Consider the following 144,179-nt stretch of genomic DNA (forward strand, 5'->3'; position numbering starts at 1 on the left):
AAACACTGGGACACTGTTTGGAAATGAATCGGCACAACGTTTTGTTCGCCAGACCGTCAGATTATCTCATTTACCCGGGTCTGACCCGGGGTGCAGTTCTTGCTCGAGGAAGCCAGGCGGCAGTCTTCCCAGCCTGTACTGGGTCAGCTTGGGATCAGGAAAGGAATAGCCTTACCGCATCCCCAAGATTTGGTGGGATCTGGGGCGCTAAGACAACCGGGCCCCAGCCTCAAAAAAGCCTCCTTTCAGCGTGGGTGGTTGACAGCTGTGGCTCCGGGGAGAAAGAGAAAAGAAGGCAACTCGAGAAGCGTGTCGATCCGCTAGCAAGCGAGCTCGTTTACGTTGGCCGGTGGCCCTCAGGCACCCAAAGGCAGGAGCGCGCACAGCCGGGAGCCAGAGTCCTTTCGCTTCCTAGCCCCGCCCCGCCCCGCCCCGCCCCGCCCCGCCCCGCCCCGCCCTTGGGCACCCACTGGCGCACGCGCCGCTCTCCTTTTCTCCCCAGGCCCGCCCCTCCGGATGCCACGCCCCGCCAGCGGGCGCGCGCCCGCGCCCTCCCTTCTCCCACGCCCCTCCCCCCCGCGCACGCGCCCTGCGGGCGCACGCGAGCCGGCTGTCCGAGGCGTGAGTTGGGCGGGGCGCCGCGCTGACGTTACCCGGGATGCGGGCCGGTTCCGCAGCCGTCTTCGCCGCCTCCGCCTCTCCAGCCACCCGGGTTTGTATGAAAACACCGGACGGCGGGCGGCGAGGGACCCGCCGTGCGCCCCCGGAGCCGCGGGCGCGGAGGCCGAGCGCAGCCCCCGCCAGCGCCCACGCCGAGCCGGTGAGCGTCCCCGCCGTCCGCGCGTCCAGCTCGCCGGCTCCCGGCGGTGCCTCAGCTCACCTGGCGGGGGCGAGGCGCGCTCCCGGGCAGGGAAGGCTGGCTGTCGAGCGAGCCAAGGCCGTCGCCGCCCCGTGCGCTCCCCGCTGCGCTCCTCTGCCCGCCACTCCCCGGCCTCCGCCCTGCAGCGCCCCGGGACGCTTTGATTGGCTGCTGGCTGACAGTTTAGTGTTGCGGAAGGCAGTTTCCACACGTCCCCGGGTGGTCGGGGTGGACGTTGACGGTCTAAAGCTCGTCCGCGGACCAAGGGCTCGCACGTTGTGTGAGGTAACGACGGCGACCCCGCTGGCTTTGCAGGTTCTCTGTGGCGAGCCCTCCCTCCAGGTGTTCGGAATGGTAACGGTACCCATGCGGTGCCTGGCAGTTTGTAGTCCACAGAGACGAGTGGCCATCCCGAGCGCTCGCTCTGGCTTGGCCAGCTTCTGAATTAGTCTCACAGTTCGCCCTCGCTTTCCCGAGATAGGAGGAGGTTATTTTTGTAATTGTGTTTTGGAATGTTTTCGGGTTAGTTGGCAAAAAAAGGAAATGATTTATTTAAGGCGCTTGAATGGTACGGATTTTAAAACGTGGGCCAAACTAAAGACCTGCAGATCTGTAATCAGATCCCCCGAAAGAGAGGCACTTGGCGGTGCCTTAGTCCACCCAGGTTTCTCCTGCTTTGCTCGGTTTCCCGTTCCGCTTCTCCTGAGTCACATTCTACGGTGAAGTTACACCTTCATTTTGAATGACTGCAGAGTTTTGCCTTGAATTGATGGATCAGTGTTTATGATTGTAATCTCCGTTTAACTTGGAAACATGCCTTTTGTGTTTGACCAGTATTAAAGTATGTCAGATATATTATTTTAAGCTTTTGTGGTAGCAATTTTAAATTTTTAAGGATTTAATTTATACGTGCTTAGTGTTTGCCTGCATGCATAATTTGCACCACATTCGTACTTGATTCCTGAGGAGGTCAGAAGAGGGTGTCAGATTCCCTGGAATTGGAATTAAATATGGTTGTGAGCCACCATGTGGATGCTAGGAATCAGACCCACCCAGGTCCTCTGGAAGAACAGCAGCGCCCTTAACCACCGCATGGTAGTAATTTTTATAAAGCCTTTCCAATAGATTTGGATTGAGTATCTCTGCTTTTATTTATTTAGTGGGTGCGTTCGTGTGTGTGTGTGTGTGTGTGTGTGTGTGTGTGTGTCTGTCTGTCTGTGTCTGTCAGTGTGTGTTTAGGTCAGAAGACTTGAGAGCTTTGGTTTTCTCTTGGATCTTTTGGGTGTGGGGGATGTTACTCAGGTGGTCATGGGCAAAGTGCCTCTGCTTGCAGAACCATCTTGCTATTCTCCTTGAACTGAAGCATTCGGTTTACAAGTCTGGCTGCATTGCTGTTTAACGATTCATCTGCATTAGTAGAGGTGCAAGCCCAGAAATATTTTGACTTGTATTTATTCTGCATTTTGGATTTTGCCTTTAATCTTCCACAGTAGTCAGAATCTACTCTTGTTGTTTGCTGCCTTCAGCGCTGAAAGTTAAACAGTAGTAAATGGCAATCAGTGATCCTCTGCACATTGCTTAGGATTTGGTTCAGCAGTGGGTGCCAGTGTAGACACTGGGAATGGCTGAAGGTGCTTGCTGCCTTGACCTTCACGTTACTGTGGGTCACAGTATGTGTGTTGTGTGGTGCAGTGTTTGAGGAGTGGGGCTTAGATGGAGTGGCTGAGTGTGTGTCCTGGCTTGCTGTAGGCAAGTTGTTTATTTTCTGGATCCAGTTCTCTCTGCCAAAATGGGAAGGATGGTGTCTGTGCCCTTAGGATGATCTCAAACACCAAGTAAGCCAGGACAGTGTGCTGTTCTTCCACAGTTCGGACTTCACAGGAAGTGCTCAGTAGGCATTACTGTTCCTGCTACTGTTTTCCTGAAGTATGACTGAGTGGGCAACATCAGCACAGATGAATTCCCTGTGATCCATTTTCTTTTTGAAGCTGTGAGAGTGTGGTCACTGTCGTTCCTGGAAACATGTCAGTTGTAAATAGAGCAGGTACACCCTGAGCTGAGTGCCCTGGGATGTTCTGGAGAACTGAGTATCCTTGCCTGTCCTCTTTGACAGAACCTTGGACTGTCTCCCTCATGTTGGTGGTGGCTGCTATTTTAATCACCTATTTTCCAGTTTGTTATTGACTGTTTCTCTGACTGTCATATGTTGCTATTGGAGTTATTATTAAAATACAAGTGGGCACGTAGAGGTTTCTAGGAATTACAAAGCAACTTTTTGTTTGCTTTTTAATGCAGGGTTTCTTTGGGTAGTCTTGGCTGTCCTGGACTCCTTTTGTAAACTAGGCTGGACTGCCTCTGCCTCCCGAGAGTGCTGGTTAAAGGCATGTGCTGCCACTCTGGGCTTACAAAATTATTTTTATCTACATATTCTGTTTTGTCTTCTTTATTGATGTTACATAAAATGTTTTGATCTGACATTGTGTTCATTTTCAGCTTTTATGTAATTTTTCTAGGAAAATGGGTTCCTCTTCCCAGAAGGGGCATCAGATCCAAGTATAGGTGGTTGTAAGTCACCATGTGGTTGCTGGAATTGAACTTAGAACCTCTCTGGAAGAGCAGACGGTGCTCTTGACCACTAAGCCATCTCTCTAGGCCCCATGTGCTTGCTCTTGGTTTACAGGGATTTGATACACCTCAAACACCTCTGACCTGACATTCTTGGGGCCAGAGGTGTTTTATTAGAGTTTGGATTTTCATACATCTAAAGAGATGTTGAAGATGGTGAACAGGACAGACATTTATATTTTCATTATTCATGGGTAGAATGTGATCTTATATAAAAGTTTTTAGTGTACATACATTTTGGCTATAATATGTCAAGTGAGGTCAGCTGTGAATTTTCCGTTTGTGATATCAGAAGGTTTGTGATTTTGGATTTTTATATTAATATGAGTTGTGAGGCTATATTCAAAGTCTGTTCTTAAATTAGATATTTAACACTTGATCTCAGGACTCTTTTTATGTCCATCTCTTCTCTCCTTTCCCTTTCTTCTCTCAACCCCTCCGCCCCCACCACTTTCTTTTTGGAATGTGCTAGGCAAGGAAGGCCTCCACCACTGAGCTATTCCCCAGACTTAGGTTTTATAAAATTTTTAATTTAAAATAATACAAACACGTTATGTCTGCTTCTGCATTCAATCTATTGCAGTGTGTTGTTTAGGTTGAAGTGTGTGTATGGAGAAAATCCAGGCATACATAGTTAATGGTTGTGAAGGGTAGGTCATAAAGCCTGCATTTTCATTTTTTTGTTCAGTATGTCATCAAAGCTCAACAAGTGGCTCTTTTTTTTTTTTTTTTTTTTTTTTTTCTTCTTTTTTTCCAGACAGAAATTTTCTGTGTAGCCTGGCTGTCCTGGAACTCACTCTGGTAGACCAGGCTGTCCTGGAACTCAGAGATCTGCCTGCCTTTGCCTTTGGAGAGGCCTCTGGCATATACCTCTGGCATATAAAGGCGTATACCACCACAGCTGGTCTGGCATGTTCTTAAAGGTTAGTTGCAACATGGAATCTGAAATCCTGTTTGATGATTTTCTTTCATACTCAGTGTTGCTATGGGCTCTGAATGGATCTTATGCACAAGCCTGCATTTTAATAGAATTTATTGGTTAGGTGTTCAGAATTGGTTCCATGAGTTGGACACACCTTCCAAATGTTAGCACATTTCATTGTAGAGCACCAAAGAGTCACATTCTTGGGTCCTAGTACTAGGGACTGAACCCAGGGCAAGGCAGATCTCTTGTGTTTTTCATTTGGGACAGTTTCATTAAGTCATTTGCTGGAATTACAGGCCTCACCAATACTGTGGCAAGCCCACCCAAAGACACATTTGCTAGTGTGATCGTTCTGTGAGATCAGTGGAAGCAGTTTGGGTAGAGACAGGGTGGTGGATGTGAATTTTACAAAGTTCTGTTCAAGAACATTTCTTACTGTGGGTGTGTATGCTGTGTGTGGATGTGGAGGTTGGAATACAGTGATAGACATTCACTTTTTACCGTGTGGCTCCTGGCACCTGAACTCAGGGTGTCAGGCTTGGCTGCATATTCCTTTACCTACTGAGCCACTGGCCAGATCAAGACCTTATTCTATATGGCAGATGAACCACTGCAACCACGTTCTGAATAGTTGATGGCTGTTTCAAGGCACAGTGGTTCCTTCATAGAATTGAGAGCTTAACTTAGCCTCTCTTTTCATGGACACGATTTGAGTGGAAGTATGCATGCTCACGTGTGGGTGGCTCAGCAGAGGTTTTCACAGAAATGAACAGAGTACGCCTACTGTTCACCTCAGGTAAACAAGTGGTAGTCATGTTTGCGACTGTGCTAGCACTTGAGCTTTCCCGCAGAAACCTGAACTCTGGAAAGATGGCTCAGTGGGTAAAGGCATTTGCTGCACAAGGCTGGAGACCTCAGTTCAATCCCCAGGACCATGTAAACGTGGATAGAAACAAGTGCACAGGGTCATCCTCTGGCCTTCACATGCACAGTGTAGCACCCATGTACCCAGTTGCTCACCCACCCACCTCATAGACACACGATAATAAATAAAGTAAAAGCGGGCACAGTGGCGCACGCCTTTAATCCCAGCATTCATGGAGGCAGAAGCAGGTGGATTGTTGTGAGTTTGAGGCTACAAAATGAGTGCAGGACAGCCAAAACCACACAGAGAAACCCTGTTTAAAAAAAAAAAAGGCTAGTAAATAAACATAAAGATTAAAAAAAGAGTGGCTAGTTGAGCCACATGTGCGCCATTGTCAGCTTTGAGGGGCCATGCTTGCAAACCAGCCTCACCCTCAGTCTCTCCAATTCTCACCAGTACTTGGTACCACCTCCTCTACCTTTTACTACAACCATTCGAGTGCTTGTAAAGTGTAGACTGAAATTTAAAATAGGTTTGGCATAACAGAAATGACAGCATTCTAAAGTGGAGTTAGCTTTATATTTAAAGTGTTTACTAGGCTCACCTAAGACTACAGCCAGCAGCAGCAGATCTTCACCTTGTCTATACATGGTTCATGTAACTCGATCTTTCTTGTGGCTTTGTCTGGACTCTGAAGGCATTCTGCCACTCGCTCTCCCTACAAAAGTATTTATAAAGGAAATGGGAAGGGTCAGTCCAGGGCCCACTCCACCCTAAGGAAAGAGGGCTTACTGTTGGCTGTCAAATCATTGAAGGACTGCTGGGATGTGTTGTTATTACTGAATGAAAACCCCAGCCATTCTGTTTTGCCAGTAAAGCCTCAGGAGCCAGATGTGGGGTGAAAACCTGCTAGCTCAGAGAGGCAGAGAAAGCGCCCAGCTGACCTTCCTACTCAGCTCACGTCTCAGAGGAAAAAGCCCCCAAAGCTCACTAGGTTCAGCTGACAGCTCAGGAAGAAAAGGTGAAAAAACCACAAGGCTAAAGGCTTACTAGCTCAAAGCTCTAAAAGCTTAAAGCCAGAGAGCTAAAGCCACAGCTAAAGTCAAAGAGCCCAAGAGCTAAAGCTCCTTCTACTTCTACATTCTGTCTTAAATACCCCTCAACTCAAAGTCCCTCCTACTCTTTAATCCTTGTCAGCTGGTTTCTTGCTGTACCTCTTGACCTAGGGTTAACTTTATCAAATCCTGCCTGTCCTGCCTGCAGAAAGCTCTTGGATTAAAAGTGTGTGCCAAGGCTGAGCCACACTATAATTACCTATTTACAATAAACAGAAAGTTCTTGGATTAAAGGTGTGTGATAGGGCTCAACCACATCAAACAAGAAATAGGGTTTTACAGTTCATAATTTTGGGATTCACAATGGGATGAAATATCCTACAACAGGGATATACAGATGTAGGCTGAAAAAATGAGTAGAGATGAATTCTGAAGAATGCAGGAACATAGATCATAGCATGTTCTTCTATGCCTGCAGCAGGCAATGTACATCTCTGTCCCCAGGTGAGAGCAGTAAGTATTGACAAGGACAGCTTGAGGCTGGTGGCTAGAATATGTTTATAGTGTAATTGCTGGGGGTCTACACTTCTGAGTTTTGGCAAGGTGACAAGTAGAGACATTCTGCTTTGTGTTCTTGGGGAAACTGTGGATATCACAGGAGCCCTGGTGCAGCAGTGGGCCCTGAGTTGCCCTGCTTGTTGCCACCAAGTGAGCATCCTGGAGGCAGCATCAAGCAGTGTTTCTTCAGAGGTCTCTGCCAGCAATGCTTAGCCAGCTAGTTAGGAAAAATGTGCAGGGCACATTTCCACAGAACTGACACAAGGATGGATTTGCAAATGAAGGACAGTGAATCAAGTGTCTGGCACAGATACTGAGAGGCTTGCTGTAGTGTCTGGATATCTGAAGAGATTCTAGGTTGAAATTTATCTTTAGAAGTACTGCTTACTTAGCGTGTGTGCACCTGTGTACGTGCTCAGTGCAATGGAGATGAAAGGGCAAACCCTTGGAAGCTGGTTGTCTCCTTCCACTGCGTAGGACCTGGGGATTGAGCTCAGGCTGTCGGGCTTGACAAGTCGCTATGCACTGAGCCAGCTGGCTGGCCCTGTTGAGCTTTGCTTTAGGGAGGAACTCCCACACACAAGCCTGGAAGCAGAGTGCAGGGGTGAAGGGAGGTACTGTGTAGTGACTAAGCTCCAGCCTGCTTGTGAGGCTACAACTGAAGCATCATTTCTGGAGCCACATTGTTTCAGAATCAGGAGCATGCAATGTGCTATGGCTGTTGGTCTGTCTCCATATATACATGTATGTGTAAACTACATAGATCAGCACCTGAATTGATGGCTTTATTCTGGCATTCTCATACACACATCATTGTTCTTCGTTCTTACTCTTTCCCCTCCACCACCTTTCCCTAGGCCTGTCTTCCTCTTGGGGTCCTCTTTCTCCCACCAGTAGTCTTTCTTCTGCCTTCAAGTCACATCACTTCATTACCCTCAGGGCTGTTTAAAGTGCTTCCTTCTTATGGCCCCATTTATACTTTTGTGACCCTCACTGTGCTGCCGTTTTAGTAATAGCTGCTGAGACAGATGTGAAGAGATAATGTGGTTTTCAGTATCAGAATAAATGATGTGAGGACCTTTTAATAAATCAATCAAATAATTTTAATTCAAGTTATTGGTTACTTTTTACATTAGGTTATTTTTAGCTACTGAGTAGTCTTAGTAGTCTTTACTGTATCACATGTATGTCTGGTGAAAGGATATCACATGAATGCTTTCTCGAAGTCCATAGGGTGACTTTGTTGATTATTGACTTTGCTATACACACATTTTCTTAGAAAATGTAAAAACGTTGATTTTTGCTGTATGTGTATGGGTGTTTGGCCTGCATGTATGTCAGCGCACCATGTGTTGTGCCTCTGGAGGCTAGGAGAGGATGTTAGATCTTGGAGTTATAGAATTGGAGTTATGGAAGGCTGTGACCAAGGTTCTGGAAACTGAACCCTGGTCTTCTGTAAGAGCAGCTAGTGCTCTAAGCCACTGGGCCATCTCTTTAGTCCAAGGTTTTTATTTTTTATGTAGTCAACTTGTCTATTGATTTGTTTTGTTGCTTGTGATTTTATTCACTATCTAATCATTACCAAGACTAGTACTGAGGGAGTTTTTTTCTAGGAGTTTCATTGGGTTTATATCTTACTGAGGAGTCTGTAATTCATCAGCGTAATGTTTCTAAGGTTCATTCATGCTGTTGCTGTAGCAAAGGCTTACTTCTATGACTGAGTCATACTTTATTGTAAGTTTGTTCCTACATTCACCTGTTAGTGAACACTTGGGTTGTTTCTACCTTTGATTACTGGGGATAATATTGCTATGAACATTGTCATAAAGTATCTGTTGGATTATTTTATGTATAGTCAAAGAGTAGAAGTGTAGGTAAAAATATTACTCAGTTTAAGCATAGGTAAAAGACCCGAATGGACATTTCTACAAAGACTTGTAAGTGGTCAGTGAGCTCTCGAGAAGACTCTTAACATTGTTGGTCACTATGGAAATACAATCAGAGTTACAGAATACTCCACACCCAGGAGGGCTGGCATCACGCTGCTGGAAAATCACAGGTGTGGGTGAGCTGTGGAGAAATCGGAAGCCTTGTACATCCCAGGTATATAGTGGGACCATCACTGTGGGTGTGAGGCTGATGGGGACTGGTTTTCATTGTTAAGATGGACTTGTTTGGTGGGTTTTGTTATACTAGTGCACTGATTCCAAGACACAGATCTGTACTGCTCATGTCCCAGAGTGGCTTGCTGATTCCTCCTCATACTTCGTCCTCAAAACTTCCACATTCTTCAGCATCTTTATAATTTGCAGATGTTAGGATTTAATAGTTAAGGCCATAACAAACAAACAAGAGTTCCATCTCTTGGAACACTGAAGACTTGACCCTACAGGTATCTAGACCCCACAGAGGGAAGGCGAGGACTGATGTCTGATAGTCATTCTCTGCACCCATGTGTATGACATCGCTCCCCTCTGCCCCCAACGAATAAATAAACTTTCATTTTTTAAAAAGATGTTTTTATTTTTGTGTTTATGGGTGTTTTGCCTGCTTTTATATCTGTGCACCGTGTGTATACAGGAGTGTGTGTATACCGGAGTGTGCAGGAGCCTCTGGAAGCCAGAGTACATCAGAGCCCTGGGAATGGGAGTTACAGATGTTAGTTAGGCTCCATCCTGGTCCTCTGGAAGAGCAATCAGTACTCTTAATTGCCGAGCCAGCTCTCCAGCTCCAGATGAATAATTAAAAAAAAAAAAATAGAGAAGAAATGCTGGTGAGGATGTGTGGAAAGAGGAATTCTTACTGCTGGTGGGAGTGTAAACTAGTACCTCTGTTGTGAAAATAAAGTGAAGTTTTCTCATTAAAATGGATTGCTGTATGACTAAGATGTCCCTCTCCTGGGAACGAACACAGAGACACATGTGTGTCCTTGTTCATTGACCCATTATTCGCAATAGCAGGGAAATGGAATCAGGCTAGATGCTCACTAGCAAATGAATGGATAATGAATGTGTATATGTATAAACAGAAATTATTCAGCGCAAAATTTGAAGGGAATGGATGAACCTAGAAAGTATTTAGACATCCTTAATGTTTATTTATGTATGTGTTTATTTTGCCTGCATATATGAATATGTATTGTGTGTGCCCAGCACTTGTGGAGGTTTGAGGAGGGTGGTAGATTCCCTGGAACTGCAGTTATGGATAACTGTAAGCTATCGCATGGGGGCTGAGAACTGAACTCAGGTTTTCTGCAAAAGAACAAGTTCTTTAACTACTAAGTCATCTTGCTAGCCCTAGATCAGGAATGTGTCAAAATAACTCTGGCTCAGAAAGGCAAATATTGTATTTTTTTCCATGTGGAAATCCTAACTTATTGTGTGTGTGTGTGCGCGCGCGCATGCAAGTAAGTGTGGGCATAGGCCATGAAACTAGAAAGGAGGTGACAGTGAGGTGGGTGTCGAGGAGGCAAGGAAGACAGTAAGACACATATGGAGGAGGAAAGGAGGCTATGAAGGGGTGCAAGGGCTGTGCGAGGGAGCTGGGAGAAGAGCCAACAGAACACATTTTGTTTAGAAATTCCCGAATGAAGTGTAATACTGTGTATGCTAATTAAAAAGTTTGAAAATAAAAAACTTGTTATTCCATTAGGGCTTCTGTAACACTTTCATGAACCGGGTAGCTTTTAACCATCATACATTTTTGCTTGTAGTTTGAAAGCTGGGAAGTTCACAAGGCACTGGCAGTTTCTATAGTTGGTGAATGGACAAGCTAGCTAGCTTATATTTTTAGTTATGTAGTTTAAAATATTTAATTAAGTTATCTATCTATCTATCTATCTATCTATCTATCTATCTACAATACTAACCTCCATACTTGAGGAGTTTTACCCTTATGACCTAGTTTTATTTCAGAAGGCTGTTTCCTCGTTGCTATCACGTGGTGGTTAAGGTGCGAATTTGATTTCTGGAGGGTACGTCACCATTCAGACTGTAGCAGCACGTGGTTTGTTTGCTCTGTGTGTGTTAGAGGTGGGTGGGCTAGACCCCACTGTGTAACCCAGATTGGTCTTGAATCATGCTGCCACCCCAGTGCTGAGATTACAGGTGTAAGCCAACAGCGTGGCTTAGTCTTCGTTTACTTTTGATCATTCTGCATTAGAAGGCGGAATGTATTCTAAAAACAGAGTAGGCAAGGACCTTGTTTGTGCTCGGCTCTGCAGGTGACTGGTAGTATTAAGCAGATGCTTGAGATGAGCTCTAGTGAAAAAAAATGGATTTGAGCAAATAGTCATCAGCTGTGTGGTGGAAGGAATGGTTTGAGCAAGGATATTGAGGTGACACTCTCCTGGTGTGTGAGAAAAGCCAGGGAGCTCTCAACCGCAGAGGGCAGGTGAGGTGGCTCAGTAGATAAAGACGTCTGCCACCAAGCCTCAGTCTGTTGTTCAGGGTCCAAAGGGTAGAAGGAGAGACCTGACTTCAGTTGTTCTCTGACCTGTGCATACTGTAGCAAACTTGTTAGCAAATACACACATCCAAAATCCACCAGCCCATGTCCTGCTGTCACCGGTCTCTTGTCTACATTCCAGCCCCTACAGTTATTTTCCACATAGCACCCTGAGTGACATGACCAAGCCTGGGAAGGGAAAAGGAAACTAGGGGTTAGCTAAAGCCCTCCAGTATTTTTCATTTTGATGACACTGAGGCACCTAAGAGGATATTCCAGCCATTTCCTCCCTGGCTTTCCCCCTACACACAACTTCTCTCACGCAGCCATTACTAGATATGTATAAATGTGATTGACGTCTTAGATTCAAAGTAATTGTTTTATTTTCTCGTGACATGACTAAGCATGGGTATATAAAATTAAAAGATATCCAGGAAATATTTTTGGTAATTAGTTTTAAAGTACATCTGAAAATTATAAAAATTATGGATCAAGAAGGAAGGTTGTTTAAATTATATAATAGGGCTTTCTGAAGATGAAAACATTAACTAATGTTATTCTAGGGAAACTCTTTAATATGTTTAAACAGCTTGTTAGTAATTAAAAATGTTTTCCTATGGAAATACACAGTTGGCAGTTTGGTGCTACTGTGTGAATAGTCAGCAGATGCACTAACCATGGAATGCTCTGGTTGGTTTGGGTATTAATGAGGCATATTGACACTGTCTCAGAACAAATCGAGATACATGATTGTGTGAGCTACTTTTTAGTTGAAACAATAAAACCACCACGATCAAAAACAATTTAGGAAGTTTATTTTCACTTACAGTTCTGGAGGCTTCCGGAGCCTTTAATGCTGGGGAAGGCATAGCATGCAGGCAAAAGCGGGAATCTGGCTGATTAAAATTTCACCCAGACACAGGAAGTGGAGGGAGAGGGGGAAGGAACAAGGAACAGGAAGTAGGGCAAGGATACAACCACCCCTTCGTCTACATACTTCCTCCAGCAGGGCTGCACCATCTAAAGGTTCCATAATTTCCACAAACAGTGCCACAACTGGGGACCAAGTGTTCAAATGCATGAGCCTATGGGGTGCATTTTCAATGCTAATCAATGTTATGATTGCTTTCTGCGTTTTTGTAGTTCTAGAATTTTGATAGCATTTTCCATGCTGCTTTTAGGTATTTTAATAGTTATCTATGGCAAACTGCAGGGATGGGTTTGACCACATAGACCTACTTTCTTGTTTTCTGGTGTTATAATCTCCATTGTATGTCTGTTATAACAGGGAATGCATGAAAAAACAGAGTTGTATTAGGATCCTGATGGTATTGATACTTCTCTTCCAGATTACCTTCAGTGCTGGAATGAAGTGACCCAAGATGAGCAAGCTGAAAGTGGCGGGAGAGAAAAGGTATCGGAGCCTTGACCTGTGTGTGTATTGATACGTGCGATGTGCAGTAATATACTGTGCAGTTATTGGGACTGGTTCAAAATGTATGTCGTGCATATTTTACTAATTCTTAACTTCTTAGTTAAAGACTCAGCGAGGATAACCCACTGGCTAACCCTGGCTAACTTCTAGTATGTCTAGTGAACTAAGATGGTTTTATATTTGTTAAAGTATAGTACACTTTGATGCATGAAACGGTAGGAAGCTCAAGACTCAGTGCACATCGCTGAGGTTTTGTTGGGACACAGCTCTGCCTGTTAATCTTCATTGGGTTGGAAGCTGCATGGTCCACAACCCTAAAATAGATGCTTCCTGTCGCTTCACATTTTTGTTGGTTTTGTTTCTTCCATTTAAAAATCAGATGAATCTTACTGATTCTAGATTAGCTATATAGCCTTGAAACATTAACTCTATTGTGCCCATTTTCTCCTCTGTAAAATCATTTTAATGTTAATGTTATACGGTGTCAGTGCTAAGTAATACCTCGCTGAGAAAATAAATGGCATGTTGCTGACACTAATGATAATCGAAGCTTCTACTTTGCTAGCAGTATTGAAATTTATGTTTTCATGTGTATGTTTTTGCTTTTATAGATAATGTGTTATGAAGAAAATGCACAACTTATTAGATAATGGTTAGTTCTTAAATTGTTAGGTTTTCCAGTTATTTAACATAATTGTACCTTCATAAATTGCATTACTTCACTAACTGTATAATTTCTACAGGAAGTTGGTTAGGGTGATTTTATAAAAATTTACATTCAAAAGGCAGCACCTCTCTTTCCTTCCCCCTCCCTTTCTTTTTCCTTTCTTTGTGTGCATATGTATGACATGTGTAGGGGCGTGTGTGCCAGATTGTGCACGTGGAGGACAGAGAACAGCTTGTGGGGGTCAGGGATTTCTTTTTGTAGTCCTGGAGATTGGCTGCCAGGCTCTGTGACCGTGCCTGCTGAGCTATCTCACTGGTACCAGCATTACTTTTCTGAAAGGTCAGACAACCAACTTGTTTGCATTAACTGGTTAAATTGCCTAATTTCTAGAACAGTGCTCACACAGTTTGTAAACCTCAAGTTCCTCACGTCAGTTTGTTTTTACTTCCTGAAATAAATTGTACTAGATATTTATTTGATGTTTTAGGCACGTTAGTCACTATCAATTTTCACTGTTTTAAATCAATCTATAGTTTCTATTAATAAATACTGTGTTGCTTCTTACATTGCTGTCGTCACAGCACTTGACAGACATTGGCCTCATGAATGTGGGTAGAATATTACAGGGTTGAAGCACAAAGCAGAGGAGTGCTGGCTACTACCCTAAAGTGGTTAGATTACACACCTGTAAAAACTTACCCAGCAACTTCTGGCAGTTCCCTTTCCCCGTTTCCACAATTTTCTGAAGTAGCAACCCCCCCTGGGGCCCAGTCATCTAAGTCAGGGCTAGGGTTATATAGTCAGACCATGGCACTTATCATTTTTCTGTGTGCGAGAGCTGAGAGCTTGCGGTGAATCAGGATGGAAAAGGGCCAGGACCTTCAGCTGCTGCTCAGTGTCAACAACATCTGCACGCATGAATTCAGTGACCTGTGCATTTGAAAGACCCGGAAATACATTTGGTGTCTGCACTAGCATGTGTAGACCCCTTTCCTGTCACTGTTTTCTAGCTATCAACTGTAATAAAGATGCAGACATGACTGGCACTGTATGAGGCTTGCACGTAATCTGGAGATGCTAGGGAGTGTACCGGAGGGTGTGGGCATTATGTAAGGAAGTTGAATGTGCACAGATTTGGGTGTGTGAGGTGCTAGAATGTGTGTGTAACATGAGGTTGCGGATTCAAAACTGTATCCTCCAAAGGTCTGGGTGGGGGATATAATAGTCTTGGGTGTTTTGAATTATATTAAAACTACATCCATTTCCACAGGAAATACATTTTATACTTTACATATCTCCAGGGGCTTTTGTGAACACTTTTTTTCTTATTTTGATTATTTCATGACCATGAAATAAATCTATTTAGTTCTTGGGACTCTATATATGCATATTACTGTTACGTGTATGTGTGCATGCTCATGTACTGTGTGTAGTCATGTGTGGGCCAGAGTGTTCAGGCTAGAGGACAGACTTTAGAGTGTTGGTGACTTCCTTTTTGTTTGAGGTAGGTTCATTTCTTCTCTGTTGTCTAATTTAGGGTAATATGCTTGTTCGAACTCATTCTATTTTAATATTTCTAGAAGCTTTCTATCGTGATGTTTCCTGTTTTTTTCTGATAATTTGTGTATTCTCTCTCTCCCTCTCTCCTCTCTCTCTCTGTACCAAAAGGGCCCACACTCTATTTAAAAAGTGTTAATATGTATGAGTGTTTGTCTGCATGTCTGTCTCTGTAACGTGTGAGTGCCTGGTGTCCTCCAAGGTGAGACGAGGGCGTTGAAACCCTGAACTAGAGTTATAGACACTAGTGAGCTCTTCTGTGGACTCTGGGAATTGAGACCATGTCCTCTGGAAAAGCAGCCAGTATTCTTTACCTGTTGAGCCATTTCTCATCCCCTCATTCTTCTACTTTTAGTCTAAATCTTTTTCTTCAAGGAATTGTTTTTTTTTATTGTTATTTTAAAATATACTTTATTTTTGAAATTAAAATGTAGTACAAGTATGTAGTTTTTCCTTTCCATTCCTCCCTCAAATTCATGGGTTCTTTTTCTTTGGTGACATATATTCTTAACTATATAGATATAGCCTGCTTAGTCCATATAATATTGCTTGTAAATGTTTGTTTTCAGGGCCAACCACTTAGGATTGGGTGACCAGTTGAGGGGTTCTTCCAGGGGAAAGCTCTGTCCCCCACTCTCAGCAATCCTTAGTTGCCCGTAGTTCTTTGTCTAAGGTAGGAGCCCTGTGAGATCCCTGCCCTCCGAGTTGCATGTTTGTTGTTGTCCTTGTTAGGTCTTCTTAGGCAGCCATGGTGATGAGCCCTCATGGGTGCTAGGTAGCCTCTCTGTCATTTGGAGAGGACGCAGCCTCGTAGTAGAGGTTCTCTTCTGCCGCTTGAGTCCTTCCAGCTCCCTTTCCATAGTGTTTCCTGAGCCTGAGGTGCAGGAGCTGTTGTAGATGTGTCGTTTTGGGGCTGGCACCATGATCACTTCTCTGCATTCTGATAAGGTGTGACTTTCTTGGATGATCTTACTTGTTGCAAAGTGAAGTCTCTTTGATGAGAGATGAGGGAGACACTCATCTGTGGGTATAAGGGTAAGTTTTTAGACTGTGGTTAGGAATTAAACTGCTTAGTAAAATGAGGATCCATGACCTCAGTAGCCTTCAGTAGTTAGCTAGGTATCCAAAACCAGGCACGATTTCTCTCTTGGTTGAAAGCGCCTTACGTCCAATTAGAGAGCTACTGGTTACTGACAAGGAGTGCGGCATGTCACACTTAGGGTTATCATGACATGCGGGTTGCTGTTGTGACTCATAACATTTCATAACTGGACAGGACTGTTGGCCGCTGTGCTCCCTGGAAGCTTGTGTGGCTCCTCCTGGTACCTTGAGAGCCAGTCCTCAAGAAGGGCCTTTCAGGTTGGATTCAGCTCAGATCCTCTGGGCCCTGTGGCTAAAGTGCAGTGTGTTTTCAGCATTAGGGACTCATCTTCCCCCGCTGGGAGGCAACCAGGGGCAACTGCAATAGCCTGCTATGCTTTGGGAGTCTGTTGGACTCCCTTAACTAACAGCTTAGAAGGGCTTCTCATGCCTGGGATGGGGATTTTTGTTAGACAGTCTGTGTCTCTTGGGGAGGAACATTGTCATCCCAGGTGGGAACATTTTATTTAAGCTATATGTGTTTATGTACACATAGATTTAGATGTAGGTAAATATGTAATAATACAGTATTTATGGCTTTTGCAGTTATCATTACTGTTATTTCCCCCTCATCCTGTCCTTTCTCTTTCTGGGTTGACTGCCTTTTCCTTCTGTAATTAAAACTCTACCTATTTTTTTTTTTTCTATTTCTCTCTTCAAATCAGTTATATCCTGTACCTATATACAGGTGCTTCCTGATGGTCTCTTTATATTTCCATGGTTTCTGTGGTCACTGCAAGGTAGTAGTCTTTATTTAAAACTATGTGGCTATTTTGTTTAAAACTTTGAGGGTATTTAATAGACTACATATATATATATATTATACAGTGAGGGACTGGGGTACTAATTGTAGGCAAAACAATTATTTGTTGTTGTTTTAAAACGAAGTCTCGAATATTCAAAGCTGGCCTTAGACTCATTGTGTGGCCAATGGTGACCTTGAACTTCTGACTGTCTTGCTTCCACTTCTGAGGTGCAGTGCTGGGTAGCAGGTGTGTATGAGGTTACAGGTGTGCACCAGGTTACAGGTGTGTGTGCACTGTCACATCTTACTGGTCTGGGGAATGAATCTAGGGTCTTGTTAGGCAAGCAGTCTCCCAGCTGAGCCGCATGTCCATGTTGAAGTGGCTCTTTAAAGAAATGAGGCGTGGATGATTCAGTCTTGGTCTACTGTGTGCAATTGAAATTAATTAAGCCTGGAGGAGCATTCTGTGTTCCGTTATGATTGAAAACCAGCACAAGCCTAAGTAGTTCATTTGTGCTGAAGCTCCCCACCACACAGTAGTTGCTTTCATCTTTGCATTGTGACCATCGTTCTGATTCCCATCTTGCTTGGAAGGCAGCCATCTAGTAGCATGGCACTACCACAGTAAAGGGAGTGAAGCAAAAGTAGAGTGCAGTGCTGCCAGCTCCATTCACAATTGAGAGTCGAGCTGCATTCAGCTATCTTTACAGCCACTTAATTGTCAGGAGTAGCAGCTAATGCAGAACCCCCAGACTAGCCAGAACACAAGAGAATGAGTGATGGTGACATACTCAGCTCCAAATGGTACTCAGTGTCACCCTTCCCAAGACTCAAGGAACATCCTAAAAGAGGGGGTGCAAAGAATATAAGCACCAGAGGAAGGGGAGATGAACCTTTTGTACATGGCATGGCTGTTGTCCTCGTGAACTCAGCTCTTGTTATCTTCTCAAGATTTGCATAGGATTGGGTGCTCAACATTTTGTCACAGGTAGGGTAGGAGCTAGCAGGCCCCACCTATCCCTGAGGAACTGTTGGCAGTTAATGGTAGCTAAAGAAAGGTATTGTTTTCTTCAGTGGTGTAGCAGCTCTTAAGTTGCCATGCCCTAGAAAATAGCCTCCCACCCATGATCCTGTAAGCAAGCCCTCTAGGCCACACCCACAGAAGATAGAAAGGCAGGAGGGGGACTTGTGCAGAGGAAGAAGGGTTCAGCAGGAAAGGGAGAGGAAAATGGGAGGATTGTAAAATGACTACAGTTTATTACGCACATATATGAAACTATAAAGGAATAATAAATGGGGAAAAAGAATACAATGCTAAGGACAGTTTTAGCTGTGGAAATGTGTGCGTCTTATAGTTGACAGCTTCATTTAGCTAACCCCTTCTTCCCCGTGCATTCCTTCGGATGTCCTCATTTATGGCCTGGTGGGGTTCTTCTCTGGGAGCACAGGCAACATTGAGAGGCTGTGAGGTAGTAGGCTGCCTGGACCACCACAGCTTGTACAGTGGCTGAGGGTAGGACACAGCAGCAAGGCAGGATCCGCTTGCTAGGAAACTGAGTCACTGAGGGCTCTGCTGCTTGGTGGTACTTGGTGTGGCTCAAAGTGATTGTGGAAGAGCACTGGGTGCCATGCTGTCTGACCTTCCCTATTGGTGGTGGTAGTCTTTGAAGAACTGGGAAGATGCCAAGAAGCACATACCAAATGATCAGTAGGTCTCATCTTGTTTGCTGAGAACATTTTTTTCAGCTGCCGGTGATTGGGAAGCAGTTTGATTGAATACATCAATCCCTGCAGATTCCAGGTTCTGCCTGTCTGTGTGCTGACAGAGTCTGTGGTGTGGGAAGAAATGGAAATGGAAATTGCAGATTATCTTGAGTAACAAAAGCACTAGATACCTGCCTTTGGAAATAGTCATGCAGTTCCTCCAAAGGAATTAATTTTGTTAACCTTGGTTGACCTGTAGATAAAGATAGACAAATGGTAGAGTACCATTTGGAATATGTATTATCCTTCCAAGATTACATGTGTTTAGGAGTATTACAATGGAGAGGAGATTGTCTTTGCTTTTAATCTAACTGGTCTGGCTTTTGTGTTCTGTTAATGTTTTTCACTATTGTGTGCCATATTCCTGCTCAGGTTATTGATGTAATTATATATAAGTATTAGGCTGGTGAGATGAGTCAGTAATTAAAGGCAGTTGGCACTAAGTTTGACAACCCCCGTTTAAACCTGGGGACTCACATCGTGAAAAGAATAGAACCAGTTCCTTCAAGTTGTTCTCTGACCTCCACATGTACCCCTCCTTAACAGATAAATGTAAAGAGTTATAAATAAACATACAAACATTTAATTTATAGGAAGAGTAAGTGTACATGATAAAGCATTGTGTGAGCTCAGGTGTAGGCTGTGCTGTTAAAGGAGAGGCCTAAATTGCAGTGGGAGCATAGGCTCAAATGTGCTACTGTCATGCTTAAGGATTGGTAGTTCACGGGTGGCAGAGTGGCTCTGCTTCTCCTTGTATTGCTTCTGTCTCTAAGCATGTTCACCAGTTTTTAGTTCACATAACCAGCAGAGACGGGGAAGGATCTAGATCAGCTGCCTGTCTCCTGTGTGCTTACATCTCCCTCAGCTAGAACTTAGATCCATGTTCTTATCTAGGGTGGCAGTCACAGTGGTCACAGGTATTGGAAGTCTCTCTCTGAGCACTGGCCCATTTGCATTTCTGTGGCTGTGACAAAATACCCTGATAAAAAGCAACGTAGAGGAAAGAGTTTAACTTTGTTCAAGTTCCAGGTTCCAGCCCGTGACTACAGGGGAGTCACAGCAGGAGGAACATGAAAGAAACAGACACACATGCTGCCTGCTCATTACTTTCTTAATTCTTAGAGAGCTCAGGGCCAGCCTATGGAACGGTGCCACCCATCAAGTGGCACCCATCAAGGAAAGAACGGTCCCCTGCATCAAGTGACAGTCAAGATAGTCCCCACAGGCATGAGCACAGGACATTCAGAATATTTTCTCTACAGTTCATGTGTGGGAGTGAAGGGCACTTCTGATTTTCACAAGGTAGACCAGTGGCTTAGGACAGATATCCTTTTAGTTTGCAGCAGTGAAATTGGGACAGCCAGCAGAAGATCCTAACTGACGTGTTTTGGTGGCTGTGATCTAGTAAGAGGGGAGCATCGTCATCATCTCCCCCTCCCTTTTCTCCTCATCCTCCTCTTTCTTCTTTCTCTGTTTTTGAGACAGAGTCATTCGTATAGCCCTGGAAGATGGTGTCTTAGGGTTTCAGTTGTTGTGATAAAACACCATGACCAAGGCAACTTAAAGAAAAAGGTGTGGGTTTTTTTGTTTTGTTTTTGAGCTTATGGTTCCATAATGTCCATTATAAATAGCAGGTGTTAGGCAAGTCAGAACAGTAGCTGAGAGCTCATATTTTGAACCCCAAACAGGAGGCTGAGAGCACACTGGGAATGGGACAAATCTTTTGAAATTTCAATGTCTGCCCCCAGTGACACACCTCCTCCAACAGGGCCACACTTCTTAATCCTTCCCAAGCAGTTCTACCAGTGGTGACCAAGTAGTCAAACTTACGAGTCTGTGGGGACCATTCTATGAATGGGGACTGTTCTTACTCCCAGATGGTAAATCAGATCAAACACAATCCCAACATACTAGCTTTAGGGAGCTGCTGGTGGACTGTTTTCCTATCTGATTTTACAAATGTAAAATGGATGGAGAATGGAGTGGGGCAGAAGAAAGGGATTTTCAGTTTTGAGAAAGAGCAGAGAAAGTGCAAACTACAAAGCCTTGGAGAGTAGAAAACTTCCCAGGTGCAATAGAAGATTCTTGGATGGGTGAATGCATATGTGTTTTTGTGGTTTTCTGAAACAGAATGTGTTTCCCAATCAGAGCTTAACAGTGCTAGAAAGGCATTGAGGGGTTGACATGAAGTGTTGATGCGTAAACAGTTATCTAGCTCTGTGAACAGTCCTCAGTTGACACAGAATCCATGCTAAGAAAGAGTCATGTTCTTTTTAGCCTCACCAATAGTTCTCGGGTTGTGGGACTCCTGGCTCAGCTGGAGAAGGTCAATACAGACTCCACAGAGTCAGACACTGCCAGACATGTTACATCCAAGATTCTTCATTTGGCTCAAAGTCAAGGTAAGCTGCAATCCCTTCCTTGTGTTTGGAATACCTTTTAAATTCTTTAAAAGTAGATACTAAGGATGTTCTGACTTTTGATATGAAGATATTCCAATTTTTGATAACTGGATGGTTTTCTGTAAAAATGGGCCTTTCTCTACTGACTTACAGAAGCAGGAAACTGAGGAGGAAATTGATTGTCTTTGGAGGAAATTGATTTTCAGCGCACTTGTTTAGATTTGATCCTTGATCAGATATATGCCTGAGAGAAACAGTTTATGGAGGAAATATGTGTTTTGGCTCTGCTCTGTTTTCTCTGGCCCTTCAGCAGCATGCTGTGGTGGGAGAGTGTGGAGGAGCCAAATTGCTCACTCATGACACCCAGGAAGCAGAGAGAGAGCCTGCATGCATGGCTGTCCCCCTCATTCTAGTGTGTCTGAAACCTTAGTGTGTTACTGCTGCTGCCTGCATTCTTCCCATTAGTCAGTGTGTCTGAAGGTCCTCACAGATGTGGCCGTTGGTGGGCTCTCCTCATCTAGGCATCTCCCTCTAGGTAGTTATCACTGAGCACCGAAACACACCTTGTGTTTCCAAAAAGATCATGACTTTATAATTTCATCTTACACAGTATCACCAGCTCCCGAAAAATCACACCGAAAACAGTTTTTTCCCAAGTCTCAGCAGTTCCAATGTTGCACACATTGAGTCCATGCTCACAGGCTCATCTGAGACTTGGCCTCTCAGCTGTGAGCTATAGTGAGACCCAGGAAACCTACACAGAGATGGGCAGAGTGCTTCTTCCCAAACTGCATACTATTGAGGCCTGTTGCATCCTGACTCTCATGTGTGCTTGCTCTTCAGGGCTGCTTGTCCTGCCTCTTGAGTGTTGTCAGCTGTAGCCCATCTGGCTTCTTCGCTGTGGGGCTCTGTATGTTGCCTGCAGATTTCCTCAGCATATTATCATACGTCATTCTGATCCTGAGCATGGTCATTGAAAAGGCTCACAAATTGGAACACAGGAAAGGATTTATTTCATGGAGGCCAAGAAATTATGGTGTTTAAATTAATTTTCCATATGAACATCACAGTCTCCCAAAATCATGGGAAAACCTGGATAGAATGGAAAATGGTTAGTTTAACACTTTGTTCTCATTTAGTGTCTAGAATCCCGAGATGATGGTAGAGACTCCTGAGGGAGTAGGGGCTACATTGGACTGTGTTCGCAGGCACAGAGTTTTTCGTGGTTTGAAGCTGAGGTTTGGTGGCTCATTAGTGATGCAGAGCTTTCTGTCTTCTGAGTATATCTATAACAGTAATGTCTAAAGTGACTTGGCTATAGAAGGTACCAGCCTTACTTTATATACCAAGTATATACTGGCTCTTTGAAACAGTATTTTGTTTTCTTGTAGAACTTAATATTTTTTCGTGGGGGCAGCTGGACTGAGTAAAAGATAAAAGATATTTTGGATAGACAAAGGAGTGTATTTTTTTTTCTTTTCCAATTCTGAAAATAATATTTGCTGAAGTGTGTGGGCTTTAATTTTCATTTAAAAATCCAAACAGCACACAAGAGGATTAATGATCTTTATATAAGAAGTGCCAAACAATATTTTAAATATTTTAATAATATCATACCATCTTCAAAATTATTGATGATAAGGACTGAGGAGGCAGCTTGGTGGATACCAGCATTTACTGTGTGAATATTGGGGTCTCAGTATCAGTCACAAGCAACCAAGTAAAGATCCAGAATGGTTGCATCTGCCTGCAATCCTAATCTAGGTTCAGGGGTCTTTTCTGAGACTGATACTACAACCAAGGACCATGTATGGAGATAACCTAGAATCCCTATACAGATGTAGCCTATGGCAGCTCAGTGTCCAAGTGGGTTAAGGGAACAGGGGCTGTTCACTGACATGGACTCAGTGGCTGGCTTTTTGATGACCTCCCCCTGAGAGGGGAGCAGCCTTACCAGGCCAAAGAGAAAAACAGTGCAGCTAGTTCTGATGAGACCTGATAGGCTAGGGTCAGATGGAAGGGGAGGAGGACCTCCTTTATTAGTATACTGGGGGAGGGCTATGGGAGGGGAAAAAGGAGGGAGGGCAGGATTGTGAAGGAGTGTATTCTTTAAAAAAAAAAAAAGAATTTCAGTTTACAACTATAGGATGCCTGCAGTTGAATTTGCCATGCTGTTTAACATTAGCAGAATACAGTGGTAAGCAGGAGTGAGGGTGTTTTACATCCTCATAGCATTTATAGAGATGTCTGGTTTGAAAGGCACGTGGTTTCTTTAAGTTCTGACAGTCACATGGATAGGACATGAGCTGCTGTGTGATAGCCAGAGGTCACTGTTAGATAGAGGTGGGGCTGAAGTCCTGGACCCTTGTTTATTATGCATGAGGACCACCGCAAACTGTTACATTGAACCTTTGCGTGATCCCTACGTTAGAGCACTTGCTCTGAGCAGACATTATTTCTGTGGAAGTAGAACCTAATTCCAGTAGGAAACCCTTAGAAGACAAAGAAAAGCTTAGTGTGAGTCTTTTCCTGCCCCCTTTTGTTGCTACTTTTCTCTCACACAGACCTCTGCTCTTAAACTCATAAATTATCTCCATATGAAACATTGAATTTGGCCCTCCTGTCCTTGAAGCTTAATTGTGGAATATATATACATTGAGAGTGGATTCTTTGTCTTTGGGTTTTTAGATTTCAAAGTGCTGATATCTAAAAGTGCTGAAGTCATGGTCCCTTGCATTAAGACAGTTGTGGCATTAAAAGTCAAGTCTGAAAAGATAGAGAAGGCCTCCAAACCTATGCATGAATGACTGTGTCAAAGAACGATTCTCATTCCTTTTTGAGAAGTCTGTAGAGGTAGCAGAGGCCATGAGCTCTGGGTTGTGCTGCACCAGAGTCCCCTTGTCTGCCTCACATGTTCCCTTGATGATTGCTGCAGGCCCTGCTTCTCAGCTTGAATTGCCTGTTTTATTTTATTTATTTATTTATTTATTTTTGTTGTTGTTGTTGTTTCCCCGAGAGCACTGAGATGATTTATGTCAAGTAAACGGAATAGGAACTGTTAGTTCTTTTCTTCTTATATATTTTATCTCTCCTGTGAATCAAAGAACTGTGGGAAAGGTGTAGAAACTTCCTAGTGAAGTTCGCATATTTGCAGAGTCCCCATTCCACTGGTGAGGGTGTCGTTTGAGTGCCAGCATCTTAGCGTCTCACACTTCAGTCCTTCCTTAGGTTGTGTACTCATGGGATTAACAGCTTTGATCTAGTACTAAATACGATGGAAACACTTGAAAATGGCCCTAGGTTTCTGCTGTCACTCATTTGATGGGCTGTTTTCCAGTTCTGTTCATCACAGTAACTTTCATCTTTCATCATGATTTCTACCTCCGTTACAACTCACCACCAGCTCTGATTTTAGGATTTTGGAAGGATTAACAGGGACTTTCGTAGTTCACAATAGTTAAGAAAAAGCTTGTTAGCTGGGAACAGAATCACATCCACAGAACAGCATTAATAGCACTAGAGGGATGAACAGCCAGGAGCCAGCTTAACTTGCTTACAGTGCTAGCTTTGTGTAGCAAAATGTTATGTATTCTTTTTGGTTTACATTTAACGAAATTACTTTTTACCTTTCAGAAAAAATAAGGAGGGAAATGACAACCAAAGGTTCTACAGGCATGGAAGTTCTGTTGGCAACATTGGAGGTATGCCACTAACAGCCTTCACTGGTGTAACTCACAAAAGGGCCGCCGAAGTGAATGCGCGCGCGCATACACACACACACACACACACACACACATATGCGTGCATGTGTGTACACTTGCACACGTATGAGGAGGGATAATGAAGTGAACACACAGATGTGAGTGTGCTAATAATTTGTATTATGTAAACATCTATTTCTCAATGTTATAACAATTAAAATTCTCTTTAAAGGTTAGATATGTTAAAGCTTACTAGTGTGTGGGTGTGTGTGTGTGTGCGCGCACGTAGGAGGGACGCACCTGCCATGGCTCATGTGGATGCCAGAAGACAGTTACATGGCGTTGGTTTTCTCCTTCCCAGTTTCTGTGGGTTCTGGGTTCTTAGGCATGTGCAGCAGGAACCCTTAACTGCAGAGCCATCAGGATGGTCCCAAATCTTAATATTTTTTAAAAAAAGAACTTACTGTTTTAATGATGTGTATATGTCTGTGGGTGTGTACAGGTGACTGTGAAGGCAGAGGTGTTGGATCCCTCGGCACTGGAGTTACAGGCACTAGTGAGCTGCTTGATGTGGGTGCTCAGGCTGAAGCACTTGCTGCTGAGTCTGATGACCTCAGTCCAACCTCCAGGACCCACATAGTTGAAGGAGAGAGCCTATGCTGATCAGTTGTTCCATGAACGCCATGCCACCTCCACATGCACAAATAAATAAACAAACAGTGTAAGAAAAATGGCGAAGAAACTGAAGTTTTGATGGGATGGCAAAAGTCATTGCGATTGTGCTTAGAGAGAATGGAAGGAATTTATCCTCTGTTAGACATAGGTTGTTACCAGCAGTTGAAAACATGCGAAATAAAAATTGGTGTTTTAATAAAATAAATCAACTATTTGTTTCAGAACACGAAAGATCTTCAAACTATACTTAATATCCTAAGCATTCTTTTCGAGCTGGTGTCATCTGGTGAGTTTTGATTCACATTGATTCGTATTGTAAGTAGTGACCAGAAGTGTGTTTTGTAGGCTTCATTTAATGATTCTTGAATTATTGTTTGAGAGATGAAATATCGTTGTTGCTTTTGTGTGAGGGAGGGGGAAGGAAAGATGGGATGTGTGTGTATGTGTGTGTGCACATTCCTTTTTTGCTCTCCACCTTATTCCTTTGAGGCAGGTTCTGAGCTGGAGCTTGAGGTTTTCAGCTAGGCTAGTAGCCAGCAAGCCCCATTGAACTTCCCTTCCCTGTTCTCCACAGTGCTGTGAGACAATTCCCGTCTTACCACATGGCTACTGGGATTGCCTCATGGTTGCACAGCAAGCTCTTAACCACTGAGCCATTTTGCAGTGCAGTGCTTTTGATATCTTCAAATTCTTTTTTCATACTTAGACAGCATCTTGAGCCCAGAATTTTGGTATCATTTGTGTTTATTTTTATTTTTTGTATGCTGCACTTTACATAAATAAGTGAAACAAAACAAATTATGAGCTGATTGTAGTGGTACATGCCTGTCATTCCAGCATTGGCAAGGCTGGGGCAGGAGGATTCCAAATTTTAAGTCTAGTCTGGGCTGTATAATGAGAACCTGTACCAAAACACAAAATATGGTTTTGATAGCATCTGGTCTTAGAAATCAGTGGTTGAAACATTCTTGAATGCCAACTAATTGTGATGCCCACTGTGGGAAGGTATGCTGTTTGCAATGTTAATTTTTTTTTTTTTTAGGTGGAGGTCGAAGAGCAAGTTTCTTAGTTGGCAAAGGCGGCTCACAAATACTGTTGCAACTACTTATGAATGCTAGCAAAGATTCTCCCCCACACGAGGAAGTTATGGTGCAGACTCATTCCATTCTTGCAAAGATTGGACCAAAAGGTAAGACTTCTGTTTTCATGATTATCGAATCTAGATCCATCCTTGTAACTTGGAATCTTTATGTCTTAAGCTGCTTAAACTTTGAAAAGTACTACTTTTTCTTGGATTTAACAGTAGACTATTATTATTATTACTATTACTTTGCAGTTAGTCAGCAAGAACTGAGGATCCAAGAGTCATAATGAGTTGTTGTGAATGTGGTGTAAAGCAGAGACATGAGAGCGTTACGGTGTGTTTCAGTGCTTGAGTGCTGTGTGCACATGCACATGTGTCTCCGCACATGTAGGGAGGGCACAAGCTGTGTGTTGAGAACTCACAAGGAGGGCTGTGAAGCAGTGTGTGGAAGCGTGTGGAAGCGAGCATGTGGCTGTGACAGTGTTGTCACTGAGACTCACAGTTGTAGTGTATGCAGTTCAGTACTCTGGAAACCTCCTATTTACAAAGACTAGAGAGATGTGAAAAATTGTGAGTCCGAGCTGCAGAGGGACATGTGAAATCCACAAAGCACTGTGAGTGAGGATGGGGCCAGGGCCAGGGAGCAGCTGCTTATTTAAGGGACAGAAAATCTTGTAGTCTTTGAATGGGACCTAATCTCAGCATAGAGGTGTAGGTCTGCACAAGCCGAGAGAAGCTCCTCCTAGTTAAGCTTCTGCTTTTGAAGAGTTTGCCCTTGTCCTACATCATATATGTTGCTTTTGAAGGGTCTGACTGTGGACATGTTATGCATTTGTATGTAGGCATGTATGTCTTCATGTAGCATGCAGGTGGCTGTTTAACTCGTACCTTTACCAGGTCATGTTTTAAAAAGTGCAGCCTTGAGACTAAATGTAGTACATAAGTCATCTTGATTCTTATTTTTCTTTAACTTCTGTGTTTGAGATTCATGAATTCCTTTTTTGATATTTTTGTAAAAAGTGAGATAAAAAGTTTTGATTATTGGTAAATATGCTAGTACACTCTTCCTCTGCTGATCAGAACCAGATCATCTTTTCCTCTTTCCTCTTTCACTTATTTTCTTCCATTCTTACATAGGTAATTACTATCTTATTCTGCATCTTAAATTTGTGTTTTTCCTATTAGTATTTGTACAACTTTTCTGTTTTTATGTTATTCATTGAGGTTGAGTGATTCTCTGTTTTTTTTTTTCTTGTGAAATGAAAGTAATTTTCACTTAGGAATATTCAATTCTTTCTGCCTTAAAATTTCTGTTGTTTATGACTTACCTCTGCTGTTCTTATTTCTTTTTTAAAACCTTAATATTCTTCAGATCTTATTGCTTAGTTTTTTTTTTTATGGTTGTGATCTTTTGTGAAAATAAAAGGCAAGAACTTCTGTTCTTTATAGATACAGTAATGCTAAGAGGTAGCAATGTTCATTACCCTGAATTGCACATATTAAATATAGGGGTAGTAAGATATCACCCTGTATTCTATAAATATGTATAATTATATTAATAAGAAATTAAAAGTAAAATATTTAAGAGATGGAAATAAACTGCCTTGACTTGGTTGTTAAATGTCATTTCATGTGTTGAGTTCCATTATACTATTTTTCTATTTCTTCATACATTTTAAAAAGATTCATCTTTACCATTTTAAAGTGTGTGTGTGTGTGTGTGTGTGTGTGTGTGTGTGTAGGTAGGTACATGAATGCAGATGCCTAAGGAGCCCAGAGTTGTCAGATCTTCCTGGAACTGAACATACATATAGTTGCGAGGTGCTTGCTATGGGTCCTGGGAGTTGAACTTGGGTTCCCTGGAAGAGTAGTAAACACATCTAACTTTTAAGCCATTTCTCCAGCTGCCCATTAGACATTTGTCTAATATTTACCACATTATTTTATATTTAACCTATTCACATTTTTATTAATTTGTATGTTATTTTGTAGGTGTGAAAATAACATGTTCATATTAAATAATACTGGTAATGGACATTTAGGTTCTTTACCCTTTTTCTAACTGTATTCGTGGGAGGAATATTGAATTAGACTTACTGGATAGTGGGTCAGCTATGGTCTCCTCTCATTGGACCGTACATGTTGGTCTAATCTCGCCCTTCCCTGTCTTACTCTCTTGCTTGTCCCTTGATACGTAGTTGTAGGATGTGCTTTGGAAGGGTAGGTGCTCTACATCATGCAGAAATGGTTATAATTTTGACTATTTCATGTCAGCTTTACATTTGAGATGAATGTGTAGTATAGATTTAACATGTTACCGCTTTTTTGGCAGTGCTGCTGCTTGAACCCAGAGCCCAACATGTGCCAGCCAAGCCCTCTGTCAGTGGGGTTATATCCTTGGTCTTTATTGATTTTCAAATTACTTTTGTTCAAAAGTTTTATGTGAATATATTTTTTTAACAGATAAAAAGTTTGGAGTGAAAGCTCGAGTTAACGGGGCCCTGAACGTGACTCTCAGTTTGGTCAAGCAGCACTTGCAGAACCACCGCTTGGTTCTACCTTGTCTTCAGCTCTTACGAGTGTACTCTACTAACTGTGAGTACTCAGAGGCTGCACAGATTTACTCAGGGTCCTGAAGTTATATAATACCACCTACAAAACCATCTTCAGTCTGTAAGTCTCTAAAGTTTGTGGAAAGGTAAATCTTGATATGACTCATAAGTCAACAAAAGTGATTTGGAGTAAGAAGGTGAGGTGACAAAAACCTTGAGAATTCTCACCAGTTCCCTTAATTCATGAAGGACTTGGGTGAGAGGAGAGCCTGTGGAAAAGCTTCCAGTGAAAGAGAATTGACATCTGAGAAACTGCTTCTGTCTGTAACTAGTTGTAATTGTCAACTTGACACAATCCAGAATCTTGTGGAAAAGAGGGTCACAATGAAGGATGGTCTAAGGCAGGTTGGCTTACGGGCGTTTTCTATGGATGGCCACTGTGATTATGTTAAGTGAGTTGGGAAGGTCCTCCTCTTGTGAATGGTGCTGTTCCCCAGGCAGGGACTGTCACCTGTGTAAGAGTGGAGGAAGCGAAATGAGGGCAAGCATGCATGCATGCATGTATCTATTGCTCTCTACTCCTGACTGTTGCTTATATGACCAGCTACTTCAGCCTCTTGCTGCCTTGACTCCTGCTGTGATGGATGCTTGCCTGGAAATATGCACTAAATAAAACCTTTTCCCCATAAGTTGCTTTTCTCAGGGTATTTTGATCACAGCATCAGGAAACAGGTAAGATACTGTCTTAGTAAGGGGTTTTTATTAGTGTGAATAGACACCACAACCACAACTCTTATAAAAGAAGCCATGTAATTGGGCCTGACTTGCAGTTCAGCGGTATAGTCCACTATTGTCATGGTGGGAAACATGGTGACATGCAGGCAGACCCGGTGCTGGAATGAGCTCAGAGTTCTACATCTGATCCACAGGCAGCAGGAAGAGCAAGCGAGCAACAATAGGCCTGTCGTGAGCATTTGAGACCTCAAAGCACACCTCCTATTCACACACACAAACACACACACAAACACCCACACACACTATGCATACAAATTAGAAATAAATTATAGGCCATTTGTATATCCTGAAAAAAATATTATATGCAGTGCAAGGTATATGTGTACATACATGTATCTGTACACACCGACAGTTTAGTTGAAAGTATGTTCAGAAAGGCAATGGATACCTTTAAGACTAAAAAGAACATAGGGGAATGACACAGGGCTCACTGTGTCAGCCTGGCTCATTGTGTCAACCAGGCTAGCCTCAACTCAGAGATCTGCCTGCCTTGCCTCCTGAGTGCTGGGATTAAGAGGTGTGCCACCACACCCAGTTTATTCAGAATTTAAAAAAACTGGGCACAGTTTTCTCACTGTTCTCTGTAGAACACCAACATTGTTGTTTCGTATGCTCAGGGTCTGTTTAGTGAAGGTCCTGGCACATCTCTCTAGGTTGGACTGTGCAGAGTTCTGTAAGCTCTGCGCTGGCTGTTGAAACACACATCTAGTTTGTTGCCCCTCAGTCATTCCTGTAGCTGAGGGCTTTAACTCAGAAAGCCCTTGTACTTGTTTTCTCACCTTCTGGTTTGCAGGCCATGTGTCCCATGTTCATACCCGTGGTTCTCATACTAACATTGTTCATGCTATACCACCTGAGCTGCTGCAGAGCCATTCTTCTTAACGTTACCTGACTCTCTCATTGCTGACTCCTGTTCATGTTGAGTGAGCTCAAGCATCATTTTCTCCAGAAATCCCCCTGTCTCACTCTGAAATGGGGATGCCTCAGTGGAATGAAACAGCCTCCAGCTCCTCCTGCATCTAGAAAATGACATAGTAATCATCTCCGTTCTGTTTTTCTTGCTATACTCAGGTTGCTTCTTGTCTTTTATTCCCAACATCCACTTTTCTGGTGTCATCTCATAATAACTCTTTTTAGGATGCTCGTTGCTTCCAACTTGCCATAAAAAAATAGCAAAATACCAACCAACCAACTCAGACCCCCAATCCCTACAGCAGACCTTCATAGTGTACAGGGTAGCTTGCATTCATGTTGAGTAAATACTTTGGAATGTTTTTGGATTCATCACTAAGGTTCAAATCACTTTGTATCTTTTTCTTGTTTCTCAGCTGTGAACTCAGTATCTTTAGGTAAAAATGGAGTTGTGGAGCTGATGTTTAAAATCATTGGACCATTCAGTAAGAAGAATTCGGGTCTTATGAAGTGAGTACATGTTTTGATGTGAGTAGAAGTTTGTCTTTAGTCGTCCAAGCTTCATGGCCTTGATATGTAGCTAAGCAGTTGAAGTCAGTTTTGTCTAGAGTCTTTAGTTTTTAAATAGTGATTTTTTAATAATGATAAAGATGTTTATCAAAAGCTTAATCTTTAAGCTAGAGATTTTTAGTTTAGTAAATGTAGTGTTTTTAGAGATGATGACTTTGAATGCCTGTAGACATTATGAGAGAAACTTGGCCATTTCCAGAGCATCACTCACTGAGACCTTTGTTGAGTGCCTACTGTCGTCCTCACCCAGTTTGCTGATCTTCTAATGACTCTTTCCTTCTCATGATTACCTGATGTATCTTAACATTAAACAGCTGTATTTTGCCCAAATCATGTTATTCTTTTTATCTTTTCTTGTCTTGGATATATGTTGGTGTATGAGTATATATATACTTTAAGGTTGTATTGTATCTATATTTTTTCATTAATTTATAGGTCTTGTAACTTCAGAAATGCAGTGCTCTGTGTTAGGGGTTGTACTCAGTGTAGGTCTACACTGTTGTTTTTTTTTTTTGTTTGTTTGTTTGTTTTTGACTCAAAACCATTACAATGACAAATTTAATGAGAGTTCAGGCAAAACATTCATTCGCAAACACGGTTGAGGTCTCAAGTTTCCTCAATGAAATGCTTACACATATCACTCAGATCCTCCTTTATACATGAATAGTAATAAAAATTACACTGGGTTTTTATACTCACACAGCAAGGCTCATGATGTGCCCTGCCCTGTGGATGGCAGTGAGTCATCGTTGTCCTGTCCTTTATGCTACTGCCACAGTGCTGTTTGCGTGTTTCACTGTAGGCTGTTGAGTAAATCGTCGGTGGTTTCTGAGGTGTTGTTATCTTTCCCAGTTAGTTAATAGCCACTTCAGCACACACCTCTATTAAATAAGGATGGAAAATTCCTACCACTGCCACAAAGATATCAGCAGGATAAAGCCTTAATAGAAAATAATCTCCATATTTTTGGGTTGCCTTGAGTCACACTTTTGTGTGGATTTGTTTAGCTGAAAAACAAGTTACACACATTGTTCCCCAGGATCTTAAGGGAGCTTACAACTTCTCAGCTCTGTGAACTCCCACTATAGCCACTGGCCAGTATTCTGCCATTGCTGTTTCATCCTTCTTTCTGTTCATGCAGTCTATCTGCCATTGCATTTGATCTGTAAATTTTCAGTTGGATTATCAGATCCAAACTCTTTATATTGCCCTAAGTTCATTTTTGTGCCCAACAATATTAATAGTGATTCATTTCCTGTTTCTAACTGCTAACAAAATACCTTCTTGCTACTTGGCTTATTTGGATCAAGGTTCAAATAACTTTTATTTGTTGGTTGCATCTCATAATTCTTTGAAAATAACAAACAGGCCATTGTTCTGTTGTGATATTGAAGGGTCTGTGTGATGTGTAAAATATATCACATTCTAGATCAGGTGACTCTATGCACATGTCTTGGCATATAGTTGTGTCCTTTATGTGTACTTGCGGCTTGCCTACATTTTATTTTTTTATATTTTTCTTTTTAAAATTTATTTATTTTTTTATTAATTACAGTTTCTTTACTTTGTATTCCAGATGTAGCCCCCTCCCTCATCCCCTGCCAATCCCACCCTCTCTCCCTTTTCTGCTCCTATGCCTCTCCCCCAGTCCAGGGATAGGGGACATCCTCCTCTCCTTCCTTCTGACTCTAGCCTATCAGGTCTCATCAGGATTGGCTGCATTGTCATCCTCTGTTGCTTGGCAAGGCTGCTCCCTCTGGTGGGGGGTTGTATGTGTGATCAAAGAGCCAGCCACTGAGTTCATGTCAGAGACAGTCCCTGTTCTTCTTACTAGGGAACCCACTTGGAGACTGAGCTGCCGGGGGCTACATCTGAGCAGGGGTTCTAGGTTACCTCCATGCATGGTCCTTGGTTGGAGTATCAGTCTCAGAAAAGACCCCTGGGCACAGATTTTTTGGTTCTGTTGCTCTCCTTGTGGCGTTCCTGTCCCCTCCAGGTCTTTCTATCTCCCCCTTCTTTCATAAGATCCTCTGTATTCTGCCCAAAGTTTGGCTATGAGTCTCAGCATCTGTTTTAATACTCTGCTGGGTAGAGTCTTTCAGAGGCCCTGTGTGATAAGCTCCTGTCCTGTTCTGTTTTCTCCCTCTTCTGATGTCCATCCCGTTTGCCTTTCTGAATGAAAATTGAGCATTTTATCCAGGGTCCTTTTCCTTGAGTGGCTTCTTTATGTGCACAGATTGTAGTATGTTTATCCTATATTATATGTCTAATATCCACTTATAAGTGAGTATATGCCCTATGTGTCTTTACCTCACTCAGGATGATCTTCTCTATTTCCCACCATTTGCCTGCAAATTTCATGATTTCCTTATTTTATTTTTATATGGAACGCTTCACGAATTTGCGTGTCATCCTTGTGCAAGGGCCATGCTAATCTGTCTGTTCTTCAAGAGGTCCTTAGTTCAATTCCCAGCAACCACATGATGGCTCACAACCATCTGGAATGAGATTCGGTGCCCTCTTTGGCATACAGGTATACATGCAGACAGAACACTGTATTCATACATAATAAATAACTAAATAAATCTTAAAAAAATAAAATAAAATGTTTGTATCACAACTAGTGAAACCCACGTAACAGAGTGAGTGTGGTGCAGTGGGCCGTGCAGGCAGATGGTGTGGCCGCTGAATGTTGTCCTACAGCTCACTGACACCACAATCCAAAGTATATTACTTAGCCTGCCACTCTCTTTTCTGGATTTAAAGATAGATAGTATTGGTGTCTTTGTTATAAATTGCAGGGATTTAATGAGGTGAGTCTTAGGAGCACAGATGTATTAATACGACATTTGTTTAGTTGAGCAGTATGGTAGTTGTGTGAGAGTGAGCCCAGGACGTGCCCACGATGTGCCAGGATGTGTTCTGGGGACTGGGCTGTGGCTTTGTACATACAAGCATCTGGTGTGCTGTGAGCTGTCGTCCAAGGCCTGTTTGCATTTATGTTTCATTACCCGTAATATGTAAAGAAGTACACCTTTTGTGTAAGGACCATGACCTTCCTACGTGATCTCTACATGGTTCTCTTGTACCCATGCTACCACAGCTAATATAAAATGCTCATAGGAGAAATGGAACATTTCAAAATTATGTTTGAATTGCAGTGTAGGATGGTGGAGCTTGAGGGACAGCTCGTCCAGTCCTGGGTTCAGAATGCAGCACTACAAATAAACCAGTGAGGTGTTGTTATAATGTACCACGTGGGCCATTTCCAGAGCTGTGTAGAACAACAGGCCTAAAGGTTCTGAGAGAAGAGCATAGTTATCTACTGGTATTCAGTGTGTGAGTTGCTGTTCATGCGGTGGTGTGCAGAGATGGCGCTGGAGAGTCAGCCTTTGTCTCCCACCTTGTTGAGGCAGGGCCATTTTTGTCGATCTTGCAGCTGCACTGTTATGTAGCCTAGCTGGCCAGCAAGCTTCTGGCCTGTTCTCCAGTCTTTCCCGCCTTTCCTGTAGAGGAGGGTAAGGTACCAGATACACACCGTGGATATAGTTTTTATGTGTGCCCAGGAGTCCAGGCTTACACTGCTGGTGCCTTGACCCATGGAGGCTGCTACCTAGCTTTCTGTTTATATTCTTACCTCTAAAACTTTTTTCATTTATTTATTTGCTTATCTGTCTGCTTGTGTGCATGTGTGTGTGTGTGTGTGTGTGTGTGTGTGTGCGTGCGCGCACACCAGTTTGTTCTATGTGTTCAGATAGTTGGGGAACAACTTGCTGGGAGAAAGCCTTTCCTTCCACCACATGGTCCTGGGAATTGAACTCACGTCACCCAGCTCACCAGTAAGTGATTTTACCTGCTAAGCCATTTGGCTGTGCCTCTGCTTATATTTTTTAAAAGAGCTTAAAAAGAAAGTTTATATTTATTTTAAACCATTCAGTAGCCAAACATTGATGGCCTTATTGTCATTTTTTAGAAATACAGCCATTTCTGTCCTAGTTAATGACATCTGGAACTTTCTATTGTGCTTTCTTCTTAAATAATGCCTTATTTCAAAGGAAAAGATCTGAGGAGACTCAAATTTGCAGCCTAAAGCTTCCCTTTAGGATTCTTTTCCTTTGATGGTTTTAGATTTAAATTTAAACTGTTAGCACAGAAGGCGGCAGACCAGGAAGTTATCATAGCTGTGCTCTTCAGAGTCTTGTGCACTTGTCTTCCCTCCTATAAGGAGAGCAGTCAAGTTGTATTAGGGTTCAGCTCATGCTGAAGGTCATTGCTAGGACTGACCTCCAACTTAAGGTGGCTGTGCTAGCTTCATTAATAACTAAACATAACCTTCTTCCTCATTGTTTGTAGGCTACCCTTTAGGTTCTTGTTGTTAGTATTCTTCTGTGTGGGAAATATGAAAATTGGAAAACTAGGAGAAAGTATAAATCTTTTAATCACTTAACACAGTATGAACTATTCATTTAAATTTTTAAACTATAATAAAATCACATTATCCTCTAAGTTTAGTATTTAATTCTTGTTCAGAAATTGCCATTGGGGACTGGAGAGATGGCTCAGAGGTTAAGAGCAGTGGCTGTTCTTCCAGAGGTCCTGAGTTCAAATCTCAGCAACCACATGGTGTCTCACAACCATCTATAATGAGATCTGATGCCCTCTTCTGGCATGCAGGCACATATGCAGGCAATATATTGTAGAAATTGCCATTGGCTTATCAGTGTCATAGAGTTTCAGAGTCTTTTTTTTTTGTTTTGTTTTTGTTTCTTCAAGACAGAGTTTTTCTGTGTAGCTCTGGCTGTCCTGGACTTGCTATCAGGCAGGCCTCAAACTCAGAGATCCACCTGCCTCTGCCTCCTTGAGTGTTGTAATTAGAGGTGTGCAACTGGCTGTTTCAGAGTTTTTTATGCTGAAGTTTATTGCCTTTCCAATACTGTTTTGGTAAAAGTTTTCAAGATGACTGCAAGTTGATAGTTTCTTTTAATTTAGTGCAGCTGTGGAGCATGCTCAGTGCCACTGGTGTGAGAGGTCTGTTTACACTTCAGCTTCCAACATGGACAGTAAACGTATGTACACCCACACTTGTGCACACACACACTTTTGAAAAAAGCTTTAGCTAAAGGAAGGAAATGGAAGTCAATAGGTAATTGTGCCCGGTGCTGGAAATGACAGATATTTATAAATGCCCCTCAGCTCTAGAACCTGGACACCCCATCTCAGTTTCTCAGAAGGCTGTTCTCTTCTGGAAGCTCTGGGAGTGCCTTCTTCCTGCCTTTTTGCTAGTTTTTGATGGTTTGCTGGCAAGTCTTCAGAAGTCCTTGGCAGTTGTTGCTTCTTATCATCTGCTTTCAGCCTCAGTTGATGGTGTTCTCTGTGTGTGTTTACCTTACAGGGTCTTCTTTAAGGACCCAGTCAAGCTGTATGAATATCCCACTACCTGCACGTGATCTCATGTTAGCTGTTGTATCTTCAGTGACCCTGCTTCCTGATGAGGCTAGCGATGTGGGGTGTACTTCATCTTGTGACAGTGATTAAGTTAACTACATGTGTTGATACTTGGTGAACGTTCTGATTGTCTGTCTGCTCTCTGCATTTTGCCTTGTTCCTTGAAATAACTTATATGTGACTTCTGACTGTGCACAGTGGCTGCTATTAAAATAGTGGTCATGATAGTAGCTGTTATAAAACAAAAAGGTTTAAAAAAGAGAGAATATTATATCGAAATGGCAAGAAATGCTGAGAGCTGTCCATTCCTGGATATAAAGAATGCCATCATACCCTGGGCCTTGCAGCTTTTGTTGTTGAATGCTCAGAGGCGTATGCACTTTGTTTCAGTTTTAGTCCTACTTTCTCCCTGCTACCAGGGATTGATCTTAGAGCCTCTTCCATGGATCTGTATCCTCCATGGGTTTTATCACTGTGTGGAGGGGTTTATAAAACAGTAAAGGTTAAACAAGGCACTGCAAAGAGGCAGAGTTGCTAGTTCTCTTTGAGGTCACCCCATGGGACAGGGTGACACCTGTCTAACACAGTACACTGGCCATCCTCAGGGACAGTGGGTGCAGGTGTATGTGTGTGCTACCTTCTTACGCTTTAGAGGCACAGTTCTGAGTGTTAGCTTCATGTACACAGGCGCACAGGGCGTTTAGGTCATAAGAAGAGATGAACGGTGAGGCCAAACAAGCTTCAGTTTATATTAGTGTTGTTATACTCAGTCTTGATAATATGACAACTCCACATATTGGGAATTTTCAGCATTCCAGAAGGCTGTCAAGCTTGCAGACCTTCATGTTTTTAAGTTATTGGAGTCTTCTTGTAGAATCTCTTTGTATTTCTCCATTCTAGAAAGAGGACTGCAGTGTATCCCTGTTCTTGAGGGTAAGATGCTGTTGGTTGGTGACCTTCTGCATAATCTCCTTTAAGAATCACTTGCATCTGGCCCCCTACACAACAGACAAGAAATCTTTATGGCAAGCCCCTGTGCTTCACTACCACCAAGGCCTGCTTTGATACTGCCTGCACAGTAGCAGGCAGTCTTCTTTAATTCCATGCAAGTATCTCTGTTGTATCTTCCAGGTAGGTTTGTCTTAGACTGCAGGTGAGCGTCAGGCAGATTGCACTGAGGGGTTCTGGCAGCTTTGGTATCCGAAAGGAAAACCTAGCACTCAAGATCTAGTGAAGGTGTCACGGCAGCAGCACCTGCCCCTGTTGGGTGCTCCGTGTGCTGTATCTGAGGGGATCAGAGGCCTGTACTAGAAGAGAAAGCACTTTGTGGATGGCTATCCTGCCTGTCTACCCTGTGTGGCCCCACCTACCCTTGGGAGTGGCTGCAGTGGCCACACGGCTCACCAAGAGCTCCATGTTGATTTCTTTAGAGAGAGACCTTTCTGATTTTGTAATTGTCTTTATCAACAAAGGGCTTATATTACTTTGCATACAAGATTTATTATTTGGTTTTTGGCATATTATAGCTTAAGTTCTATAGCTTCTCTATCCATAAAGCATCGATTTTTGTTGTAGTTGTTTCTAGGTTTGATTGTGAGTCAGTATTCATCCCATGGCAGACCTTCTAGTCACTTACACTCTGTGTGTCTTCTGGCCACTTACACTCTGTGTGTCTTCTAGCCACTCACACTCTGTGTGTCTTCGTCTGTTTACTGCTTCCCTTTTATCACCAACACATGGACCTGCTACATTGCCAGAGTTTTAACTTCTTATGTTGTTTTTGTAGCAAGTGTGTACATTCTCTTACGTAAGGTAGATTGTAAAATTATCTGAAGTGATGTTTGTTTTAATTTATACCCGTGAAGGAGTGTGTAGTAGGCATTCAACAAATGCTAATGGTGAGTGAAATGCTTAAGCTTGATAATACAAATTTTAAGTGAAAATTATGGTTGTTAACATCTTATAAGCAGATATTATAGTATGTAGGCTTACCGTTTTGAAGTTGAAACTGAGGGCCTTTTTGTTATACTCCCCCCAACCAGTAGCTCACTTTTCATAAACCATTTGAATTCAGGCTTTCTACAGTGATAGATAATGTGTCCGTACAGCTGCTTTTGGCAGCTGATATCACTGTGGGTAACTGAGTATGCTAAAGAAAATGTATGTACTTTCAATTTTTAGGGTTTGTTCCATGTCCTATGAAGGGATAATTAGGTTTCCTTCTAAGTTGCATGGTTTATAGTTATCCTTCTGTCTAAGGGTTCTAGCACATGGCACTACAAAACTGTAAAATAAGAAATGGAGACATCTGTGGAACTCTGTAGACCTGAATTAGATCATTACAACTTGTCCTTATTTTAATTCTTTTGTAACCAGGGCCCTGAGTCTTCACTTTGTGTACTCTCAAAATGTCAAATGCAGTTACTGTAATTGATTTCATTTCTCTAAGTGTGACATGAACGCTTAGATAAAGTGCTTTGAGTATTTTAATCTTACCTGATTTTGAACTCAGGGAGAGATGCACACAAGGAATACCAATAATCAGTGTTGTCGCAGGAGTAAATGCATTTTGGAATGGCTAATAGACGAGATAAGATTTGACAGGATTGCATGCATTAATTGTAGAGTCATTTCACTAGTTTTGTTGTTGTTTGTGTTTTCTTGTTGTGTTGACAGGGTTGCTTTAGACACTCTTGCTGCATTGCTAAAATCAAGTAAGTTTTTAAATACTAGAAATCATAGTAATTAAAATCTCTATATATCTATGTTCAAGAAGCTGAAAATTAGACTTAGTGTATGTAGTTAAAGTAGTTTCTTATAGTCAAAGCTCCTGATAGATCAATTTCTCAGAAAATGATGCTTATATAACATTTCTGTACTTTCTTTTAATGACAAGTCTTTATGCTGTGTCAGTCAGTTAGAAGTATGAAAACGATGTGCTTGAATAAATTATCCAAATCAATGGAATAAACTAGCTTAATAAGCATGTCTTTATAATGTATAGCAGCTTCATAGAACATAAATTTAACATAGTGACTTTTATTAGAAATTGTTTTTTACCGTAAGTTCAAATTTATAATATTTAAAAAGTGACATGGTATAAACTTAGAATAGTGATAAATTCACCTGCATGGAACTCACTGTCTTCAGAGCTGAAGCATTGTCCTGTGATGCTTTTGAATAAGTGCTAAATGTATTGAGGTTTGTTTCATACATGCTCAGTATGTTTTTGAAATATTTTCATAATATTCTCCCATATGATCAGGTGCTAAGTAACATTTAATCTTGACGTTTAGTCTGAAAGATCTCTCTGGATGGCTTTTATATGCCCTCCTCTCCCAGTATACAACAGGCAGTTGGTCAAAGACTTGTCAGGGGTGGGGCCACCTTGTTTACTAAGCTTTCACGGCTATCTGTATTTTGAGAGTAACATGATTAATTAAAAGTGTGATCTTGCTGGCACAGTGGCAAGCACCTGTTATCCTAGGAAGTGGAAAGAAGAGGCAGAGGGATTGCCAGCAAGTTCAAGGCTAACTGGGTCTACATAGTGAATTTCAGGTCATTTGTGGCTACATAATAAGATTCTTTCTTTAAAAAAAAAGAGTAAAGTTAACTTAAAAATATGGCTTTTGTTTTTACCAGAATTTTTGTTTACACTGTTACCCTTGGGATGAAATGGTGGGTTTCAGTGGGGCAACTCTTTTGTCTATGAAGTGATAAAGTGTCAACCAGGGTCATGTGATGAAGCAAAGCGGCTGTTGAGTGGTTTTTATTTCCTACCTCTTAAAATACATACCACACAACATGGGACACTTAATACTGCACAGTGGTGTTTACTGGCAGGCTGCATCGTTTGAAATGGACCAGCACATTTTTGAGCATCCTCCCTTGTATTTTCAGATCTTGCTTATTATGGGGCAGCCATTTACGTTAGTGGATAAATTTGCTCTAAAATGTGTGTGGTATGGGAAGTGTATATGGTAGTAATGAGTGTCATATGAGTGCAGTCAGGGCCTGCACTGGGATGCAAATCAGATGAACTGGCTTCGTATAATACTTGAGGGGGAAGGACAGACAGGCTCCCAGGAAGTTTTGGACCCTGAGTTTATGAATAAAACCCTTCACTAATTTGTTTTGATTGTGCTCACTGCAGATTGTAGATCACACTCATCATCAGGTCAGCACCTATGTTTGAATTCTTTATTTGGCATGTTAATTTTAAAAATAATATTTCCCCTAAGTACTATTTAGGCTGATGTAGATTCCAGCAGAAACAAAGATGTAAATATGACAATGACCATAAAACTTTTCATTAAGTCTTTACAGCCAACATAGGCTTGTGCACTTTGAAGTTGTATAAAGAAAAGTGTGCATTCACTTGAAAGACCTTTTTGTTGTTGTTTCTGAGACAACATCTGACCTGTCCAGGCTGGCATGAACTTGCTAGGTAGACTAGGATGACTTTGAACTCCTGGTCCTCCTGCCTTTGCATCCTGAGAGCTGAGATTACAGTGTACACCTTTCTGTCCAGTGTATGGTGCTGGGGGCTGAACCACAGGACATTGTGCCCAATAGGCAAGGATCTTATCCACTGAGTTAGGTCCCTAGCCTAAAATACAAGAAAATTTTGTTAGTCAAAGCAATTGAACTAATAATATAGATAGCAATAGCCTTGCAGAAAGCTAGCTGTTGTAGATACAAGAAAGGGTCTTTTTGTTTGGTTTTGTTTCTCTCTCATTTGAGACAAGATCTTGTTGCAATAGGCCAGGCTGGCAGTCCTCCTGTTTCCACCACCTGGTGCTGGTAAGGCATGTACTGCACACCCACTCTGCAAGAGAGGTTTTCAAAATGCTGCCACAAGAAAACTGTGTCCTCTTGAGGAGTACTTTGTACCTCTCTAGTCAGCAGTTAAGGTTGCATCACCTTGGAGTCCATAGCATTACCCCTTGGTGGGTAAATGTGAGGTTAAGAAGGGATTAGAGCTTGCTTGTGTCTATGTAACCACAGGTGGGTTGGTCCCCATTCTTCTGCCCTTGCAGCCATTATACACCTGCCACAGCAGCTCTGGGGAGTGCTCCGTGCTGCCATGATTGCATTCATGGCTGCTCTTTTGCGTCACAATCTTAAGTGTAAGAAAGTCAGTTCAAATTTATGAATTTCTATTAGTTGTAGTCCAATTTCAGAAAGTGACCAATTTCAGAAAACTATAGTTTTTTAACATTAAAATTTTAGTGCCTAGAAAGAATTAATTTTTAATCACATGCTTTTTTTTTTTTTTTTTTTTTTTTACCTTTTATGTACAACAAGTTACATTTAAAATTTTTGTGTTACTCAGGACTGGGTATCTGCACAACTGTGGAATAACTATAATAGTTAATTCCACGGGTAAAGTACATTTTATAAGTAATGGACTATAATCCAGTAGGGTTAATTTTAGTAGGAACACAGAGTTTGTAATGGAAATAAACAAGACTGACAATGGCTTTTGACAAAGTCATGTTTGCAGCTAGTCATTAAAGAAGACTCTGTCCTATGAAAATGACACATAAGTTTCAAAATATATGGAGTTTTAAAATCAGTATAACATTTAAAATAATTACCTTGTTTTAGTAAGTAAACTTATTTTTCAATGTTTTTGTTTTTGTTTTGTTTTGTTTGAGACAGTACTTCTGTTAAGATCTCACACTTGTGATCTTCTTGCCTTCACCTTGTGTATGCTGGGACCTCAGGTGTGCACCTGTGTGCTGGACTGCAGGTGTGCACCTGTGTACTGGGACTGCAGGTGTGTACCACCACGCCCAGCTAATAAAGAGATTTGTAAATTGGTAAATAAAATGATTAGGCAAGGATGTTTTTGAAAACTGTAATGAGTTCTGGAACTTGCCGTAATAATTTTGTTAGAAAATTGTTAAATAAAGACTGGGAATTTATCACAATATTTATATTCTTTTTGTTTGATTTATTTTAAAACTTTCTCATGTCATTTATAACATAACCTCTCCCAATTTTCTCTTGTTAAAGAAACAAATGCCAGGAGAGCCGTAGACAGAGGATATGTTCAAGTACTTTTAACAATTTATGTAGATTGGCACCGCCATGATAATCGGCATAGAAACATGCTCATTCGGAAGGGAATTTTACAGAGCCTAAAAAGTGTCACAAACATCAAGTTGGGAAGAAAAGCATTTATTGATTCGAATGGGATGAAGATTCTGTATAACACTTCACAAGTAAGCTACTTTGTTCTTGTTATTCTGCTTATGTATTAATGATACTATTTTGTTCTTAAGAAAATGAATTTATGTGCAAAGTGTACATATCATAAATATATTTTAAAATTTCTTAAAACCAAAAATGCCAATTGATTTTTCACATGTGACCTCAGAGATGATTGGAGAGAATGGCAGGTCTAGAGCATGAGTCTCATCCTGTAGTTATATAAACTACGTGCACAGTGGGAGGGGTTCCATAAGGTTGTGTGTGTGGGTGACGAGATTGGCTCAGTTTTGTGTGCTCGCACAAGGTATGTGAGGGTCCTCCAGCTGGCAGGAGCTCTGATGTGAGCATTGGGAGTGTCTTTCTGCTGGATAGGACTATGGTCAGTTTTCACTGCAGAGGGTGTATAGATGAAGGATCTATGGAGCCTGCCAGCTCTGCTGGGCTCTTAACAATGACATTCCTGAGAGTGTGCCTCTGGGCCCCCCACCCCGTAGAGGACTGTCACTAGGGGAACGAGGGAAGTTGCAATGCAGCTGTCTATTCTTTGGAAGGACCAGTTAGTTGTTCAGGCTGCACTCTCTTGATTTCCCACATAGTAAACAACCTTTCTTCCTGACAGTAGTTCAGGCATCTAAACACTTGGCATGTTTATTCTGAGTGTTTTCCTTTTCCTACACCAAGCCTATATACCTGATTTTCCTATCTAGATGCACACAGTATGGGTATTTGATTTACAATGATGAATTAGGTGGTTTAACATTTATGAGCCTTAACTATGTGCTCAACTAGGTCAGTCGTGTGTTATAGATTCTGTAGTATGTCAGAGTGCCACTGAAAGGCCAGTTGTCACTGACAGTATTGTTAAGTCACCTGTAATTGACAGGGCCAAGTAGCCAAGCTCTTAAGACTTGAAGTGGGATCTGCCCCTGCAGTTGTCTGATAAGCTGCATAGCCATTGTATAGGAAACAGAGGACCTGGTTCTGAGAGACAGTCAGTCAGTCAGTGCACACACTTTTGTATTCTTACAACTCAGTTCTCAGTACTTCCCTGATTCTTCACGCCCTAGACCTGCTGAGTATCTAAGTGATTTGTACTTGGTGATTTTTAGTGTCAAAGATAAATACTAAGTTTTGTCTAGTGAACATTTAAGGGAAAATCCTACTGGATCAGTCAGATGTGACTACAAAGTACAGATACTTTTGCAGAGTAAAGCCGTTTTATAGCTATATTGCATTACAGTATTACTTTATGTGGTGTTTGTGGCTAGGAAATCATAATTGTGTTACAGTTTGAATACAGCAGTGTTGAGCTGTTCACTAACTCATATATCCTTGTTTAAACAGGAATGCTTGGCGGTCAGGGCCCTTGATCCTCTTGTCAACACCTCTAGTCTGATAATGAGGAAATGTTTCCCCAAAAACCGCCTGCCACTCCCAACCATTAAAAGTTCTTTCCACTTCGAGTTGCCAGTTATCCCCGTGACTGGACCTGTGGCCCAGCTCTACAGCTTACCCCCTGAAGGTAGGCGGCCATGGCTGCTGGGGGACTCTGTTGACTTTGTTGTTTATAACCTCAACAGAAGGTTCTTAATGTGAGCATGATAAACCCTCACACTTATTTAGTTAATAAGCATTTCTTCAAATATAAGAAACTGAAGTCTAAGAAGGGAAATACTGTCTGTTGCATGTATGTCAAAATGAGTTGTGAAAACACTCAAGAAATTAGTCAACAATCAGTGTAAAGATTCAGAGTATAAAATGGTGACGTAAGGGCTGGAGAGACAGCTCAGAGGTTAAGTAAGAGCCCTGGCTGTTCTTCCAAGGGTCCTGAGTTCAATTCCCAGCAATCATATGGTGGCTCAGAACCCTCTAGAGTGAGATCTGGTGCCACCTTCTGGTGCGCATGCAGAATGCTGTGTAAATAATAAGTCTTTTGGAAAAAAAAAATGGTGCCACCAAATGCTTAGGTCATTCATTATGTTCAGGATTGCCTGTGTAGCTTTTAAAAGATTTTTTTTAATTGCACATCATGGTTAATTACCTTTATATGGCATGCATGTGTTTTTGTGCCATGCTTATTTGTGCTTCTGCTTCAGTGAGCATGTGGAGGTCAGAGGGCAGCCTTCAGAAGTTGGTCTTTCCTTTCACATGTGCGTTCCAGGGACCAAACTTACAACATCAGGCTGCTGGCAGTCACTGAGCCAAGACCCTGGCCTGAATTTTCCCCTATAAGTTAAAAATCTAACCGTCAAAATTAGAAAAAAGATGAACAAATAACATACTTGGAAGAAAAGTGAAATTATTTGAGGAAGGCTGTTTTGATTTTTAGTGTAACTCTGTAGGTGTGTAGTAAGGAAGAATTTAAACTTTCCAATGTGGTTTTCATTTGCTTGTTTTTTGGTTTTGGTGGTATCTACTTAAATGGAAGAAAGATGTAGTAATGGGTATCATAGACTTGTTTTCTTATTTTTTTGAAAAAAGTTATTTTTATATTTTTTAATATTTATAAAATACTTGAAATAGATGTTTTAAAAGAGCTTTCAGGTAATCAAGTTTTTGATTCCTTAATATGGATTTATGACTGGCGTCTGTCATAAGGTACATCAGTATTAATTAAAAATATTTAATTATCTATGCACAGATTTAACTGGTACAGAATACCAAAATGGATCATTTAGAAACACCTTTTAAAAGTAAGACTGGTGAGATGGCGAGATGGCTTGTAGGTAATGAAATTTTATGCTAAGCCTGGTGAATTGAGTTCAGTCCTCAGCACCCACATGGTGGAAGGAGAAAGCAAACTCTGGCAAGTTATCCTCTGACCTCTATATCTGTGCGTGTGTGTGAGTGTATGTGTGTGTGTGAGTAAGTGTATGTGTATGTGTGTAAGAGCAAGAGATGACAGTTTAAAAAATACAAAGTTTAAAAGCAACAAGATTGAGTTAGAAACTTCTGAGTAAGATAGTTGAATGTAAGCTGGGAGTAGTGGTGCACGCCTGTAGTCCCAGCACTTGGGGAGGCAGAAGCCGGTGGATCTCTGTGAGTTCGAGGCCAGCCTGGTATACAGAGTCCAGGACAGCCAAGGCTACACAGAGAAGCCCTTTCTTGGAAACAAACAAACAAACAAACAGATAGTTGAATGAAACCGTTTTCTAATTTCTTTCTGTTCATTTGAAATTTCCAACAGACTTTGAAAGTGTGAACATTTGTAGCAAATCTGAAAGGCAGGCAAAAGGAGTCTTTTTGAAACAGTATACTGCTGTGGAATAGATAAGCCAAGGGAGGACACGGTCTTCTCCTCTAAGGGCAGTGTTTCTGGCTCCAATTATGTCACAGGCATTTTAATTTGGAGGGACAGTCAAGGAGCTTTTGAAATCTTTCTTTCCTGTATCTCAATACAGGACTATGGAGATCTAAGTTGAAGGTGTTAACTGGTGGTTCTGACAGGTAGAAGACTGTATAAGTTCTATGATGCAACAGGAAGTAACAGCAGGAAGGAAGTAGAATATATCCTCATAGTGATGTTTTAGTCAGTGTCCTGATTAAGGGATAGTGAAAGTTCACCTGCAATGTAGTGAGTTCACCAGGCCTGGGGGAAAATGAGAAAGATGATATTTCCCTGTGGGCTCCTTTTCTGTGTGCTTCTCTGACTTGATGAATCACTGAACTAGAAATATGTTTATTAACTCACAAGTCTTCATTAAAATGTGATGGGAAGGTTCTGACAGTCACTCTCTTGGCCCAAGGAGGATGTTCTTATTCTGCTTTCCATTATGTTCTAATGTGTCAGAAATAGTTTTTAGCCTTCCTCAGCTAAAATGTGAGCTCCTCTAGGGTAGGTCTGGACTGTTTCTTGCCCATCATATCAACAAATTCTCTACTTCTACACCAACTAACTGATTTAGCATAGACACTATAGAACTGGGGCTGGGGCTCCCCAGACATTTTCTACTTTAGATACCTGTTACATGTTCCCTCTTCCGAGGTTGCTACATATAGATGTGTGCTAGGATAGCTAACACCAATAAGGAGCACTCTCCTTACATGTATTTGTTACAAAGGATACAACTCAGGGTCACAGGGAAGTGCAGCCTAGGATCCGTCTCTGCTGGCTTGTCCTCCTCTTAGTGTGTTCACTGGCCCAGAAGCTCTCTGAGCCCCATCCCTTAGGAAGCTTATGGAGGTTTCATAAAATAGACACGACCAACTAAATCATTGATTGTTGATGACTTATAAGTTTGCAGGTTCCAGGCCTTCCTTTAATCTTGGCACCAGCCTTCACCCTGAAGCTACCTACGGTTCTACCAAGGTAGAAGTTCTACCAAGGGTCCTCTCATTAGAGCAGAAGATATTCTTGCCGCCTGAGAAATTCCAGGGGATTTGAGAACTGTCATGATCCAGGGACAAAAATGAAATAGATTTCTATCACAATGGGACTGTCTTAGCCTCTGTTTTCTCTTTAACATCCTTTAAATTGCATGGGTCATAACATTTAGTATTGGTTGAGTGGATGAAGCTGGGCTCAGAACTTGCCTTCTTCATTATTAAGCACCAAAAGGTAGTGAAGCAGCAGCTATGAAGATCCGAACCATCACTAGCTTCTGTAACATGTGAAAGTGGTGTGTTGTTAGATATGTGTGTGTCTCAGGTGCCCTTCCTGAAGCAATGAGTGGAGTATTGCTCTAGCCAGTCAGGTGGTGGATTCAGATGCCGAGCATGTGGAAGAGCTCTGCAGAACTCATCCACTCCTAACACCTAGTAGCCACTGCATCGTCACTGTACTAAAACAACCAGCTTTTACAAGGCCCGTGATATCCTTACCATAAACAGAGCCTTCTACACAAGCAAATAAGTGTCGTGTTGACACCTAATAATAACTCTTGCACTTTTAAAATGACAGTTGTAGACATATGCACTTTCATATGTAACACACTGACCAGGGATGCTCAGACCGGGTCCCACTGGCCCTAGGACCACATGGGCTGCTGTCAGAGGCTGTTCCTGTGTCTTTCCATGTAATGCTTTTGGGGCCTTTGTTGTCTGTGAATGAACCCACCACTGCAGTGTGAAAGCAAGGGAGTGTCAGAGTTTAATAACAACCTCCCGAGAGATCTAACTGTAAAACGTGAGCAAGCATAATCAGTTTTGATACTAAATCTAAACAGATAAAATATTCTCATTACTGGCTGCTGTGGTGCGGCCTTTAATCCCATTACTTGGGAGACAGCCAGATTTCTGAGTTTGATGCCAGCCAGGTCTACACTGCCTCAAAGAAAAAGTCAAAAACAACAACAAAAACAATACTGTTAAAAGATGAGGACTCTTACACTGGGTGAGAAATAAAACCCAACAAGAAGATACTTACTGGAGAGTTAAAGCAGTAGAGTAGAAAGCTTAACAGGAAGCCAGAAAATGTGTGTATTTCCCCAAAGAAGTGAAGAAGCATTATTTTACACAGACTGTATGCACAGAAGGACAAGCCAAGGTTGTTTTATACACGTAGATCACATATATGCTGCATGACACAGCAAAGCCAAACCTGGGGTTGGTGAAAGAGTTGGGGGTGGAGTAAATGTGTCCCCAAGTCCTTGGCAAGTTAAATGGAGAAGGTTATGTAAGTCAAAATCAGTGCCAGAGAAAACTACTCTTAATCCATTTGAATATATGATTGAAATAGTTTTTTAGGGACATATAATTGATTAGAACTGACTTAAACAGTAAACACCCTGAAATGGAATATGTAGTCAAGTTTGTTTGCTGATATCAATTGTTGATGATGTCATAGATTAGTTCTCTCAACTTTCAAGGAATTTTCCTATCCTTTATTTTCCAGAGCATATTAAAAAGAGGAAAGTTTAGAAGCTAGCATGATGCTGAAAGCAAAATCGGGTAAGAATTACCGTAACGACTCACAGCTAAGTCTCACTAAAAAAAAAAAAAATAAATAAATTACACGTCTAAACCAACCAGCAAATTGTGCTGGGCAATGTTTTCATGTGTAGGACATCTAGATTACTTTTTTTTTTTTCTTTCCGTTTTTTTTTTTTTTTTTTTTTCAATGCAGTTTATTCAGGAACCTTGAACAATCCTCGGACCCTGGGGAAAGCCAGCCCACAGCTTAAATAGCCTCTGGGTAGCCAACCCAGGCGTGCCACGTGGGCAATGCAGATAGGTCCACATACATGGAAGCAAGCCAGATCCTCAGCCTTAGCCAAATGTGGAGTTGTTCGTGACAGAGAGCACTCACCATCGGGAAGGTGGAAGGCAGAAACCAGCTCCATCTTTAAGGCATAGCATTCCGCAGCTCTCTACAGTTCCCCCTTTTTGTTTTAGATGCATCAGGCAAGAGTAGAGGTCTGATCTCTGATATTAGAAATAAATTGGGACTTTGTACCGATGTTCATTTAGGTGTCATCCACCCAAAGAGCATCAGACCCGTCTGATATCTTTTTCTCAGAGGCGGGACCTGGGGCATCAACCCGCATGCAATCAGACATGCTCTTCTCTGGGTCGAAAGCGGCTGACCCTGAGTGCAGTGCTTAGCCTCGCATCCTGAGCATATCATTTTAGCTTTTTATGGTAGCCAACCATGCTTGGGGAGAATGTCCTGCTTCAATGGCTGTAAAGGCCTGAATGATCATGGCTGCATCACACTGTTGTGAGACTCTAATCTTGCATATATACCACAGGCAAACCAAGGAGACCAACACCAGAAGGCCTGCTAACGCTCCCATGCCCGCCCATTCCTTCAGATGATTCATGGCTGCAGCAATCCATGTTGATAATCCTGTGGCTAGTCCTGTGTCCACTCTAGTAGAATTTACTGTGACAATGGCCACTCTCAGCTGCTCCATCGTAGTATCGAATTCTCCAGTCCAATTACCTAAAATATAGCTCAACAATTGTTTAGACAGATTTGCAGCACAGGAAAAATTCTCATGTTGTATGCTAGTGACTCAAAGTCCAGCATACTTTCATTGACAGCCAGGTTGAGCGATTTGCCATAGGGTATCAATTTGCTCCTGCAAGAGGTCAATCCTCTGATTGAACACCATCAAGCTTCCTTTTAGTTGAGCATTAATTCCTTTATGTACAACTAAGGCATGAGCTACATTGGCTAAATGATTATTCAGGGTCTGAGCAGTCTGCCCAGTATGACTCCTGGCTAATGCCCTGGTGGTAGCTCCAACAGCCGCCAATGAGATGGTAGTAACAATGGTGGCTGTAGTTCCAAGATCCCTTTTAAGAAATGAAGTTCACTGTCATATTAAAATGGGTAAAATTTATTATCAGTAGGTCAAAAGGAAAACAAATAATTATTTCAGTAAATACCATGATGAGATTCAAGTCACCAAGACAGAGAAAGAAATGATTCATCATTGAGAGGCAAGATGTATGAGCTGTGGGGAATATTGCTACAGCATTACCCAGGAAACCATGACAAACAAAACATTTAATAACACCAGATACAAGGAAAAGGAATAAAATATAGCTTTTTTTCCTGTGTCTATGTCTACATGTATATAGCCACAAACCTTTATACACACAGCATATCACCTGCTGCTGAAAAATGTGTTTGTGGACACAGACATATCCCTACACCTGTAGGCTGTCCTTATAGAGCTGACACAGTGTATAGAGGGGAAGTGGAGCACAGTTATAGGCAGAGTGAAAACAGTTTCCTTGTTTATAGTTTCTAAGTCTTTTAGGAGCTGCCGGCTCACTTCTTTAATGGTAGAATCCCAGGGATGCCCTGTGTTTGCCTCACTAGCTATCAGAGAGGTACGTAGAAGGTGTTCCTTAAGTTGCTGTTGTAAATATATACAAGAAAGCAGGTGGCATCTTTGACTTTTAGTCAGATTGTATGTTGGAGGTATAATTAATACTTAACAGTGCAGCACTATGAGAAAGTCTTAGATGCCCCAAAGCTATGTGTTGTTTCACATTTGAAGCATCCACCCAAAGGAAAATTCTTGGAACAGTTGCCTCAAATTAAAAACGTTTTTTTTTCTCTGAACTGTTTTTCTGCACAATTGAAGCCGATGTTTTTCCTGTTTGTAATAGGCTTTTTTTTTTAATTTAATGCATTTTTTCCCCCAGAAGAGTGTTTTGTTCCTATTAACTGAGCTGCCGCTAGAGTACTACAGCAGTGTTCTAGGCCTGTCCATGACACCCTGTGCAGCAGGTTGACTGTGCATGCTCACAGGAGCAGAGTAGCCACCTCCACTTTACAGAGCAGGACATGAAGATGACCACCTGATTGACCTTTTTCAGGGCACATAGTTAGTAGTGAGGGGGCACAGCTTTCACTCAGGACTTCTGTCTCCGTAGCCCTTTGTAACACTGTGCCCAGACAAGACTTCCCCACCACTTATTCACCCTCAGGTTAGTCAAGTGATTTGTGGCTAGTGGATCTCGGTAGGCTAGACTATCAGAGACCATTTTCAGGTTCTCCTAAGAAAGTACTTACTAGGGGGCAGCCTTCCCTTCTTCCCGGGAATATGACCTATCATTGTGCACCACACAGTACTATCCACGGTAGCTTCTGTCACTATTGCAGCAAGAGCTGGAATCCCTCAGCTAAAGTGCAGGGATTTTGTTACCAATATGAGGCAAAGCAGGACTGCTCTGGGTGAGAGGCAGTCAGTGATCGCTGTCTATGTCACACTGTGCAGAGACGTCAAAGAGCTCAGGAGGGCAGCTCTCAGCATTTCCGTGTAGGTTGAAAGCGCCATTTTTCTGACAGCATCCTGGCCCTCCTCCTCCTTCCCTCACAGTCGGGGTCCATGTCCTTTCATATCACATGCCCTGTGTGTTTCTGTCTCTCTCTCTCCATTCTCTTAGTCTTGCATTGGCCTAGACACTTAACTGTCTCTCTTGACTGGTCTCACTTCCCTCCTATATTCACCTCTCACAGAAGTGCAAGTTGAATCGAGCCTTTCTTTTCTTGGAAATCCTGTGCTTAGGTTCTGTAGGCTAATTCTGACTGACTTGGCTGGCTGTATAATGTCGGTCCCATCTCATTCTTACTTGGATTTCCCAAGCACACACCACATGTCCACCATATTTATTTTTCCAAGATCCCATCATCTCAGGTTCTAACTTCCTCTCAGCACCTCCTCCCTGCCCTTGTGTCTCCTTATGGAGCTGCTGAGCTCCTCGATCTGTGAAGTGGTCAGTGGTCATCCCTTGGCCCTGTGTGGTTTGCAGCCAGGTACTGTCTGTCTCTCTGTCCTGTGGCACTGTCAAGTTTATACCTTCATTACCATTTAGCTTCTCTGTTCTGATTGTTGGCTCCTTTGTGCTTTTGGATCCTGAGGTCCTTTAGGGCAGGAATTATATTGTTAAAAATTCCTAGTCAGTAATGGAGTACATGGCACATGTTCATTGAAGTTTGTAATTGTCATTGAAGTTTATCATAATGCTTCATTTGGGCTACTGTAACATAGGACATTATTAGATTTGTAAACTGAGAACATCAATCATAGAGCATTTAATTTGTAGTGCTTTTCAGATTTTAGGGCCCTTCTGCATACTACCTCAGGTTTCCAGGGGCTGAAATATCCGTATAGATGCTTTTAGCAAGGAATCTAAAAGGGAAACCAAAACATTCCCAGTATATGAAATTGTCAAAGTATAAATGTAGTCAATAAAAAAGAAATTTCTGCTGAATAGATGAATGTAATAATTCAATCATAAAAAGAAATTTCTCGCCTTTCCTTGGTGATTGGAGTACTTTATGCCCCTTGTGGATACTTGCCTCTCACTGACTTATAGTGTGTTTTATCTCGCAGTAGATGACGTAGTAGATGAAAGTGATGACAACGATGATGTTGATTTAGAAGCTGAAAATGAAGTTGAAAATGAAGATGACCTAGATCAAAATTTTAAGGTTGGTACATTTTTAACATTAGTAAACTTTATGAATTGTATATCTCAGCTTTAAAACAAATTTGCCTCGCCAGGCATGGTGGTACATTCCAGTAATCCCAGCACTTGGGGAGGCATCGGCAATCAGATCACTGTGAGTTCAAGGCCAGCCTGGTCTACACATCGAGACCAGGACAACCAAGGCTACACTGAGAAATGCTATCTCGAAAAATCCAATCAGCCAACCAACCAACCACCACCAAAAAAACCCTCCCAAAAACAAAACAAAACAAAACAAAAAAACCAAAACCAAAAACCAAAAACCAAAAAGTACAACAAAACATAGATTTGCCTGCATGCATAGAAATACAGATACAATTGTTCATTCACATATTTTTCTTGTAGCTGAATCTGCTGGTCTGTAAATAGCCTTGAAGGAAAAGAGTTTAAGCTTTCTGACTGGGCTTCTGAAAACTGAGTAATGTAAGGAAAATGTGCTGAGACTGCTATGGCAGTTTATTTCAGAAGGCATTTCCTTATGTCGGTAATCATTGGGACTGTGAAAATACTAGGAAAAGAGTCTGTAACTAGGTGCTTAATGATGATGTCACAATTCTTGAAGAATTGCTGGATTTAGGAAATATAAAACGAGTGTTGTTATTACATGAGCTGTTAATCCAAGGAGGCTGGTGAGTTTTTAGAGTTGTATGCTTTGTCTGGAAGCTTAGAAGTCCTTTTTTGCTTTATTTGGTGTATCTTTAGCATCTGCTTGGCTTGTTTGCTGCCAGCTTTGAGGGAGAGCTAGTTTGACTCTTTAAAATTTATCTATCTATCTATCTATCTATCTATCTATCTATCTATCTATAGTGTCTTGGGCTACTGGGGCTGAAGGATGATGGCTTAGCAGTTAAGAGTTTTTGCTGCTTTTGCAGAGGACCAGGTTCAGTTCCCAGCAGGCATTTGGCAGCTCATAAATGTTTGTAATCCCATCTCCATGGGGCCTGACACTGCTTATGGCCTCTGTGAACACCAGGCACACAAGCAGCACACATTTATGCAGGCAGGCAAAACATTCATGTACAGGAATGAAAAATTAATAAATCTTTTTAAAAGGTTGGCACACTACCTTTAAATTGAGCACACTGTGCTTTTCAGAATACTATGCTCTTCTGAAATACTGAAGATGTATCTCAATAATAATGTAGAGTCACCTTCATTGCTGCCAGTGGGATCACAAGAAAAATAGAGCAGGTTTCATGTCAAGACACAAAATCTGTGGTGACTGGGCGTTTGAACCTGACATAAGCAACAGAACTACTAGGTTCCTGGCTATGAATTACCTTCTCAGGCAAGGGAAGCATTGTTGAGATGTGTTCCCCCACCCCCAGGGTACTTGGGGTTGGTGAAATTCCTGAGCTTAGCACCACACCTTCCACATTAATCTTTATGAGTTTTTATCAAAAGACAAGATTTTAATAATAAAGATTAAAGCATGTTTGCTATAGATCATTCTTCACATCTCACAGTTCTGGTTAGAAATATCTGTGATGGTCAAGAGTATAAAGATTAGGGAGTGGGGGAAGTTGGAACAGTGACTGATCAGGCTGCTGGAAAACTGTGCATGTGTGAACATGTTCCAAAACAGGCATTTGAGAGTGGATTCCATATGTCACCTGTGGCCCTTTACCATAAACCGTAGCACAGCTATTCGCTTTCTACCATCCTGCCATCTTTGTCCAGCTTATTACTTGCTCTTGTAAAGCCCTTTATGAATTGTTTAGGGTGTAGCCTTAGATTCTGCATATCATTGTCTCTCACTTGCCCATCCACTTGAAACATTTCCATAGATTTCTTGGCTCTTGACATTGATGTCTTTGAAAAGCAGCTGTTGGTGTCCAGTTTTTACTGAGATAAGTGACAAGTGATTCACAGTGATTGCTCACATATTGTCTACTTAGCCTTAACAAAAGAGTTGTAAGAGAAGAATAGCATTTATTGAACACTTAACTGTGTGTCAAGCCAAGCTCTTGCTGTATGATAACCATCAAATATTCACAGCAGTGGATATAGACACAGAGGCCCATGTGTGCAAGGGGCCAGGAAATGTGGTGGAGGGAGGGCCCACCTCCTCACCATTGCTGCATATTCCACAGATGTGTCCTCTTCAAGCGCACTACTGCGAGCTGCATAGGCCTCCCTTGCCTGCACTGCTGTCTGTCTGTGACTTGGTTGGATCTCGTCAGCTCTTCTTAGCCTTTAAGATCTGGATCCACAGAGTCTTGCAGGAGTGGCTGTGCTGTCGCGGGCGAAGCCGGACTGCTCTGCTGTGATTGGTAGTTAGCTTCCAGACTGCCTTTCCCTCACCAGTCATTCCCCCCAGGAGTCTTTTTTTTTTTTTTTTTTTTTTTTTAGGTTCTAAACAACTCACTTCCAGGTAGCCATAAAGGTCAACAGATTTTTTTCTTTTTCTTAATGCTAGAGTGCCATTTCTAACAGTGAGCCTTATGCTTAGAGAGGAAAAATACTTCGACCCACCCCAGACAAGGGGAATTCTCTTTATAGACCAGGCTGTCTTTGAATTAAGCAATCCAACTGCCTCTGCCTCTTATGTGCTGGGGTTAAAGGCTTGCACCACCACTGTCCAATGTTACAAAATATCTTTGTAAAGTATTTTTTACTTTAGATGGTTAGATGTTAATCAAGAAAATTTATACATTGTTTGTTCATAGATAAAACCTTAAGTGAAATTATATACTCACAAAGTATCAATTACATGGTAATAATACATATGTAAATAAAACCAATCTTCATAGAAATAAAAACTTACTTATTCATTATATAAATAAAAGCAAATTCCTGATTATGCAATGTTGAGAAATAGCATTTATTTTTCCTTTAAGAATACTAGTTAATATTCATATATAGACAGATACTACAGATGAATTATTTAAACACAGTAAAATAAATTTGTCTTAAGGTTGAAAATAAGTAGTTTATTCTGATAGTATGATATATAGGAAATTAAAAATGAGTCTCCACTTAAAAATTAGTAGTTGGGTACTCACTTCGGCAGCACATATACTAAAATTGGAACGATACAGAGAAGATTAGCATGGCCCCTGCACAAGGATGACATGCAAATTTGTGAAGCATTCTATATTTTTCAGAAAGACACACACGGTATATACTCACTCATATAGACATATAATATAGGATAAACCTACTAAAATCTGTATACCTAAAGAAACTGATTAAGAGGGAGAACTCTGGTTAAAATGCTCAATCCCCATCCAGAAAGGCAAAGAAGATGGACATCAGAAGAAGGAAAAAACAGCGAACAAGTTAGAAGCCTGCCACAGAGGGCCTCTGAAAGGCTTTGCCCTGTAGACTATCAAAGCAGATGCTGAGATTTATGGCCAACTTTGGGCAGGTTGCAGGGAATCTTATGAAAAAAGTGGGAAATAGTAAGATCTGGAGAAGACAGAAGCCCCATAAGGAGAGCAACAGAACCAAAAAATCTGAGCACAAGGGTCTTCCCTGAGACTGATACTCCAACCAAGTAGCATGCATGGAGATAACCCAGATCCCCTGCACAGATGTAGCCCATGACAGTTCAGTGTCCAAGTGGGTTCCATAGTAATAGGAACAGGGACTGTCTCTGACATGAACTGATTGGCCTGCTCTTTGATCACCTCTACCTAAGGGGGGAGCAGCATTACCAGGCCACAGAAGAAGGCAATACAGCCACTCCTGGTGAGACCTAACAGACTAGGATCAGAAGGAAGGAAAAGAAGACCTCCCCTACCAGTGAACTTGGGGAGGGGCATGCATGGAGAAAGAGGAGGAAAGGAGGGATTGAGAGGGGAGGAGGGAGGGAGCTACAGGGGGATACAAAGTAAATAAAGTGTAATTAATAAAAAAATAAAAAAAATGAAAAAAATTAGTAGTTGGTCTCACTCTGTATTATTACCCATCTACGAAAGTTAGGAGATTAAGTGATCTTAGTGACACTTGCCCTCCTTTCAGGAGGACAGTTGGGGCAACGTAGTGAGACTCAAAAACAGAAATCAAGAGTTTAGGACAGGATTGATTGATGGTACAGTTTTTCTGTATGAGGACATTGTTACTCATTTTTCTTAAAGGTATATTTTGGGGGCTTGTACCACTTATTCTCTTGGTCCTGCAAAAATAGTGTGGACAGTGGCGTGGGCTTTGCGAAGGGGGCCTCTGTTTATCATTCAGTGCAAGAGTGTGTGATGGGCTTGTCTGTGCTGAGGCCATATGCTGGCAGATGATGTGTTCCTGGAACCTCTGACTAGCGTTACCTTCCTGTTCCCGAGCTCCTTAACACCAGTGGGCACCACTCCCACCCTCCGCCACAGTCCTCTCTGTTTCAGAGTGACAGTAGGTTAGTGTGTGCAGCCAGTGTTAGTTGCTTTGCTTGTCACCGTGTTTGTTATGTACAGATGCTTCTCAATTTCATTTTCTTGAATTTTACTTCACAACAGAATGATAGGGATACTGATGAGAACATATGTGGTTTTAAATATTTGTTTTGTTTTTGTCTTGATGAGCCTGAATACTCTGTTACATTAAGATTAACCATAACCAAACAACAAAATCAACATAATGATAATCAATAGCTAATTAAAAGAACTGATTTAAGATTAAACTGAATATAAATTTTGTTGGTGATTATTCACTAATCATAAGTAATAATATTTTGGGACATTTCAAATATAAAGTATATTTTATAACTTTTATGGTGTTTTTATGCTAGTGACATGTTTTATTATTTCAGAATGATGATATTGAAACAGATATTAACAAATTAAAACCCCAGCAAGTACCAGGACGAACAATAGAAGAACTGAAAATGTATGAACACCTCTTCCCTGAGCTTGTTGATGATTTTCAGGTATAAATACCAAACATTTGGCCTTACTTGGTTTTATAAAAGTTCATGTTTTCTTCTTTATGCATGTAATTGACATTTTTCATTTCTGAAAAAATAGAACTCATCTTTCTTTCTAGAATGATAATGGATCATTAGAGAGGATGTTGAGCTAGGTTTTACATTTTTATAATTACTTTGGTTCATCACTTTGACCTGCTTTTTAAATTTTGTCTTATAGTCTTAAAATTGTATTATGAAATCATGTTTTTTTTCCTTGTGTTGTTTTTGTTTATTTAAGTAGTGATGTGAAGAAATTCCGTCTTTATTTGTCCCATTAAAGGTTACAATGTAGCAATACTAGTCAGGACAGAGGAGAGAGGCCAACCTGAGGTCCTAAAAACATAGGTTGAGTCATTATTAGCATTTCTTATTCTCATTCCCTGAGTTATAATTATTCAGCCTGAGTTACACAGCAGGCCATATTGACTGAATTGTTGGTGGTTAGTAAGTGTAGTTTTATGTTCTCACTTGTTTTGACTGTGCTGTTTTTTTTTTTTCTTTTTTACTTTAAAAAATTATTATTATTATTATTTATTATAGTTTATTCACGTTGTATCCCAGCTTGTAGCCCATTTCCTCATCTCCTTCTGGTCCCACCCTTCCTCTCTCTTCATCCACTCTGTCCCGCCTCTACTATCTGACCCTAGCCTATCAAGTCTCATCAGGACTGTCTGGATTCTCTTTCTCTGTGGCCAGGGGGAGATGATCAAAGAGAAGGCAGCTGAGTTCATGCCAGAGATAGCCTCTGCTCCCTTTACTAGGGAACACCCATGGAGAGTGAGCTTCCCATGGGCTACATCTGAGTAGGGCGCCTAGGTCCTTTCCATGCATTCATTGTCCTTGGTTGATTCATCAGTCTTTGTAGGGCTTCCTGGGCCCAGATTTTTTTGGCTCTGTTGGTCTCCTTATGGAGCTCCTTTCCCCTCTTGGTTTTTCCATCTCCCCCTTCTTTCATGCTGTAAAATTACCCAGGATTTCAAAGAATGAGTGGCTGGGCTTGGTGGCATACACCTTTAATCTCAGCACCAGGGAAGTAGAGCCAGGTGGATTTCAGTAAGTTCAGAGGCCAGCTTGGTTTATGTAATAAGCTCCAGGCCCGCCAGCCTGTCTCAAAGCAAAAACAAACAAAAAGCCAGGGTGACTAGCCAGTCTCTAAGACTGAAGTAGTTTTTGCTATAAACTTTGTTGCTCTCCAAATCCTGTAACCTTGATTAGAGTTGACGAGAAAAAAAGATGACAGTGAGTTTATATATGAGACAGAAAGGAGAAATATTTGCCAGTTTTTCGTGTTTGTCTTTGGGAGTAAACTTAGGAGCCGTGGATTACAATGAAACCGCCCTCTCATTCCCTGTACTTCCTGTAAGCTGAAGTTCATTGGCACTTTGGAGCTAAGAGTAATGCAAGGAGGTCAAGAGTCAGGAAGAAAGTAGTTGTGTGTGTGTGTGTGTGTGTGTGTGTGTGTGTGTGTGTGTGTGTGAGCTCACTTGGGAAGTGGTGAGGGAAGGGGAGGGCGCTGGGCAGAGGCCTTTGGGGAGGAATGTGGATCAGGTAACCTAGAACAACTGTTGAGTTACTCTTTTTAATGTGTTCGGTTTCACTTAAACCATTTGGAGATAAATACTTTCTAAATCAAGGCACACAGGTATAGTGGTTTGGGATGGGAATTGATTACCTTATAATGACTTTACCCATTTTTCTGTAATTATATGCATATAGGAATATATAATGTCACACAAGTTATAGCTTTGGTGTGGGAATACAAAGAGTGATTTTGTAATGGGTTTCATGGTTTAGATCAGTACTTCTCAACCCTTTGAAGGTTGAATGACCCTTTCACAGGGCTCCCATATCAGATATTCTGTATATCAGATACTCACATTACGATTCATAACAGTAGCAAAATAAAAAGTTATGTAGTAGCAATGAAAATAGTTTTATGGTTGGAGGTCATCACAACATGAGGAACTTTATTAAAAGGTCACAGTATTAGGAAGGTTGAGAACCACTGATAAAGTTTTTACTTGTTTTCCAGACAACTTCTTCCTTTCAAATCATGATACACGTCTGTCTTTAGAGTCCTATGTCCTAATCATACTTCACTACCTAGCTAGGCTAGCCTTGATGGGTCCTGTACAGCCCCTTGTGATGTAAACAGGTGACTGACTTGTTCTTGGTTTGGTTACTTCTGAAGCACAATTGCTCTCTCGTTGCATCTGACTAGGTTAAGTAGCTGTGTCAAGTAGTAAAGACAAATGTATCTGAACTCAGACCTCTAGACCTATGCTACTTTAGATAAATAAGGCAGTATACATTTATTAGTGTGTTGTGTGTTTTGCTATAAGTTATAGGCTGTTAGTTATTTTAGTGCTTTATGTTAGGGAAATAGCACATTGTTTTCATGACTTTCATGTTATTTGACTAGATTTAGTACAAAAGGAGTTATCTTCTTTTAAGTTTCAGAAGAATGTATTCTTTAAATACTTCGTACCTTTAAATATATGCCTGAATAGTAGGAAGAAATATTTAATGATATATTATTGAGATTTATAAAAGTTCATTTATCCTAGTAATATATACTGTTTGAAAGAATTTTATTTTTATTGTATTGTATTTAACTTTTTAGTGATTGTCTATGAATTTCTCATCATGCACTCATGTCCTACTCATCTCCCCACATCCCTCCATATCTGCCCTCCATCCCTGCAGCCTCCCCCCGCCAAAGAAAAACAAATTTCACCGTGGAAGCTGCAGTGTATCATAGTGTGTCACACGTGTATGAGTATTTTGCCTGCCTGTATATATGTGTACCATATGCATGCTTGCAGCCCATGGAGATCAGAAAAAGATCTTAGGTTTCTGAAGTAGCTTATGAAACAAATATGATCTTACTTTTATTAGTCTACTTTAATAGTGACAGATAACAGATTAAACTTATTATTTTTTTTTAAACAGGACTATGACTTAATCTCTAGAGAACCCAAACCTTTTGTGTTTGAGGGGAAAGTGCGAGGTCCCATTGTTGTTCCCACAGCTGGAGACGAAGCATCTGGGAATTCAGGTAGTGTAAGGAAAGGCACTGTCATGAAGGAGAAAGGAGAGGACTCGAGGGAAGATGGCCAGGGCAGCAGCAGGACACTGCCGCAGCAGCTCGGTGCTCAGAACACAGCTGCCTCTCCAGCCCACAACGACCTTGTGAAGGCCTTGGACCGCATCACCCTGCAGAGTCTCCCTTCGCAAGCGGTGGGGCTAAGGAAGGAGTATGGTCTTCCTCTCACCGTCCTCTCCTGCACGAAGGTGTGTGCACATGCGGCTACGTGTGGAAGTACTCTTTTTGAGGGGCGGACAGTACAGCTTGGGAAGCTGTGTTGTACTGGAGTTGAGACGGAAGATGATGAAGATACTGAGTCCAGCTCCTCAATAGAACAGGTTTCTGTGGTTGAAGGCGCCAATGGATCAACACTCCATGACCCAGAACTGTATATTGAGGTTGTAAAAAATACCAAGTCTGTTCCAGAGTATTCAGAAGTGGCTTATCCTGATTATTTTGGTCACATTCCTCCTCCCTTCAAAGAGCCTATTGTAGAAAGGCCTTATGGTGTACAAAGGTGAGTTGCAGATTTCTTCCTCCTCCTAAGTAAGACCATTGCCAAATGTAAAGCATACTTAGAAATTCCATTTTCAGTCTCTAGGAAAAGATTACTGTGAGTTAAAGATATATTTGTTAGGCTGCTTTGTGTTGCTTTGAACTTTACTGTTGTGTCTGTGTTGCAATCTATGATTGCTATAATTTGGCTTTGAGTTTATTCAGGTCTAGCAAGAAAAGGAAAAGAAACATAGCAAATAGCAGATAACAGCAACAGATCAGGAACTTCAAGCATCCAATAGAAATGGCCAGTGTTGTAGTAAATTAAAAAATGGCTGTTAGGCTATAAAATTTTTATTATTTGCCCTAATATTATCATGGCAGTATTATTTAACCCGCTATCACAAGTAATAAGACACAAACACCTCTTAGATTATAATTGTCTTATTTACTTTGGGCCTGGCAGATCTACCTACCTCACCATCCATCTCCCAGCCTCCAACAAGCCAGAGAAGGCCTATTGAAACAGTGAGCTATAGGACCAACGTACTGTCTCAGGCAGTGTCCTCCTTCCGGTCACCTTAGACATTTCATAGTCTGGGAGAAGCAGTTGAGGCGACCTGTTTGGACTGTTCTGAACAGCTATTCTTAAGGGTGCAGTTTTTACTACACTTGAGCTGTTTGCTAAAGTCCTTTCCCCTTGTCTCAGGGCCAGGGCATTGGCTTGCAACAAAGGGTCTCTGAGGACACCTGAGATAAACATGCTCGAGTCTGAGGCAAGGGCCTGTTTATCCCTTTCTCTGTCAGTTCTCAACAAGTGCAAAGGGCACATGATGATTTACTAATGGAATGACAAAATAAAATCACTTTATTTTGTAAGCATATTACTTATATAAATGAAAGAACAACAATATCATCCTGATACAATGTAGAAACTTGGTTTAGATTGCACCTAAAAATATGAAGGATCATTTAATGATGTTTGAATGAGTATGATCTTAGTGATATTTAGTAATTTTTCATTCATACTTGCTTTAGATATGATTTTTAAAGTAGGCTATAAATGAAGTATTAAGGATGTATTATTTTGTTTGAAAATTTAGGTGGAAATACAAAGTGAAAATTTGTTATTTGTTACTAAGTGAGGTAATATTTATTACACCAAAAAATAAACACAGAATTTGTTGGTAGTGCCAGCCATTGCATACTCAGCACGTAAAAACAAAACAAAACAAAAAAACAAAACAAAACAAAAAAAAAACAACAGCGGTGTAAAATCTGCTTAGTCTGTGAACTGTTTTTGGTGACCTTTTAAAATGATGTCTCATCAGTTTTGATACACTCTTGTTGCAAGTGTATGTATACTGAAGAGGAGCCTTGCAGCTGGCCTCTGAGCATCCTAAGTACATGCCTCTTCAAGCCACAGCTGTGCATTTTACCTGCAGCACCTGGTACCACGTCACACCTCATTTGACAGCTTACTGATTTTCCTCCTGCAGTGACAGAATTGTGACAAAAATCCTGTCTTTCCTTTATAAGAATATGCACTGTCCTTTCCTTTATAAGAGTGTTTGTTGACCTTGATAGCTGGGTAGTCCTCCGGATTCAAAGTTTCACATTCATGTCAAAGCTATCAAAGTTCCCAAAAATACTAATCTCTTGAGATACTTTGAGGGTGTTGGCTTTAGCTTGTTCATGTGAGTCGTCTTGTCTCTTTTCAGCTAGTTTTGTCTGAATGATGGGCATTTTGTGATTGATGTGCCAGTGTCATTTCCTATCTGAATCTAGTAACATTACAGATGATAGCTGTCAAATCAGTGAGACTTTATTGTTTTGTCACTTTCAGAAAAAGGAAACAGACCTTTGAGATTACTTAGTAAGCTGGACATGTTGGTACACACCTGTGGACCCAGCCCCTTGGGAGGCTGAGCCAGGCTGAGTCTGGACAGCACAGTGAGACCCCGTGCTTAAAAAATTATCCTGAGGAATGCTGTTAGTGTTATTTGGAATTCTGTTGTATGGTTGTTTTTATAGTGTGTAGTTACTGAGCCTAATATTTTGAAAAACAAAATTCAGTATAGAATAAATAAATTCTGTTGAAATGTCTCTGACTCAATTGCAAAAGAAAAGGTCTGTTATAAGATTCCTGTGTGCTGGGTGGTAGTGACACACACCTTTAATCCCAGCACTCGGGAAGAAGAGGCAGGCAGATCTCTTTAAGTTTGAGGAAAGCCTGGTCTATAGAGTGAGTTCTAGGACAACCAACACTACACAGAGAAACCCTGTCTTGAAAACCAAAATCAACATCAAAACAAAAAGATTCATATGCATATCTGCTCAATATAGATGATAAAGTAACAGTAAAATTGTGTCTGGAGGGTGTCTTAGTTAAGGTTTCTATTGCTGTGACAAAACAGTGTGACCAAAGAAAGGGTTTTTTTTTTAGCTTACACTTGCCTTCTACTGTTCATCATGGAAGGGAGTCAGGACAGGAGCTCAAACTGGGCAGGAATCTGGAGGCAGGAGCTGAGGCAGAGGCCATGTAGTGGTGCAGTTTACTAGCTTGCTCCTCAAGGCATGCTTCAGCTTATCTTCTTATAGAACCCAGAACCACCAGCCCAGGGATGGCACCACCCACAATAGGCTGGACCCTCCTCCATTGATCACTAATTGAGAAAATGCCTTATAGCTGGATCTCAAGGAGGCATTTCTTCAAGTGAGACTTCTTCCTCTGATGTTTCTAGATTGTGTCAAGCTGACACAAAACCAGCTAGTACAGAGGCTTTATCTCATTTTATCTGGCAATGCAACAAACAGTTATGAGTTCTCCTCATGCATACTCTTTCTCTTGTCCTGTGAAGCCTTGTTGCCCTCCCCTGTTTCTTCTCCAGGCTCAGGAGACATTGTGGAAAGGGGGGCAGAAATAATGTGAGCTTAGAAGGTAGGAAACAGAACTTCCAGATGTTGTCTGGGCAAGACACATCTGAGCTATCTGCTACTGATATTTAGAGAGGGGGCCGTCATTGCCTTCAGTGTGTTTGCACTACTGACCCGCCAGGCTCTCTGGGACACTTCCACTCCAGTAGTTATATGATGGTCCCTGTTAAACTAAATGGCTCACCAAAAACAAACAAACAAACCAACCAACTAACTTAATCTTTGAAACTAGGTGTGGTCAAGTGACAATATTTGAGTGGGTGTGGTGGCCAGCTTGCAATTCCAGTACTTAGAAAGACAAGATAGAGCCCTAGAGTAAGCTGTCCAGCTAGACTAGTGGTACTGCTGAGCTATGGGTTCCCGAGAGACCTTGTCTCAGTGAGTGAGGTGGGAGGACATCAAGAAAGAGTCCCGTTGTCAGCCTTGGGACTGACATACACACTCAGGTACGTGTGCATGGGCACTCACATACATGTAAGCACAAACACACATGTGCACTCACCTCTGCAGCCACACTAACCCCTGCCCCAAGACAAGTAGACGCACTTAGATAGTTTGCTTGGGAGGCATTATCTAGGTTTGGTTAGCTTTTGGCCTTTCCTGTGAGGGACACTTACATTGTTAGCCTCTGGGCATATCTGTGAAGATGAGGTTAGGTTAGCTGAGGTGGGGAGACTCCCCTTAGCTATGGGCCACCACTCCAAGGTCTAGCGCTGGGCTGAGAAAGCGAGCTGAGCACAGTGCCCATCCCCCTGCTGCTGTGCCAGCCTCCTCACCTTCCTGCTACCCTGCTTTTCCTGCCCCAGTGATGGTAACCCTGAACTGTGAGCCTCAGTAACCCCTTCCTTAAGCTGCTTCATTCCAGCCACAGAAAGACAGCCCCTTTTAGAGACTATTTCGCATGTATTACGTTATTTTTCTATGGAATAAACTGAAAAGTAAATTGTATTTAACTATGGAGTAGATTAAGACAATTTTACCTAACATTTTTCTCATGTGTTAGTTTATTTTTTTCTGTTTAACTGTCATACCTTTGAATATTTTCTTTACAATGACCAGGTCTTCATTTAGGACAAGTTCTTTGTATATGTAGAACTTAAGGTTCTATTGGTATCACAGCTTTCTGTTACTGACAGCCATCTGTGAGTAACAACCAATATGGAGAAAAGGCTTATCCTGGTGTGTTTTCAGAGGCTGGAGTCTGTGGTGATTGACGGCGGTGGGGCTTTTGATAAGGCAGAGCCAAGCCATTTACCTAAGGTGGCTGGGAAGGAGAGTTAGAAGTTGGCAGGGAGGAAGGGTGCACTTCTCGGTATCCTCTGTAGGTGTTTTTTCCCAGGGACCTCACTTCCTTTCTCTAAGCCTGACCTCCAAATGGTTCTCTAGCCTCTGAATGGTAGTACACAATGTAGATAAAGCCTTCAAACCACGGCCTTTGGGAGGCACTATACACATACACACATACACGATTTAAAAATAAAAATTTTAAAAGAGATTTGAGAGTTGGCTTTCCATTAATGCTATCAGGATTTGGTGGCCAGTTGGCTGGAATCAGCATCTGCCCTGATGTCTGAATTTTCTGTCCCAGCGGTGCCTTGGTTCCTCCTGGGATTATTTTCCTTCTTCCCACCTTTCTTCTCCCTCACACAGGGAGGGCATGCTGCAGAACATGCAAGCATACTGCCAGTTGGATTCTAGGGCTGAATTCCTGAATAGACGAGATTTAAAATCTTGTGGGATGTCTTAATTCTCAGGTTCTCTCTATCTCTAATAATGTTGCTGTTATGCACACAGAATTAACTTGACTAATGGTCAGTCTGTTTGCGTTCTCTGGAGAAACATTCTAGGCTGGCTTCCTTCCTACTCCCTGCTTCGCACAAGGTTTTACTGTGCCTGTCTTTTATGTGGTTAGCTTTTAAAGCTCAAGTTTTGATAGGTACTGATTTTTATTTTGGTTATTTTGTGTTGTGGTTGTTTTTTTTTTTTTTTTGTATGCAAGTAAGGGAATGATTATTTTTATTTTACACGATTATTATTTTATACCTCTTCATGCCAGACGTACTTTGGAGAAAGTTGTATGTTTTTGTATCAGTGGTTGACAGTAGTGAATTTTGTCCTGTGTCTTTTATGATTTCAGGACAAAAATTGCCCAAGATATCGAGAGGCTGATACACCAGAACGATATCATAGACCGGGTGGTGTATGACTTAGATAACCCTAAGTGAGTCTGATTTCTAAAACCTTTTTATTTATAAGTTGTTTTTTATAATAAAATATTAGTGTTGTTTTTAAAAGATGAAATATGTATCTTTTTATCATATCTTCCCTATTCTTTATTGTTGCTATTTTCATCCTTTAATAGGTAGGTATATGATGATCATGGTAAATCTATTTTTTTTTTATAGCATAAGCCTTTGTTTTTGGGTGAAATTTAAAGGTTATTAGCTAATGCTGTAGTTTTTAAAAAGAGTGGGGCTTTCACAAGAAATGCTGTCCCTTATTGCTGTGGCACTAGATTCGACACTGGAGTCCCCAGCCTGGCCTGGTGGCCAGCATGCCAGCCATCTGCTATTTTTGAATATCACTAGTGGTATGTGTCAGGATGTAACTGAAGTAAATAAATAAAAATTACAGCTACTCAAATAAGAAACCCAGTCAGCTTTCTATATGTCTCTTCTCCCCTTAGCGTGCTAATACTTTGAGGAAATTGGACATTTACCTATCCTCATTGGAGGAAATATGCCTTTAAAAGTGATTGTTGGTAGATGTGTGACAGAAGCTGTGTCAAAGATGGTGACTGAATTTAAAAGACTCTTTACTGTTTATGGCAGGGTCTCTCACTGGAGCTTAGGCTGACTTGGAACTCATTGTGTAGGCCAGGCTGGCCTTCAACTTACAGTCATCTTCCTGGCTCAGTCATGTGTCACCATCCCTGACTTAAAATATTCTTACACAGGGGAGGAAGAACATACCTTATTAAACATGTAGTTATTTCATTGTTCATGCTTCTGTGTTAGATTTGGAAAAACAAACCTTAAGGATAGGCATAACCCAGCTTGTTCCTAGCCAGAGTGACTATGGACGAAATTACGGAGATTGCTAGAATTTTGCTAGTTCTTGTTTTAGAATGGAGTCTTCAGAAGTGCAGGGGTTTTCATTTTGTGAGCCAGTCCTGGGGTATGGCATGTGGATGCTCAGCAATGTGATAGGTAAAGTGCCCAAACCTCCTGTGTTACTGATGGCAAAAACTGCATCGTTTGCCAGAATCACAGCTACTTACCAGGCAGTTTTAAAAATAAATCTCTTCTTTTTATATGTGATAATCGCTGTTTTAGAAATGACATTTGTTCAGCAACGCAAAGTTCTTATTACGGGTAAATGTCAGAACAAGTCTTTTGTAATTATAATTTGAGTATAAGTGTAAGTCAGATTTTTTTCTTTGTTGTGTTTGCTATATTCTTTGTTTTAAAAGAAAGGTGGGAAGCAATGTATGTTTTTGATCTGGCCTGTAGTTTTAGTCTTTGTTTATCTGTTTAAGTGTGATATATTTTAATATGCTTACTTTAACATATTTATTTAGCTATGCCCCACCAGAAGAAGGAGAATTTTTGAAGTTTAACTCAAAATTTGAATCTGGGAATCTGCGCAAAGTAATTCAAGTTAGAAAGTAAGCCATTTCCATATTCTCTTTTTGTGTGAGCACAGAAACTCTGGACTTGCCATCAGATGTCTTTGTCTTGTGTTTTAGAAGCGAGTATGATCTCATTCTGAACTCAGATATCAACAGTAACCATTACCATCAGTGGTTCTACTTCGAAGTCAGTGGGATGCGGCCAGGTGTTGCGTACAGGTTCAACATCATCAACTGTGAGAAGTCCAACAGTCAGTTTAATTATGGTAAGACCCCCTCCCCTTCCTCTGAGAGGGCATGCAGGCATGTCACCCATAGTACCAGAATTAGCGGCACACTCAGTGACTCTGGTTTTCAGTCCCCAGCCATTTATCATACGCAGTTTGAGATGCACTAAACTCCGGTTGGATGGTAAAAGAACTACCCTGTATAGACACTTATAAGCTGCCGTAGCTGTCGTTGATCTCATCCAGATGGAGCACAGTTACAGATGTTGCCTATGCAGCAGCAGCTCCGGCAGGTTACAGGAGTTCTCCGCTTTATTTAGCCTTTAACATGCTACATAGGCTTCATTCTATATTGAACCTGCCTTTCTTCATTTATGGAATGAACCATAGAATTGATAATACTTTGTTAAGAATTTTTGCTTTTTAAGCCGAGCACAGTGCTGCATGTCTGTAATTGCTTGTAATCCCAAGCCTACCTAAGAAAAAGCAAATGTGCATCAGGGTCAGGTGGGGGAGTTTGCATTTTAGGCTGGGCTACAACTTAGTCATGGCTGAATCCATAAAGCTGTGGATTCCATCCTCAGTGCCACAGAAGAGAAACAAGAAAGAAAAATATTTTTGTGTAGGAGTACTCTGTCTGCATGTACACCTGCATGCCAGAAGAGGGCGTCAGATCCCTTTATAGATGATTGGGATTCCCAATTCCCTGGGTGCTGGAATTGGACTCAAGATCTCTGGAAGAGCAGCCAGTGCTCTTAACCACTGAGCCGTCTCACCAGCCCTGCACACGCAAACATTTTTACATTGGTGCACGGGAGGCTGTATTTCCCCAGGCCCCATTCCCCACACGACGTCCATTTTGGTGTCATAGTGCTGACTTGGAACAACACGGTACATATCCCCTCCATCTTCTGAAAGATGTGTAGAACTGATGTGAATTCTGTAGATGTGTGATGGAGTTTCCATGAAACCATCTGTGCCTAGCGCTTTTCTTTCATTGGCTGTCTGGTAAACTGCCATCATTTCCTTAGGGCTGAGGACTGCTGCAGTACTCTGTTATGGAGGGCTGAGTTATGGCAGCCTCTGCTTCTACAGTGGGTCCATTTCTCCTCATGTGTCAGTAGTTTCTGGTCCAGTCTGTTGCTGTTTGTCTATTTGCAAGGTGTGTGCTGATAGTCTCGGTGTCATTGCTCACCCACAGCAGGCCTAGGTTCACCTTTATTGTTCGGAATCTGCTCTGCCACAGATCTGTTTCTGTTCTTGGTTAGTGTCTGTCCCTCTCAGAATAAATTCTCACTGCACAGCTCAGTGACAGTGCTGAAGAATCAGAATTTTGTTTATTGGCTTGCCTTGCTGATGCTCTCTGACATACTTTTTTTTTTCTTTTTAAAATAAAACTCTAGTGTTTTGGAAGGAGAAATCTGAAGTATAGAGTGTCATTTAAGGGTGCTGTGTTCAGTACCTTTAGTACAAAACTAAGACATAGTTGCTGGCCATCTGGTCTGTAGTCATGGGCTGTGTCAATGGCAGGTAATTACATAAACTTGATATTTGCATTTAAAAACCAAAACTTCAAATTTCAAATCTAATAGAAGCAAACTTTATATATAATATATAATATAAAAATATATATTTCTAGCATACAAAACACCCTTTATTACAAACTGTTATTAAAAACTGTTAGGAAATGATAGTGGTCTCAGTCATTGGTTGTAAAGATTGGAAAGCTTTTAGTGATAGGCCCTAGACACTGCATCCTGTGCTTGAGTCATTTCCCAAACTGTTGAAAGCGTGTGTATGACAATGCTCTTTAAAGACACATTCTGAAAATTAAAGCTTTTAAGAGGTGAAGATGTTGTTGTCAGTTGTTATTTGTGTGGAAGTAGGAAATGGTATACTCTAGAATTACTCGTGTGTGAGATAAAAGCTCTGTCATTTATGTAATGAAATAATAGGAAGATTAGATCTGGCATGGTTATAGATACCTTTTTTTTTTTTTTTTTTTTTTTTTTTTTTTACAGATTTGACATCTTTTATCTGATTTCAAATAATCTTTTAAAAATAAATGTGTGGGCTGGAGAGATGGCTCAGTGGTTAAGAGCACTGTCTGTTCTTCCCAAGGTCCTGAGTTCAGTTCCTAGGAACCATATGATGGCTCACTACCATCTATACTGGGATTTGATTCCTTCTTCTGGCATGTAGTTGTACATGCAGATAGAGCACTCAGACTTAAAAAAAAAATAAGTAACTTTTAAAAAATGTGTATTTTGAAATAAACTTTTAAAAATAAATATGTGGATTTTGACTAACACATTAGTTGGATTGGTCTGCATGACTGTTGATAGGAATATTCCTTTTTTAACGGTTTATTTAACTTTACGCATGTTTCTGCTTCCCTGTGTGTTCACTGTGTGCATGTGGGGCCCAAGGAGGCCAGGCGAAGCACTGGAGTTATAGGTGGCTGCGAGCTGCCTGTTGGTGTTAGGAATCAAACTCTGGTCCTGCATAAGAGCAGTAAGTGCTCTTAAAGACTGAACCAAGGGATAGTCTTGATATAGCCTATCTCATACTTTCATTGTTGGTGATTTTAGTGTGTAAAGCAATCACTGAGTATGATAGACACAAAATAAAACTTTGTGTCCATCCAAGTTGGGCCCTGCTTAGCTTCTGAGATGAATTGGGGCTGGGTGGGATCCCAATGCTGTGGCCATCAGAAACATTTGCTGACCATCAGCTTGTTAGATCTTTAAAATTTTATCTTAATTGAAACTCATCCAAAGTATTCTCAAGATAAATAAAAATACCTATTGTGTTTCTTACATAACTGAACACAATGTTTTTAGAGTAGAAAAGAATAGTCAAGTAAGTAAACGGATTTTATTTCTATCTTGGCTGTCCTTTAAGAGTAAAATACAGAGATATGTTTAGCTGTGTGCAGTAAGTAATTTCTGAATAGTGCTGTAGGTAGTGCTTTATTAGCCTTTATTTATTCTCTTAAAAAGAATGCTTTTAACATTCTAATGCTTGTAACATTCCAAGCTTTGCTGAGGGGTTAAAATTTTAAATTGAAATTGCTCATCTTAAGCAATGCTTCTTTGCTTTAAAAAAGCTCTGACTCCATGTGAGAGATAAAATAATTTCTTACTTTAGTGCCATTCAGAATTTTAAAATGAGCAAATTCTGTAATTAAACTGACTCATAGCAGGACATCTGATGGCTGCTGTATTTTTAAATCTCTTCTTCCGGTTCTCCTCTGGATGTTCTTGTGTGGATTTCACACTTCAGACTCATACAGTAGTGTTCTATAGGAAATCAGACCACTGCTTCCAGGCGTGGAGACAGTCCCCTTAACACAGGCTGACAATTCTGACACAGACCTGTGCCTTACTTAAAATCAAGGTCACTAACCATGCTGTTTTTCGTCTGTATTTTAATTAAAACTTAAGTTGTTGACATTTTCTCTGGTCTTTAAATTATTCCTCTGAATTTTTGTTTGTCTCCATCTGCCCTTACTATAGGTTCTTTTTGGATTCCAACAGGAATTTGTCTGTTATGAATGTTTTTTGAGACAGGGTTACTTTGTGTACCCTTGGCCTCCCTTTGTAGACCAGGCTGGCCTCGAACTCATAGCAATCCACCTTCCCCTGCCTCTCTGAGTGCTGGGATTACAGGCATACACAACAGTGCCCGGCTACCTTTGAAATATTCTGAGATTTATCCAAACCTTTGTTATCAGACATTTTTGGTCATAGTCTCTTAGTATTTTAATTATTCTGACCTTTTAATCATTTTATATTTCTCCATTTGATTTAAAATACCTTATTTCTCCTGAGCCGAGGCCTTAACTGTACAATAGCATTTGTTTGGAGAAAAGTCATTTTAGTATTACAATTAAACATTCTACCATATTTTTAAAAAACAATTTAAAATCCTAGGTTTGTTTCTCTAAATGGTCTATTACTTTTGGAGGTAGTCTCAACATAGCCCTAGCTAGTCTTGAACTCACCGTGTTAAGCGACCTTGACCTCCTAGTTTTCCTGCCTGTTTCTTAAGTGGTGGTATTAAAGGAAGGGGTGTTCCACCACCACTCATGGACATTTGTTATAAATGTTGTTCAGAGTTTTATGAGGAACCATAATTTCTACTTCATTCTAAACTAACTTAGGAGATTTCCCCCATGGTCTTGCACAAGGTAAATATCAGTAGTGTTCCTGTTAAAGTGAAGACAAAACCTGCAGTCCAGTTCTCCTGGCTGAGGGTTTGCCCAGCTGGACAGTGTTGTTAGTTCACGGTTGCTTGTGTAAGTGATATATAGATTTTCATCGGGAGCAGAGGCTTGTAAACAGTAACTGTAGTTCTGTGCTTGTCTCCATGCTTGAATTTTTCTTCTTTTTGTGATTTAAAATACTTTATTTTTATATAAACAAGACACTTCCTGGTTTATTCATTTTCTTTAGAAGTTTTCTTTAATTTTGACCTTTACCTTCCTGCAAATTAGTACTTTACTTTTTAAATTTGTTTTTGTAGATGATCAAAAGCATTTTTTAATACCTTATTACCACTTAGTTATGTATCCCTCCCAGATTTTAATAGTTCTGTTTTTTTAAATTTTTTTTATTAATTACACTTTATTCACTTTGTACACCCCCTGTAGCTCCCTCCCTATCCCGCCCTCCTTCCCCTTCTCCACCTGTGTCCTTCCCCAAGTCCACTGATGGGGGAGGTCCTCCTCTGCTTTTAATCTTGATATCTTGTTTGACTAAAAAACCTAGGAAAAAGTTTACTATATTTTTTGCTGGCTTAATTATTTTGGTTAAAACTTTTGTTATTTTCAGAGTTTAATTAAGTTTGCTTACAGACATGTAGAATTTATTGTTTGAAACATTTTTATGACTTGAAGTGTTATTGAAATATATCTAGGCTGTTTTGCTTTCATAGGTAATTAGAAGTAAGATGTATTGTCTGTAGGTAGCAGTTAATACACACTGACTTAATGAAGAGCCAGCAGTGTGCGTTTGTTTGTTTGTTTGTTTTTTCTACCTTCTGTTTCGCCTGAGTTTTAGTTTTGTTTTATTTCTGGCAAGCTTCATTTAACACCCACCGTTTCAGTTGAGTGCAGTCTGGTAACAGACGACTGTAACTCTCTATTCCTGTGTGTGTCTTTCAGCAGTGCTCCGTTCTACTGTATTTGCCTTCAGTTTGCCCTCACAGTTTTAAATTCTAATGAGCTTGGTACATGGTTGCCTGCTGGTTTATGAATAGAGAAAGGACTTTGTTTTTTGACCCTCTGTCTTCAATACAGATGTTATGACTGATTAGAACAGCTGCTGTTCGGTCTGCTGCTGTTCGCTGTCCTTCCCCTCTTCCCCTACCTCTTCATTGCCCTCCATTTCCTTCTCCCCTCCTTCCGCTTCCTCCTTCATTTTTCCTCTCCCCTTGCTCCTCCTCCCCTCACTATATTATTATTCCCTTTGTTGTTTAAGGACTTCTAAGTGGAGTGTTCTGTGTCAGTGGGACTGAAAATAATTCCCATACCCCTCCCCCATCAGGAATTGAATTTTCCTAAGTCTCCATCTGCCCTTACTATAGGTTCTTTTTGGATTCCAACAAGAACTTGTCTGTTATGAATGGTTTTTTTCTTATATTTGTAAATATTATTTATGAAATTAGTACAAATTTTAGAGCAAGCTGTTTAGGTAGCTAGACTTTTAAAAATAAGACCAATGTTGGATTTGCTAGGTTAATACTGCATGAAACTAAAGCTGGCTCATCTTTACATCAATAGAGGCTGGGAGCTGGAGCGATGGCTCAGAGGTTAAGAGTACCGACTGCCCTTCCAGAGGTCCTGAGTTCAATTCGCAGCAGCTACATGATGGCTCACAACCATGTATAATGGGATATGATGCCCTCTTCTGGTATGCAGGCGTACATGCAGATAGAGCACTGATATACATAAAATACTTAAATAAATATTTGCTGGGTGGTGGTGGCGCATGCCTTTAATCCCAGCACTTGGGAGGCAGAGGCAGGCCAATCTCTGTGAGTTAGAGGGCAGCCTGGTCTACAGGAGTGAGTTCCAGGACAGCCATGACCACACAGAGAAACCCTGTCAAAACAAAACCCACCAATAGAGGGTTGAAAAAAAGTATTTTAGTAAACTGAAATTCAGCATTGTACGTGGTTGCTGTAAGGAACGTCGGTTGCATTTGACTGTGGATACCATTTGTAGGAAGCTGAGGTGCTCACTGGCATCACAGGTGAAGGAGGATGGGAAACCTGTTAGTAGTTTGTCTTGTACTTTACTTTGTGGGGAGGCTTGGGCATTTTGTCTAGAGGGTACTGAGTAAAGGCACGTGCACTCAGGAGGTGGAGGTCTTTGGTAGGCCTTACCAAGATAGAGAGTCTAAACACTGCTTTTTTTTCATGTCTTTAGTTGCCACCACTCCCACACTCTCCCTTTTTTAAATTTTGTTTTTTTAGCTGATTCTACTAAATAATTTTCTCACAAATGATCCTAAAGTAGTTTTATACTGTATTTCTGAGAATATTGCTCTTTGGGTTGCTGAATTTGAGAATTTGTGTCACTTTCTCCAGACTCTCTTTATTTGTTACTTGAAATGGATTTTTTAAAATTGCCACCAGATGGCGGTTTTGCATTTAATAATTCGTAGCTTTAGTGTCAAGCTTCTGCTTCATTCTCTCCCTGAGTCTGTCTCAGGTTCAAGGGTTTTCACTACCTTCCTATGTAAGTCAGCATCCTTGGGAGTGGCCAGCAGCATGCAGGGGGAGGCACTCCCTGTGCCCTCCAGGTTAGCTGAGGAGTCTCTGGGTTGTTAGTAGTTCCAGCAGTGTCCCTGCTTCCCTCCTGTGGCTGTTGAGGCTTTCTGTTACTTAGTGATGTTACCAGTCCTTTCCCTGCTGTCTCAGTGTGTGTGTGTGTGTGTGAATTCTTTGAGGCAGGAATGTAGCACTGTTCTGCCCATAGATAGCATGGCCTGAGGTTGGTGTTTAGTAGGTGTTTAGTGGGTATCTAGTGGGTGTTTAGTAGATATCTGTTAATTGAGGCTGTGAGATGATCCTGCTTATAGCGTAAAATGAACAAAGACCCCACTCTAATTGAAGATCAGCTTGTGTATGTTACATGTGTGTTAGTGGTATGTGAGAGATGTGTGTCTGCATGTGTGATGTGTGTGTTGTGTGTATGTGAGTGCATGTGCATGCTGTGACATGACAGGAGAGGTCAGTGGACAGCCTTAGGTGTCCACTGTGCCCTCTGTCTTGTTTGAGTCGTATCTGTGTTTTCGGCTATGTATAGCAGGCTACGTAGCCAAGAGCTTCTAGAAATGCCCGGGCCTCCTGCCTCCCATCTTGGTAGGATGTTCTGGGATTAAAAACAGCCGGGCTTCTGCACCTGCTCTTCTGAGAGTCCGGGGCCAGCTCATGTCCTCGGGCTTGGAAGCATGGGCTCCACCCACTGACGGGCACCGGCTCTCAACTCGGTATTAGAAGTTTCATTCTGAAATAACTTCAAGTGTGAGGAAATGGTACATACTCTGTCAAGATGTTGGCTGTGTGAAGTGGTGCCGGGCCACCCTGGATTCCTCACCTTCCTTTTCTGCGGTCCACAGCTTTTTGTGTGTCACTGCAGCATGGCTGTCAGTACATGAAATACCTGCTAGTCCTTGGATCCCCGTTTAAGTCTGACTTTTGTTTGTCTAATCAATAAAACGGTTTCGCTCGAGGCCACACTTTCAGTCTTTGAACTCTTTCACACTTTCAGTTGAGTATTGAAGTGAGGTCAGTGATGAAGTGTGCCATGAGCAGTGTGTTCTCTGTGCACGGTGCTGACCTTGCTCGGGCATAAACACTAAACACTGCTGGATGTTCGCTTTGAAGAGGGCATGGCTCCGTGAGGAAAGGCATTTGCTGAGCAAGCCTGACCTGAGATCTTTCCAGGAGAACCTGATTCTGGAAGTGGTCCTTAGACTTGCACATGCGCACGTCCACACACAATCTCCCCTCCCCCATGCATCAAGGCACACTGGTGCTCATGCACACACACAAACACATGCATCCACACTCACCAAGGCACACTGGTGCCCGTGCACACACATTCCCACGCCGCAGACACACATTTTCTTTTAAACTCGTCTTCTCTGTTTCTTTCAGTATATTTTGGCATGGCATCTCTTTTGATTTTCTTTATTGTCTCCTTTTGGCTCCCGTGTCTCTGCTTCTTGATGGACAGATGACAGATTTCTAGTGCCAAGAATTGGGTGGAGCCTCGTTTCGTGTTGCTTGTTGAATTTGTTCGTCTGTTGGTGAGGATGGATGAGGAGGCTGACAGTGGCTTTCCCATCTCGTGGGTGTAATGTCATGGTGTGTGCCAGCTGTGGAGTCCCTTCTCTGTTTTAACCGTCTTTCTCCTCGTCCACCAATGTTGCCTTTCCTGTTGTGCCTGTGCACTATGATGTGTGCTGCTGGAGTCAGAGACATCACCTTCCTTCATGTTTGTGCTCATTCCTGACCCTGGCTTTCCTTTGCTTTTATTAAAGGCCAGTGTCATTGTTGTTTCCATGGCAACTTAATATTTTGCTCTCTTACATTCTGATGGCAAAATGGACACTTTGTTATGCAAATAAAAGGTTTATCCTTTTGCCTAATGAATAAATCAGTTCTTCAAATATAGCCTTTCTGTATCTTTCTGTATCTTAGACTAGATTCTAGCTTACGGAATCTGAATTAACTCATTAGATTGATTCTTGGTGTTGCAGCCTATTTTTTTCTCAAGTATATTCAGTTCTAACTTCTAAGTATTGTTGTCTTCTTATTAGAATTAATACTATAATTGAAGATGTAATATCAGAAAACAGTCTTTAAAAAATTAGAGCATTTTAGATAAGTGTGAATTGCCCCTCAGCCTGCACCTTTTTCTCCTTCCCCAGTTAGCTATTAGGGTGAATTTTTTGTGTTTGGAGGAGGTTAAACTTGGGACTTAAATGGCTCAGTGAGGGTCAGGAAATCAGATGTGACTTGTGTGTATCAGGGACACTGCTGCGTTTTCAGGTGCTGAGAGTCTCAACACCCTTCCCTTTGGGTGGAAATGACAGTGCTGTGCGCAGGTACCAGTCACCAAGTGTGCACCTTGTGCAGGTTTTGGCATATTTTGACACAGTCCACCCACAGCACTCATTTTACTGAAAAAGAGGTGGAGCAGAGAGTGCTTAGCAATCTGTCCAAGGCTGGTCATCTGCTGTGTGACCAAGTTGGAAGTGAAGCCCTGGTTGCAGATTGTGTGCTTGCAACCACTGTGTTGTTTTACATAGAGATCAGCCTAGCACTGGACTTGTCATCTGTGACTGTAGAAGCTTGGAGACAGCCAGATGTCTTTTGTAGAATATGCCATTTGTCATGGCCAGCAAATGTAAGAATTCAGAAAGTATGCTGCCTGAACTCACTTTCAGGAAAGTCAGTACATGCAGATATCCCAAGGGGCAGAACTAAGAAGTATATGCGGTGCCCAGTAGCGTTCTTTTAAAGCAGAGGCTATGAGAGAAGTGAAACTGGTCCTGGTCTGAGGGCTTAGTTACTCCTTCGATAGAGCCTTAGAAAACAACAGCTAATTTAGACCATAAAAGAATACCGTATTAAGAAGAACTCAGCTGAACCAGGAAAAATAAGAAGTTAAGGAAGAAACAAGTGTTTGATAAGTAGGGAAAAGAAGCAGGTTGAAGGGCTGAGGGAGGGCCCGTGCAGGTGCTCTGGGAAACCTTAGCAAGTGACAGAACATGTGTGATTGAAGAATTCAGCAAAAATAAACTAGATAAGTGCAAACGGAGTAAAGCGGAAGTGGTGACATTAATGTTGGAGAAATTTAATGGTAAAAAAAGTGGAGTAGCTGAGAGACCATTGCTGTGCCCAAGTTGCTGTCCTCACAATGCCACAAGCCTTTATGTGGGAAAGTTGTCATGGAGACCAAAAGAAACAGAGCAAAAGCTCCAGTAATGGACTTTATTAGAGATAGCTATCGCTATCATAGAATCTGACGTAGAAGAAGTTTCAACATGAGCAAGAAGAAGCAAGGATGTAAAGATTATGAACAGTGTAGCCAAACATGGCTTTGCAGTTTTGCAGGTTCCACTTTTGCAATATGTTTGAGGATGTGCTCCAGCAACCTGAGAGTAAAACTACGGAAAGAGAAAGACCTTGGGTGTGTGAAATGATGGAACTCATGCAGGGGCCCAGTGGAAGGTGAGAAGGAGGGAACTGGGGAAGCACTCTGGAAAGTGGGCCCCCCACTAGAGCTGAAGATGAAGGCCAAGAAGTCAGAGGAGAGGAGAGTACAGTCTCAAACACTGGAGAAAACGTTAGAGGTGTGAGAGGAAAACAGAAAGGAGAAGTAAAGACAAGAGCTGTAAACTGAAATTGTTGGCTCCAAGTGTGAGACAAGCATGAGTCATATATAGAGATTATAATTTTTGGCAAAGACATGAAGGAACCGTCTGAACTGGACCCTGGAAGCCTCTTGGGGAGCATGTGCCTGGCTCTCCAGTGGCTTCACCCATAGAATCTTAGCCAAGAAGTGCAGCTGCTTCTCCAGGTGCTCAGTCTAAGGAGCATCAGGAAGCTTACTGATGTAAGAAACAGTCGGCAGATTTCACTGTGATCTGAACTCAGTAGAAATGAAGAAGTAATTAAGTTAAAAAGTCAGCTTTTGGAAATTATATATTTATTCTTAAATATCTTTTTTATTTTTATTTTTTAATTTTTATTCTATTTTTTTAATTAATTGCAGTTTGTTCACGTTGTATCCCAGCTGTGGCCCTCTCCCTCATTCCCTCCCAATCCCAACCTCCCTCCCTCATCTCCTCCCAGGCCCCACTCTAAGTCCACTGATAGGGGAAGTCTCCTCCCCTTCCCTCTGACCCTAGCCTATCAGGTCTCATCAGGACTGGCTGCATTGTCTTCCTCTGTGGCCTGGTAAGGCTGCTTCCCCATCAGGAGGAGGTGATCCAGGAGTCAGCCACTGAGTTCATGTCAGAGACAGTCCGTGTTCCCCTTACTAGGAAACCCACTTGGAGACTGAGGTCCAATGGGCCATAGCTGTGCAGGGGCTCCAGGCCATCTCCATGCATGTTCCTGGGTTGGAGTATCAGTCCCAGAAAAGACCCCTGGGCCCAGAAATCTTGGCTCTGCTGCTTTCCTGGTGGAGCTCCCATCTCCTCCATGTCTCCCCATCCCCTCTTCCCTCACAAGATTCCCCGTACTCCGCCCAAAGTCTAACCATGAGTCTTTTGTATCCATCGGAAAGCTGACAACGCTGACTGATAATGTCAGCGAGGATACAATGACAGTAGCAGCAATGAAGTAGGTGAACTTGCCAGAAAAACACATGGTGAACAGGGCAAAGGTAAAAACTATTTCCTTAGATACCTTATATTTGGGCTCTGCAAGCTGCCACTTACATCTAGTCATAATCCAGTTAAATATCTTTTTTAAAAAAGAAGAAATGTAAAACTGATGTCAGATATTATTTAGAACCATTTGTTTAGCCTGGTAGCTATTAAAATTAATATTAAATATTTAAAATAATTGAATTCTCCTGTAGAGCTAATTCATTGCTAGTGCTTAATAAATGCCCCTTTATATAGTGCATTTCATTTTAGCAGAAGCCTAGCTGACTCAGATTTAAGGGGTATAACCTAACCGGCATTAACCTGTAAACTGAAATGATTGTTTTCTTTGAAATAAGAAAAAAAAACTGAAAGTAAGTATCCAATGTCAGAAACTAGTGAAGGAAATAAACCAAAGAGAAGGAAGAGAATTAATGAAAACAAATCACACAAATACAATGTTTAGAAAAAAGATGTGTGTGTGTGTGTGTGTGTGTGTGTGTGTGTGTGTGGCATGTGGCGTGTGGTGTATGATATGGGTGGGTAGGTATCAGTGTATATGTGTGGTGTGGTGTGGGTGTGTGTGTGAATGTGTGTGCGAGCATGTGCATTTATGCTGCTGCTAAAGGAGTAGGATGCTAATCCTGCTAACACGCTGCTTTATTCCCTTGAGACAGGATTCTTGTTGAACCTGGAGCAAGCTGGCAGCCAGTAAGCCGGAGGGGTCCTGTCTGAGCCCACTTAGTGCTGTGTTTATAGGCATATAGATAGCCACACCCAGCTTGTTACATGTGTGCTGGGGATTTGAACTCAGACCCTTATGCTTATACAACAAGTGATCTTTCTCAGTGAGCTGTCTAACCAGACCCCAAATGTAAAGTCAAGATTTTTTTTTTTTTAATTGTATGTGTTTGGGTGTTTTTCCTGAATGTTTGTATGTGCAGAACATTCATGCCAGGTATGGAGGTCAGAAGAAGGTGTTGAATCTCCTGGAACTGAGTTACAGATGGTTGTGAGCTGCCATGTAAATGTTGGGAATCAAACCTGGGTCCTTTGGAAAACAGTCAGCGCTCTGTTGAGCCATCTCTCTAGCCCTCCCAAAGTAGAAATGTAAACAGGCTATAAACGGTTGAAATGTTGAAAGCCGAGGGTGGTGGTACATTTCTACAGTCTCAGCTTAGCAGCCAGGAAGTGGAAAGTAGAAGCCCAGCTTGGGCTACACGAGACTCGGCTTTAAGAAACCAAACCAGGGCTAGAGAGATGGCTCAGTCGTTAAGAGCACTAGTTGCTGTTCCAGAGGACCGTGGTTCAGTTCCCAGCACCCACATGGCAGCTCACAACTTTCTGTAACTCCAGTTCTAGGGGATATGACTCCCTCACACAGCACATAAAATGAAACACCAGTGCACACTGAAAAAATTTTAAAGGAAAATATAAAAATCAAAACCAAACAAAAAAAAGGGCAAGTGGTTAACCTTGTAAAACCAGATTATATTTTTGTTATTTATTCTAGCAAATGATGAAGATAATCAAATGGTTTTGAGTTTACTTTTCTGAGCCTAGCGTGGTCTCTGTACTTTTTAGAAGGACTGACTTACGGGGCAGGAGAGATGCTCAGTGACTGAGCAAGCTCAGTGCTCCTGCAGGACTGTCAGCATCTGCGTCAGGTGTTCCTGGCCTGCTGCCGCCTGCTGAGGGACTCCTGCACAGTAAGTCTAAGAAGCAACTTAAGACTCTAGGTGCAGAATTGTAAAGAAAGCCGGTTTTAACAAGCCACTGTGAAAGAACAGCTCTCAGGGAGATGCCTCTGCCTTACAGTGTGCCCATCAGTACTGTGAGGGGAACCCTGCTCTTCTGTCGATGGTTGGTGCTGAAAGACCCTGAATAAAATGATTCTAACTTTTAAATGTAGTCATAGTTCTGGTGAAATTATTCAAGTTATGGAATTAATAGCACTTAACATCTCGGGTGGGTGGTTGAGAGGATATAGTGACTATTTTTATATGTCTAAAAACAGCAGTGTCTGGCACATAGAGATCATTCACTATCTCTTGTATTATACATGACAGAATTGATTTGAGAAATTTGGCCAATATTGCATTGAGTAGTATATAACATTTTTATTAAGATTATGAGAAACCAATTGTTTGTCATTATCAGTATATTCATCATCAGTGTTTGAGGTTGTGATTTCCTGAAATGCAATAAAAATAGAAAATAACAGTAAGTTCCGTAGGAGGCCTCTGTCATTAAGGAGCACACAGTAGGGTAATTCACCTTGGAGATCCAGGAGGGAGCATAGCTGTTGTGGGTTGGTGTATGTGTATTTAAGGTAAGCATCAAACAGCATTGAAAGAGCCAGTTAGAAAGGGAAAGAAAGCATTATAAAATGAAGGTATATTTAATGAAATATTCCTACACCCAGAGAATGATTTTGTCTGAAGGCAGAATTTAAATTCAAGCCTAATCTCAGTAAAAAACATCAGTATTTACAAAATTAACTTATGAGTTTATCCATTATAGCCAAAAAGTCTAGTGTATCAGGTTACGGAGTGAAATAAGGTAATTGTATGGTTTTCATTTGGAGGTTAGAGGGAGGCAAGATCTCACTGTGTAGACCATGCTGGCCTAGAACACAGATATGCATATGTCTGTCTCTCCTGTGCCTGGCCAAGTAATGTGATTTTAATGCTCACCTGAAAAGCATGTTTCTGAGAGTATCCAGGAAAGCACATTGTATAGTTAACATTTTCATTATCAGTTCCCAGCTGTTTTAGTTAGTGTTTCTATTGCTATGAGTTAGAGTTTAGTTTAGAGTTTCTGTTGCTATTACAAGCCTATGTTAACACTTCTGTGGAGAAGGAATGGAAACAAACACCATTACCAAAAAGCAAGTTGGTGCTGGGTGTGATGGCACATGCCTGTAATCCCAGCACTTGGGAGGCAGAGGTAGGTGGATCTTGATGCCAGTCTGGTCTACAAATTGAGTCCAGGACAGCCAAGGCTATACAGAGGACCCCTGTCTTAGGGTGGGGGGAGCAAGCTTGGCAGGGAAAGGGATTGTTTGGATTATTTGGTTTACACTTGCACATCACAGTCCATCATTGAAGAAGTTAGTACAGGAACTCAAACAGGGTAGGAACCTGGAGGCAGGGGCTGATGCAGAGGCCAAGGAGGATGCTGCTTACTGGCTTGCTCCATACGATTTGCTCAGCCTGCTTCCTTATAACACCCAGGACCACCAGCCAGGATGGTACCGCCCACAATAGGCTGGGTCCTCCCTAGTCTATTTCTAATTAAGAAAATGTCATACAGCTGGATCCTATGGAGGCATTTTCTCAATTGAGGCTCCCTCCTCAATGATGACTTTAGCTCGTGTCAAGTTGACATATGACTAGCCAGGACACAGCCTTTGTTAATACTTTTGTGGAGAAGGAATGGAAACAAATGTGAATTTGTGTGGCCTTTCTCACTGCTTGTGAGACCCTATTGAAAAATAGAGGAGTATTGCTCATTGTGTGTGTGTGTGTGGTGTGTGCGCGCGCGTGTGTGTGTGTGTGTGTGTGTGTGTGTGTGTGTGTGTGTGTGGTGTGTGCGTGTGTGTGTGTGTGTGTGTGTGTGTGCACGTGCATGCCTACACACTGGTGCCTTTGTGGAGCTGAGGATGGTCTCGGGCTCTTGCCTTTACTCTCACTTTTGCTTAGGGCAGGGTCTTGTCTTTGTTGTGGGCACTAATCTGGCCAGGTTCTCTGGATGAGCTTCCTGCTCATCTGACAGTGCTGGGATTATACATGTGCTGCCCACATGGGTTCTGGGGGTTTGTGGAGCCTCATGCTGGGGCTGTCTCCCTAGCTTCTCATGATTTCTTCATTATATTTGCCTATTTAACTTTTTACAAGAAGTAAATTATTTTAATTAACTGAATACATATAATTTAACAGAAAAGAATTGGTACCATTCAACCTAAGTTACCCCATTTTAGTTGAATCTTAAACAGGATATTATTGGTTAAGTTATAATTTAAGAAATCTCCCAGATTTCTCCAATACACCCTAAAATAATGAAATGCAGTATATTCAGTTTTCCTGAAATTTTGGTGCTTTTTAGAAAGGCAGGATTCATCTTTACACAAACAGCTCTGAAAAGAATGTTCTCTCTCTTCTTCCTCTCTCAAAGGCATGCAGCCACTTATGTACTCAGTTCAGGAGGCTCTGAATTCCAGACCATGGTGGATCCGCACGGGCACTGATATTTGTTACTACAAGTAAGTATTCTTACAGAAGCTCGCTCTCGAGGGAGTGCGCTAGTGTTTCAGTGTACTGATGAAAACCGACTTCGTATGTTTGCTGGCTAGTTTTATGCTAGCTCACATAAGCTAGAGCCACTGGAAAAGAGGGAGCCTCAATTAAGAAAATGCCTCCATAATGCTGGACTGTAGGCGAGCCTGTAGGTCCTTTTCTTAATTGGTGACTTGATGTGGGAAGGCCTAGCCCATTGTGGCCAGTGCCATCCCTAGGCTTGGTGGTCCTAGGGCTATAAGAAGGCAGGCTGAGCAAGCCATAGGAAGCAAGCCAGTAAGCAGCACCCCTCCATGGCCTCTGCATCAGCTCCTGCCCCCACGTTCCTGCCCTGACTTCCTTCAATGATGAACGATGCTGTGAAGGTGTAAGCCAAGTAAATCCTTTCCTTTCTAGTTACTTTGGTCATGGTGTTTCAACACAGCAGTAGTAGCCCTAATTTTTATTAACTCTTTGGGAATTTTATTCGATGTATTTTGATCCTAGTCAACCCCTACACCTTCCTCTAACTCCTCCCAATTTTATTCCTGTCTCCCTAACGCCCTTAACTTTGTCTCTTCCTCCTTTTCCTCTTTTCTCCTCTTTTTAAAAACCACAAGAGTCCAATTTGTGCTGCCTATATACCTGTGTGTGGGGGCGTCTGTGGTTGACCAGTCAGGGGCCACAGCATTAAAGCAAACCAACTCTGTCTTATCCAGACACCACTGACTGTCCTTGGCTCCCCTGATGGGAGTGGAGGCTTGTTGCTCTGCTGGCTGCAGGCATTCTCAGCTCTGTGAAGTCATGAGTGCAGCAGCCCTGTTGTATCCTGAAGTCACTGTTTCAGTCTGGTCCTTCCTGACTTGGATTTTAGAATCTTTTCTTCCTCCTCTTTTGATGTGGTCCCTGAGCCTTGTGTGGTGTATATGATATAGATGTTCTGTTTGTGACTTCAGCCTCACTTCTAAACAGTCCAGAATCCTTAGTCCTTGCTCCCCGTTTTAATTCTAATTATATATGTAAACTATTCCCAGGTAGCCGCCACTATATTTTTATAATGCTCATTTTGTTTCCTACAAGAACACATTAGGAACATGACTCTTGCATCTCACATCCATATAGTTGGCAGCAGTTCTTTACATCATTCGTCCTCAGTCCAGTTCTCCTTTTATCCGTGCTAGTGCTGGGCCCTTGAGAGCACTTTGCCCTCGGCTTCCTGCGCTCCTGTGCTTGGAGTGCTGGAAGGTGCAACTTACTATTTCACAACTGGAAAGGCTGTTTTGTAAGTCATACCTTTCCTTGATAGAAGGACCCGTGATTACAGTTTGCTGCTGTCTTTTCAGAAATACTTTACTAATGCACACTACTTTCAGATTAAACTCATAGAACTTAAACCATGTAAGTGTCTGACTGATAATTCTGTCCAGCCTTTCACACTGTGGCAGAGACTTGCAGTTTCACAGCATGGACTCTGTGCCTCCTGTCTCTCTACTGATAGAATGCCTTCTTCATTCGCTTAGAGAACGCCTTTTGCTGTGTCCTGCATGACAACTTAGGCCCGTTTAACTGGAGCTCACTGGTGGTTTCATGTGAGATTTCATTTTCCCTGTGGTCTTCTCTTGGAGCATAAATGCTAAATAGTAGAGGAGGTGCTCAGGTTTGAAAAACCTCTGCATCTAAACTAAACATTTATTTTTAACTTTTTATTTGTTGTGAATTTTATTCCATGTACCCCAATCCCACTCATTTCCCAGTCCTTTTATAATTGTTCTCTGCCCTTGTAGCCTCCCCCAAAATAAAAATAAATTATTTTTATTTTTTAAATTCTATTTTTTAAATGATCATGTCCCATCAGTCACACAAGATTTTGTATTGTATGTTTGTAATTTTGGTCTTGGTGTTTATCTCTGTTGGATGCCAGTTTCTGTCCTATTAGTCTGAATTCCCCATAAAGTGGATTTTGACTTTAGATGTTGTTCTTAACTAGCACTGATGTCTCATCCCTTGAATCTTTGTGGGAAGATGACGCCTTCTAGAATTTAAACTGACCTAACAGTTTATGCTCCCTTTGGAAAAACCTAGGTCTTAAATGCTGTTACTTTCTGGGGAAGAAATGGGCTTCGTCTCAGTAAGGTTCCATTCCCGCCTTTTTGTTGGCAAACTGAGTAGCACAAACAAAGGAAATGTGTACCCTGACCTCTACTGTACATTGCTGTAGTGTTTTTAATGCGAGCTCTGTAGGAAAGTGCTCCTGGATCACCTGTCATTGGAGTGAAACGGTGCTCATGTGGGCACTGGTGGGCAAGGTTTTGGAAGAATTGCTCAGGCTATTAAATATTAAACATGCTTCTCTACATTTCAACTCTTTCACGTTGCAAAGTGTGACCATAACATGATTTAAGTTGTTTTGTTCTCTATGAGGAATGATAAAAGAAGTTTCTGTTTTATTTAATTTTTTGCTTTTTCTGTCTACGTCCAGATGAAACGGCAATTTCTTGCAATTTAGCATTCATTGGTTAACACTTCATATGTTGCATGCATTGTTGTGGTTGCTCTCCAGAAGTCTGAAATCAGATCTTTAGGATTGGAGGCTGTTGAGTTGGCTATAAACAGAGCAGAGTTGCCTTCTGTCAACATACATGTCTTGTTTATTCATAGCCTGTAACTTTCATCGAACTGCTGTATGATGGCATGCATATGTGCTTCTCTGGTTAGCTGTCAATTCGGGGAAGAAAAAGTAGACAAGGCTTCCTTCTTGAGCCTGTTTTGTGTGTTCCTTAGCTCTTAGCATGTGTCGTTACCTGTCCACTCAAAATATAGTGATGACGTTAATAACTTGAATATGTAAGTGTATGAATAAATGAGCTTTAATCCCTGTTTTTTCAAGAGGTTTTAGAACTTCAGAAATTAAGTCAAAGAGTATTTTTTTTACTATTTTTTATTTTTTTAATATTTTATTTTTATTAATTACAGTTTGTTCCCTTTGTATCCCACCTGTAGCTCCTACCCTTTTCCTCCCAATCCCGCCCTCCCTCCCTCTTCTCTACCCATGCCCCTTCCCAGTCCACTGAGAGGGGAGGTCCTCCTCCCCTTCCCTCTGACCCTAGCCTATCAGGTCTCATCAGGACTGCTTGCATTGTCTTCCTCTGTGGCCTACAGGCTAATGTCAGTGATCCTTAAAGTCTTTAAAACCTTAGAAAGCCCTGGACAGGGTGTTGTCCTGTGTGTCACTGCCCTTTGTGAATAGTCACCATCATGGGGTTAGTTCTGTTTGTGCATTCCAGAGCCCCTACTTCCATGCTGATTTGTAGAAAGTTTCTCTATATTTACTTATTTGTATTGTGGGGCAGGTGTTGGAGGGTGATGCCTGCACTGCTTGAGTGTGGAGGTCAAAGGACAACTTTGGATTTGGTTCCTTCCTCCCACAATGTGATTCTGGGTACTGAAGTTAGCTTGTCAGGTTTGACAGGATGTGCCTTCACCTAGCCATCTTATGGAGGGCCCCATGCTGAATTTTTAAAGCAATTCTCAGATGCCATATTTTGCCCAGAAATACTTATCTTTAAACTTAAAGACCCCTTAAGACGATTTAACCACCTTACCATTATCCTACAGCAGAAAAATTAAGAAAATCCCTTCTATAATCTAGTTAGTGTTCAGATTTCCTTAGGTACCATATAAATGTTGGTTGCTATTTAGGTTTCTTTTTTTCTATTAGGTTTGATGAAAGATCCAAATTACATTTTTTAAGTATAAAAGCTGGAAAGTGATTTATTTGTAGGACTGTTAGCAGAAAGGAACAGTCTTAGAAAAATCATACTCTACAAAGTATTTCAGGTTAGAAATGTCTGTTGGTTGCTGCTGATCTCCCTTGTTCATCACATGTCACAATTTATGTTAATTTGTCTTTTAATAGTTTTTATCAACAAATTTTCCTTTTCTCTGATTGCTCTTGTTAAACTGGTTTCTCATATAGGACTTTTACATTTGTCTTCTGTGGATTGAATCCTTGCTGTTAACAAATATATCTTATTGGGTCTTTGCAAACTGTCAGTTAGATGTAAAAGCTTAATCAACGTTATTTGTGTTTTTGTCAAGAGCGCTGCATCTGTGATGCTGCAGATTTCCCTCATTCCGCATTACGACACAATAGGAAACACGTCCTTTCTGGCTATTTCCACTTTTAATCTTAATGCTAATTATGGTGAAGTGCTAGGTGTTCTGCCCCAGCTACCATGAACATGATCCTCAGCCTGTGGTCTGATGTAGGGAGCTATCACAGATGATGTAAACTGAGGTCAGAATCAATCACGTGGAGAGCATGTGCTCCATGTGCAGTGTGTTCCTGCTAGAGAAGAGGGTAGTGCTGCCAGATGATGGCGCAGACCGAACAGCCTTTGTAGTGTGCCTTGCGACTTGGAGGAGCACAGTCCCCATAGGCCATAAGCGCATGTGTTTGAACACTTGGCCCCTAGTTGGTGGAATTGTTTGGAAAGGATTAGGAGGTGTGGCCTTGTTGGAGGAAGTGCGTGACTTCCAGGTTTCAGAAGCCCATACAACCCCTAGTTTGTTTTCTCTCTCTGCTTCATGCTTGTGAGGCTTAACTGTGAGCTGCTGATTCAGCCCCGTGCCTGCCTGCCTCCCTGGTGCTGTGCTCCTGCTGTAATGGTCATAGCAGGATGAATTCCAACCAGCAACTATGAGCCCAGATAAACTCTTTCTTCTATAAGTGGCCTTTCTTCTATAAGGTGTCTTTTCATAGCAATAGGAAAGTAACTAAAACAGTGTCTATTAAACAGTTCAGCTAAACTGGGCTTTTCTTTTTCTGTCTGAAATTCTACTTAATAAAATTAGCAAAGGAAAATCAGAATATCTGTGCAGGCAAAATAAAGTGCTTTATTCTTTTCAACTGCAGAAATCACTTCTCAAGAAGTTCAGTTGCTGCTGGTGGACAGAAGGGAAAGTCCTACTACACAATCACGTTCACTGTGAACTTTCCACATAAAGATGATGTGTGCTATTTTGCCTATCACTATCCATACACATATTCAACTCTTCAGGTGAGAGATCCTGGTTATAAACTGATGAATCTCAGTTTGTATTCTGAGTATCAGAAAACTGGAGAAAAGTTGCTTGGGCTTAAATATACCAATCGAACAGGGGAAGGCTGTATTTGTCGGAAACACGCCAGGTGGGATGTGATGGTGAAGTAGCTGAAAGCCTGGGCATGGCCCAGTGGATAAAGGCTTCCCTGCACAAGTGTGAGAGCCCATGTTAGAATCTGTGGCACCCACACAGAAGACCCACACATAGTCTCGTGAGTTTCTGAACCCCAGTGCCAGGGGCGAAGGCAGCTGGATCTGGGTGCTTTTCTCAGGTTTGGTGAGAGACCCTGTCTCAGAAAAGAAAGAAGTAGAGAAGCAATTCATGCTTGACACCCATGTCAGTGTCTGCCCTCACATGCACTCACACAAGTGTGTACACGTGTCCACTCCCATGCTTCCACAAATGAAAAAGAATTTTAGAAAAGAAGGAAGGGAATTTATATATTTCACTTGTCATTTGCAGAAATTGATACTTCTCCAACTTTCTGTGAATATATCTTAACTGAGATTTCAGTTTGCGTAACTGAAAGTACTACAATATAAATATAAACCTTGTAGAAGATTTTAACAGTAGGGAAATTAATCTACATTTTGAATTTTTCTGTAGGAAAATTAAATTTTGGCAAAGGGAATAGGTTCATTCTACAATCTGAGACTCCAGCTCCTTAGAATGTATATGTAAGAGCTGTGGGATCTCTGAATGTTTGTATTGTAGCAGATTGAATAAATAATTGAAGTGAGCAAATAGCCAACTGTGTTCCATTTATTCCTTTATTTATTCCTTTATTTATTCCTTTATTTATTTATTTATTTATTTATTTATATTAAATCCATTTATTCTTGCAGCAAAGCATCTGACCTAAGGCAAAGGGTGTTGAAGGGATGGTCAAATACAGGAAAGAAACTGGACCCACATGAGTAGAAGTGGGGCCTGTCCTATGAGCAGAGGTGATGCAGTGTTCAGTAGAGGGTGGGTGCCGTTAGAAGCCTTTCTGGACTGAGTTCAGCCTCATAGCCTGGTCCTTATGAGTTAGTAAATTCTGTTTTGTGGTTCTTCATTCTTGGAAAGTAATAATAAATATATATAATCTTTAAGTCAGAAGAAATTGTTCATAATTTATGTTTTGTAATTTTAGCTGGCCATTATGTGACATTAGTTATAATTCCAAAATTCTAAAGGCTTTAAAAACCAAATGCTTTCTTCACTGCTCAGACAGGCAGCAAAGCCTGAGCTGGATTTATGTGAGCTTATTTAGAATACTGATTCCACCTGTGCTAACTTTGGATTCCACGTAGGGTAAGCCCGTTGGTGTGGTGTGTAACTCGTGGCGGCACCTGTCTCCTTACATGCAGATGCTTGTATTTTATTTGGCCCTGAGGCCTTAAAACTCTTATTTTAAGAACTGGTTTTACTTTTGGTTCTGTAGATCTCTAGATACATTGTTTCTATACACCAACCCGAGTTTAAAAATGATGATATATTCTGTTTTTAAATTTTTGTCAAGATGCATCTTCAAAAGCTTGAGTCAGCCCACAATCCCCAGCAGATTTACTTTCGAAGAGATGTGCTGTGTGAGACCTTGTCTGGAAACAGCTGTCCCTTGGTGACCATAACGGCAATGCCAGAGTCTAACTACTATGAACACATCTGTCAATTCAGTAAGTCTGTCTTCTTCATTCACTATCAAGCATTCTTACTCTGTGTGCTTTCTGTGTATTTTATGATAGAAATAATACTAAGAGCAGCCATAAGAAGATTTGGAAGTCTTGGCCCTCCTCCTGGCCACAGACCCACCTATGTTCCTCTGGAATGTGAAGGGGTCATCTCAGATTTCCCCCTATGGCTCCATTGATATTTTTAGTTCTTATTTCTAGAAATCATGCTGAAGCTAAATTACAGTGGTATTTTTAGAGTTCAAATATTTTGATAGCTAGTACTAAATAGCTGCTTGTTTTTTCTCCACCACTTAAAAATTTTAAATTACCTCAGTTTTGCAGCTGAGGTAGTAAAATAAGAGCACGGTTCAACTTTTGATAAATGTTTGAAATTACAAATGGAGAGATGCTGTGCATGGACACAGGTGTTGAGTTGTGGGACCGTAACCTCTCATAGGCGTTGAGTTGTGGGACCGTAGCCTCTGTGTGCACTGTGACTCTGCTGCCGTTCTCCGTAGCATGCTGTTCCTCTGTGCTGCGGTATAGGTGTAGATGCTAAATAGCTTCCTTTTCTCCATGAGTTTATGAAACACAGTTTCATATCTTAAACTTGCCCAAGTGATAGTCTTTGTAAAACTGTGTTTCCACTTAGGAACTTTTTTCAAGTTAGATCAATCATTAGAAAATAAGCAAGTGGCTCCAGCCCTGTACATTGTCCAACTGTGCATATGTTCATACTATAAGCTCCTTGGTGTGGCAGCTTGCACGCATTTTCTGTAGTTTTCTCCGTAGGGCTTATGCAGAGTGTGCACAGTAACTTTGCATTGGAATTCTAGAACAGTTCTAGAACCCCAAATGCAACGTCATTCAAGCTTTCAGTAGCTGTTCATTTTCATTGAAATTTTGTGTGCACTTTAGGAAACCGCCCTTATGTTTTCTTGTCTGCTCGGGTACATCCTGGAGAAACTAATGCAAGTTGGGTCATGAAAGGAACACTGGAATACCTCATGAGCAACAGCCCTACTGCCCAGAGCTTGCGGGAGTCTTACATTTTTAAAATTGTCCCGATGCTAAATCCAGACGGTGTCATCAATGGAAAGTAAGTTAAGCGATGGTTAGAGAAATGTCATAGGTTGTTTTGGTGGCTACATATAAATTTGTTGCTGTAATAGCGTTCAAGTTAATTCAGAAGGTGACTTTGGTGTTTCTTTTTTCTAGAAGAAATCAAGTGTTGGTGGGTAATTCATCAAAGATGAACTTCTAAATGCATGTGTCAGTGTTATGATTACATGAGAATGTAATTTCATAAAGTCGTTTTGAATTGTCTCAGAAAGCTGTGTCAGGACGTGAGCTCCTAACACGCAAGTCTTGCTTCCTTGTTGTCGTGTGGCGGTAGGCTATGTTGTGCTCCATAACATTAGCACACAGCTCCTGTGAACAAATGACAGCCTAGTTACAGGTTTTCAAGACTACATAATTTTCATATATTTGCCTTTCTCAGACGGAGGGATCAGATAGCGCATGTACAAGACAATAGATGCACCAGCGTACAGAAGGAACTTCGTATAGCAAATGATTGCTGTTTAGTCAATAGAAAATGTCTCTATTAATATGTTTTATAAAGTAGAGAAGGCCTGAATTGACAACTTATTTTTCTATAACTTACAAAAGTTTATTTTAAATTTAACTCACCATTGTTACATAAATGTGGCGTAAGATTTCACACAAAGCAAATGATGGATGTGAGTTTACTTAAAGAATATGATATATGCTCACTTGAGCCCCATCTGCATTTACTTGAATCCTTACTGGAATAAGTGTCAGAAGTGTATAGGATGCTCTGTGGACTTGTCTTTTCTTCATGTGTGTATGTAGTCACCGCTGCTCCTTAAGTGGGGAGGATTTGAACAGACAGTGGCAAAGTCCAAACCCAGATTTACACCCTACGATTTACCATGCGAAGGGGCTACTACAGTACCTGGCTGCGGTGAAGCGCTTACCTCTGGTACGTGGCTGTATTTTTTTTTCCCTTTTTAGACACAAATGCATTTATTGATTAATGTCTTAGTTAATATATATATAACATTTTAAATTATTTTTTTCAGATTATCATGCAAAGTGACCTTCCTCATCATGACATCTTCACACCTCTGTGACATACCTTGTTCTCCCTTGTTTTCCTACCCCCGTCTTCCTCTGTCCTTGCTTCCACCTCTCGCTGGTTCTAGTACTTCCCTCAATGGGTCCTCTTTTCAGCTATCCTTTTTGTGTTGTGTGTGTGTCACATAACCAGATTTCAACCACATGGGGAAAGGATATAACAATATATATTATCATTAAAATGTGATTAAAAAGAGAAGCATCAAAGCAAAATCACACAAGGCAAATATTGTAGGATTGTGAGGGTTCATTATCTTTAAAGCACAAAACATTGAATAAATATTTTTATTACAATTTATTTACTTGGTATCCCTGCTGTAGCCCCTTCCCTTCCCTATTCCCCTCCCAATCCTACCCTCCCTCACTCATCTCCCATGCCCCTCCCCAAGTCCACTGATAGGGGAGGTCCTCCTTCCCTTCCCTCTGATCCTAGTCTCTCAGGTCTCATCAGGACTGGCTGCATTGTCTTCCTCTAGGGCCTGGTATGGCTACTCCCCCCTCAGGAGGAAGTGATCAAAGAGCCAGCCCCTGAGTTCATGTTAGAGAACATGCCTTTTCCCATTACTAGAGAACCCACTTGGAGACTGAGCTGCATAACTTAGAACCATCTGTGCAGTGGTTCTAGGTTATTTCCATGAATGGTCCTTGGTTGGAGCATCAGTCTCAGAAAAGAACCCTGGACCCAGCTTTTTTGGTTCTGTTGCTCTCCTTGTAGAGCTCCTGTTCTTTTTTGCTATCTTATTGCTTGTCATCCCTCTTCCTTTCTAGTTTTGTGACTGCACATATGTTTATATATTTATAAATATATATATATTTATATATCTAAAAACATAGTTTTAAATCTAGGTTCCATGTATACACCAGTATGTTTTTCTGTGTTGTGTTGATTGTAGTTAATGTAATGATTTCCAGTTGCATCTGTTTTTTCAGATGCATAAAATTCCTTATATAAGTGTGTTGATTAGGAGCAGTCTGGCTGGCTCATACGGTACCTCTAGTTTTAGTTTTCTTGAGGGATGTCCGTACTGATTTTCACAGCTACTGGACATGGTTACATTTCTGAACAGTGAAAGGGGTTCCTCTTTCCTGCATTTCTGTCAACGTTTGTTTTTTGTTTTCTAATAATAGCTATTCTTGTTGGGGTAAGATAATAATCTCAGAGCAGCTTTAATTTATACTTCCCTGGTGGCTAAGGATACCAAATACTTTCTTTTTAAAAAATTACATTTGTTTAATTATTTTGCATGTGCGAGGGGTGTTGTACTGGTCCACAGTACAGCTCTTTAGGTCAGAGGGTGACTTGTAGGAGTTTTCTCCCTCCACTGTATGGGTCCCCAGACACCCTTTTAAGTATTTATTAGCCATTTGTATTTCTTCCTTGAGAACTATGTTTTTGGTTCATTATACCGTTTACTGAGTAGATGATTTTGGTTTTTTTTTTTTTTTCATGTTTAATATAAAAAGTCTTTATACTGTTTAGATAAAAACAAAACCAAAACCAAAACCAAACAAACAAAAAAACAGCCAAAACCAAAACCACAAATAGCAGACTTAGGTTTCTGTGGTGCTGGAAACTGAGCCTAGGCTCTTTCAGAGGAGCAGCTTTCTCTAGATGGCTTTGAAGGCTATGGTGATTGTTTCCTTTGTCATGCAAACACTTTAATTTTATGTAGTCTTGTTTGCCAGTTGGAGTTATTTCTTAGGCTGTTCCATCCTCTTCAGCAAATCCTTGCCTATGCAGTGCTTCCAGAAGCACCTTCCTCTAGTTCTCCAAATCTTCAGGTCTCCTGTCCAGGCCTTTGACCCTATTTGATGGATTCTGTGCCAGCTGTGAGAAGTAGATGTTTCTCTCTAGATTTGGGAACCCAGATTCTCCAGAACACTGTTCAGAAGGCTGTTGCCTTGGTTGCTTTTCTGTTGCTGTGAAAATATCACATTTAAGATCATTTCTAGAAGATAGTTTATTTGGGGCTTAAAGTTTCAGAGAGCCTATGACCATAGTGGAGAATATGACAGCAGGTGTGGTGCTGGATTGGTGTCTGAGAGATCACATCTTGAGCACAACCATGAGGAGCGAGAGCTAACGGAGCATGGTGTGGACTTTCAAAACCTGAAAGCCCACCCCCAGTGACATAATACCCCCTTTAAGATGGCCACGCCTCTTCATATTTCCCAAACAGTTCCATTACCTGGGGACCAAGTGTTCTAATATATGATCCCATGGGGACTGTTCTCATTTAAATCACAACAGCTGTCTTTTTTTCTAGTCTGGTTTTTGCCACTGTCGTAACTGTTGTGCGAAGTTTGTGAAATTGGTTCTGCTCATTTTCAGGCCTGTATTTATGCCCATGCCCCGTTGCATTTGTTACCATAACTTTGTGTCTCCAGCTTTGCTCTTCTGCTAAGGATTGGTTTGGCTGCTCAGGGTCATTTTGTACTTCTGTGTGGATTTTAGGATTGTTTTTGTTTCTGTGAAGGTTGGTACTGGAATTTTCTCTGAAGATGGGGAGTGCGTTGACTTTGTAGATCACCTTTGGTAGTGTGTTCACTTTTACAGTTGTCAAGCCATAAAGGTGGAAGCCCTTCAGTCTTACAGTGTTGTCTCTTATTTCTTCAGTGTCTTAAAAGTTTTCATGTAGAGGCCTTTGATCTCCTTGGTCAGGCTTATCTCTAGGCATTTATTTATTTGTTTGTTTGTTTATTTTTGAAGTTACTATGAATGGGGTAGTTTCCTGCTTATTCTCTTGGCAAATTTGGTTATTGACACCTGGAGAGGCTGCTGACTTTCCTGTGCTGGTTGTGTCTGCTTCAACTTTGCTGGCCATTGCAATGTAGTGAGAGTTTTCTCTTAGTCCTGGGTCCTCTAAATACAGGGAACGCTTCTGCCTTTGCTTTTTTTTTTTTTTTTTTTTTTTTTCAAATGGGAACATTTTGACTTCTTTTTCTACTTTTGTGTTTCCTCCTCTTGTGTTATTGTGTTAGCCAAGGCTCTGAGCACTTTGTTGAATAGAGTGGAGAGAGTAGGCACCCTTGCCTTGTTCCAAATTTTGGAAGAAATGCTCTCAGTTTCCCCTCATTTAGTGTAATGCTGATTGCAGGCTTGTTTTATACAGCCTGATAGTATTGCTCTTCTTACTTTCTTTATATTTTTTGTGAAGGGAAGTTCAGCCTGCTGGAGGCTTTGTCTCTGCAATTTCTGTCCCAAGTCATTTGTATGCTCTATGACTTTTTACTGACTCAAGCGCATTCAGCCAGCTTCATAGGGTGAGACCAGCTCAGTCATGGTGGCTGATTATAACATGGTCTTGAATTTGTTTTGTAAGGATTTTATTGATCATTTTTTTTGCAAGTGTGTTCATTCAAGGCATTGGCCTCTAGGTGTTTGTGCCTGTTTATGATGCCATATGCTGTTTTGATGTGGTGGTGATTCTGGCCTTCTAGAATGAGGTTGGCTCTATTCCTGCTTCTCAGCTCTTCCATAAAGGTTTGCTAGAATTGTCAGTGAATCATCCAGTCTATGTTGCAATATATATATATATATATATATATATATATATATGTGTGTGTGTGTGTGTGTGTGTGTGTGTGTGTGTATAGGCATATATGTATATATGTATTTTATTTTAATTATTCCATCACTCTCCATTGTAATTTCTTTTGGGTTGTTTGTATCTTCTTGGTTTAATTTTGTTAGGCCATATGTACCTAGGAATTTATCTATTTCTTCTGGATTCTCTAGCTTGAATATGATTCTGTGTGTTTCATTGGAATGTATAGTAATGTTTGCCCTTCAGTACTTTTAACTGCCAGCTCAGCTGCTCTTTCTCTATATTGGTGAGTCAAGGCCATTTACATTTAAGGTTGTTAATGAGAGGTTTTATTTGTTGCTATAATTCTGCTGTCCTTCCCCCTGGTTGTTTGGATTAATATTTCTGTTCTCCTCTTTCCTGGTATGTAGAGTTTGCTGGTTTGCTGTGTTGGAAAGGAAGACCTCCTTTCTAGTTGTGTGCTTCTCTTCTGTCATGAGCATCATACTGTCTTCTTCCTCTGTGTAGTGCTCTCTCATGTTGCCTTGGTGGTCATGGACTGCTTTAGCTTGTGCTTCTCGTGAAACACCCTTGTTTAACTCTCATTTTTAAAAAGATAGCTGTGCTGGATAGAGTAGTCTTGTTGGCAGTTGCTTTCAGGGTTTTAAGTGCATCATAGGGGTTGCTGATAAGAATGGCTGTTCTTTCAGCTTCTGTCTGTAAAGGTGAGTGGATGCTTTTCTTTACAGCTCTTAACATTTTGCTTTACTCTATTGGACTCTCAATGTCTTGACTATAATAAGTATTGAGGAAGTTCTCTGTTTATGTGTCTTTTTGGTTTCAAACATCTCTTGTGTTTGAATGTTGATTTCCAAAGTCTGGATAATTTTTTACTCTAACTCCATTGAAAAGATTCTTTATGCCTTTAGTGTTTATCTCCTGGACGCTTAGTCTCTTGATCATGTCCCACAGTTTCGAGAAGTTGAGCTCATATTGATTTTTTTCTAGAAGCTTGAACATAGTATTTTGTCAGCCTTGCTTTCCATTCTCCATGTTCTTTCTTACACTTCATCAAATCTGTTGGTGATGCTTTCTACTGTGATTTTTTTATTTGAGTCACTGAGTTTTTCGTTTCTAACATAGCATTTCCCCCTAAGTCTCAGTTGTTTTTTTTTTTTTTTTTTTTTTTTTTTTTTACCAACTTTCTCATGTACATTGCTGGTTTTCTTTAGGTAATGGCTGCGTTCTTCTCTAGGTAATGGACTGAACTTACCTGCGGTTGACACCTTCTTTTGTGTCTATGTTCACTGTTAACATTTGGAATCTTCACCCAGTGTTCTGTGTATTCCATTATTGTTGAACTCAGGGGCTGAGTAGCTGTGAGCTTCTCAAGGAGACAGGTTGTCAGGCATTGTCTTGCCCTTGGGTTTCTTTATTGCTCTCTGAGTGTCTGTTGATTTGGATGTGTCTTCTGGCTTGGAGGTGGGGGGGGGAATCCTTTTATTGAGCATCTTACCTTTGAAGCATCAGTTACCAGTCTCACTCATCGAGAAGAAAGCCAGCTGCCATCTCACAGCAACATCAGCACACACAGCCCCTTAATAATATCTTTGAAATCAATGACAGCCCACTAATACATCACAAGATGCCATAAACCTGAAAATGGACACAGTATGTTCTCTAGGTTTAAATTATTTAAGCTAAGTATGGAAATAGTAAATGAATGAAATAATGGAAGGAGACTGGTGGGCAAAAAGGAGAAGCAAGATTAGAGAAAAGAAAAGAAAGGTATAGAGAGTAAAAAAAAAAATAGCAAGAGATTAGAAAGATAAATGAAAAAGGGAGGGGTCCTTCTCAGTTACAAGAAAACTAAAAATCAATGCAGGTCAGTGGCTGAACATGGTAGCACACACCTGTAATCCCAGCACTCAGGGAGGCACAGGCAGGCGGATCTCAGTGAGTCCAAGACCAGCCTGGTCTACAAATTGAGTCCAGGACAGCTAAGGCTACACAGAGAAACCCTGTCTTGAAAAAGAGCGTAGATAAGTGTAAGAAGGAAATAAGAAATACAAGAGTTGAAATCAGTGCTGCAGAATGCATAGAAAGGATGGAGAAGGCAGCACAAGAGAGCGAAGAGAAGAGCTCCATCCAGTGGAGAGACACCAGATCTGAGGGTTGTATGAATGGGACCACCAGGAAAAACCTTTAAAAGGTAGTGACGTCTCTGCATCTTTTGCAATTTGTAGATAGAGGGCAGGCCTTACAGAAGGACAAAAGAAAGCTCACAAGAGTGCAAAGACCCATTGTTGGAGCCGCTTCTGTCTGGGTCCTTGAGACCTGGAGATGCCAGTTGTAATCATAGAAATGGGAGTTGAACTGCACTCTCATGTCTCTCCTGGGCTTTATGCTGCTTTTGAGTCTGTGTTGAACAAGGGTCTGCTGTCCCCAGAGCTGTCCTTACTCCTTCTTGGTGAACCAAGGGCTTCTGCTAGCCACGATCAGCTTTGCATCCCATGGGAGGGAAGGTCTCAGTCTTCTGAGGCTTCCAGGTTCTGTGTCTTGGTGGCTCAGGTTTTAGCTCAGGAGTGTCTTCTCACAAATATCTTGGGAGTGTGAGAGGCAGGCACAGTAGTAAGGTCAGTGCAGAGCAGAGGGTCTGTCTTGAGACTTTGAAGACTTCCTGAGTACTGATCACAGTAACACAGGCAGGTGGCTGCTGTAGACGGGAGATGCCCTGGAGCCTCCCAGCTCTGTAAATGAACACCAGAAAACTGCATGTGCTGGCCTCAGCTCAGAGCTGTAGAGCCCTGGTTGATTTCCCAGCTGGTGAGGAGGGCTTCTGGGCACAGAGGGCAGTGCCGCCTCTCCTTACACACTGCTTAGCCTTACTTTTGTCCATAACATCTTCTCTGCCCCTCACTTGTGGTTGGTTGTTGGTCTCAGGTCCAGGGGTAGCCCAGGCTGGGTGCTACCAGCCTGTTGGGTGCTACCCTCTGAATCTTATGTTGTGACAATGGTATTTCTAGTCACCACTGACTCATTTGCCATAGGACTCACCATCTTCCCCATACCTCTATCACTGGATTTGAGCTTTGAGGGCATGGGCTTATCCTGGAGTCAGGACTGGGTTTGAGGGTTGAGGACCATGGGCATTTCCTGAGGGTAGGACTGCCAGGTTTTCATTCTGAGGCCACTTCTACCCCTCAGCCTGCCAGGGACTATTTCCTGCTGGGTGCTTCTCTTGCTCTCTTCCTCACATTTTTCCTGCTCTTTTCCAGCACCCTTTCCTTCACACACTTTGTAGCCTTCCAGAGCCTTCTCCTTGGGGTGTAGTCTGTGTCTCACAGGCTCACCCATAGGTAGCCTCTACCCCTAACCTTCCTAGAACCCTGTGATTTAGTACCTTGTATCTTATTTTTGATAATAAAAGCTGGCTTTAATTATAAAATATTTTCTTTTATCTTTTGTAATGATTGTAGTGTCATGTGAGTAGTATATTCTTGTTGTTTATAATTTGTATAAGCTTTTAACTTTTTGTTTACAAATATTAATGGTAGGTCACTGCTTTAGACTTTAACCTGTTGTATGGCCAGCACAAAGGCAATATGTACACATCTTTCAGATTTCACGCTGTACACGTATGCTCCTGACTATATGTGAAACCCATGCCTTAGGCCTGCCGGCAGATACAACAGGATGCTGTGGACTCCTTTGGGCTTCACACCTGTATCTGTCCTCACCAGTTTTGATTAGAATGTTCCTCTTTTTATATTAGTATCTAATAATATAATTACCTTAATGCAATTATCTATATTGCATTCAGAAAGAGGAAAATGGAAGAGTGAAATTACTGTGTTTTTTTCATTTTAAAAATGATACTTTTAAGGTTTTATTTAAAAGTTTAGTAAATTTTATCTTATGAAAGTATTTCATGTTTTTTGAAATTAGGTAAACTATTTCATCAATCATTTGAACTATTCATCAGTCATGCAGAGCTGAAATAGAATCACATTTATTGTAGTTTAAGTGTTGAAGAAGAGATAAAGAATAGTGGAACTTATGGTTTGATAAGAGACCTTCAAGGATTTAGCAACTGGAACATGAATTATAAACCCTTCTCCAAACTGGCTTTTATTTTTTATTAAATGATGGCTCTTTTAAATGAACCAAAGGAGACAGAGCTTGATTGGCATGATATTATCAGCATTTTTTTGGATGAATCTGAAATTTTAAAATTTTATTTTGGCAACAGAGTTTAGTTTTAATTCATCCTAAAGTTATTGAAGTAAAAAAATCACAATAACATTCTCCTACAACTTTAAATGCAAAACCCCAAAACTGTTTATAGGAAGCATAATTTTGTACATGGAATGAAACCATATAAATTCAGAACTTACAGATAAGGGTTAGCATCAGCGCTCATCTCTTTAAATGTTTTACGTGAATATGCTTGCAAAACCCACAAAATGTGTCTTTTGAGATGCGATATGTATATATCCAAGGTTTTAATTGCTGAAACATATGATCTTTTTAAGGTTTATTGTGATTACCATGGCCATTCTCGAAAAAAGAATGTATTTATGTATGGCTGCAGCATCAAAGAGACAGTGTGGCATACCCACGACACTGCGACTTCCTGTGATGTTGTGGAAGACATGGGATACAGGGTAACTATTACAGATAGTTCATGAATATTTGAATTTCAAATGCATGTAAGCCATAAGAAAAGTTAAGTACACATGAATTGATCTGTCTGGAATTTAGTTTTCTATTTGGTATGGAGATGTAATTTTATTTTGCCCATGGATACCAGTTGTGTGAGCAGCATTTACTAGACAGAGGGTTGCTACAGGGGGATTCTGTGCTCTTGTGTGCTGGGAGGGTCCCAGTCAGTCTATTGCCACACCATTTTAATAATGGTGAATTCTGACATGGTTTCTTTTCTTATTCCTTTTACACTTTTGCTGGGTGGGTTCTTTGTTGTTTGTGGGTTTTTGTTTGTTTTGTCAGTTGCTTTCCTTTGTGCATTTCAGGATATTTGTTTGTAGATTAACCTTGAGATTTGAATCAGAGTAGTGTTAAATCTAAAGTAAGTTTGAGAAAATTACTTACAAGCATTTGTATCCATGAACTTTGCTTGTCTATTTGCTGGAGTCTTATTTTCTTAGTAAAATGTCTTTACATAGGTGTGATCTTTTTTTAGTTCTATCCCCAAACACTTCTGAATCTAAGTACAGTTGGATTAAGAATTTTTCCCTCACATACCGGCTGCCTCCTAGTAGATCACTGATTGCATATGAGAAACTATTAATTATTTCAGGAGAAATTGCTAAGGGTTTTATGATCCTTCTAAAAAGGGTTATATATCAAAATATCTCTTACCTCGTAACTATCAGTGAATGTGGAAGTGAAGTAAGATGGTATTAGACACTGAAAGTATCCAAAGTTTGCCTTACAAATAACCTTTTTTTGGGAAGCTACTAGGCAATTTTTTAAAAAATATTTTTAAAGAGTTATTATTTTTGTTTTATGTGTGGATGTTTTATCTGCATATATGTCTGTGCACCATTTGTGTACAATGCCTGTAGAGGCCAAAAGAGGGCATCAGAAACCCTGAAACTGTAGTTACAGACAATTATGGGTTACAGCCTGTGGGTGCTGGGAACTAAACCCAGCTCCTCTGAAAGAACAAGAAATGCTTTTAACTGCTGAGCTGTTTCTCCAGGCTGTGGAAGATACTCTCAGGATTGAATATTCCCCAAAAGAAGGCAGCATAAGGTAATTCAAGAGAAACAACCTGTATTACCAGTGCAGGAGAGCTGCAGAATATATAGTGTCTAATGTATCAGTGGTCAATGAACAGTAATGACCTTTAGATTCTCAGAGTTCTATTAGATTAGGCCACATTAAGTAAACTGTATCAGTGGAACTTAGGGATATACAGGTGAAATAGGGAATGCTTAATTTAGATCTAGGAAAAGGGTGTTTGAAGGTGAATAGCAGGAGGCCCCAAAGACTGGGAAAAGCTAGACAGAAGACAGCTGGTAGAGCCTTCCCATGTGCTATTACCAATACAGCCTTTCCTTACTGTAAAAATAGTCCAGTATTCTGGGAACTTTTAGTCACCTAAACTGAAAGCAGGTTTCATATTCACATTATCATTTGTTCTGCTTAACTTAGGAATTATAATTTTATTTATATGTGTGTGTACCTGGGAGAGCTTATGTGTGCTGTGTGTCTGAAGTGCCAGTGGAGGCTAGAAGAGGGCACTGGGTTTCTGGGAACTAGAGTTGCAGCTTACTGTGAACCACTATGTAGGTGCTGAGATTGAATGCAGGTTCTGCAAGTGGAGGAAGCACTCTTAGCCATCGTGCTATTTCTTCCATCCTCGCTCTCTCTGCTCAACCCACCTAACGTTTGTTGACCATCTTGTCAGGTCCTCATATCTGGATTCATCTGTTGTTTTTGTCACTTACACAAGACTCAGATTACGTGGTTTGTTTTTACTGTATCAGCACCTACGTGTATTTGCAGAGTAGTCTCTTGTAAGTGGTTATTTGAATAGTATTGCCACCCCACCACACAGCTGAAACCTTCTGAGGCTAAAGTGCCAAGAGAGCTGTTGTTGTCTCTTCACACTGTTTACCACAGCAGCCTTCCTGGGGAAAACAGGGCCTGGTTATTTTAATTTACACAGTGATGGTTGGAGGAGAGAGTGAGTTTTCATGTTGCTCATTACACTATCCTTTGGAAATACTGTTTGCTCATGTTTCTGGCTTTTGTACTGTTCATCTTGTCATTACTGTTTCAAAAATAAGAACTCATTATATGTATAACATATACTCTTTTCTTTTCTGGTGTGTACTATTTAAAACTGAATTTTTTTTTTTTCCCTGTATAATGGCACTGGGTTAGAACTCAGCCTCCTGCATGCTAAATGTGTGCTGGGCTCCTGAGGCCATCCTCAGCCCTGTTGACTTTAAAGTTGTCTCTGTGTTTAACCTCCCTGGTGAAGAGTTGCCTCAGGTCATTCTCAGGGCTAGCTGAGCCCTGTTGGCCACACTTGGTTGTCTCCAGGAGCGATGATGCTTGGGCTCTGCTTCTGCACCCTTTGCAGAGCGCAGGGTGTTTCCTGCATTCCTCTTCCTGTTGGAGCCTCTTCATACATATGGGCCACATTGGCATCTGTGGGATTGTTTTTCCAGACAGCTGTTTATGTGTGTGTGCATGTGTGATGACTTTGCAAGATTTGCTCACATGTTTATATTTTCAGAAATAATTTTAAGTTAGAAAAATATTGGATTGGTACTGTTCTCATTGTTGTGTGTGGTTTTTTTTTTTTTTTTTTTATCTAGAGGTCATTGACATTTAGTGTCAAATCAGCTGGCCTTTGCCAGGCTAATTTGTTTTTAAATTTTAAGCATGTTTTTCTTCATATTTTATTTGCTTATTTATTATTTACGTGTGTGTGTGTGTGTGTGTGTGTATGTGTGTGTAAGTTTGCACATGTGCATGTGAGTACCCACAGGAGCCAGAAGAGGATGTCAGATCCTCTGGAGCATCAGTTACAGACACAGCAGTTCTGGGCGCTGAGTTCAGGTCCTCTGTATGAGCAGCAAGCTCAGTGCTGCAGAGCCATCTCTCTAGCTCCTTTCTTTATATTTTAGCCATGTTTTTTTTGTTTTTTGTTTGTTTGTTTGTTTTGTTTTGTTTTTTTGTAAATGTGTATAAATGTATACTTTCTACATTGTTTGCTATTATTTGTAACAGCAGAAACGTCAACTTAGTAGGAGGCTGAGTGATGGTGAGGGGCACAGTTACTTAAAAATAAAGCAGTGTTTGAATTAATAAACTCTGGGTTACAATTTTATTTTTACAGACTTTGCCTAAGATACTGAACCACATTGCTCCAGCATTTTGCATGAGCAGTTGTAGCTTTGTGGTGGAAAAATCCAAAGAATCCACAGCTCGGGTTGTAGTGTGGCGAGAAATAGGAGTTCAAAGGAGCTATACCATGGAGAGCACTTTATGTGGCTGCGATCAGGGAAGATACAAGGTAAAGCATTTGGAGCGATGTTGCTGCTTTTAAACTTTTTTCAGGTCCATGTGGTTGTCCGCTGTGATGCGTGAGTCCTGGGGACTGAACCCTGGTCCTCTGCAAAAGCGGTAAGTACTCTTCACCTCAGCGCCATCTCTGCAGCTCCAGGTGTTCAGCTGTACAGATATTTGATGCTTCCTTTCATATGTGCACCTGTGGTTTTCAAGTGTGCACTGAATGTATACTTGTCTTACTGAGCTATATGCGTAACACAGTAATGGGATCGACAGTGAGGTTTCGGGGAGACATGAAGGGTGCAAGCATGAATACTCATGGATGCCAGAAAAGAAAGTGGGGTGTCTTCCTTTGTTACAGTGGCTGTCAACCTTCCTAATGCTGTGGCCCTTTAATACGGTTCCTCATGTTGTGGTGACCCCTAGCCATAAAAATTTGATTGCTACTTCATAACTGTAAGTTTGCTACTCTTATGAATGAATGAATGAATGAATTAGTGTACGTATCTGTGTTTTCTGATGGTCTTAGAAAAGGTTGTTTCACCCCTAAGGGGTCACGACCTGCAGGTTGAGAACCACTGCTCTGTTGCTGTCCATTTTATTCCCTTGACACAGGATCTCACTGTCGCACATGCAAACCTGTCATTTCATGAACTAGAAACTTGCCCTTTGGCAAGGTTGGCTGGCCAGTGAGTTCCCAGAATCCACCTGTCCCCCTTACCTGCCCCAGGTACACACAGCTCTGTGTGGGATTTGAACTCAGGTCTTTGTGCTTGAAGATCATTCAGTTTTATACACTGAACCTCTTTTTGATCCTCCCTCTCATTATTTTTAATTTCTTTAAACTAAATCACTTGCTTTGGAATCTTTAAGGAATTTTAATTATTTTATTCACATCCATAATTTTTAAGAAAGCACAGTGGCACATAAGATCACACATTTAATTAGTAATTCATAAGGAGCGCACTATCATAAAAACTCCTATCGATTTAGTAGATTCAATATTAAGTATTTTTTAAGAATTTAATATAAGTACATGAGTACTTAGTTATATTTAGATTTTTGAGTGTGTGACTTTTTTGTGCCTGTACATACATGGTTGTGTGGATATGTGTGTGTGCATGTATGCATATGTGTATGCATGTGTGTATATATATGTGTATACACAGTTATGTGTATGTGTGTGTGGATGCAGTGTGCATGTGTATATGTATGTATGTGCATGCATGTTTATATGTGTATACATATGTGTGCATCTGGACATGTGTGTATGCACACATGTATATGTGTATATGTATACCTGTATGTATACATGATATGCATGCATGTATGCATGTATGCATGTGTGGATACATATGTATGAATGTGCACATGCATGTATGCATGTTTGTGGGTGTGTGCATGGATGCATGTGTGTGTGTGTGTGTGTGTGTGAGAGAGAGAGAGAGAGAGAGAGAGAGAGAGAGCGAGCATGACTATCTTGGAGGTCAGAGAACAATCTGTGGAGTCAGTTTTCTTCTCTTACCAAGTGGGTCCCAGGAATTGAACTTAGGTGGTCAGGCTTGGTGGCAGGTGCCTTTATTCACTGAGCCACATCACCAGACCCACTTGTTTTTAATGTATAAACATATTTCAAAGACAAAATGAATGCCAAATAAATTTACCCAGTTTTGTTTTTATGTGATTTAGTTAATAGAATTCTCATTGATTTAAACTTTATGGAGAGAAATGTTTCTTCCTAAGCCAGGTTTTTAAAATGTTTGATGTGTGGGTTGGGAAGACAGATGGCTTTCTGGGTAAAGTGCCTGCCATGCTAGCTGTGCCTGCTTTCCACAAGGAGTGGGACTCCTTTAGGCTGGCTGCTGGAGAGTCATCTTGAGATCCATCCTTGCTAGGGCCTGCTCTCATCCACACCTGCAGCTTTGAATGGTGTAAGCCTTCAGTTGTTTCAGATGTTCATTTCTGTATCTGGAAAATAAATGATAATCCATATAGTTTGCAATCAATACCTGTGGTTTTATGGTGACATTTAATGTCTGAGAACCTTATGATACACACCTGAGAAACAGTTAAAGATGGGATGGGGCTCTTTTTGATTGTTGGGAAATTAAAATAGGCACTCTTCAGCTGACATGGAGCATAGGAAATGCATTACTGTTGTTGAGTTCACTCTGTCCTTTCCTCACTTAGACACTGTATAGGTGCTCTGAGGTAATGCTCAGAAATGCATAAAGCTCTGACTGACACTTGGGCTTTAGCACTGAAGTCAGAGCAGTGGTTTCCAGGGCTTGCTGGGAAGACAGTTGGAACACAGCTGCACACATGAGCAGGAGTGATTTAGCCAGAAAGTTCTCTTCATTTATTTTATTCCTCAGAGTGTTGGTAAAAAGTGATTTTCAACATGGTGAGTGGGAGTAGGTGTTTTATTACAAAGTTCAGGGTTGACTCCTCTTCAGAAGTCAGACCTGAGTCGATGTTTAGGTATTGTAGCTCATCCAGTAAGCCTTGCATGCAGGGGAGGGGGATTTGGGTGGGGAGAGGCCAGTTTTAAGTACACAGCAAGACCCTGTCTCTAAAAACAAACAACTACCATCAAAGAGCAACAGTAAGATACTGTACTTCAGAACAGTCTCCTTTATGATCTAGAGGAACTCATATGAGCAGGACCTTCCCAGAGTAATGGACTTCTATAGCAGTGTTTCAGGTCTGTAAATGTAGTTGTAATTTCTGTGGATTTGACTTCAATGAGCTGCAGCCAGAGAGGAGCAAAGGTCCTGAGAGTCTGTGCTTTACTTTATTTTTAGGGTTTACAGATTGGGACTCGAGAATTGGAAGAGATGGGAGCAAAATTTTGTGTTGGTTTATTGCGTTTGAAAAGACTGACTTCTCCATTGGAATATAATCTGCCCTCCAACCTGCTTGACTTTGAAAATGACTTAATTGAATCAAGCTGTAAAGTAACTAGGTAGGACACTCTTCTTTCTTTCTTTTCTTTTCTTTCTTCCTTTTTTCCTATGTGCTTTCTGCTAGTAAGTCCTTATATGAACAGTCAATAGGTGAGCATGGTGATGTTGATAGCCAAGAGCATGCTTAGAGTTGATATGATTAGGGTCACATGTCTAACACTTCTTTCTAATTGTAATGTTTGCTGTTTGAGGAAGATTGGAGTGAAAGAGCCTTCTGCTTTCAACATTGCTTTTAGTAACTGTAATACTTCACTTTTCAACCAGAGAACAAGCAGTGGAGAAACATTGCATTTAGATAACATCTAAATTAAGAAGACTTGGACGTTTTTTATTTCAAGAGGTTTTGTTGATGTACACATGTATCAGATGGCTGTTCAGTAACCTGATTATGTGTTAGAAATAGCTAAGTTTAGCACACCTTTGACAATTTGTTTCTGTCAAATGTTTCTTAAAATAGTATTCTTTTAAAACTTACTGTACGTGACATTTGAACCATTTGTAAACTTCAATAATCCAGTGTTAGAATTCTTAGTCATACTATCAGAATTTAGCCTGTGTCTTGTGGTGTACAGGCATGGTAGGAATACACATTTTCTCAGGCCTTGATGATTTCTGTTGCTGGCCATCAGCCTGTCAGGGTGTTAACTTGTCAGTGCACAGTATGTGAATCAGCGCAGCACTTTGAGGTACAGTGAAACAGAAACGGGGCTCTTTGTGGATATGGTAATTACAGAGATCACTGGCAGCCATTGTTATTTAAAGCACCAGCCAAACCACAGAGGAAGCAAAGGCACAGATCACTGTGTATTCCTGGGCAGGTGGATGGCCTTGTGGGGAAAGCACTTGCCATGAAGTCGACCTGAGTCCAGTTCCCAGAACCTACGTCCAGATGGAAACAGAAACCTGACTCCTATGCCCGTCCACAGTGCTGAGAAAAGTGGACAGTAGTCAGCTTTCCCTGAAGGTCAAACACTGACTTGAACTCACGCTGTTACTTCACCATGGCCCATGAGGAGGATGCTCACCTCAGATAGTTGAGAGGACCAGCATTGGTTATTAGTGATCTACACATGTTCACCATTAGGCCTTCCCTCAAACAGGCTCATTCTTTTAGAAGGAAGAAATACCTATTTTGAAGTGTCTGTTCAGAAGAATTACATTGCTAAGTACTGCCATATCACAGTTAACACTTCAAAACTGCGTTTCAGTACAACTGTTTTCTTCTGTAAGCGTGTTTGCTTCGTTTTGTATCATGGGGCACTCATACTGTATCAGACTCTCCTGAGAGGATATGGCACAAGAGCAGTGAGAGCTTACCTGATTGTCACTACTGTGTCTGTAACAATACCCAGCAATCTGTGGCTAACACAGGGTGTATTTTTTTAACAGTCTGCAGGTGGTATGGGGTATTTCCTCTAACAGTCTGCAGTTGAGATGGGATGATTTTGCACTGAATTTTCACCCTTTTCTTCTGTTTACTGAGTTGAAACTGTTAAACAATAAGCTACTTCCACACACCTTTACACGCCCTCCACCCAACCCCCGGCCATCATCCTTTTCTCTCTGGCTCTGTTTTGCCCAAACTTCTGAGTTTTCCCTTCACCTTTGTGTCCTAATGCTTCCGTGGTTTGCAGGTCCTCAATCTGAATTTGCCTCCATCTTGTAATGTACTGAGTCCGTGCATGTTGGGAAGCGCGCCATGGTGCTGAGTTCTTGTTGTGGCATCCTGGTATGCTCTGTAGCTTTCCTGTCTCTTGTCTTTCATAACCTTCCCTTTGGTCACCTGATCAGATGGTTGGCTAAAGCTTCCTTTTGGGATGACTTTACTGCTATGCCGTGTCCTCTTTCTCATCAAACTTTTAACTTACTCATTTTTTAGATCCGTGTGTGTGCTGGATATATAATTAAAGTTTAAGTCAATTTTAACACAACTACCATTAGTTTTTCTTGGTGCTCAGCACTTCCCACCTCCCTGCATGACACTCCTGTATGACTGTGCGCATCCTCATTGTTCCTTGGCCTGTTCTGGAGCCACAGGACCTTAGGCCCATTTTTGTGCATACTTGTTCCTGAGGCTGGAATAAGCCACTGTTTCCAGGCTGGTCTGATGATTTGTGGTTTAAAGTCAGTTGCAACTGACTTTAAATGTCTAGTGCTAGTTTTATTTATTACCTCTTTGCTATCACTGTTCTTATATTCTCTTAGGCAAAACTCTGTATTCAGGTGTTTACATACACGGATACCTGTATATACATGTGTGCACACACAGATATGATTCAGGTTCCCTCAGAATCACCTTGCATCGCATCTACACCATATACTTAATTTTGATTTAAAATTTTCAGTTCACTTCAGTGAGAATTGGTGTTGCTGTTCTTCGTTCCAACACTCTGCTTACTTGAGCTCCTTGCTCTGCCTGCCTTTCTTGTTGTAGGTTCAGATACTTCTTGGGAAAAGAATTCTTGTGACCTCAGTGCCTGGTGGTGTTGTTGTTTCCTGGTTGAATGTATTCTGTTGCTGAGCCCTTAGGTTTAGTGGCAGTTGTAAGTCCTGGTGGAAAGTACTGCAGCTGCCTTGTTGTGGGACCAGACACAGAGAGGGTTATTTGAAGGAGCCACTGGGTGTTGCAAGAGTCAGTTGCATTTGTGAAGTGACACTATAGTTATAAAGTATGCAGAACATCCATTAAAACAATATTAAAAAATCCAGGCTTAAAAAGATTCTTGGTTGGTAAAAGTAATGTCTATTCCTGAGACCTGAGTTTGAATCCCCAGCCCTCACTGAGCCAGGCTTGACAGCATTAGCCTTTATTTCTGGCATGGACAGCAGACAGAGGAGGACATTGGAAGCTCTCCTGGCTTTCCCGTCTAGCTCAGTGAGTGAGCTTGAGCTTCTGTCTCAACAACTAAGGCAGAGTGTAGTTGAATAAGACACGTGTTATACAGCTACACATACCTACATGCATATTTGCACATGTGTACATCATTTATACATGTACACACACAGAGGTTGGATGCACATTTTGAAACAATTAAAATGACCTAGAATCATTTGGACATGTTGATAAGTTTTAGCCTAGGGCTTGGTAGAAGATAGGTGAGGTTTGGTAAAGAAATGACATAAACATAAAGAAACAAAATTAGCAAAGGGAAATCCACCAGTGGGGTCTAGTGGACCTCATTGCTGAAAAAGCAAAAGTATCAAAGGAAAAAGGGTTTTCCTATACTGGTAATTGTGGCTTTTATGAAGAGGAAGTGGTAATTATATTTTGAAGCATGTAATAGTCACTGAACACATAGTATACTGTATGCTGTAACACAAGAAGCTCAGAACCATGAGTCTCTGCCTCTCAGTTGTTTTCGTAGAGCTCAGACCTTAGAAAATTGAGTTGTTTCTAATTCAGGTAATAAAAACAGTACTCAAACTGGAGTTGCTTAGTGCTTTATTTATTTTGTGGCTGTATCATAGGTAAATAGCATTTTTTTGAGTTGTGCCATCTTATTGGCCATGAAATGTCTAGTTAAGGCTGTTAATGGAAGTGTCCTTTCTATTTGGAACAGACATACCCTATCTAATCCTGAGCCTCATCTCTTCTGTGTTCTTACTTAGGATGTGAATCTGTGCAAATGTATGGTTTATAATTTGGTCTGTTGTCTTTGTACAATGGTATTTTCAGTGAATTACTGATAAAATTGACGACTTTTAGTTTAGTATTTTTTTAAAGATTTATTTTATTATGTATACAATATTCTATGTACATGTACACCTGCATGCCAGAAGAGGGCACCAGATCGCATTCTAGATGGTTGTAAGCCACCATGTGGTTGCTGGGAATTGAACTCAGGACCTCTGGAAGAGCAGCCAGTGCTCTTAACCTTTGAGCCATCTCTCCAGTCCCAGTTTTTGTTTTTCAATTTGGTGTTTTGTGCTGCTTAATGTTTTTTACCTCTCATCTTGTAAATGATTTTTTTTTTTTTTGTTATTCCAATTTTTTCTGTGTGTAACCTTGTTCTGTTTTCTTTGTCATTCTTTCATTGGTACCCCACAGTTTGTCAGTGCAAATGGACCCCTGGTTTATTAATGCACAGTACAAACTACTATGTCTGTTTCCTCATAGACAACGAATGCTGAGACCTTAGGACACATTAATTTTACAACCTTGCCACTTTTTGTACTATTGTGTTGTATTTTAATTGAACTGCTCATACTTTAAGCCATATTGTGCTTATAACTAACTGCTTTAGTCAGCCATTATTCATTAAGATTTACTGTTTAACTCTTCATTGGTCCCTACCCCTGGTCTTTCCTCTCTGTCTCTTTTTCTAGCATGTACTGGACTCAGACTCATGGCAGTCCAGTTTCATCTTCTGGGTGCTGGATTGCAGGTGGACTTCTCTGCCTCTCTTCCGGGTTAGGGCTGTGCATGTGTGCGTTTATCTGTACGTATCTGTTTATAGGTGTGTGTGTATATATATATGTTTATGTGTCGAGGTCAGTCTGTGTGTGCCTGTGTCTCTACCTGTGCGTGTCTCTGCCTGTGCATGTCTGCTGTAAGCATTCCGTTACTACATTTGCTCCTTTTGTTGAGAACTCATTCTCCAGGGTTGCTCTTGCCCTTGAAGATCATCATGCACATTCTTGGGTTCTCTTGTTTGAGCATTGTAGCAGTTTTTGCTGTGTGTTCAAGGGTTGATGTCCCTTGTTTCTTCCATGTGTGTGCAGTCCCCTGAAGCTTATACTTTGAGTCTTCCATTGTTTTTGGAAAATTTCAGCCATTAGCTTTTTGCACATTACTTCTGTTATGTGCTCACGCTTGTGTAGGGTTAGTTCACAGAGCGTTTAATCTTTGTTTCCTGTCCTTCTTTCTCTCTTTGTTGAAGTCTGAAACTGTCTACTTACCTCTGCTTCAGTCTTCTCTCAGCTCCAGCCTGAGTGAATTGTGGGTCAGTGGTATGGTTTTAGTCTAGATTTAATGTGATTATTTTTTAATAGAAAACAGTCATCTATTTTGGACCTCAGTTATTTTAGAGTTCCAGTGTAGTAACTAGAGCTGCTTCTGTTGGGGTTTTCTCTAGTTGTGTTTCTTGGCCTGTCTTTCAGTGTTTACTCAAATGCCAGGCAGGTGTCAGGTATAAAGATCGAGGGTCCATTGTCCTCGACTTTAAGGAGTGGGTGCTCCAAGCTAGTGAGCTAGTGAGCTGGCTTGAGGTAACGTTACAAATGTATGTAGGCCAGTTGTCTCATAGGTCACCTCTCACGGCTTTCTGAGTGGCAGCCCCCCAGGGGTCACAGTACCCCTCCTCTCCTTGGCATCACAAAACTGCCAGAGTGTCTCTGTGGCCTTTTTGTTTCTCTGTTTGGGTTTGCTGTTTTACTGCGTTTTTAGCTTCTTGCACTGTGTCACTTAACAGTTTGTCAAATGCCTCTAGGAAAACTGCTGAATGTTGGGGTCACCTCTCTGCAACTCCCTTTTTCAGGAACCGTGGCAGCTCTGAACTCCGGCTTGTCCCTGCAGTCCTTTGAACTTGCTGGCGCTCTGTGGACACCCCGCCCTGGCAGCTGCCTTCTTTGCCCTGCTTCCCACTGGACTTTGCCCCGCACTTTCCCTTGCTGACTTTGCTTTGTATCCTTTCACTGCAATGAGCCATGAGTGTGAGCTCTGCTGTGCGCATCTCCCTCTCCACCCACTGCTCCTGGGAGCGTTGGGGGTCCCCAGTTTTTTCAGCCCATTCTGAGTTTGTTATGTTTGGTCACCACAAAAATGCTGGTGTTTTGCTGAGAACAGTTGGAGCTAGGTCATACTGTACCGCTGCAGCTTAGAATTTACTACAGAGGCTCTCCTCTAAACCCCAGGAAGCTGATGCCCTTTGAATGTACAAGGAAAACTCCCAGAGGGTGCCACTTGCAGAGCTGTGGCTCTGTGTATGATGGGTGGTCTGTGCATCTGGCACTCTGCTATGAGAACTGGCTTTTGGTTGATTTCATAAAAGCTGGAGTTTAGTGGCACCATTTCATTTATTTTTACTTTTATTTTTATTTTTATTTTTTTACATCCCTAGCCTTGCCACAAATCAGAAATTAACAATTCCTTTCTTTTTTCCACATAGATATTCTTTGGTTAGCTATATTGTATAGTAGCTCTGCCTTCTCTCCCCCCTTCCCTGTCTCTCTGTGTGTGCTTCGATATGCTTGTAAGTGTGCAGTAGCAGTTTCAGACTGATATACATATATTTCCTATGAAAGGGAAGGTGGTTGTGAGTATGTGAGGCAATATATGTGAAGGTTCTTTCTAAGTTGTAAAGTGCAGAGAACATAAACTAAAATTCAACAAAAGGAAGTGAATGGCTATAATTGGCCTTGTGCCTGAAAACTTTCCTGCTAAAGTGAAATAGTGGGATGTCGTAATGTGAACACTGGTGATCCTGTTTGCCTCCTTGCTCTTCATGGGAACTGAGGTGGATTGTTGGGGAGATCATGTAAAACTGTTAGAACACCGTGGCAGGCAGACAGACAGACAGACAGACAGACAGTTGGCTCTAGTCCAGGCCACATCACCAGAGACAGACAGTAGAGTAGGCCACACAGAGAAGAGTCAGGCCCTCATGGAGGGAGTGTAAAATCTTTTTATGACATGTTGAGAATGGAAGTGGTTTCACAACACAAGCTTGCAGCTGGACTCTGATTCCCAGGCCGGGAGTACAGATGGGTTGGGGAGCAGGAATGGTCACACTCCACTTAATGTAACCTTGTTTGTCTAGATAAGAACCCCTGGTCCCCATGAGTCTGTTATCGAGAGACAGCCAGCGTGTTTCAGTAAGGCTGGTGTCTGAGAGAAAGGGTCTCTATAGACAGGACCCTAACATCACATTCTTACATTCTTTAAGTATTTGGCAAATATTTATTGGTGTATCTGAAAAGTGCTGCTAGAGGCATTTATATAGGCAAGTCACAGTTCCTGACCTTTCTTTTGTATTGAGAAGACAGGCATGGCAATGGGTGGCTCCAGCTGCATGTGGTGGGCAGATGGGATGTTTGTACAGGGTGCAGAGGACATGTGGAGAGAGGAAACTCCTGCCAAGGCGTTTGGGAGAGCTGAGGATGAGACCACGTTGTGCTTTGAAAGAAACATGAGCCACTGGGGGCAGAAAGTGGGAAGTTTACTGTGTGCAGGGAAAATAAGCTTGGTCAAGGCTTGTCATGGAGCATGTGGATCTTGGCACAGTCTGGACACTAAGGCTGGCTTTCTTCTGGAGAAGTTTGAGTTGTGTAACTTTCTCCATAAATGGATTTGAGAATAAAAAGAAGAACAGATTTAGTGGGGAGAACAATAAGTTTTCAACATGCAGTATTTGTGTAAGATAGCCATGTAATGTCTCTAGCAACTCCATATGTGTGTAAGAGGGTCCTGTGAAGTCAGGCTACATGTTTGCATTTAGAACTGATGAGAATTTGCATTAAAATGGGTGAGCATATTCAGAGGGCATGCACGGATGGAGAGCTGGAGACAGGGAGGATGGAACAAACCCATATGGAAGAGGCAGAGTTCTCTTCACAGTTGAGTGCAGCAGAGGCGGCTAGTGAAAGTGGCGTGTGAACAGTACTGTGGGGGCTGGGCATGTGCGGAATGGAGAATCCCATGCTCTCATAGACACAGACATCTCTGCTCTCCTTTCCTCAGTCCTGACGGTGTTCCCTGCTAGCACAGTGGCCCTGCCCCAGTGTGAGAAGGAGTTCCTGAAACTAAGCCTAGGAACAAAGTGTTCTCACAGTCTGGGGAGGCAAGAGTCTGAAAGACCATTGAGGGCTTCAGGTGTGGACTAAGAGAGTGGCCTCATTTCCTGTGCTTTCCATTCTCCTACCAGAGTAGGTGATGTGGCAAACAGAGTTCTTGGTGAATGACCAGGTTTGTTTATGCTGAGCCGATGAGTGAACCAAGACCTCCAGGATGGAACAGCTTCTGGGGCAGGCCTGCCTGTGTCCCTCTGTGCTTCTTGGGAGCTTGCCCTCTTGGTCTGAGGCTCCTGTCCTTGCTGTCTTGGAGGCTGCTCTCCTCTCATCCTGTCTTCTCATTGGTGAACAGCTGTAAGAATGCCGGCCTTCAGACCTCTTCTCAAGTTCCACTTGATGAACTCTGCTGTCTGCCTCCACACAACATCAATCCTTATTCCGACCACAGGCTCCTCACACAGCCTAGCTCCAGCCTCCTTTCTTACAGTAGGCAGGTGTGGTAGCAGCTGTAGATCTTCACACCGTCCACCTTCTGCCTGTGCCCTCACCTCCCGGGAGCTGCCGTCCTCTGCCCGCCAGCAGCCTGTGTGCTAGCACTGCGGTGCCTCTCTGATTCTCACACTGCAGCGAGAACTAAGCAAGCATGTGACAGCCGGTTGTGTGCTCTCTTCTCTTCGCTTCATTTGTCTCAGCCTCTTAGGAGCCACCTGGGACTTTTAGGAGACTTTAAACACTGAGGTCAAGGGGAAATCGATTATCATATTTCAAAAGCAAGAAGGATAGTAACAGCTGTTTCTAAAACAACTAATCTTTTTTACAATCTTTCTGCTTATAAAGATCTAGCTGTCAAATTTATAACTAAATATTTAAATTTCACAGTGAAAATTGGGATTTGTCCTTGTGATTCTTGGGTCTGTTGAATCTCATTCATTTTCCAAGCCAGTCAGCATCTTTGCCTTTTAGCTGAAGGCTCTGAACTTCTCAGAGAAATCCGTTGTGTTAGAGGAAAATGGCTTGCAGTAACGACCCCCTCCCCTTTTGGCAAGGGTAAACCTCACTGAAGGAAGAAAGTGCCTTTTCATACAAGTTTTACTTTCTCCTCTCAGAATTGTAACTGCAGGCTCCAATTGCCTTCTCTGCTCCAGCATGTTGGCCTAGAATTTCATGCTCAGCTGTGGGTTCTATTGTCTCTAGAGTTGATTGACCCACGTTTCTTATTTGAACAGACTGTTCTCTCTTTTGTCTAGTTTTATGTTTTTAGTTGCTTCACCTATCAGAAATCATTTTTGAGAAGTAAGTGGTCTATAAGCAAACATGCATATGAAATTCATGTTGATTGGTCATAACTTCAGAGTGTGTGAATTGCCTCTGCAGTGTTCCCACCAATGGAAAGCAGTAATGGAAGAGTTGTTTCCGTCCCTTATACACTACATAAAGAGATGCTTAGAGGCACTTGTAGCTGTAAACAAACATCTTATTTTCTATCCCAGTGGGAAATAGTCTGGGTGTGCACTTGCCATCTGGACTTATGGGCACTGCGGGGATGTGGCTGTAACCAGTTCATAGCAGCAAATCACTCTGAGGATTCAATGGTTTAATGTGCCTGTCCACAGCTTCTCACACAGCCTGTTGGCATTACCTGTTGCCTGATTGACAGGGATTAAAATAGAACTTTAAAATAAATCTGTAAAGCATGTGTGTTGATGAAATCCTTGAAGTAGCAACTGAGAGAGTCCATTTTCCCTCTGTCTTTTGGTATGCTGTGTGTAGACACTTGCAGTATCACTAAAGACTGTTTCAACCCATACTGCAGCTTGCAGCTGTTATAACCCTCTCACCTTGTTCACGTGGACAGGAACTCCAACTTAGTATGAGTTGCTGTATTATTGAGGTCAAAGTTGGTGTGTGAGGTGGTGTATAGAGCCTTGCTCTCACGAAGTTGTGTGTTCTGTGATACTGAGGTCAAGGGTAGTGTGTGAGGTGGTACCTTGCTCACAGCCTTGCTCTCATGAAGTCATGTGTTGTCTGCTTTGGCTGCAGCCCCACCACTTACGTTTTGGATGAAGATGAACCTCGGTTTCTTGAAGAAGTTGATTATAGTGCAGAAAGCAATGACGAGTTAGAGGTTGAATTAGCAGAGAACACGGGTGATTATGAGCTTTCTGCCCAAGAAGAAGCCCTTTCTGACTCCGAGGTATCAAGAACACACCTGCCTTGAACTTTCTGCCATCTTTGTTACTTGCCAAGAAGAAATGACATGTCTTGGTTTTTGTTATGCAGGAAATCTGAGAGGCATAAGCACTTAGACAACTGACTCAAAGAAGACGAAAAGGAACTTGCGCCTGTTTGGTTTCAAGACAATAAATATGTTGTTAATTCATGACATAATTGGCATTTGTTTTATTTTAGGTATTCAATGTACTTTATATAGCATTGAATTATCAGATGATTGATTTACTTAAAAAAAAAATGAACCCAAGTATCATTGCATGAATTTTTCTCTCCTGTGGCACCTGCATCAAGTAGATAAAGTCAAAGTGTGTCCGAATACAAAATCTAAATTCTGGAGTGTTGGAAACGAATACGTCTGCCCATGGCTTTCCCTAGATGTGCTTGTGTGGAGGTGGTAGTTACTGAAGATAAGACTGCTCTTCAGGATCATGTGAACTGTGGGTTGTGGCTAAGATAATCCAGAATCTGCCTTGAAACCATCCCATTCTACATTTATCAAGTTAAATAAAAAACTATGTCGAATACTGCATTTATTTTTGTCATCTTTGTAACCAGCTCAAGTGTTTGTTAGTGTGTAGAACTTATAAAAACCCAGGCTCTGAACAGGACAAAAGCCTCGCTTCCCAGTCTTGAGGCTGTGATGGTGTGGGATGCCTGTGCCCCTTTGAGTTACCCCTTTCTCAGTTGTGTCTCATGGGTGCTCTGAGAAACCCTCACTGCAGCCAGAGGATGTGAGCTGCTGGGCAGCATGCTCACACACTGGGCTGATCTGCACCTCACGAGCTAACTGTGCTCCTGAGCTTGGGGGTGATTTATTTATTCCCTGGCAATACTAGCAGGAGCTCTAGGTGACCCCAGTCCACTCAGACTGTTTCTTTCGGTGACACTTTGCTGAGGGTTGGCTATCTTGGGGCAAGGTAATTGTCATCACTAAATAGAACAAACTCAGTGACTAGATGCTTGCTTTAAGAGTTAAGTTTTTGCTGCTGTAAGCAAAACCTGCAAAGACTGCGCAATAGCCAGCAACTCCAGGACTCGGGTGCTTGGCTGTTGCTGTGTCTCCTTGCTTATTCCTAAATTAGTCATTTCTAAACCTTTTAAAATGGAAAACAAATCATTAAAGTAGATTTTGGATTTTTCCCAAATTAATTTTTTTTAAGAAAAATAATAAAGGTTGTTGGGGGCCAGCTTCAACACCACAGGGTTACCGGGGTGGGGTGTAGAGTCGGTGACTGATCACCCAGCAGACTTTTCTCTGAGGGTAAAAGTTTGATTATCTAGGCTGGAACTGATTGTAACCGGTGGGGTTTGCCACTGATAGTAGCCGTCAAAACCTCTGCTGATGGTAGTCTAGACTAGAGAAAAGGAAAGGAAAAAAATACATGCACACACACACACACACACACACACATTCACACATTGGGTGGATGGAGCAAACTCCAATGAGTAAGCTCCAGTCATTACATATACATATACACGTGTACATATTAACTAAAGAGTGAGTTCCCACCACTTTACATATATGTATGTATACACCTCTGGTGGGTGGAGCAAACCCTACAGGCTCCCACTATTTTATTTTTTTATCTCACAGCTTATATATTCCAGCAAAATCTTTCAAGCAGTAAAAAAAAAAAAATCACAGTGTGGTTACATCTTATTTTTTAAGTGAATGATGACAAAGAGTATACATAGAAAAAAAAGTTCCCCAGTACCCTCACATACTCACTCAAATGTTTTACGTATTCTGGGTGAAAAACAAATTATTCCCAGGAACCTACATGCATTTGTAACTAAGCAGCTTGTTATAGATTAACAAGGTGTAAGCAAGCAAGGTAATTTTTCTTCAGCCAGTCTTTCTTTACTGGTGAGGCTGCAATTTGTGGTTACAAAGAAAGAATTATCTTAAAGAGTAATCTTATAAAAATCTTAGTCACAAATCTAAACTTTTATATAAAAAACAATCAGCCATTTCTACTTTAAATCCCCAAGGCAGGCACCTGCTCATTAATGGCATTCATTAGCTCATGTCAAGAAGCTGAGGGCAAAATGGGACCAAGAGATTAGTCATCATCTTGTGATCACCAGCCTAGCTTCAGCAACAGGGTCATGTCAGCCAGTGACAACGTGGGCTGTTCTTGCTCCTTGACCTCCAAACGTTCCTAGATCAGCTATTAACAGTGTGCCTTTCTGAACCTTAAATTGTTCCTTAAGATTTTCCAAATCAGAGCCACTGACAACAACAACAACAAAATCTTAACTGAACTTTCTAAAACTATTTAAATCAAATCAAGAATTCTGAAAAATCATTAATTCATCTAAGCAGTATCATTTTATAAAAGTTCATCCTCATATTGATTGCAGGAAGGTTGTTCAAATGAGTAGGCTGTCACCCAGGAAACAAACCAGACAATAGACAATGAGGGTTTCCCCATGCCCACTCACATCATCCCAGATACATGAGGACTACAGCAATGACAACATGAGAAGGCACAGCAGCGGCAAGAAGCAATCCTGAGACGAAAGCCCTGAGGCTGCCTCTCCAAGGTACACCCATTGCCACTGAGCAAAAGGGTGGACCGTCTCCAGGAAGCGAACCTGCCCACTGCAGCTGCTCCTGACTGGTGTCCGCTAATGGGTCCTCTTTGGTGTCTTGGGAGGCATGTTACAAATAAGCTTTGGATACTATAAAAAGAGGTGTTGGTCAGGCATGGTGGTATACACCAGCACTTGGGAAGCAGAGGTAGGAGGGTCCAGAGTCAAGGCCAGCCTGGGCTATGTGGATCCGGTCTCAAAAGGAGTTTGTTTTTTTTTTAGTTTGTTTTGTTTTGTTTTGTTTCCTCCAAATCATCTACCTCTCACTTAGTCTCAGAAAGGAAAATTAAGTAAACCATGAATTTGAGCCATCCAGTTCTGGAAAGATAATGATGGTTTAGTAAGGCATTATTCAGTTACTCATTTGTCATTGTAAATAATTTTATATTTGTATTTTAAATAATCGCATATTTTGTTATGATTGAACTTTCAGAGAAGGTGCTCAAAATGTGCCACATGCAACGTTCTTGGCTTTTACCAAATTAGGAATGAAAAACCAAGACACCAGTGTGTAAAAAGCAAGAGTAGTTAACACTAATTTACCATTTTACAATATCAAATCTCACCCTGAATGCTTGCTGCATAGTGATGAAGTACACTCCCCAGTACCTTTTCTCAAGTAGTTGCCGACTTTAAAAGAAAGCCTTTATGGTTAAAAAGTTTCTATTCTCATAAGCTTTTTAAAATAAAAAGTAATTGAATATTCTAACTTTCCTAATTGGAGATGTTGTATTTCATCATTAGTCTCAAAAATTGCCCCCCCCCCCTTAAACCTGTGGACCTTAGTTTCTTCAGGGGTTCAAAAATGTTTGAGATGCTTGCTGTACACAGTGCCGGGACAGCATGGTGAGGCTTGGCATCACAGTGGACCCAGTAATTCACTTGCATTTGGAGCTTTGAACTTGCTATGTTGGGTCTGATCCAGTCATTCCCGGTGGCAGTGTACATCCTAACTACCTGGAGGCCTTCCCACAGATACACGCACACACACACACACACACACACTGACACTGCTGATCATGTGGTCCACGTGGAACCTGAGGGCCAGGGTTCCTACAGATCCCAAGGTGCTGTGATACAGCCCACAGGGGCTCTTTCAGCATCACAGCTTACTGAGCATCATGTGACCTGGGAGCTAGGCGTGAATGCAAGGGAGACTATGGACAGAAGGGTTTGTAGAACAAGGGAGCTAGATGCACAGAGGCCAGCGAAGGCCAAAGCATCACTAGGATGCTGTCCTGGCAGCAGACTGCGTTCCCCACAAGGGAGGGCCAGCTTCACTTTGTCCAGAGAGGAAGGAATGTTGAAAGTGGAACGATCATTCCTAAATTATGTGTTTATAAAAGCGGAAGGTGAGTCCACGGTTCAGTTTGCCTGAATTTAGGAAGAATCTCTGCCACTTTGTTCAGTATGTAGAAACAGTGGTTGGAGTCCTGCATGACAGTGAGTAACTCAGAATGGTGCTCCTGGTGGCATGCACACAGTCACAGGGGTGCCGTTCTAAGTCTCCCATCTCCACATTAAGATGACCTCGAGTATACACTGAAGTAGACGACACAGGAAGTGTGTTAATGTAAGTCTTCCTATGCATGGTTCAAAAAGAAGTGATGGCAATGATGCAATTAATGCATCCTTTAAATCCCTTTTCTTGTGTATGTCTTAATTATAAGACACATTTTTTGCATTGCTTTTTTGTTGTTGGTTTTTTGAGATAGGGTTTCTCTGTGTAGCCTTGGCTGTCCTGGACTTGCTTTGTAGACCAGGCTGGCCTCAGATTCACAGAGATCCACCTGCCTCTCCCTCCCTGACTTCACCGTGCCTGGACACATAACTAATTTTTAAATTAGGAAAAAAACTACTGAGGAAATAGTGTGGTTGGAACATGAGTCTACTTTATACCATGAATTGCTTAAAAATATTTCTCTGATTAAAATATATTCATATCCCATGACATAAAGGGAAATCTAAGAGGAATTTTCATTCTCAATGAAAATAAGTCTTTTGAAGGTTTAGTCCTTGAAGTGCCACATGGACTTGGTTCCTACTTTTGAGACAAGCACCAGGAACAGGTAGGTGACAGGTGGCCGCCAGCACACTAGGACCACCACTCCATCTGTCTTTCCACCTAACAAAGGAGGCCTCCTTTGCACTTGGAGTCCTTCTGACAGCCCCAGCACAGCCAATCACTGAGCCCTTGGCTGGTTACTGATGGAATCTGAGTATATCTGAGTATGCTTGCTTGCAGTTAAAGGCTGCTCACTGCAATGCCTAAATCTGTGCGGCCCTCTGAGGTAGCATTTGCCTCACCTCATGGGCTAGTGAGGTGTGTGGCTTTTTCCAACTCAGTGCTCTACTTTTAAACCACATAAAGGCCCTTGGCTTTGCAAGTGTGAAGAAACCATGGAAGGGGAAGATGCTTGTCACTGGAAACTTGTAGAGGGAAGAGTCACAATTGGCTTAGCCCGTGATGCCTGGCCACAGCATCCCAAGGTAACTCTACTACACAGAGTATGTTACAGGCCACCGCCTTGTGGCCTCAACATCGGACACACCTGATTAGGCTTTGGTAAGTAAAAGCCTGCACCTTAGAAGCTGATTGAATATGCTGTGGGAGTGTTCCCGGGGTGTTGTCAGTGAGGAATTTTAGCCCCCCCAACACTGGATAGAGAGGAAAAGGGGCATAGGTCTCTTTAGACTACTTCCTGCTGATTAGGGGTGCTGAGTTCCTTGGGGGAAAGTCCAGTCTTCATCAAGATATCTCCAACCAGCAACCAGCAATCCAGCAAACAGCAAAAGCAATCAGCAACCAGCAAAAGCAATAGGGGCACCAGCAGCCACCATGTCTCTTGAGGCTCTGGCATTTTTTTAATACTCTCTCAAGAGTATAAAAAATTCCAAATGTAAAAAAAAAAAAAAAAATTCCAAATGTAAACTAGTTTCATCTGGTAAAATCACGGCCCTTCTAGAGCATGAGATAAATTATAGTCAGCTGCTATGAACAATCCGAAGCAGCCCCATATCCCACACCTGGGCTTAAAGCAAAAACATATTGACAGCATAAGTAGGTTTTTAAAGAAACCAAAATTCTCACTTACACACACACATGCACCCACGCACGCATGCTAGCTAAAAGTAGCAAGTTTTGAAAATTAGATACTGCAGCTTTGGTTCTGAAGGACCAGCCCCTTCATGTGCTTCAGCAGTTCATAGATGGGGTAGATGTTGGGGTGGCCCAACTCAAAACCTTGGATCTGGGCCTGGGTGGTAGCTAAGTAGGCCAGCTCCAGCGCTCCTGCACCCATGCTGCCAGGGCAAGTTCTCTAGCACTGCCCAAGCTAGCTCACCCAATGCCATAGCTGGGAAGGGGGCTCCAGCTCCCCTGCTCTCATGCCCTCTAGGCTAGCTCTTTGATACTAGGGCCAGCTCTACTGTGCTGCCCAGGCCAGGTGCAGGCTCCACTCTCCCAAATGCTGCACCTGTCAAAGGGCAGTGCCCTGTGTCTAGATTCAGATAAAGATAGAGTGGTGGGCTGAGAGATGGCTCAGAGGTTAAGAGCACTGGCTGTTTTTTTCAAAAGTCCTGAGTTCAATTCCCAGCAACCACATGGTGGCTCATAACCATCTATAATGAGATCTGGTGCCCTCTTCTGACATGTAGGCATACATGCAGGCAGAATACTGTATCAATCAATCAATCAATCAATCTTAAAAGAAAAAGTGGTTATTGGGAAAAGGTCATGGATCCAAGAAAAGATAGTAAATGTACAGTTTGAGGACAAATATCTCTTGTGCTATTTGTTTATAAATCTAAAGTGTTCTGTGTGTTGAAATACCATCCACCAGGTAACTTGGAATGTGAGTGCCCCCTCTTACAGGAAGCACCTATTAAGCATGTTAAGCATGTCTGGTGTACCTGGCATGAGAGTGCACTGGAGAGAAACTTGTGTGGAGTCTGGCCGTGAACCCCACCATCCAGGAACACTGGTACAGTCTGTCCGTGGAAACTGGGAGGTGAGTAGTCAGACACACAGGAACATTCAGGGTCTCAGACAGGAGCATCAAATGTGCTGTCACAGTGGCTGAATAGGCAGGTGATGGTAGGGCCTTCATGGATGGAGCCAGCCTGTGCCCAGGAAAGCAGAGCTTTGGACTAAATACAGATGTCAGTTTGCACAAAGATAAGGGTGTATTCCAGCAGATCTCAAGGAGAAAGTTGTTTCAGATACAACTGTTTTATAGGGCAGCAGGAAGACAGAGTGGGGACACGCTCATTCTTGCATGGTTTTTATCCCTTTGTTACACTGTCTGCTGAGGAATTCATAGACCCCTGTGTGTGGGTGATGTGCACCCACCACCAGTCTTTATAATGGCCATTTCTGTGTTAGTGTCTTCCCCATGACCAGCACCAGCGGGTGGTCTTCAGCAGCTCACAGTAAATGCTTAAACTTTTCATACAATCTATTTTGATTATATTTTCCCCTCTCCCAACTCCTCTTTGATCTTCCCTCCCTCCCTCCCTCCCCAACTTCATGCGAGCTCACTTGTGTACTCTCTCTCTTTCTCAAAAACAAAACAAAAACTAAAATGGCAAAACAAACTAAGAAAGAAAAAAAGAAAGAAAGAGAAAGGAGGAAAGAACATGCCCAATACACGTATGAGCTCACAGAGACCATGGTAGCACGCACAAGGTCTGCACACATTCAAGCCCTATGAAATCCCCACGCTGAGAAGGGAAAGTGAACATAACGCCACAGTAGATTTGCTTTATTGTCCTTGCTTGGAAAGCCTTGATCCTTACCCATTGTGGATTTTTTTTTCCTAAACCTTTGAACCTGTTCAAAGAGACAAAGGGTATCCTTGGAGGATGTGCCCTGATGCTGATGTGTCCCAAGCTAGTGCCGCAATTGAGCAGTTATCGGATCATAATAATGCTGACCTAGTGAATGCATCCTTCTATTGATGAGTTCATAAAATGGACTATTGGATGGCAGGACCTAGTTGGAGGAAGCAGATCATTGGAGAAGTGCCCTAAAGAGGCATACTGGTCTCCACCCTTTTCTGTTTGCTTCCTAGCTACCCAAGTGAGCTACATTGCTCTGCCATCCTCCCTTTGTGTGGTGGGTTTGGGTGAGAAATGTATCCCAGAGGCTTAGGTTAGGCCTTTGAATGCTCTGTCCTGGTTGGTGCACTGTTTGGCTTTTGATGTGGAACCTTTAGGAGGTGGGGCCCTGCTGAAGGAAATATGACCCTGGGAGTGGATTTGAGAGTTACAGAGCTTTGGCCTGCTTCCAGTCCTGTCTTTCTGCTTTCTGTTTGCGGGTGGAAATGTGACCAGCCTGTGACCTGCTCTGTCAGCCGTCAAGTCTTCTACACCCTAGGATAAAATAAACAATAAGTTGTTTTTGGTCATGGTATTTTAGCAGAAAAATGGGAAAGTGACATACCTTGCTATTGAGTCTCTACTTGCCATAGGCCCCCAGATGGAGCCAAGCACCCATGAATTGAAGTCTCCAAAATCATGGACCCTGATTAAATCAGCTTTCTCCCCCTTTGTTGATGTAAGGTGTTCTTTGCCAGTACAACGGAAAGTAGCTAACAGGGAAAACAAGTAGACCAGAGGCTGTTCCTGTGACTACCTGGCTGTATGCAAGCTAGAAAAGCTGGAGCAAGCAGATTTACTGGCAGACACTGGTAGATCAGAACGCTGACAGGGATACAGGCCGTAAGACAGCACTCGGGAGCTTTCACACAGCAATGGGCCTCTTTGGGTACTGAATTCGAGCCAAAGAATGCTACGTTCTGGAAAAAATTAAAAAACCAAAACCAAACTAACCAAACAAAAAAAATCTTGTTAACAGCATTTCCTAAGACTCATGTGAGGCTAGGTTTAATGGTGATAGGTTAATTAATCTAGAAAATTCAAGGCAGCTCAGAGTTCAGACAGTAGCGTGGATATTACTGGGTACTCTTGGCCAGATTTATAGTGAGAACTGAAACAAAGAGCCAAGTGGAAAGATGTTAAAAACCTAAGCGTTTAGCCAAGAAAAAAAAAATTAAAATGGAAGCCAAAGAAGGTGTGGTTGCTAGAGAGATTAGAGGCATCAAAAAGAAGCCAAGTATTTTGCATTGGATGGAAAAGATGCTGTGAAAGTGTCTTAGGAATTGGCTGGGCCACACCACAGGCACAAGAGTATAACAGTGTAAACTCAAAGTCTTGGGTTTGAGAAAAATCACTCCTGTCTCTGTCCTTACAAGAGCAGGGAAATGTTTCTTCTTTTCTGCCACCAAGGTGCTTGGACACCATGGAGACTGGGCTTGGGACCTTAGCTGCTGGCACCATCCACACCATGCTTGTTACACAAAGTTGTAGGCTCATGGAGGCTTCTACCCAAATATCAAAGAAGGCTGGAGGGGCCAGGTAATGTGTGGCAGGGTGGGAGTCCTGAGAGGGCGGACTGAGACTGAGTGCAGTGGTTTCTCCAGGGAGTCAGAGATGGCTGGGACAGCTAGAGAAAGCCGCTAAGCTTTCTAGAGCTGCAGAGGCTAAGCAGAGTCATTCCACTGAGGGACGGCAGGGCCTGTAGCCAGCAAAGCTGTGGGGGCAGGGCTTCTCAAGCCTTTTGGATTAAGATCTCAACACCACATGTCAGAGATGTTGACATGGAGCTGTGTCATCTGCTTTGCCCTGCTAGGCTTTGTTCTTTCTTCCCTTCAATCATTTCTCTTCTCCCAGCTCTCTACTCTGGAGTAGACCATTTTACTCTGTGCCTACTCAAGTGTTGCATCCTGGGAGTATGCTATCTATCTATCTATCTATCTATCTATCTATCTATCTATCTATCTATCTATCTATCTATCTGCTTTTATAGGGACACTTACAGATAAGATTTTGTCTTGAGTTGCAGAGGAGGCATTGATCTTGGATTTTGAGAAATGCTGAAGGTGTTGAGACTATGGGATGCCTGCAGGTAGACTGGGTGTATTTTGCATTATGAGATAGCACGAGCTTTTGGACACCAGGGAAGAGAGCGTGGTTTGAATATGAAAGTTCTCTTGCATATGTCCTCATGTGTTCCAGGATTACCTACCTGGTGATACTCTTAAAGAGGTGACTAGATCACAAGAGCTAGTCCCTTCCTTCTTTTCTCCCTCCCTCTCTTTCCTCTTTGCTGGCTGCCAGGAGGTGAGCAGCCTTGCTCTACCGCAGCTTCTTCACTATAGCATCGTGTTGTATTACAGGCCTGCAGTAATGAGCTAGGCACTCTCGGACTCCGAAAACCTAGACATTTCCATCTTGCCTCCCTTGACTGTGTGCATGTCAGGCACTGGTCTGGTGATGAAAGCAGCTCTTGTTTTTAGGCCCCGTGCTCTGACAGGTTAGCTTGCACTGGGTAGAGGAGTAAATGTTCACATAATTAAATCACCAGCCTTTACCACCATGGCTTATGCGGTTAGAGAGCGGTTAGGATGGATAGAAGCTCATCCTGTTCCTGCAGCTACATTTATGAGAAAAGGGGAAGTAAAGCAAGAGATAGCCTATAGTCTATGTATCACTTCAAACAACCTTAAAATTGACTCGTAATTTTGGGTTAAGAGTTCCTAAAACTTCATGAACATTGTAAACTCTACAGTCTTTTGTGCCCAGCTACCATGGCCTCCTTGTCTTGATCAGACATATTTCTCTACATGGTAATCTCTATTGGTCAAAGTGGATCCCGCTCTGAGAAAACATGTCTTCCCTTCAGAGGTTGCCCCAGGAGGGAGGCCTGGTGAGTCCCTGGAAAATCCTTCATGCTACCGAATAAGTGGAGCTTGATTTAAATAACTTCTAGGATGATGTTGAAAAGGAAACGCCCTGGGTGACACAGGGAAGATGTGAGACTTATAATGAACACTTGGATGCCTTGAAGGACAGACCCTAGGGAGCATGGCCTCTCTGAGAGAGGCTGGGTGTCCTTTGGATGAAGTCTGAGTTTAGTCTCCTGCTTTTCAGTTTTTAGCCAGCTGGAAAAGCCACTGGGTCACCCCGGGCATTAACCTTTTCATCCATAAACTGGCAAGGGTGGTTCCTGCTTTGACTTGTATGGATTTAATTATGTCTGTAGAGGACTGGGCAGGAAACAACAGCTTGGTAAATGGTCTCCACTCAATATTTTAGAATTTTTTTTCTGTCCTGTAGAAGATTTAGTGCTGAGTATCTCTGAAGTCATTTCCCATTATCTGTACAGATGAAGCAATCTAGTCCAAGAGATGTGGAGGGACTTGGCAAGGGGACCCAGCTTCTGGACTCTGGCCCCTATCCTCATCAGGCCCTTGTTGATGTGTTTGGATGTATTCAGACTGGGCTTGGTGACTTGTCTTGTCTTCTGTTGACAGCTGTGTGGCCCTTGGTGCCATTTATAGCTTTGACTTCATAGCTCTGGGAATAACCTTCAGATGTAACTGCAAACACTCTGTCCATCCAAGCACAGACTCCCTTAGCCTAATAATAAGGCTTTTAAGTGGTGACATGGGAGAGCAGTGAGATGACAGCTAGTGAGAAATGAAAAACCAGGGCAAATGGGACTTGGTAGTAGCACTGACAGTCTCATCACTGGCCTGTGATTATGTTGGGACATTGTATATTTGTAAAGGCAGTAAACGTTGAGTCATTGTCCAGATACTGGTGGAAATTTTGAAAATACTTCTTTTGCCAGAGTGTATTGTAGGACTGATACTCTGCCTCCAGGCACTATGTGAGTAGATGTGCAGACATGCCCCGCCCCTGACTTCACTCCCTAACACATGTACCCACCATCACAGCCGTAGTTTTGATGTTTCTGTCCTTTGTGAGAAGTTGTCCTTTCTATTGTTTTCAGTTCTGTCAAAAATGAAGGTTTTTATTTTTATTTTTACTTATTTATTTTTTTCCTGCTTTGGAAATGACTTGGTTGTTCTGTTCTTGGAGAAGACACAGAAGCTGCCCTGGGGTCAGAGAGCAATACGGTCTGCCTGCTAGCTACTCTTCAGGTAGAGCATGTGTACACTCATTCTGAACATCAGAATCTGGGGGTCACTGAGAGTGTCTGCCCACCCACGATGGGCACCAATGGCACACCATTGCACGCTCCATTTCTTGGAGTGACTTTGGCCCTCTTATTTTGGATGTGGGAAGGTAGAATTTCTTTCCCACTGTTTTTCACCAAGTGTGGTCTCGCTTGTGTCCTTTGTACACAGAGGGTTACCAATGAGCAAGACTCTCCTGAGCCCAGGCCCTTAGGTAAACTGAGGTGGAGACTTGAGGTTGGTAGGAGTTGTTGTGGGGCAGAAGGCTGGTCTGAAACTAGTTCTCCAGCCACTCCTTTGAGTTCAGTGGCCATGCATGAGCCACCCTAGCATGCCACCAGACTAATGCTGGAGGTGCCGGTTGAGGTCACTTGGCAGCACAGAGGACTCTACAGGCACACAACTCCTGAAACACCCACCTCAAGCACCAACACCTGCCATGGTCAACAGGAAGATTTGCAACTGGGGGTGCTTCATGTACCATAATCTTAGCCCAAGAGAGGTACATGGAAAGGCAAGGATTATGTTAGGACCCAATAAATTAGAGAGACACTATTCCTTTCTTACCCCCTCATTCTGGTCCTGGGACCTGAAGGGTCGTGCCCTGAAGGAGGACTCTAAGCTGTACCCTTCCTTACACACATTCAAGGACTCTTAAGCCCAGACTAGAGGAGAAGAGATGAGGCTTAAGTTGGACTAGAGGTTAAATCTGACACACACACACACACACACACACACACACACACACACACTAATGATTATGATCATCATTATCATCATCATCAAAAGAGAGAGGGGAGATTTGATACAATGGGATTGAAAAACGTCTCATGCTCCTACCCCAGGGTCGAGCACTGCTCAAGCAGGTGGGTGTAGGAGTTTTGCGTTACAGGGCTGTTGGGTTCTGGGGAAAGGGTGAGGCTCGGTGGAATTAGATGCAGTGCAAACACATGGGCCAAAATAGAATAAGATAAGGAAAGAAAAAGAGGAAGGAAGGGAGGGAGGAGGGAAGGAAGGAAGGAAGGGAAGAAGGAAGGTGAGCTCCTGATCAGCGTGAGGGTGCGGAGAGGAGACCAGTGCTCAATACTCTGCCAACCTTAGGTTCTACCACCTCTAGCTTTGGGACACGAGCAGTCTTAGGCTATGCTGCTTCTAGGGCCAGCCTGGGCATGCTAGGGTGGGGTCCCTGGTGCCTTTTACAGACTACAAGCAAGCTGGCCTGCTGACCACCATTTACCGCTGCCCGCAGGCCCAGCAACACCCAGCCAAAGCTGAAGTAACCCAGTCTGACCAACGACTGAGGGGCAGAGCAGAAAGTGGCTACTACCATGCAGTTGTGCCTGAACCTTTGGGTTTACTGCCTCTGCTCTGAGCAGAGGGCCTGGTGTTGCTGCTCCCACCTGGTCTTGCATCTCTCCTATGGACACATGCCACATGTGGATGTCTGACACTGGAAAGGACGTGGGCACAGAGTCCTAACAGTTGACTTTGAAACTCAGTCACAGGACTTTGTATCCATTCCTGTTAGTTAATTTGGTGTTTCGACAACAGGAAGCCTGGTCCCTTATACAGCAAAGAGATCGGCCTGATCCACAAGTCTGCTGCCCAGAAGGTGCTAACTGTGCAGCATAGGTATCAGCGTCCACAGAGGTTCCCCTGGCTATGGCACAACATGGTGGAAGAGCACAGAGGCTGCACACAGATAGGCACGTGTGGGACTCAGGAAGAGACTGGGAAGGGCTGCCTTACTTTATAACAGCGTGGTTTCCTGGGAGCTAATCAGTCCCGTGAACTGACATGGTCAATGGTTATCAATGAGAACGGAGCCCTGTGACCTAAAGATCTCTCTTTGGGCAGTCTTCTAGAACGTTCCACTTGCCTCCCCCATTGTATTGGAGACAAAACATTGTAGGCCAAAGCACACATAAGTCATGTGACATGCTTCTGAGGGATTTGGCTGCAGAGTAGATCTTCGCTTCCTTTCCTCAACCTGCACTGCACATAGGAAATGACACTAAGAGGCGAGGCTTCGTCTTTGCTTCAAGCTAGAACAGTCCCACTCACTTCCCTTATAGAGTAGAGAGCATTCACTCAGGGCGCTTCCTTGAACAGAAAGTCCCAAGCCCACTAAACAGAAAAGCAAGGTGACAGCTTTCTGGTCAACCCGGGCAGGAGGTAGAGGATGGTGGCCGTGTGCTGAGCTAGAGTGTTTGTGCTGTGTCGGAATCCTGTGTGAACATGTCTATTTGTTTCAGTGTGCATGTGACTCTCTCTCCTCTCTGTCTGTCTGTCTGTCTGTCTGCCTCTGTATACTTCCACCTCCTCCCCAAGTTCACTAAGTCTTTGGGTCCTGGTGAGCACCAGTCAAGCCCCCAAAACAGCTCATCAACCTGTCTCATTGTGTCTCCTGTCACAAACCATTTCTCCAAACCGCTAGTTACCCACAACCCGTATTGTTTGGGGAAGATTATAGCTCAGATGGACCAGATGAGGGTGTCCTCACTGGCGGAATAGCCGTGCTCAGGTCTCCAGCATTTCCTGTAGCTGCTGGCTTGTGTCTGGTTCCCATCATTGCCCGCCAGCCTTGTCTGCCTTGATTCTGTGGCCCAAGCAGAGGGCGGGGGCTGTCACCCAAGGCATGTTTTATCCATTCCATCTTGGCTGTTATGATACAGTTTATTTATTTATTTTCATAAGTAAATGCAAACTGTGTGACCCCAAATGCTGGCAGTCCAGAATATTCTGTTTACTTGTGGTGAGACAGAAAGGATGGCACAATTTCAGTCAAACTATGTCTCTGTGAGAGACCCCAGCAGTGTGAGCTTTGGTTTCCAGAAAGCGGAGAGCTATACGCATGTTTAATTCCCCAGTTCCTAGAGAGCAGCCTTGTGGCTGTGTCCCATTGGTCCTGGCTCCCCGGGAAAGGGAAACATACCTCCAATTGTCCCTCTTCACTTGGCAACAGCTGCCTTCATTGGTTTGTGCTGGGAGAAAGGCTGTGTCTTTGTAGGTCCCACATGGAAATGGACTTTTACATTTCTACTTATAAAAGTGATAAGTGATCACAAAATACTCTAGGGACTGTGGCAATGGCTCAACCAGTAGAGTGCTTGTCACATGAGCATGAGGACCTGCGTCTGATCCCTAGCACCCACATAAAGATGTTTACATGGTTTCATGTACTTGTAATGCCACTGCTGGGAAGGCAGAGGTGGGCAGATTCCTTGAGACTCATGGTCTAGTCTAGACTAATTGCTGAGTTCCAGGTTCAGAGAGACCAAATGAATAAAACAGAACAAAACAAAACAGCAAGGACAATGGCACCTGGGGAGAAGTGACACCCAGAGTTGTCTTCTGGCTTCCACACGTATACACATGTATACACATGTATAAACATGTACACCACTGCAACATTTTCTGGGGAGATGGCTCAGTCAGAAAAGAGCTGGCAGAGGTTCTGAGGACTACTGCAAGGACCAATGTGGGAGAGCTTGGCTCGGTGGCACACACTTTTAATCCCAGTACTGGAAGGGCAGATACAGGGAGGCCTCTGGAGTTCACTGGCTGGCCAGCCAGACTGGCCTAGATGGTAAGTTTCAGGCCAGTGAGAGAATCGTCTCAGAAACAGGACAATGCCTGTGCCTGACTTCTGGATTCTACTTACATGTGTGTACATGAGCACACACACACACACACCAGCCAATACCACCATCACCACAACTAACCTCACCTCAGCTCCCCAGCTAAATACATAGAAAACAAACTCCCATACCAGATGTAGTGTAGTGTCTCCCTGATGCTTCTGTATGCTGTCTGTGCCTTACTGGACTCTATCTATCTATCTATCTATCTATCTATCTATCTATCTATCTATCTATCTATCTATCTATCTATGTCTTTTGCCTGGGGGTATCTCTTTTAAGTAGACATGTAATCATTGTACTCTGTGGTCATGTGATCCGTGCACACAGCATGTCTTGGGGCCACTCAGCATTTCCGTCTCTTTAAACATGGCTCTGTGTTGGGAATCGTTACTCTTTCTACTTCTCCTCAATCATCACCTTTTTTAGAAGGATATGCACGCACGTTTATGTTTATGAGCACATGAGTGCAGGTCCCTGTGGGGTCAGAGGTGTTGGATCAGCCCTGGAGCTGAAGTTAGAGGTGGTTGTAAGCCACTGGATGGGGGTGTTGGGAACCAAACTTGGGTCTTTGGCAAAGAGCAGGCAGTGCTCTTAACCACCGAGCCATCTCTCTACCTCCTCCCTCTATTTCTTTATGACATTACATTGTGTTTAATATTTACCTCCCATGTGGCTAGGCAAGCCCTTGCTGCACAGCAGTTGGCTGGTTGCTCTCTTCTCTCTCTCTCTCTCTCTCTCTCTCTCTCTCTCTCTCTCTCTCTCTCTGCCTCTCTCTGCCTCTCGTCACCTTCTTTCTCCTCTTGTAAGCACTGTGGCTCCTTAAGGATCCTGTGCACATGACTGGACCCCTCTGTTAAAGTCTTCACAGTACAGGTACCTTTGGTCAGCTCCACACTGCTGTCCCACACTGGTACCAAGACAGTTTTTAAAGAGATTTCAAGAGCAACTTTCATTTTTATAGGATTATTATTTCCCTATACCACCTCCCTCTCGTTTTTCCTCCCCAGAAATCATCCTGCTCTGCTTTTGTGACATGTACTCCATCACCCAGTCTTCCCCTCCCTTTAGACAACTTCCTTCAAGCTCAGTCCCTTTTCTACCTTAATGCTCTACAGATACACACACACACACACACTCCCTCACTCGTTCATTCATTCATACAGACAGACAGACATGCATACATACATTCTATATTAGAACAAAAATGTGATACTTGTCCACTTTTGGCTTATTTTGCTTAACATAAGAATCCACCTCCATCCATTTTCTTGTGGCTGTTATAATTTCATGATGTTTTCATGATGACTAATGTTACATTTTGTGTATGCATCACATTTTCCACATCCACTCATCTGTTGGTGGACGTCCAGGTTGGTACCATGTCTTAGCTGTGGTTGGTAGTGTATTAATATGATTGGACAAATGTTCCTGTAGTATGCTCACTTACAGTCCTTTGGGTCTATGCCAAGGGGTGGCATAGTTGAGTTATGCCGTACTTTTAGGTTTTTGTCTTTGAGAACATCAGCATTGATCCCTTACTGGCTGAATCAGCTTGCACTCCCACCAGCGGAGCATGTGGGCTTCTCCTTGCCCATATCCTTTCCAACTTTCATTATAGTAGTTTTTCATTGCTCATCTTTTTCTCTTTATTTATCCTTTTTCTACTACAGCCACTGTATCTGGATGAGACATAATCTCAAAGCAGTTTTAATGTGCATTTCCTGGTGGCTAAGAATGTTGAGCATTCTTACAAAATTTACTGTCTACCTGTATTTCTTCCTTGACTGTTCAGATCATTAGCCCAATTATTCATTAGCCCAATTATTAATTAGATGATCTTGGGAGGTAGTATTAAATTTTTGGATTTCTTTTTAGAGCCTAAATATCAATTTCTTGCCAGGTGTATAGTTGGCAAACTCTTTCCCTAGTCTGTAGGCTGGTTAGATTTCTTTTGCTGTAACAAACTCTATGATGCAAAGCAAGTTTATGAAAACGGCTTTATTTTACCTTTAGCTTACAGTCCATCATGAAGGGAAATTGGGCCAGGAGGAGCTCAAGGGAAGAACCTGGAGGCAGGAACAGAAGCAGAGACCACAGAGAAATCCTGCTTACTGGCTTGCTCCATGGCTTGCCCAGCCTGCTTTCTTATACAACCCAGGACCGGCTGCCCAGGGATGGCACTGCCCACAGTGGCCAGGGCCCTTCCACATGAGTCGAGAATGAAGAAAATGCCTCACAGACTGGCCTGTAGGCCTCTCTGATGAAGGTGTTTTCTCAGTCGAGGGTCCCTCTTTCCAAATGACCCTGGCTTCTGTCAAGCTGATAAAAAACGTCAGTTCACTGTCTCTAGTTGTTGTCTCCTTTGTTGTGCAGAAATGTTTTAATTTGTGCAACCCATTCATCAATTCTGTGGGTTATTTCCTGTGCAGTTAGAGTCCTACCAGTAAGCTCTAGGGTGTGTCTGTCTTGAAGGGTGTCCCCTGTGTTTTCCTCAGGTCTAACTTTGAGGTACCCTCACCACTTCGAGTAGAATTTTGTGCAGCTGAGAGGATTTTTTCTTACATGTGGTGATTCAGTTTTCCCAACACATGTGAAGAGGCTATTTTTCCTGAAGTATGTGCTTGATGCCTTTGTCAAAAATTAGGTGGTTACAGCTGTGCTGGTCTATTCGTGGTCCTCTATCCTATCCCACCAGTCCTCACGTCTGTTTTCGTGCCCGTAACATCTGATTCCGGCACTATGGTTCTGTAGCAGAGTTTGAGATCAGGTGTTGCAAGGCCTCCAACAGTGTTGTTTCTCCTTAGGATTGTTGGACTATTAGCTGTCTTTCATTCTCCCACATGAATTTTAGGATTGTTTTTCTGTTTCCACGAGGATGTCCTTGGAATATGGATGGGAATTGCATTGAACCTGTGGATCATTTTCACAATACTGTTCCTCCAATCTATTCTCTAATCTCTTTGACTCCTTGATTAGTTTTATTCTTAGTCTTAAAAAAAAAAAGTGTTTGAATGGGATTATCTCCCTGATCTCTTTGCTATTAAGGTCATTATATTTTGAAAAGCTACTGATTTTTTAAATTTATTTTTAAATTTTTTGTATTTTTTTTATTACAATTTATTCACTTTGTATCTTGGCTGTAGCCCACTCCATCTCCTTCCTGTCCCACCCACCCTCCCTCTTTTCCCCCTATGCTCCTTCCCTAGTCCACTGAGAGCAGAGGACCTCCTCCCTTTTTATCTGACCCTAGCCTATCAAGTCTCACCAGGGCTGGCTACAGCATCTTCCTCGGTGGGCTGGGAAGGCTGTATCCCCCAAGGGGAGGTGACCAAAGAGCCAGCCACTGAATTCATGTCAGAGACAGCCCCTGTCCCCCTTACTAGGGAACCCACTTGGAAACTGAGAAGGGAGTCTAGGTCCTCTTCATGGATGGTCCTTGGTTGGAGTATCAGTCTCTGTAGGCCCCCCTGAGCCCAGGTTTTCTGGCTCTGTTGGCCTCCCTATTCAGTTCCCATCCCCTCCAGGTCTTTCTATCTCCCTCTTCTTCCACAAGGTTTCCTATACTCTGCCCAAGGTTTAGCCAGTCTCAGTATCTCCTTTTATACCCTGATGGGTATAGTCTTTCAGAGGTTTCTGTCCTGTTCCCCATCCTCTCCTACTTCTGAAGTCTATCTTTATTGCCCCTTTGAGTGAGGTTTCAGCCTCTTCCCTTTGGTCCTGTTTGTTGTTTAGCTTCTTTAGGACTATAAATTTTAGTATGTTTATCCTATATTATATGGCTAATATCCACTTATAAGTGAGTATTTACCATATGTGTCTTTCTGCTTCTGGGTTACCTCACTCAGGATGATCTTTTCTAGTTCCCACCATTTGCCTGCAAATTTCACGATTTCCTTGTTTTTAATTGCTGAGTAGTATTCCAATGTGTAAATGTACCACGATTTCTGCATGCATTCTTCAATTGAGGGACATCTAATTGTTTACATATTCTGGCTATTATGAATAATGCTGAGAAAGCACCAGATTGATTTCGCATATGAAGTTGAGAATTTTTCTTTCAAGTTCTGTAAAGAATTGTGTTGGTAATTTGATGGGGATTGCATTGAATCTGTAGATTAATTTTGGAAGGATAGCCATTTAAAGCTACTAATTTTTACGTTGGTTTTTGCATCCTGCTACTTCTATGAAAGTTGTACTCTTCATGCTATGTCAATGCAGAGCCCTAACAGCGACAAGGAAGTTAGCAAAATCAGGAGATGGCTCAGAAATGTGAGAACCAGAAGGGTAGAGGTGAGAGGACCCAGAACTGCTGTGGAGACAAATCCTGGTGACAAAACAGGAGACTGTAGTGTGTATACATGGCAGGGAGGTGATAAAGATGCTGTCAAGCCAGATGACCAGAGAGACAAACTGAAGAAAAAAGGTCAGGATTGGGGGCAGAAACTACATGTTTGTAGGACTGTCAGGGAAGACGAAGATGGGAATCGCTTGTAGCTGAGCTGCAGGTCTGGGCTAAACTATTGGGAATGGTGGCTGGAGACAAATCCCAGGGCGGAAACCCAGATAAACTGTGTGCTGATGCAAGAACGCCCCCACCCCATCCCTAGATACCAGCCAGGGCAGACACCTAGGGAAGCAGTGTGTGCTGACACGCAGTCCCCACTCTACCCCAGCACACCACACGGGACAGATACCCAGATGTAGGCACAAGGTTACTGTGTAATTCAAATGCTGATATGTACCCCTCCCCCCATATCTGGTTGCAATCCTTGTTCTGAGAATCTCCCATCTCAAGGTTGTATAAACTCAGCTCCCCAGTTGTTCCCAGATATGGCAATAAAGTATCTTATAGCCAATCAATGAGCAGGGGAGAGAATAGGGCTGGACTTCCTGCCAGCGTGCGGAGGAGGAGTTAAAAGAGGAAGTAGAGGGATTCAGCCAGGGCATCTAGCTATACGGGGATGTTCAGGAGGGACCAGGAGAGGGCGCTCAGCAAGGAAAGCTACAAAGTGCAAGTACTTCTGGGATGTATGCTGGGAGGAAGCCAAATTAGCTTAGAGGGTTAAGAATAGAGTAATAACTGCTCAGTTCTTGTGCTGTGGAGTCTTGTAAAATAATATAAAAGAGTCAGTTATTTGTGTGATAGCTTGGTTAAACTGAGAAACAGTTTTGTAAAAATAACATGAACATTTTGGTGCCCAGCATGGGGCTTAGATTTTTTAAAACACCTATGTTCTTAAATGCCTCTACTTCCCTTCTAACCCACTCCCCCCAACCTTAGGTGGGCGGTTAGTAGGGATGGGGCTGTAAACCTAGCTGCTTCTTGCTGATTAGGGTCGTTGGATTCTTTGGGGGATATACCAGTCATCAGGATGCCAGCAGTCTAGTTACACAACAAAGCAGCGAACCTCAGCAGCAGCAGCAAACAGCAAGCAACAGCAGCAGTGGCGGTACCACTCAGCAAAAGCAGAAAACCTCAGCCAAAGCAGCAAGAAAAGTTCTCAGGAGCATGCTTCTCTGCAAAAACCAGCTAAGCGATGCACACTGTTGCAAAGCGTAGAGATGCTGTGAGCTTCTATCCCTTCTCACGAGGGCGTTTCCCAGCTTGCAAAAATCATGCCCCTTGCACAAGGTAGTTTTCAGCAACTTTCACTTTACCCAGGGAAGCAGCATGTGCTGATATTGGCACACTCCCCAACTTCAGGTTTCCACAGCCCCTCCAGCTTCCCTGTGTGACTGTGTGCTGCGTGTTTGTGGCCACATGCGCGTTGCTGGTTTGAGTCTTCCGGGGTACCCACTTACAAGAAAGAGGGAGAACTTGGATACTTGGAGATGTCAGGTATGGAAAGGCTCGATCACCAACTTGGCTTTGATAAGGAGGAAGAAAATTGTATCCATTGCTTCTGGTTCTCCTGCCTTGTCCCCGCCTACCCATGGAGGTTCTAGAGAAAGAAGCAAAGAGTAAAATTTTCATCAGTCGGGACCAGTGTGCCGAGATAAGTGTGCCTTGCAGGTGGGTCAAAGCTGATAGGATGCCTGTATGCCAAACCTCTTCGTATACAGAGTAAGCAGGTGGAGCAGCAGTGGGGTTCCCTTCTAGTAGAAGGCTGAGAGACAGTCATGTACAAAACGATTTTGAGGCAGGGAAGGAAAGCATCTCCACGTGGAAGCCTAGTCCGCAGAGTGCTTCTTTTCCCTCTGTGAACTAAAAGGCCATTGGGACAAGAGAGTAAGCTGGGCAGCAAAGAGGATGCTGACAGTCCTGCAAAGGGCAAGGGCTGCTGCTGAACTGATGGCACACGGAGCTTGTCAGCCATGGGTGAGGGTCAGGCAGGCCCACCCTGGGATGGTGGAGAGCACAGAGAGCGCCCCACCAGTCAGCAGTGAGAGCTCTGAGTACTGGGAACAGCACCAGATAACAAGGCACTGAGGGTGTGTCTGAAAGGATGTGGAGGGGCTGGCTAAGAAGAGCAAACAGCAGGAAGAGAAACAAAACCAATCCCCACACCTTGAGATAGATCTGGGGCTGATCTAAACCAGTTCCCGGTGACTTTTCTCCATCTTGTAGGGTGAGATCCTTGGCAGGAACAGAACAACATACTTCTAATTATCACGTGGGCCCTTTGATCTGCTCTAATTATTCGTTTCCTCTGTAAACACAAACTTGACTCATTGGTGCTGGGCTTGGCTGGCTGCTCTCCTTGGAGGTGGTTGGCTGTGGGCCACCAGCGCTTCCCAAATGACACACAAGTGTTCTGGCTTCCACACAGCATGGAGACACAGGGCTCCTACTGCGTGCCACAGACAGTTTCTGGCTGAGGTTGCCTCAATGCTCCGGGTCTCTCTCTGTCTTTCCTTCTCAGGAATCTCTGGAAAGAAATAGAAGAGACCCTGATACATACAATCAAGCGAATCATGGCACATATAAATGGCAGCACCTGCAGGTGGTAAATTTAGGGCGGAGACGTCATCATTAAGAAGTCTCAGAGCTTCTGGGTCTCCCTCATGGACTTTATGGACTCACACCGGAAACTTGTGTATCTAAAATGTAAAACCTCCAACACTGTGGGATAAAGGCACAGTGTGGGTCATTCCTACGACCCAAGAAGGATTTTGGGTATATTCTTGTGAATTCTACATTTTAAATTGATTGAAAATTTTTGGTCCTAGGATAGAATAGAGGGTTTCACCTGTGCCCAGGATGTACTCTTGCCATTGATCAGTAGCCCTAGACCTATGAAGTTGAAAATTAAAAGTATTTTATTTAGGTCTATTTTACATATTATATAATTCATCCACGTCAAGTGGATAATCCAGTGGTTTTATTAAAAAGATATATTTACTTTTATTTTATGCACATAGGTGTTTGCCTGTATTATATGGATATGTATCACATTTATACAGTGCACAGAGAGGCCGGAAAAGGCGCCAAGTGCAATCTGAGGTGAGCAAGGATGTAGAGAAAGTAGATGCCATGTGGGGACCTAGCATTTGGGCTCACCAACACGACTGCAGTGTGGCTGAAGGGAGGCTGTGAACTGTGGCCCTGAAGCAGGTCCTGCCTATCTGGTCGTCTGATGTCTTATCCCGTTCTTACCCTACTGGGTTTTCCTTGACTATTATCCCACCCCCAGCCCCTGGCTGGTTTAAGAGAAAGGGTCTCAAGTATCTCAACAGAAAATGGTTGAGGCAGAAGCTGGGGTAGTCTGGAGGTTCCAGGAGGAACACAATTTCTTTCTCAAAACTTATTTATTTTTACGTGTGTGTGTGTGTGTGTGTGTGTGTGTGTGTGTGTGTGAGAATGTTTTGCTGGCATGTATGTCTGTTCTCCACCTGTGTGCTTGCTACCAGGAGATCATCATTTTAGACCCTCGGATCTGGAGTTTCAGATCGTTATGGGCCACATGTAGGTGCTGGGAGTCAAACCTGGGTTCTTTGCAGGAGCTGCAATCACTCTTAACCACTGAGCCATTTCTGCGGCTCTCCTGGTCTCCTTGACGTATCTGTGACTGTGATGGTGGGAACCTCTCAGGGACTCTCTGAAGCCTTTTTGTCTCTCACCTGAGCTCCCCTGAAAGTGGGGCTTGCCAACTAACACTTCTCTGTCTGGATATAGGTCTCTGGATGGCATAGTTAACGGCTCACTTTGTGTATCAACAGCAGGCGTGGGAAACTTTGTGAAGGCCACATAATAGACACTTAAGATTTTGAAGCCAACTCTGCCTGCTGTGTGCAAGTAGCCACAGACTACAGATACAGAGTAGTTATGTACAGAGTAGTTACTGTACTCAACAGGGTAGGCCATGTTCACTCTCCTGGGCGGAAGTTTGCTGACATTGGTCAAGGAGATATAGGTCAGGTAAAGCTGGCACATGATCTCAAGGCCAGATACAAAAGAGGTATCAGGACTCCCTGGGATCTTGCCACAGAATATGTCCACCCAAGAGTATGGGCTTGGATGGTTGAGGAATCTAGTTTTTGACTGTCACATTTTAGAGCTATGGAAAGAAATATGATCCTGGACGGTGTAAGTGATGACATCACTTGTCTGGTTTTCTCTACAGCCTGCCAACTGGGTAAGTTATCAAAAGCTGGTAAACATTTTCGGGACATGTTTTGCTGGTTGACCTGTTTCTTGTACACATAGCCCTGATTAAGGCCCCCAGGGTCTGGCCAAGACCTGGCCAATTTATGGGATTTGAATATACTGTGGGTCAGACCAAACCACACTCAGGGACTGTAGGGAGGTGGGAAAGCATGTGCCTGGATGGTCAGAACCGGCTGGCTCAGAATGGAGAGACAGTCCAGAAGAGGAGTGAGCATGTATCCTGGAACAACTTCTAGAAGGCGACAAAAGGCCTGAACAGGAAGCGCTTCCTGATCACTGCATGTGGGCTTCACAGAAGAGGGGGCGCGTGTGGTGGGCCTTGAAGGCTAGACCATATTTAGTCAGGAGAGCGAATGGGCATGTTTGGCTCATGGCCAGTGGTTCCCGAAGCCAGGGGTGCAGATGGCTTCACGGCATTGAGGAGAATGTAATTGGCAAAGATGGCTGTGGCACTGTCGCATGCCAGCAGGCCTTCCCCTCACGGACGGTGGAAGCAGGACCCCATCCCTTTGAATCAGGTGACTGGGCACGAGGGTCATCCCTGCAGTGAGGTTATTTTCAGGGGGTGTAGCTTCATACGCCTGAGTGGGAACAAAGGTCCCATGAGAGAACCCTACCCTAAACCTGTCTGGAGCCTGCCATGTTATTTAAAGCCACACATGGGGAGGTGCTCGGAGGGTAGACCTGCCTTTCCTGCCACTGAGCTACCCCAGCCTCCAAGGCTCCCTGGAGAGCCCCCAGTGTGGCAGGGTCTCTGAACCCTTGCTTGACCTCTGACCCACAGAATTCCAGGGCATGACAGGGGCCTCTGAGGTCAGTGTGCTCCGCAGACTCTGAGCCTGAATGAAGCATGCAGTGGGGCGTGGCTCTGACCCCTGATGGCCTTCAAGCTGGGGTTGGCAGCACCGGGCTCATCAGTGACAGCAAGGACTCTGCTCACAACAGCATTGTGTCTGCCTTCTGCCTCTTACACCCAAGGGTTTCATGGCAACTGGAGGGACCCTCAGAATTGCAGCTCTAGAAAGGCTTGCTTATTCGTGGGCTCACTTACATAACACACTGAGGACCTTAAAGCAGGTGCTGCAGAGGTGGCTCAGTGGTTACAAGCACTGAGTGCTCTTCCAGAGGACCTGGGCTCGAATCCCAGCACTTACAACTGTCATTGACTCCAGTTCCAGGCTATACAATTCTCTCTTGTGGCTTCAGCAGGCACTGGCAGCGTGGACGTGCTGCACAGACCTGCTTGCAGGCAAAGCATCCACATAAATAAAATATAAATGAATAGACCTTTAAAAACAAAGCCCTTGAAGCACTTGAACGGCAAACTTTCCTCTCCTGTGGAGAGCTAGCTAGTGCAATCTTGTCATTTTGTGGCCTCCAAAGATACCCCATCTTCCAGTCCCTGCCTGTCCACCTGGGGCCTCTCCGTTACCCTTCCATCTGTCGACACCCTCTTTCCCCTAGGAAGACTGTGCTGGCATCCTGTCTCAGACTGCCTTCTAGGCTCCTGAATCCACGTGCTGTTTTAATGATGCTATGTTTTGGAGAAACCAAAGGCAATCAAGGTGCAGGCAGGCCTTGCTGCTTGCCTCGTGCTATCGTCCTCTGAAGTCAGGGACCAGGCAAAGACATGGCTGCTCAGAGTTCTCAGAGTGAAGTGTCCAGTGAACACCAGACAAGAGACTGGTGTCCACACGACCTCTTCCCTCCTGTTGTCTCAGGGTCTCTAACGTGAAGTTAAAGACATAGTCTGTCCTCCCTGCAGCAGCGGTACTCCCGCTCGGTGGTGGTGCTCCCTCCTGGCAGCGGTGCTCCCAGCAGTGGTACTCCCAGGAAGCTGGTAACTCATCTCCCCTTTAAGAACACGGCTTTCTCAGCTGTGATATGAGGTTCTCTGTGTCCTGTAGCAGGAAGCCTCTCACGCTCTGCTATTGCTGATGATAAACAGCCTTAGAGGATCCAAGCACCTGTCAAAACACAGCATGGACAGTTCTCCAGATGGCATGCTGCTGCCCTCATGGAAAACAGCCAAACAGAGGACAATAGGTGGCCCTCCAGGGAACACGTCTCCCTGCTTTGGGGAATTCACTTTTGATGGAGATGACTGAGGTTGTCAAAGTCAGCTCACCCCCCTGGCCTTTGGAAGCCAGAGCTAGAAGTCCCCATGGTAGAAGAACAAGGATTCTATTGTTCGGAGAAATGCACAGACCTCCTATGACAGCATTTCTCAACCTGTGGGCTTTGTGGACTTAGGGGTTACCTAAGGCCCTTGGGAAACACGGGTATTTACATTACACTTCGTACCAGTAGTACAATTATAGTTACAAAGCAGCAACAAAAAACACTTTGTGGCCGGGGAGCACCACAAGATGAGGAAGTATATTAAAGGGTCGCAGTTAGGAAGGCTGACTGTCCTGTGACTAATCTAGAACGCAATCCTAAAATGGAATCTAAGGACTTTTGCAGGAATCTAGTATAATGTCCCTTGAAATCTGAGCACAGAACCAGGGGTGCGTGGGCATCAAGAAAAGAGCTCACCGGGACTAGTGAGAAGCCAGGGAGAAAAGCCCTTCCCTCGACACTGAACCTGCTTTCTTCCAGCAGTGTCCCACCTTCTAGAAGCTCCAAGGCCTCCCACAGTAGAGCCATCAGGTAGGGAGCAAGCATTCAAAACACAAGTGAGAGACATAGCAATGTCATTACAATGGCCTCGGCTAAATAGCACAGAACGGGAAAGGAGATGAGTGAGGGGCACAGAGAGAAAGGAACAGGAGAGGGAGAGGAGAAATGGCCAGGTGCTGTGTTTATTCTTGACTCCCCTGGTGCCTGGGGAAGAGCTGATCTAGAGATCAGATGACCTCCTGTGAGGAAGGGCTTGCATGGCCAGCACCTTGCCTGCCCATCATGAGAGGCTTTCCTGCTCCGGGTCACGGTCTGCTGCCTGGCTCGTGATGTGAGCACCAGTCTACCAATCTGGCTGCCATCAACGGA

The 144,179-nt window shown here is 42.3% G+C and overlaps 1 protein-coding gene, 1 non-coding gene and 1 pseudogene across 8 annotated transcripts; 2 read left to right on the forward strand and 1 right to left on the reverse strand.

The window, feature by feature from the left end:
* Positions 1-596: 596 nt before the first annotated feature.
* On the forward strand, positions 597-117,826 carry Agtpbp1 (ATP/GTP binding carboxypeptidase 1). Of its 7 annotated transcripts, XM_021647771.2 has the most exons (27): positions 599-820; positions 12,683-12,747; positions 20,919-21,043; positions 24,677-24,744; positions 25,642-25,705; positions 26,462-26,608; positions 28,967-29,098; positions 31,179-31,272; positions 39,454-39,491; positions 42,799-43,007; positions 44,341-44,518; positions 52,791-52,888; positions 57,668-57,784; positions 60,776-61,428; positions 66,481-66,564; positions 67,924-68,010; positions 68,092-68,240; positions 83,771-83,858; positions 88,787-88,931; positions 90,482-90,635; positions 91,551-91,731; positions 92,508-92,637; positions 100,855-100,986; positions 104,199-104,375; positions 107,176-107,336; positions 117,106-117,259; positions 117,346-117,826. In XM_021647771.2, exons 2-27 carry the CDS (start codon positions 12,716-12,718, stop codon positions 117,352-117,354), a joined length of 3,606 nt encoding a protein of 1,201 aa, XP_021503446.1. In that variant the 5' UTR covers positions 599-820; positions 12,683-12,715; the 3' UTR covers positions 117,355-117,826. The 7 variants fall into 7 exon arrangements, with proteins under 7 accessions (XP_021503449.1, XP_021503447.1, XP_021503446.1 ...); XM_021647772.2 differs by lacking the exon at positions 117,346-117,826 and having other exon boundaries at positions 598-820; positions 112,815-117,246; XM_021647766.2 differs by having other exon boundaries at positions 117,106-117,826.
* LOC132653295 (U6 spliceosomal RNA) lies at positions 33,710-33,776 on the reverse strand (annotated as a pseudogene).
* Positions 55,924-56,030, forward strand: LOC132653436 (U6 spliceosomal RNA). Its single transcript, XR_009591175.1, has one exon. It is a non-coding gene; the product is annotated as a U6 spliceosomal RNA (small nuclear RNA).
* Positions 117,827-144,179: the final 26,353 nt, after the last annotated feature.

The sequence above is a fragment of the Meriones unguiculatus genome, chromosome 3, assembly GCF_030254825.1.
Source record: "Meriones unguiculatus strain TT.TT164.6M chromosome 3, Bangor_MerUng_6.1, whole genome shotgun sequence".
In the NCBI taxonomy this organism is placed as follows: domain Eukaryota; kingdom Metazoa; phylum Chordata; class Mammalia; order Rodentia; family Muridae; genus Meriones; species Meriones unguiculatus.

Bases quoted from the DNA above. Each gene is read 5' to 3' on its own strand.
- Agtpbp1 (XM_021647766.2), top strand. From the start codon at position 12,716: ATGAGCAAGCTGAAAGTGGCGGGAGAGAAAAG. The intron at 44,519-52,790 runs GTAGGCGGCCAT...TTTATCTCGCAG, and splicing joins CTACAGCTTACCCCCTGAAG to TAGATGACGTAGTAGATGAA. The intron at 68,241-83,770 runs GTAAGACCCCCT...CCTCTCTCAAAG, and splicing joins CAACAGTCAGTTTAATTATG to GCATGCAGCCACTTATGTAC.